The following is a 109615-nucleotide window of genomic DNA, read 5'->3' as shown; positions in this document are numbered from 1 at the left end:
GTCGATTTCTGATTCGAATTTGTTACCTTTATTAAGTCTGCATTTTGGGTCATTTATTTTACTTTAACTTTTGATAGCATCTAACTCCGTGAAACCAAGCTTTATAAAGTTATACTTTGCGATAAAACCAAGATATTAACTAAAATTAAAACTTTTATAGAATGCCTCCGCTATCTCGCCGATTTCAGAGAAGAGAAGCCTCGCGCATGCGTAGACAGCAACGTTCCCAGGAAATGGCCGCCGCAATAGCCCAAGCTTTGAGCCAAAACAATACCAACACCTCGAGTTATAACATTAAGACATTTAATGCGGGTAACCCTCCAAAGTTCACAGGTCTCGAAGGAGCCACCGTGATGCTCCAGTGGCTCGAGAAGATAGAAAACACTTTCCTTCACACCCAATGCCCCTCAGACAGACGAACCCTATATGCTTCCAGTGTCCTGGAATCCAGAGCGATTACATGGTGGAATGGAGTAGCCCATGCGCGTGGCGCAGAGGCTGCTTCTAGCATGACATGGGAGGAATTCAAGGAAATTCTTACGCGAGAATTCTGCCCTCCCAACGAAGTAAAGCGCCTGGAGGAAGAATTTTGGAACCTGAAGCAATACAGTGGAGAAGCGCGCGAGTACGCGACGCGCTTCCACGAGCTAAGCTTACTGGTCCCTCACCTTGTTACCCCTTCACGCCGAGCAATCGAGAAATTCCTTGGGGGTCTCCCCATGGAAATTCAAGATTCTGTATGGGCCAGAAACCCAGTTACCCTCTCTGACGCCATCGAGTTGGCCGCTGTGCTCAGCGACAACCATGTCAGAGCAGGAACCCTGTTCCTGCGGGGAACTGAGAAGACCAAACCCACCAAGACTGCCCCTGAACCAACAGAAACCAAACCAGAACCCTCAAACCGTAACAACCTCAAGCGCAGGCGCAAGGCCTATGCGCTTACCAACCCGCCCATTGTCCAGCAACCCGTTTACCAACCCCCAGTTTACGCGCCTAACCCACTGTCAACCTACCCAGCACCTCCTGTAGTCCATAACTATGCCTTAACCAATCCAGCACTCCCTGCCCCGCCAACTAAGAAACCTTACACAGGAAACCATCCCTTTTGCCCAACCTGTAGATTTCACCACCCAACCCAAACCCCGTGTCGACTTTGTAACCGATGTGGCCGTACTGGTCACACTGCTGAGAACTGTAGAGTCCTTCTCGCCAATCCAATTGCGCCAACACCACCAGTCTACCCGCAGAATCCACAACCAACCTACCAAAACCCACGACCCAGATCGTGCTTTAACTGCGGTGATCCCAGTCATTTCCGGAACGCGTGCCCGAGACTGCAAGTGCAAATCACACAAGCGAATCCGGTGAACCAGATTTCGAACCAAGTGACGCGTGGACGAGCTTTTAACATAACCGCGCACCAAGCGCAAGCGAATAATGACGTAGTTAATGGTACATTTTTACTTAACGGATTTTATGCTTCTGTACTTTTTGATACTGGCGCCGATCGAAGCTTTATCTCTCGCGCCTTCGAGCAGAAGCTTGCGCGACCGCGCAACGATTTAAAAGAAGATTTTTCAGTTGAATTGGCTAATGGTGAAATTATTTTAATTAACTCAGTGATTAAAGATTGTACGCTTAATCTTAACGAAAACGATTTTCTGATCGACCTCATCCCTATGCCTCTTGGAAGCTTTGATGTTATTATTGGTATGGACTGGCTCTCGCATAATCGCGCCGAAGTTATTTGCGCCAAGAAATTGATTCGCCTACCTCGAGAAAATGGTGATCTTTACATTTACGGCGAAAAACCCTCCAGTGGTCTTAAACTTATGTCTTGCGCCGAAGCCCAAAGGCTCATGCGGAAGAAGTATATTGCATTCCTAGCCCATGTGGTTAAGCCTGCTGAAGAGAAGAAGCTTCGCGATATCCCTGTTGTGCGTGATTTTCCTGAAGTTTTTCCTGATGATCTTCCTGGTATCCCTCCCGCTCGTGAAGTCGAGTTCCGTATTGATCTTGTCCCTGGTGCTTCCCCCGTAGCTAAATCTCCTTACCGTCTTGCGCCCGCTGAGATGCAAGAATTGGCAAGCCAACTTTAAGAGTTGACTGCTAAAGGATTCATTCGCCCTAGCTCTTCGCCCTGGGGTGCTCCGGTGTTGTTCGTTAAAAAGAAAGATGGATCGTTTCGCATGTGTATTGATTACCGCGAGTTGAACAAACTAACCATTAAAAACCGGTATCCCTTACCGCGTATTGACGACCTCTTTGATCAACTCCAAGGTGCCTCCTGTTTCTCGAAGATTGATCTCCGCTCTGGCTATCACCAGTTGCGCATCCGCGATGAAGATGTTCCGAAGACTGCTTTTCGAACTCGTTATGGCCATTTTGAATTCTTGGTCATGTCCTTCGGTCTAACCAACGCACCCGCCGTTTTCATGGATCTAATGAATCGGGTGTGTAAGCCTTTCTTGGATAAATTCGTGATTGTGTTTATCGATGATGTTCTGGTGTATTCTAAGACCAAGGCCGAGCATGAGCAACATCTTCGGTTGGTGTTGCAGAAGCTTCGAACCGAGCAGCTCTATGCTAAGCTTTCCAAGTGTGAATTCTGGTCTGATGAAGTACAGTTTCTTGGTCATGTTGTAAATAAGATGGGTATTCATGTCGACCCATCCAAAATTGAAGCAATCAAGAACTGGATTACGCCATCCTCTCCTTCTGAGATCCGTTCCTTTCTGGGCTTAGCTGGTTATTACCGGCGCTTTATTTCGAACTTCTCGAAGATCGCTTTGCCTTTAACAGCTCTGACGCACAAAGGTAAACCGTATATTTGGGGCTCGAAGCAAGAAGAAGCCTTTCTGACGCTCAAGCGTTTGTTGTGTAAAGCTCCTGTTCTTGCGCTACCTGAGGGTAATAATGATTTTGTCGTGTATTGCGATGCATCCAACCAAGGTCTTGGTTGTGTTCTTATGCAACGAGGCAAGGTTATCGCTTACGCATCGAGGCAACTTAAGGTTCATGAAAAGAATTATACAACTCACGACCTCGAACTTGGTGCAGTTGTTTTTGCCTTGAAGATCTGGAGACACTACCTTTATGGTACTAAGTGTATCCTCTACACTGACCATAAAAGCCTTCAGCACATCTTTGATCAGAAGGAACTTAACATGAGGCAACGCCGATGGAACGAACTCATCAGCGATTACGATTGTGAGATCCGGTATCATCCTGGTAAGGCTAATGTGGTAGCCGATGCGCTCAGCCGAAAACCCTGCCAACTTAACTGTATCTTGCCGCGCACGCATCTTCACTTTGCGCCGATTCAAAGCAACCTTGAATCGCGTATTCGTGACGCGCAGCGCGCATCCATCAGTAACGGTAACCTTCGCGCCGAGTTAGCGTGTGGCGCGGAAGCGCACTTTGTCCCTAATCTGAGTGGAATTCTCTGCTATCTCAATCGCATCTGGATCCCTTGTGATGAGAATCTTCGCGCAGATATCCTGAGTGAAGCGCACAAATCTCGGTATTCTATTCATCCCGGCGCTGATAAGATGTACAAGGATTTGCGCATAACTTATTGGTGGCCCGGTATGAAAAAGGATATTGCTGTGTTCGTAGCTAAATGCCTGACTTGTTCTAAAGTGAAAGCTGAACACCAACGCCCATCTGGTTTGCTCGAACAACCAGAAATTCCTACGTGGAAATGGGAATGTGTAGCGATGGACTTTATTACCAAGTTACCTTTGACAGCAAGCAAACATGATAGCATCTGGGTAATAGTGGATCGATTGACTAAATCTGCTCACTTTCTGCCCATTCGTGAAAACTACCGTGTTGAGCAACTCGCGCAGCTTTATGTCAAGGAAATTGTCTGCCGCCATGGTACTCCTTTTAGCATCATATCCGATCGCGATGGCCGTTTTATATCTCGCTTTTGGAAATCTCTCCAATCTGCGCTAGGAACTCGCTTGGACATGAGTACGGCATATCATCCTCAGACTGACGGTCAGTCCGAGCGAACTATTCAAACTCTTGAGGACATGCTCCGATCTTGTGTTCTTGATTTTGGAGGTAATTGGGATTCGCACCTGCCTTTGATTGAGTTCTCTTATAATAACAGCTATCATTCCAGTATCGGTATGGCCCCATTTGAAGCACTTTACGGTCGTAAATGCCGCTCCCCGATCTGTTGGAGCGATGTGGGTGAAACTCAAATCACAGGACCCGAACTTGTTCAAGAGACAACCGATAAAATCGCCAAGATCCGTGATCATCTGCTGACTGCCAGAAGCCGACAGAAGAGTTACGCAGATCGTAGGCGAAAGCCTCTCGAATTTCAAGTTGGTGATCTTGTTCTCCTCAAAGTGTCGCCCTGGAAAGGTGTTGTCCGCTTTGGGAAGAAGGGTAAGCTTGCTCCTCGTTATGTTGGTCCATTCAAGATTCTCGCGCGTGTGGGAAAAGTTGCCTACAGACTTGACCTGCCGACCGCGCTCAGTAATGTGCATCCAACGTTCCATGTATCCAATCTCAAGAAGTGTTTAGCTGACGAGAACCTTCACATTTCACTCGATGAAGTTCAAGTTGATGAATCTATGCATTTCGTTGAGAAGCCTGTTGAGATTATGGATCGCGAGGTTAAGCAAACCAAGCGCAGTCGTATCCCTATCGTGAAAGTTCGTTGGGAGTCCAAGCGCGGAGCCGAGTTTACATGGGAAAGGGAAGATCAAATGAAGATCAAGTACCCGCACCTGTTCTCTGCGCAACCTACTTCGAGATAAATTTCGGGACGAAATTTCTTAAAGTAGGGGAGACTGTGACATCTGCCCTGATCCGACCCGACCCAGGTACCCGTTTCTCTGACCCGATCTCTTTCTTTTATAATTTAATATTTATTTATACTTATATTTTACTTTTAATAATAATATATATTTTCCTTCCCGCCTCTCTCTCTTTCTTTCCGCCGTCCCCTCCCTCTTCCTTCTCTCATTCCGCCTTCTTTTCCCTCTTGTCGCCGTCCCGCCCTTAAGCCTTGTTTCCCTCAACTCTTTGCTTGTCCTTTGGTTCTTCCCGCCTAAGGATGTCTGCAGCTCCACGCGCCAGACTCCTTACATGGAAGCCTGCGTGAAGACATCTTGTTCCTGCGATGCGTGAAGAGAACTCTTCTCGCAGCGCGCTAAGAATGCATGTTCTTCCCGCAATGCGCTAAGAATGTATGTTCTTCCCGCGATGCGCTTAGAATTCTAGTTCACGCAGCACGCTAAGGATGCGATTCTTCCCGCAGTGCGCTAAGGGTTGTTGTGCCAGCCTTCGCGCTCGCGCACTCAGCCTTCCCGCGCTTAACCCTTGTATCTTCTGTTTAAATCTAGCCGTTTGCTTTTGTGTTGTCTTATCTTTTGAGCCGTTGACCTAACCCATCTAATGTCTGAAAAGCCACTTTTGGCGCAGCATGCGCACCAACCCCATTGGTTGGCAGATAAAGTGACTGACATAATCTTTTGAGATCTGCTTTTGCCATGCTTGACCAGTACCTTTATCTGATCCGCCCATGCTTTTTACTGTTCCCTGTCAGCTTTATCTTGCCCCCTGCAGCTGCCATATCTTTTGATATCTTTACTTTTCAGAACTTTTTACCGTTGATATCTTTTCTTTTACTTTTTGAGATCTTTTCCCCTTTTTCTAGGGTTTGTGTCTCCTAGGGTTTTCCTATATATAATAATAATATTTTCATAACACATCACACACAAACACTTAATCTCTCCTGTTCTCTTGCTCCTTGCTCTCTCTGCCGTCTTCCTCTCTGCCTCCGTCTTCCTCCCTGTCCTGCCCTGCTTTTCCGGTAATATATATATATTATATAATAATTTACTTATTAATTATGCTAACTTATTATCAAGACTTAAAACAGATCGTTAAAACAATAATCTTAATTATAGGTTAACTTTGCTTGTTTAAGAGTTGATTCTTGCATATCTTTCACCGCATCGTTTATCAAGTGAGTTATCTCGTATCTAATCCCTTTTTATTTTAAATGCTTTGGGATGTTCATGTGTTCATACAAAACTTGAGTCTTAAACTGTTTATGAACTTTAGTCGCGCAGTATCCCATGTGTTGAGGACGTAGACTCGGCTGTTTATTTGTATGTGTGGATCATTAACCGTATGGACGGTCTATTCCGCAGTTTTCATGGTACCATTAGATGAACACGGGAGAACATTCGTTTATGATTTTCTCTTTTGTTTACACATGCACAGTTAGTCTTGTTTGTGAGCTCAATTGTGAGCACTGGCAGTCTTGTCTCTTAGAGTTGGTCCCGATCAGATTACACCCTTGTTGAAAACCAGACATACACATGTTGCGCGCAGATTTATTGTTATCTATGTATTGTATTAAACTTGATTTCTCACCAACACGCAAGTGTTTGACGTTTATTTTAACACATGTTCAGGTTTGCAGTAGCTGTTTTGGAGCTTGTGGACACGTAGGACGTTTTTACTTTTGGACCTAGAATTAAAATGTATCAGGACAAGTTAATGATGTTTGAATGTTATAATTTATAATATATTGATTTATGTTTGATTTATGTTCTTTATTTTCCCCGCTGCGCGTGCGCGATAAAATGTGTATTAATAAATATTGACACCAATAGTGTCACGAGTAATGAAACAATATGTGGCGCCCCGATGTATAATCCGCCTTTGGTCGGGGTGTTACACTGCCTGTCTTGACCCATAATATTGACCATCTCGGTTTTCGCAACCATATTGGTCCTCATCCTCTCGGTCTTGACCTCCGGTTTCACGGCCTCTTCCACGCCCTTGTGCCAACCCTTACCTCGGCTACCGGACTGATCATACGACTTGCCTTTGTAACTACTTTCTGATCGATTGAAAAGTAACTGACCTTGTGAATTTGAAGCGCGCTCTCTCCCTCGTAGAGTTCCTCAAACGCCTTAAGTCTTCCAACAACATCTTCAAACATCAAACTATCGAGATCAACACTTTGCTCGATTGAGGCTACAAGTTGAAAATACTTATCTGGAACCGCATCTAATAATTTCTTCACCAAGACATCATGCTCGAACACGTGACATAGACTCGTTGCGTTTGAAACCATACTTGTTATTTTTCCTGCAAACTCGTCAACAGTCTCGTTTTCCGCCATCTTCAGTTTCTCAAATTCACTTTTCAGAGTTAGCAGTCGAGCATTTTGAACTCGCTTGGCCCCAACATACCGTGCTTTCAAAGCCGTCCATATATCCCGGGCATTCTTGTATTGAGAAATCTGAAGAAGAATATCACCATCCATCACTTGAATCAAAAACGATCTTGCCGTTTTATTCTTCTTCGCATTAATAACCGCACCCTCTTTCGGTTGAACAACATCCCATAACTCTTGATCGTCCAAAATCGCTTCCACTACAATCGCCCATGTGATGTAGTTAGTTCCATTCAACTTTGGAACCTGTAGCGATATCCCCCCACTCGCTTTGGGTTGGATTATTGGTCTTTCTTCGTCGCCTGCCATTGACGTAAAACCCCTTTGCTCCGCTTCTTTGAAACAAATACAAGCCAATCAGTCTGAACAATGTAATATTCGTTACTTTTCAAACCCGAAAACCCGACCCGTTTCGAATTTTCGGATTTTTTTTTGTTTTCAAGTATTTATATAAAGATGCATTATTTTATTCACGAGTTTTCGTTTGACGTTCGTCAATTTTCGATTCGTGTTTCTATTTGTAAACCCGACCCGTTGGGTCGTTTCGATGTATTATTTATCATTAATAAAGTGTTCCCGACATTTAATGTTCAATATTCGTTGTGGAGTTTGTTATTCAATTGTTTATAAAAATCCCGAGCCTTAACATTAATCGAGCCTTACGGGTTAAATGGGTAATTATCCAAAATCATAAACAATCAACAAGAATTAAAATATCTAAAAGTGCAAGGACCATTTCTGCTATTTAGAGATTGAGTTAGGATTAAAAGAAGTTATAAACCTCAGGGGCTAAACTGTAAAATATTCAAACTATAATATTAATAAAATAAATTAACCCAGCCCACCCCCGTCCCCTTCACGCTTTTCCGGTGGTGTTTCCGGCTACCGGAACGTCGCCGGAATTCCATCAATCAACTAGAAATTGCTCATCTTTGACCCGTATTTTTAGTTCGACGCGTTATGCCACCAATTAACAACGATATCTAGTCTATTAATTACCTTGTAACAACCTATAGCCGTGATTAATATCCGTGATATACGACGGATTCTTCGGCCAAGTCAATCAAAGCATTAAAAGCGTATATGCTCCAACCCGTAGTATAAATAGGACGCCCTCCTTCATTCCAACTCGCTCACACCTCTCAATCTATACCTTTTTTTCTTTATCCGGCCGTAAACAAGCTTGAAGCTTCGAGTTTTCCGGCGAGTTCAATTACGGCAACATAAGACCAATAACAGGTAAGTAATATATGCATAATAACGGCGTTTAACCTCTGAACAAAACCCCTAAACTAAAACTTTCAAATCTATAACATAAATCCTAATTGAAACCCTCGGGTTTCAATGAGGGAGATGAACTAAGTATGTGTTTATACATAATTGTTTTCATCTCCTATCTGAATATCTGGATAGTCTACTGGTTAGCACACGCCTCTGTTATGTGTGAGACCCGGGTTTGAAACCCTGGTCAGACGGTTTTGTACATATTGTTTTTATTATTATTAATTAATAATATAACTTAAACTGTTAGTATATTTAATATTTTAAACCCATACTCTTAATGAATAGGTTAACTGGATAGAACGCAGGCATTGTAACACATGGACCCGGGTTCGAAACCTGGGTCAGACACCCTATTTTTTACACAGTTTATTAAATATTAATTATACCTACTTAATTATTTTTAATCAATTAAAAATCATAATAAATTTATAAAACCCTTTTTAAATTAAATAAAAATTATGTAAATTAAATATAAAATATATTTCTTCATTTCACACTCAAAAACCGAACTTCTTGTTTTCATAAACCGAATTAAAAATTGTTCGTTTATTTTTAAACGTAAACTTTAATTCTTTAAAAATTATTTCGCTAGAACAAGAATTATAATTTCAACTTATAAATCATAGTTCAAGACTTTCGAACGTATAAACTTCATAACCTTGCCATTAAAGTAATTATATCGCATTAATAACCAAGACACCGTTAGAGCATTAACAACTTCTTATTTAATATATATAGTAATATTATGATCAAAAGATATAAAATTTATAAAATATTAACCAAACTCCCAAAATAAGTTATACAATACATAACCCTGCTAAATTATCGATTAAGCCTCGTATTTATTTATCATAGTTTGTGCGGATCGCTCGTTTCGGCTTTCGTGACGTGTTCAATTGTTTGCCATCTTCAACGCTTTCGAGTTTTTCCTTTTTACTGCAATTACTAAGGTGAGTTTTTCATCACCCTTTTTTAATTTTTTAATGTTTTGGGGTAGCATATGTATCCTTATGAAAATTCAAGCATTGTTTCTTCTATTACAAAACTACAATTCGTATATGGACTTGTGTGCTACTTGTATTACTTGCACGAATATTACTTACACGATTGGGAAGCCTCATTAAGTATGATCATACGCCCCCATTTGCACTCCGGTCCATTTGCATCGAGTGGAAAAGTGCCTCATTATCCAAGTACGTTGGTTGTTACCAATTGGAAAGGACCTTACTTGCGCGATTACCCAAGTACGTTGGTTGTTACCAACTGGAAAGGGCTTACTTGCTCGTTTATCACATGTCTATGAATTGTATGGTTTTTATGTACGTATTTAAACTGTGGAAACTCACCAGCTATATTTATGTTACAGGTGTAGAGGTACGAGGATGAAACTTAGAAGACACATAGCATGCTTATAGGATATTCAAAGAAACCTTATTATTTTGTTTATTTATTGGTTACAACTTGTATTATTGATAAACTTGTGTTACATGAAGATTTAAATGAAATAATATCATTATGGTCACCTAATAGTGTCACATGTGTTTGAGCAATCTGTACGTCACACTCAGGCGTTTCCGCTTTAGCCGGGGTGTTACAAACAACTTTTCAGAACCGAATCCGCTTTCCCACAGAATAAATCGAACCTTGGTTAAAACCTAACTCGTTCAACCCGTGTAAAAAACAAACTTTGAATCAAACCTACTCGTTCAACCCAAATAAAATACGAACCCTGAATTGAATCGTCTTGTTCAACCCAAATAAAAATTCAACAATAATGATTAAACCTTACTTTATAACCAATAAAGAATAAATATCAAACCTGACTTGTTTGTATTTTCTAAAACTCTTCGTAGCCCAAAAATAATATAACTTGTGAATTCCTCTTTTAACAAAATAAAAATACTATCAGAATAAACCAAAATTTGCAACCCAACTTTTGCTTTTGGTAACCTGTGCAAGGTTTGAGAATTATTACGAAAATTAATTTGTTGTGCAAGACTTGTCTTGCATGTTGACTTTTATCAACTTTATAATTCAAAACAAAAACCACACAGCACGCCTCCTTGCAATTGTAATTTACTTCCGTACAACAATACCGATAGATGGAACCTGTGTGTTCTCCACGATCGTCGCACCTGACCCGATTCCGAAACCCAGCTTGGTTCCGATATATAACGGTTGATAGCTCCTCTCAAGACACGCTCGCTGTCGATCCCTATACCATTGATCCGCCGATCAAAGTTAACTCGATTATCGATTTCTTGAACTTGGCTATGATACCAATTCAAGTCCCAGATCGATAATCAACACGAATAAAAAGACTAACTCTCGTTTATATTAATCAAAAAATATAACTCAAAAAACTGATTACAAACTCTCAAACCCTAACTCGGTTTGACTATTGATGAACCCTAACTTGGTTGCACCAACTTCTCTTATTCTAATATCTAACCATAACTCGGCTTGTATAGACTAACCAAACTTGCTAGCAAAGACATTACCAAATATATAAAACCTTAATAATTCTTGGGCTGGGCTTTACACTTGGGCCAAACAACAATTGAGCCAATAGGATTGGGTGTCATCCAATATCATATATACCTGTACCTAAAAAAAAAAAATATACTCAAATACCTGTCCTAAATGTTTCTTGTATTCCTGTCAGGTTAAAAATTTTCCCTCCTTACTAGCATAAAGTGAAATTAGTAAAAGGAACTGGTTTATACAGCTTGGGAAATATACCCCTTGTAAATTGTAATGAAACATTTTCCTAGCTAATCCTAGACCAACAACATTCTAAAGTTACAAAGTAAATAAAGCATATGCATAAAAAAAATTAGTGAGGTAGCCGGAGATAAAGTGGTATATGATTAGTATGATCTGGTGGAGCATCCCAAACCGTAAAAGCACTTGTCGAGTTCATCCATCGACTGGTCATCCCTGGGAAATGTCGATCCAACACGTCCTTTAAACTCTCGCTTGTGTTCACCCACTCAAACCCTTTTCTTGTGTACACTTCTTCGTTAAAATCACTAGTAAAAAATCTATCCGCTTCAAGTCTCCTCGTGGCCATGATAAGAAAAATGACAAATGCCGTCTCAGAAATTGCAAACCCTTTAATCTTTTTCTCGGCCAACATACCTACCAGCAAATCGAGTTGCTCAACGTCATTACCATACACTTCGTTCAATGTAGCGATGACCTCTTTGTTGTCCGTTAGATTGTCCCACTTGGTGATAGGGATAAGGAAAAGCGATCTACGAAACTCATTGTATCTTGGCACGCTCCTTTCTCGATCCCTATAAACTGTATCATCACATGTTTATAAATGTAAATAAGATGACCAAACCTTGATTTTTTAGAACTTGTTTTTGGTTGAGAGATGTGGTAAGAGAGTTTGTAGTTCGCTACACCTATGAGCGAACTCAAGGAAAATTTGACAATGATCTTTTGAGTTTTGCTGGTGTGACAAGCAAACTTGGTTTGAGTTTGCCGGTTAAACGAGTGAACTCCATCCGCACTTTTTGCCATATAAATATTCCATGTAGAGCCACAAGATTATTGGTTTGAGTTTGCTTTATCAAAGTTCGCTTGTCACACAAGCAACTCGAAAAACACTGTCAGGTTTCCGTCAGTTTCGTTCATAGATGTAGCGAAAAACATATTTGTATAACAACTTTCAAGAAATGTCTATAACTACTCCCCCTAACCATAAACCACCTAAAAAATAAAAAATAACTCAAAACTCAAAACATTCTCCTAAGTTGTGTCGTAAAAACTACACACAAATAACCTATTTGTTGTAGTTAATAAATGACTGAATGCAAGCATGCATGGTTATCAACCTAACATTATACTAATCAAGTTTTGCAAAAGAAAGCCGACCACATACTCTCGAGTGAAGCTAAATTGACATGATCTGCTCGATCTGTGCCATCGACATTTTGGGCCACAACGTCCATGAGCCACACCGGATAATTCCATAGCTCAAGTGCCCCACATGCTTGATGTCCCATTGATACCATTCGTGTCGTAAATCCAATTTTCGATAGTTCACTCTCCCCTCTATTCCCAGTCAAGTTCACCATATCAACCCTGTGGATATAGGATAATACAGTATTCTCAGAGCTTAAACTGTAGTTATAGAAATATGATAATGTACAAGGATGTAGAAGTCATACTTGTGGCTCAATTTCGGAGATTTATTTGGTCCTGGAGACGAATCAATATCCCGAATGGCAAGATGATCGGGTACAAGAGAATGTAGTCTATAAACACTCACAAACTCTTCGGTTATAGAGTAGCGTAGTCCATGATTATTAGGCTTCTTTAACCCTACAAGACCTCCTAGATAGACTCCTCCAACATGCCCAAATGTGTCTTTGAATCTTTTGCCTAAAAGGCCATACCTGAATTAATTCATTTTAAAAAAAAACTAGCTAATAAAGATCCATGAAATACACAAGTTTTTTAAGAGACAGAAATTATTGACACGACTTGAATACTACACGAAAATAAGCAACTTTTGAGTCGATCGGCAAACATGCCCTAATTATTAAATAGACCAACCGGACACGTCCCATTATTAAACATGTCAATCTGACACAACCTGATATATAAATGGGTTAACCTGTTAATGCATTTTAAAGTTTTTGAAAAAAATTAACTATATTTTCTTATTATTGTCAAAGTTTGAAATTTGGTTTCTATTTTCACTTTAACTAGAAGTGAAATTAATTTTTTCCTCTTAAACTCATCATTTGTTGATTAAGAATGAAAGATATAGAAACAAAATTAACTAAAAAGACACCAATAAAAAATAGTTCATATAAGCTTATTGGATTGTTGAAGGAAAAAGAAATTTTAAGCTTGAGTTGTTAGTTGATTGTAACGTTACTAATTAAGTCATTTGGTATTACTCGTTTATGCAAATGAACATTAAACAGGTTGACTGAAAACATGACATGAATATGACTCGATTTTAAGTGTGTCCGACACAAACACGAAGTGAATAAATGTACGGGTCGAGTTTGGTTCACCTAGTTAATTCGTGAACTGGACGCATATGACACTAATTATTTCAGTTTTGTGTGATGTATAAAATTAATAAGTTATACAGATGACACCCTAATTATTTCAACTTACCAGTTACCTCTCATTCCAGCAAGAAGGATGTCGGTTTTAAGAAGTTCAACAGTCCAATCGATAGTGTGAATCTTGGCCATGACCGCAGAAGTTACTAGTCTTGCACGACGGAATAGATTTTCGTCATCCAGATCAGGATATTCTTTCTGGTCAGAGCTAGTAGTTTCCAGTTTAGAATACTGATAGGTTCAAGTTATCATGCGGACGAGTGTGTATAGATGTACCTTTAAGGCGTCACAAATGGCATTGTGTTCAAGCATGAAAAGGTCTTTCAATGCTGATACACCGATCCAACCATTGCGAAATTTGCCTGCTGTGTCTAACCCATCCGTGATCTTAAGTTTCCCTTCTTTGTACGTTCGCACTTCGTGCAATTGTGAAGCGTTGCTTCCATATATTGCGCTTCCATCCCTAAAGGTTATGAACTTCAGTAAGACAGTTACAAAGTTTGGTTAAAATTAGCTGACGATTTCCTTATATGCACTAGAGTTGTTGTGCTCAACCATTTTAGAGGCCTAGAACGAAAAAAATCCGAGGCCTTTAAAAAAATTTGGTTTCTTTCTTTCTGTATCCATTTTCATTGGATGTAAGAAACATGGAATAAAACTCGAGAATTGTAAGATTTGAGCATACGCCTCCAAGAACAAGAGGAGAGTCTTATCACTATACTAGCATTGTATTTTGGTCTGAAACTCTCAGTGAACCCAATATACAACACATATTACATATTTAAAAAAAAGGTATATTGGTTTTTATTAATCCCAACTATCATCTTTTGGTCACTACCAGTCCCAACTAACGAATTGTCTGCTGACGGTCCCAACTTTTATCGTATTTGTTCCTAACGGTCCGCGACTAACAGAATCCTAACGTCGTTAGTTTTAGGTCGTTGGAAAAACGTTTTTCGCCGAAAACTCAAGTTTTTTCCCAAGAACTCAATATTTTCGTCCCAAACATCTTGGTAACTTTGTATCGGACTTTTAGCAACCTTTTTCTAGTAAAAGTCCTAATTATTGAGGTCGCCAAAAACCCTAGAAGGCTAGAACCATCGTCGGAATCGGTTGATGGTGCTCAAGTGGTGGTAATTGGTTGGCGGTGAGTCAATTGGTGGTGGTTGCGGTGTTCAGGTGGTGTTTTCCGGCAACAAATTTGACTTTTCTGGCCAAAAATGTTTTTCTGACGGCCTGAAACTAACGGCGTTAGGATTCTGTTAGTCGTGGACCATTAGGAACAAATACGTTAAAAGTTAGGACCGTCAGTAGCCAATTCTTTAGTTTGGACCGACAGTGACCAAAAGATAACAGTTGGGATTAATAAAAACCAATATACCTTTAAAAAATGGGGTCTTATTATTCAAGTGAGAGACTACAGCCCTAACTTGTTTATAATGGCCATTGGGTCAGCGCTAATGAATTTATGAAAGGTTGATTGTTCATACCACCATGACGTACTAATATTAAGATGGCCTTCTTTGATATCATCTAAACCAGTATCAACTTTTTTAGTCTTGTAAAACTTGAAAGAATTAAGAGGACATTGATACGCAGCATTTTCATACGACGCCTTTAGCTCAAACTGTGATGTAAATCATCGATCATGTGTTAGTTAATTTGTGAAGATCATGGGAGCTATATAGTTGTATGCATGCAAGGTGCTAAGTAATTAATCAAACCTGTTCTGTTGACTCAAGATGATCCATCCAGTCATGAGTCATGAATTGTATCCATGAAACCGCGATTAGGTTTAACTGTTTTCCGGTGTCTATGAATTCTTTGCGTTCCATAAGCTTTGTTGCCACCTCCATAGGGGTTGGCTTCAATAGCTATAAAACAAACCAAGACTTTAATAAGTAATAACAAGAGGTCCACATTACCGGTTACTAGCAAGAAGAAGAATTTGATTCACGGGATTATTCTTTCAATGTGGTGGATCATATGGCTGACGCGGAACGAGGTTGTCTTCTCCAGTGAAGATAGAAGAAACGATCTAATTTCTTATTCTCTTCTTAATTATTTGTTTTTGTGGATTATAAATAGAGATAGTAAAAGTATTGTTGGTTGGACCTAGGGTTGGCTCTAAGAATTCACATGCCCCGCCTGAGCATAAAAGAATATGCCCCTTAAACCTTAGCATACTAAGTAATGTAAAGACAATTTTTATACGACGATTAAAGTTATAGCAATGAACATAACAATTAGCAAAATCATGATATTAGAATGAGTTTATGGCATACTGATCGAATAGGCTAATAGCCAATTGAGGATTTATGAAGCTCTTTAACATTCTTGTAACAAATTGATGAATCAATTATTCACAGTTTATACACTCTAATGTTCCATTCTGGATAGCTATCATCGCCAACCAGCTAAGTCTTTGTTAGGGCATTGTGAACCGTAAATAAGATTTCAATAACTATAATTTCAAAAAACTCATTTATGTAGATGCTACCGGGACTACTAGTGTTCGAAATCGGCTTTGCTATTATGCCGCTTATAAGTTTCTTTTATTTATTTATTTAACTTATATTGATTAATTAAAAGTGCTTGACCTTTTTTTAGTTTGAGTGGGCCTATAAGTCTTTGGGCGATTTTAAAAAAATAGGTCTAAAAGGTGTTTGAATATTATAAAAATAGTGAGATTATAATCGTTCGGATATTCTACAATGATAACATCGGGAATTTAAAAAAAAAATTGTCCCCCCCCCCCCCCGAAAAAAACGTACCCTGGCCGGTCACCCACTTGGCACACCCAAAGAGTCGGGCCTGGTTGGACCGATTGGCTAAAAAATCCTCTTTTAGTCATGTAATTTTCTTTTCTAGATTTTGCTAATTTCGTTAATACATAAAACCGTCCGAAAAAATAACAAGATGTCCACATGTAGATATACCCACATTTAGAACTATGTCACACTTCAATAAAAAGTTGGCATATTTGTAATATCTTTTGAGTCTTTATAACGAGAGGGCAAACATCATTGAAAATGATAGCTCTATAAGAGTACAAGGGAATGCCCAAAAATATTATATATAGCTAATCTTTAGGTTTTCAAAAATAATACCAGTTTACAAGATTTTGTGATTGTATACCCCTTTTCTTTGATCAAGTGGCGGCATGTTCCGGCCAAAAAAACTTTCTATGCTACCAGCGGCTTCATCAGAAGGATCGTTATACTTTCCATCGGCTGTCCTATAGGGAAAGTCAGCAGGATTAAACCGAACACCTCCCGAATTTTTACCAACATTAATCAAACTACACTTGAAATGTAGATGCCGGCGTATAGAAAGGTATGCCAACCCTAAGAACACCGGGAAACGGTGCCACTTCATCCCTGATCTATCAAGTCCATGAATAATCTGCACAAATAACTATCAAATGACTAGGTCTGTAAACGAATCAAACGCTTATGTATTATTCGGTGGGGGTTGGTTTATGTTCATTTATTTAATAGGCGAATGAACATGAACATCTATTTTCATTCATTTAATTAAATGAATGGACATGAACACACGTTTTGTTCATTCATATATGTCTATGAACTTCATTTATGTTTGTTTATATTTTAATAAATATGTAAATAGTTATCTTTTTTACATATATAAATATAAAAGGGGTTCGTTTAAATTACACACGCACACATTTGATTATGTTTGGTCAATTATGCTCATTTGTGTTCGTTTACGTTCATGAACTGTTAATTCATTTATGTTTTAAATGACGAACACGAACATGTCCCTTTTCTTGATGAATGATCACGAACACAAAATTTTCTTTTGAGTATATGATTGTTTCTGTGTTCGGTTAAAGTTAAATGAACGAACATGAACATGCCCCTGCTCATGTTCGTTCGGTTGTTTACATGAGTTAAACCGATGATGCGAATACCTACCAAGAAGAGAAGCCTGTCCACGGGTCTCATCCTTTGAAAGATTTCATGGAAATCAGCAAGTACTAGCAAGTGCTTGATGACTGAAAAAAGAAGAGATTTTGCACAAGACAGAAATGGAATCATGGTGGGTTTGATCTTGATTCTTGAATCATGGGTTTAATCCTTTGACGTTGAAAAATTGTAACAATTGCGTATTTAAGATACACATTATCATTCAATTTGTTTTTAGTCGTAAAGGTGCACATTAAGTGCGTGACAAAACAAACAAAACTACTAACCGTGTGTCTTGAAATCTGAATTTAGCCTGTTTCTCAAATGTTATAATATTGGTTGTTAATATATATTAATAACATTTTGGCTTATTGGATTTAATAATCCTAACTAAAAGCTATTGACCGATAGTAATCACAATTGAGTTTACCGCTACTGGTGATCCTAAAATTGGAAAAAGAAATTGACGCTCAGTGGTCCACCGTTAAAAAATTAACGATGTTAATTTTTTTTTAATTTAAAACTGATTTTTTAGGCATTTGGATCAAAAGGATGATATGAGTCGATTGATGTAAAACTTAGCTCAAAATAGTGCAACAAACGACTTAATTTTTGTTAATTGAAAGCTTAAACACCCGATTTGAAGCATTAATCAAGTCGTTCTGAACATCGTTTCAAGTTAAGTTTTACATCAATCGACTAGTATCACCCTTCTTATCAAAATCCCTGAAAAATAGTTTAAAATTTGGAAAAAAGTTAATGCCGTTAATTTTTTTTAACAGGGAACTACTGCGAGCAAATTTTTTTTTAAATTTGGGGCCACCAGTGACGATAAACTCAGTTGCGATTATAAAATTCCAATAAACCTAAAATTTTGCCGGGGACGCCCCTTTTTTAAAATCACAATTAAAATAAATTAAAATTAAATTTTAACTCGATGCAACGGAAGATTGTACACAAAAACTCTGCTTCGTTTTTGTGATAGGTCTATTTATGAGATTTCAGATGCTCCAAGCAAATACTAAAAAAATAGTCCCTTGTAAAGTTGTAAATAATTATTGCATTAAATGTAATATGCGCTTGATATTCTTAGAAAGTTTTGCATGTTTTTTCCAAACCATTGGCTACACATACTGATGTCATTCGTAACTTATAAATTGATGAAGGAAGACGATATGAATTGATTTCATCGAATACTGAAGGACGGTGGGGAGCCTCATACGTTAACCCATTCGGTTTATGTTGCAACCCAGAATGCCTCACGTTTATGCCTTGCTTTGTGACGGTTCCTAAGATAGTCAATATATAATACTATTAGTTTGGGCCTTGGTTTGAGAGGGACCTTGACATGCCCGGCTTAGATGGGGTGTAGGGAGGTCGACCGACCTCTGTCCGATCATCCCAATAGGCACGGAAAAAAAATCTGTATTTAAACTTTACTTAAACTTATAACCAAATTATCAACTTAATAGCCCAAAATATAAACAATAACTCATAAGTCCAAGCCCAAATCATAAACAATAACACTAAATTAGATTATTTTGCTACAACATTTTTGTTTTGTATATCAAAATTACAATTATCATCGTATTATTTACTTTTTATATATAAGTTATCGAACTTATTTTTACTTAAGGGCTGAATTTATATCCGCCTTCCACCCAAAATTATTTAGCGATTCTCAGAGACAGCCCTAGAGCTTGATGCTAAGCTAAAAGGTTTTTGTGATAATATGCGAGTGACCCGAGAGGAGACCAACTTTTTGATCGATGGAGGTGTTGAGTCATGGTGTAGTAAGCGACAACCGACAGTTTCATCGTCAACAACAGAAGAAAAGTCCGAATCAAAAGGTAGATTATAAAGTTAAGTTATTCTGTGATAATTTATCTGCTAAAATGTTAGCTAAGAATCCTACTTTCCAATCTCAAACGAAATATATTGAAGTACAATACCATTTATAAGGGTGAAGGTTTTGGAGGAGAAGTTGATTTGGTGTATGGAGACACTAATTAACAATTTGTAGATGTTCTAACAAAAGGGTTGGCAAGTGTGAAGATTCAAGAGCTATGCATGCGCATGGGGATGAATGAGTTCTGTTTTGAGAGGGAGTGTGAATGTCCAACAACGAATTAAGAGGATGTGGCAGCATGGCATAATTGGGAAGGGATCGAGTTAATAAGTTTTTAAGACATCTTCGAGTTTATGTTTATCTAGTTGTTTAGGTTTTGAGTTTGCTTAAATTTCATATAAGCATTTTGTAGAGAAAGTTTATAATAGTTTAATAGGGGGTTAATTTATATTAATTTGAAATACAAACAACATCATGTTCTACTTGGAAGAAGTGTTTAAATTGTATAGAAAATTCATTATAATAAAGTGACTTTAAGCTCTTAATGTTACTTAGAGAGTTATAGAGTCAATGACCCAAACTACAATCCTGTTAACTACCATTTAGTTAAAGATTGAGACATTGAGTTAGTATATCGGATGATATTTCCTCTCCATAGATCTATTTGTTTTATTTAATTTGAATTCATTGTAAGTTTTGGTTTTTCGTGTTGTTTAGGTTTTTCTTTTTTCGATCAAGACAACGAAGAGTTAACACTAAATACCAAAATTTAATAAAAAAGATGATTTAATCAATTTGCACACAGACACACCCTAAACAAGAATATTCTTGTTCCATCACTTGCGGCGTAGTGGTCGCAGACTTGGGTTTTGTAGTAAAGACTCAAGTTCGATCTCCACTTATATTATTTTTTGTGGATTAAGACAATGAACGATTTGAGTTAGGCTTTGCGTAAAATTGTCAGCTCTAATTCCGAGCCCACCCGGGTTTTCGTCCCACCGTATGTTATGCCATAGAGTTCTACTCTTATGGTAGCACAATGGTTGTTAAGTGGCAGTTGGTGATATGGTTTCATAAGGAAATGCCCAAGCCAAACTCTGAAGCTAGCGTGGGTCCGTGATGTGCGAATATATATATATATATAAACATGATTCACAACTAATCTTTAAAAACCAAACAACCTAAACTAACTTCACACAACCAGCAAGTGTACAGATCGCGTGTAGCACAAACACAAGAAGTCCGGATATTGACCACAAGGGCATGTTCTACGATTTTAAGAAACGACCCTACACTAAGATTTGACTAATAAACAAATTTGATTTTGATTTTATTTTATATATTTTTATTTATTTATTTTAAAACTAATTTAACTAACTTAAATAGGAAACTCAACGAGCTTTTAACGAATATGGAGAAACGACTACCTAGGCAAGAATCTTACTGACAATTTAACGACTAAAGGAATTAACTAATCACATAACACTGAGATCTTAAGAATAAATCAACTAAGACTCACGAATGTTCGCTAGATCACCTCTCGGTCTCACACTCTCACCAACTAACCCTCACAAATCTAAGAAGCTTGAATTATCCTACCAGGATAAAGATTACTAAGGTACCCTAACGAAGAATCTGCTCTCGGACTCAACGACACAAAACCCAGCTAAAAATTGGTACTAGCAATTCTAGGGATAAAGAGGGAACAATATCTAACCCAATCTAAGACACTTATTTGCACGCAAATCTAAACCGGATAACACCAAAACTCGCTCTCGCGCAATTCTAACCAAACCGAATAAAGATGCCAGACAAACTGACTCCCCATTACCTCTCAGTCACAAGGAAGGTGAACATACTGAATTTTAATAATAAATCACACTCAAGATTCCTATGGCCGCGCTAACCATAAATAGACCAAAAACATCAGGTCTAAGACCTAAACGTAAAACCATAACCGAACGACACACGGTCAATCAGTCAAAGTCATACGCGGAATCATAAGCAATAATTATAGAAAAACAATATTTTAACACATCAAAGATCGAATTAAATAAAGCTTTTCAATAATAATACGTCATGTGATCAATCAAAACCAAATAAACTGTCAAACAACGTCAATATTTATCTCAACCTAGGTAGTTCAAATAATTTAGCTACTCATAATCATGAAACACAAATCAAAGTAGTTCTTAACGACAAATAACATGATTATGAAATGTGGAAAACAAAGATTAAAAACCAATGAACAAATCCAAATCTGAAAGCAAACGGAATGCGCCCTCTAGTCTTCAACCGAATGCTTCCTAATCAGCCCCCTTACTTCCGTTAATGATTTTTGTCTCCTGTTTGTTGTATCAGCCTTTAACAACCACCAAACCCAATTCTTGTGTTCCAAGTAAGAGGCTGCCCGTTGTTTTCCGTCTGACTTCCGTTATCGAAACACCCTCCTATATTTTTTTTCCTAAGAGCATTCCCATCCTATCCCTCAAATTTGTGTGAGGTGAGTTTATAAATTATAGGATGGGGTTTTAAGTGGTTGTGAGTGTAAATTATAGGGTGGAGAGAGAAAAGGTAGTGATTTTTTTGTAAATTTGGGAAAACGTAGCAATTTTTTGTAAATTATAGGGTGGAGAGAGAAAACTGTAATGGTAAAAGTATAAAAAAAAGATTATTTAATTAAACAGAAGAAAGAAATATAGTTTTTTAATGTAATTATAGAGATAGATATGGATGATAGGTTGGGAATGCTCTAAGGTTTTCTTGCGGCTGACTTTCATTCACCCATCTTCATGCGGGCCTCGCATAACCAATAATTAGTTTCGTGACTAACAATATCAAACAAACGTGGGTTTTAAAATAATTAGAATGTATGCTACTTGAATTTTAAATCACATAATTTTAAATCACATAAACAATTCTTTTTAATATATAAATATAATTGATTTAACTTAATATATAAATATAATTTATTTAACTTGTAAGGTAACCTGAAATTCTTCAGAGTACACTGACTCAATCTTTTATATATCAACATTTAACTTATATATTAAATTTTAAATAAATCAACTGTGACTAATTTAACTTATATATCAACATTTAACTTATATATTAAATTTTAAATCAACTGCGACTAATTTAACTTAAATTCCCAATTTTAGACTGTTGTCTCTTGAAATCTCCAGCGTTTAAATACGAACCACTTGAGATAAATCTTGAATTAAACCTAGCTCAAAAAGATATAAAAGCGTAGAAAATATTTATAAAATATGTCTAATTTGGACCACATCCGGTTAAGACAACATAGTCTGACCATAGTGAGGCAATGGTGCTCTCCAATTTGAAGAGTGCGACGACCTGAAACAAAAGAAAGTCCCCGTTAAAAAAAATTGATAATTAGTGATTTGACTCAACAAGTCTGTATTTTGAAATCAGCCAGATTAAGAAAATGAGATATGAATGAAATATAGTAAAAACTGCAAAACAAAGAAATTAATAAATACTCCTATCACTGTTATGCAGTTCTACATATAAGAAATATTTTACTAACGTTATGAAATCTATATCTATCTATACATTAGAGTCATTTTTACAAAATTTTCCATCTTCTCTCTCATATTAAATATTCTCTTTCTTATTAATAGTTTTATATTTCTTTTTTTTAATATATCATTTTCTCTTTTTAATATTTATTTCATGTTTTAAAAAATTTAATACCAACATAAACATATTATTTTACATAAGTATATTGTATTAGTTATAAATATCAACCTTTTATAAGTAACCAATTTTTACGTTGATTTTGAATAATTATTCCAAAATTTAGAGGTTTAAATATATTATATTAGTTAATTAATATTAATGTTTTATAAGAAATGATATTATTGGATGAAGAGCAAACTTAATTTAAAATTAAAATTAAAAATTTTAATAAACTAACTTATTAAATATATATGATTGTTTACTAAATTACAAGTTTTTTCTTTCAAACACTTAAAAAATAAATTCACTATTTATGTATTCTTAGTGTCATGTTAATGTAAACGAACCGGTTTCTTTACCCAATTAAAGGATCATACATGGTTCATGTCAACATAGTTTATGATTAGAATGAGTTTCGGTTCACGGGTTGGTTTAAAAGAGTATTCATTTACAACTTCTTTTTTTCTTCCGTGACTATTTAATCAACCCATGATTTATGTTAAGTTCATCATCTTAAAAATCCAAAAAAATATAATTAGTTTTTTATATGGATGAGACAAATTCTTAATTTAGGAATATAAATGTTAGACTTAAGTACACTGTTAATCAGATGATAAATTGACTTTGTATATTCTTTTATTTTTGGAGATTTCAAAAATATAGATTTCTTTAGTGAACGAGTAATAGTTGCATCAAAAAATGAGTTCGTTCAAGAAACTAACAACCGTCTACTAGAAAAGTGGCATATACAATGAAACTAAACTACATGTGAAAATACAATAGGGTAATCGTGTTATAGAAGATTAAATCATACCTAAAAGTAATATAAAAATTAACAACTTTATTCTTAAAAAAATTCTATACGTTTAGATAAAATAATTAATTTCAAACTTCAAATAATGAAATTTTCACTTTTTTTTTCAATGAAGATAAATAAAGGATAAAGCCAATCACTATAAATGGTTGATTTGTTTTTTAGACAACTTGTTTTAATTCATGGTTAGTTATGTGTTGCATTATTTAGAGTTAAAAACAGCAATAAAGTGAAACTTGTAAGTTTTTATATAGAGGGTAGACTTAAAATTAAAATTACAAGTATTGTATGCAAAGAAATATTTGAGATTTATGAATTTTCAACAACTTTTTATTTGTTCAACATACTTTTGTAGTTTATATTGTGTTATTATTTAAAAAAAAATATACAGGTAGTTAACCTAGTTGAAGAAATAAACAGTTGAGATGATTCTCTCTCTTGTTTTTCTTTCCTTTTTTTGTTACTTTTAAAGTTTGAAATGAGGATGTTAGGTGCAACATATGTTTTCCCCGCCATGTATAAGATTATGAGAGGTTAGTTAAAACGTCACTTAACTACCACATAAAAGATATGCTTTAACTCAACATCAACCTAAAAAAACAAGTGTAATGGAGAGTGGTTAGTTAACCCCCTTTGAATCATTAGCTAATCATTCTTTTATTTTAATGTTAGTTTCTTTATTTTTGCCGCTAGTTTAATAAAAAAGGACCAACCAAACATAGATAAATTAGAAATTACTTAAAAAGGATACAATTAAATAAAATTAAATTAAACATAAGAACTGATAAAAATACGATACGATAAGATCTAGTTTTCTTCGCTTTTTTTACCGGTGCGGAGTCATGTCTTTCTTTCTTATGTTTTCGGGTCTTGGTCAGACCCGTTACTTGAACCGGCACGGGTGTAGGTTGCGTGAATTGTGTTTCCGAAATAACATTTGGTGGTGATTGGCTTTGTAGAAGGCTTTGGAAAAAGTTTGCCTTTTGAAAGAGGCTTTGTTGCCGGTTTGGAAAGAACCGCGAATTCGGTTGACTTAGTAAAAGTTTTTGAATAATGGGTTGCTCGGGTCCCATGGATTCATGTTGAGTTAAAAAGGTTGAAGAGAAAGAAAGATGAAAATATGAAGAGATGTGGATATAGAAGATGATGATGTTGTAGGTATTTATAAAATCAATCAACTTAAAGAAAAAAAAAAGTAAAAGAAGTCCAGCATATTCCTAAAAAATTGGAGAACTTCAATTGCATTCTCTCCCATTGAAGCCCCAAAGCAAGCTTTGACGATATTATGGGACGTTATAGGGGCATGCGTGTTTCTACAATAAAGCACATATGTGTCTTGAAGTCTAACGATCAAATGGATATTTACACATATTTTTTTGACTAAAAATGGTATTGATGTTGCGCATGGCCGTCTCCAAGAATCGCTAAAAGTTTTGGATGGAAGGCGAAAAACTTTGGACCTTTAGTAAAAAAAAAAATATTGAGCTTAAACAATTGCACTAATTTTGACGTTATTTTACTAATCTCGTGAAAATAGTGTTAAAAGTGGCGGAAGGTTAATCAGATATCATGTGGTGGCGTTGGTAGTCGAAAGACAAGGATACATGCACCAATCGGCCGGTGTCCCGATGGTTGAGTGTTATGTGCCATCGTGCAAGGCTTGATGCAAAACTATTATCGAGCCGGGGGTCTCACCGGAAGCAACATCTTTATTCCTATAAGATAGAGGTAAGGCTGTCTACATATTACCCTCCTCAGACCCTACGTACTGAGTACGATGATGACGACGACAACGAAACAATTATATGTTTAAACAAGCTTATTTGTTATGATTTGGGTTGTGCAAACAATTTTTTTAATAGAAATGGCTTAAATAAGTTTGACTTAAACAGTTATACATTTTTTCTATAAAAATATTTATATATAAAAAAAACTAAAAAAAATAAAATTCAGACCTACCAATATGATCGGGCTGAGAACCGTCGTCCACCCACCCTCCTTTTAAGACGGCCTTGATGTTGCGGAAATTACCGATGGCCTAAGTTTAAACATTCAGTTGTCGTTAATAATGATATATGATGGGTAATGACACACATGACTTGCTTGTCACACCATAAATACATTGCACTAAAAAACAATATTAATAATATTGATACAGTCTTTTGGTACGGTTTGTTTCAGTACCAGACATGTAGATTTTCTTACCCATTTTAGCGATAAGAATCACTGTTCATAATCAAAAAGGCACAACAGATTCTCATTGTCTATGGGGTCTGCTAGCTCGACAATGTCTAAACGGTTCCTCTCCAATGAAAACCCTTCGAAAGGCCACCCAACTTGATCATCAGTTTCTATATCCTTCTCTGGGTTATCAAATAACTCGTCCAAATACTCGTTAATCTTTTCAACAGATAATGTCGATGGCAAGAGTAAGTCTGGAGAGAGATTAAAGGCATTGCGGATACCATCCATACTTGATGATGTTATCATGTTATGAGTGTCACAAGTTGTAATGTGTGAGCTCAAATTTAAACCTTTGGAAATGGTATGCGGTTGAGGCTTAATAACTGTGGCCGTGGTATGCTTTAATGGTTCACTGTCTTTAAGTTGTTCCTTTTGTTGTTGGAGACGTGATTTAAGATGTGTGTTCCAGTAGTTTTTTATGTCATTAGCAGTTCTTCCTGGTATTCTCCCGGCAATTAATGACCATCTAAGGTTAAAACCATATTAGTCTCATACACTAATATATTTATACTAAAGCTCATAAAGAAACTCACATATTAGTTGAAATTTTTTTTAGTAAGTTTAGATTACATCGAAACAGAAGGCAAGTGGACAACAAGCTGTTAAATTAATGTCTTTTATAAATTAATTTTTTTACACACCTATTGCCTAGAAGCTTATGAAGTCTAAGCATGAGATCAACTTCGTCTTCGCAAAAATCTCCTCTTTTAATATTTGGTCTTAGATAATTCAACCATCGCAACCTACAGCTCTTTCTGCATCGGTTTAAGCCTATGAAACACATGAAAAAAACGCCGATTTCTTTTCTCAATTTAATACCAAAAATAATGAGAATTACAATTTGAACACATGTTTGTTTAATAGACCTGCTCTGAGAGGAACAAGGTGCCATTTGCCTTCGCCAAATTTCTTGATACAATTCTTGAGAAGCGTATCTTCTTCGGCCGTCCATGCACCTTTTCGCGGCAATGAATTCACCATTCTTTTGTTCTTTATACTTAAGTAATCGAAGCTATGTGCTTCTTTTCAATTAAGTTGTGCATAAGTCAAATCTGGATGTCCCTTTTATAGAGATGTTGAAGTACATGTGTGATGTGTCACTACATTCTTCCACACACGCATATACATATGCATATCACTTACGTGCATGCTCATGTTTCCACAAAATATAAAGTTATAAACTCTAAAATATTATAATATGATTAACATGTTAGAGATTCGGGTATTGTAAAATACACACAAACACAAATAACACTGCAAGAGAAAATATAAACGAAGATGAACACGCGAGATTTACGTGGTTTGGTCAGCTGACCTATGCCCACGGGCTGCAACCAGGATACTTTTCTTATTGCTCTCTGCCTCACTCGTGATGAGGATATTACAAGTACAATGAATATATAGAGATTATACTAGGGTTTAAAACTTGCTACCAAGAAATCTAATAATGGGCCATAATTAAATAATATAGGCCAGACCTGCCACTAGTCTTCATTTAATTAATCTGCCACAAAATATGTCTTCTAACTCGGGCCCAATTAAGCCTCCATAAACCCAACAATCTCCCACTTGGAGGCTTGATAATTGTCAAATTGCTATCCGATATGATCACTTGTACATCTTGTAATCTTCCTTGTCTTTCTGGTTGCATTTGCATTTGCATCAGTTAGTTCGTTGAAGCTCCCCCAAGCTCCAACACATCAGTCATGGCTATAACTACCACTGACTCGTTCTCTAGCCCTACCGGCTCCCACTTACATGAACTGTCGAATCCTGGAATACCTTGAGAACAAACAACACTCTCCATATTAAGCAGGTAATCTTCTGGAGAGACGTTAACCACAGAAAAATCGGTTCTCTTAACCCACTGTCTGGTAACTCTGGCTAAAGCTTTGACTGGTCGACTGCCAGTGCTCCCACTGCCACGAAAACCCCTGACTGGTTTATCTGAACCTTTTCTAGCACGTTCAACCTGAATTTGACCTGTGGCTCTAGGTTCATCTCCTAGAAAACAAACATTCTTCTGCCCAAGACTCTATAAACCGGACTTTGGTCTTCTTTGGAACTGGGTTGGTCACTCCCTTAGATGATAAACTGACCATATACAACGAACCCCTCTTTCTTCCTCGAGCTATGACAAGATTTTCCTTAACAACTTTCCACTGCCCGTTCCCAAATTTAACCTCATGTCCCTGTTCATCAAAATGCCCAACAGAAATCAACTGTTTCTTTAAGCTTGGAATCACTTTGACATCCTTCAAGGTCCATGAACCGGCTGAAGTAACTAATTCATGTCACCCATGCCCGTAACATCAAGAACATCATTGTTCACCAGTCTAACCTTACCAAATCACCTTCTTTCAAATTATGCAATGTTTCACTGCTGTGGGTAGCATGAAATGAAGCATCAGAATCCATGACCCATAAATCAACATTACCCTCAACACTAAGAACTAAAGCCTCATCCTCTGAGTATTCTTCTGTAGTGTTGACTTCTTTCTTTTCATTCTTATCATTTGGACACTGATTCCTAAAATGTCCCGCCTCATTGCAGTTCCAACATACCACATCCTTCCGAGTCCTAGACGGACTCCTTTTCCTGTTTGCGCTCGCATTACCTCTGCTATTTTTCTTTCCTCTGCCAACATGTATTAAATCACTCGACGATTCACCTGAATTGCTTCACCGGACGTCTTCGCCTAGAATAAGATCCCGAATCCCATTAAAAGGGAACTCGCTGGTAGAACTAGTAATCGATGTGACAGTTTCTGACAAACTATTTGGCAATGATGATAACAATAGTAGAGCCTGAACCTCGTCCTCATATTTGATACCAACTAACCCAGGCCTTGACAAAATCGAGTTTAATTTGTTGATGTGTACTGTAACTGAATTTCCTTTTTTCATCTTCTTGTTTACCAGTTTATGAATCAGGAAAACCTTATTAGCTGCCGAAGGCTTCTCGTACATATTAGAAAAAACATTCATTATCCCACGTGCCGTGGTTTCCTTCAATATGTTGAACGCAATATCCATCGATAACGACAATCTAATAACTGCCTTGGCTTTCTTATCCAAAGTTTCCCACTCGTCTAGTTGTATCTTCTCCGATCTTTCACCCAATACCATGTCTAAATCTTTCTGATCCAGCAAATCCTCCATTTGAACTTTCCACCAACCAAAGTCTTTACCATCAAACTTCTTAATTTGAAGTTTCCCATTCTCAGCCATTACTCAAACTAAGAATTCCCAACTTTGGATCTAGGGAACAATATCAAGAAAAACTCGGACAAACAAAATAACCCCTGAAAGTCACCACAAAACCACCCGGCTAAACCTCCCGATAAATATGCCCAAACCCGATAATCAAAAAACCCGAAGCAAACTCACGAACCAACCCCAAACTAAATCAATAATCAGAAACTGAAACGAACTAGAAATGCAAACTTGTTCCAAGGTTTCTTTCTGATCAAGAAACGGTTAAAACAAAAAAATATAATTTCTTTTAGCTCCTGTTGATCGATGTTCCAATTGCAAAATAAAGGTATAACATTGTGGTGGCAGCAGGTTCCAACACCAAAAAAAAGAAGAATATAATAATGAAAAAAAAGGCACAAACAATTTATTTTTTGTGTGTGCGGCTGCCCACGAACAAGAACTGTATATCTCCGCACTTTTTCTTCTTTTCTTGCTTTTCTGGATGATAATTAAAAACCCAGTGGGGTTTGATGATGAACGACGATCGAATAACTTATGTTTTAATATGGCCGGCTGCCAAAAAACCTTAACCCTTCGACCCAAACAATTTTTCTCTCACGATCGTGTTCTCTGGTGTGTAACCATAACCTGTCTCTTGATACCACTTGTTAGGGATTCGGGTATTGCAAAACACACAAAAACACAAATAATACCGCATGAGAAAATATAAACGAAGATGAACACGCGAGATTTACGTGGTTTGGTCGGTTGACCCGCGCCCGCGAGCTCTCTGCCTCACTCGTGATGAGGATATTACAAGTACAATGAATATATAGGGATCATTTACAACTTACTATCCAAGAAATCTAATAATGGGCCATAATTAAATAATATGGGCCAGGCCTGCCACTAGTCTTCATTTAATTAATATGCCACAAAATATGTCTTCTAACTCAGGCCCAATTAAGCCTCCATAAATCCAACATAGCATACATACCATTTAAAGTTAAATCATATATTCATATAGTGAAGCAATCAAATTAACACACATGATATATTGTACCAACCCAAGTCTTAAACCTAAGGGTGTAGGAGTGCCTATATATTCTCCATAAGAGATTAAATCGCAAAGCCAAATGTGTTTTTCTGTTATATAGTTCACTATAATGAAATCTTCATAAGCCATATTGTTGTTTGGAGGATCGGGCACCTTGCCCTCGTCCTTTATAATCATATTGTTTAGAATGATATAAGCGTACATGATTTTTCTTATATTTCTAGGATGCTTTGCCCGTGTTGGTAATCGAAATATTCCCCATTTTGCTTTCAGAACACCAAAAGCCCTTTCAACATCTTTTCTTGCCACTTTTTGTGTCTTTGCAAAATCTTTTTTTTTTTTGGATAAAAAAACGTAGTGATTTTATGTGAATCTTGGCCTTTACCACAGAAGTTACTAGTATTGCACGACAGAATAGATTTTCGTCATCTAGATCAGGATATTCTTCTTATCACAGCTAGTAGCTTCCAGTTTAGAATAACTGACAGGTTCAAGTTATCATGTGAACGAGTGTGTATAGATGTACCTTTAAGGCGTCACAAATGGCATTGTGTTTAAGGACGAAAAGGTCTTTCAATGTTGATACCAATCCAACCATTGCGAAATTTGCCTGCTGTGTCTAACCCATCCGTGATCTTAAGCTTCCCTTCTTTGTACGTTCTCACTTCGTGCAACTGTGAAGAGTTGCTTCCATATATTGCGCTTCCATCCCTAAAGTTGAATGATTTTAAAAGACAAACAAGTTTATGAACTTCGGTAACACAGTTACAAAGTTTGGTTAATATTAGCTGACGCTTTCCTTATATGTACTAAGAGTTGTGCACAACAAATGATGAAAACAAGGATTGACTCAACCATTTTAGAGGCCTAAAACGAAAAAAATCCAAGGCCTTTAAAAAAAATTTTGATTCGTACTTTCTATCGGTATCCATTTTCATTGGATGTAAAAGAACATGGAATAAAAGTCGGGAATTGTAAGATTTGAGCATACGCCTCCAAGAGCTAGAGGAGAGTGTTATCACTATACTAGCATTAATGTATTTTGGTCTGAAACTCTCAAAGGGAAACCAATACACAACAAATACGTATTTACATATTTTAAAAAATGGGGTCTTATTCAATTGAGGGACTACAGCCCTAACTTGTTTATAATGGCCATTGGGCCGACGCTAATGAATTAAAGATTGATTGTTCATACCACCATGACGTACTAATATTAAGATGGCCCTCTTTGATATCATCTAAACCAGTATCAACTTTTTTAGTCTTGTAAAACTTGAAAGAATTAAGATGGCATTGACACGCATTTTCATACGACGCCTTTAGCTCAAACTGTGACGTAAATCATCGATCACGCGTTAGTTAATTTGTGAAGATCATGGGAGCTATATAGTTGTATGCATGCAAGGTGCAAAGTAATTAATCAAACCTGTTCTGTTTACTCAAGATGATCCATCCAGTCATGAGCCATGAATTGTATCCATGAAACCGCGATTAGGTTTAACTGTTTTCCGGTGTCAATGAATTCTTTGCGTGCCATAAGCTTTGTTGCCACCTCCATAGGGTTTGGCTTCAATAGCTATAACAAACACCAAGACTTTAATAAGTAATAACAAGAGGTCCGCATTATCGGTTACTAGCAAGTAGCAAGAAGAAGAATTTGATTCACGGGATTATTCTTTCTCTGTGGTGGATCATTTGGCTAACACGGAATGAAGTTGTCTTCTTTAGTGAAGATAGAAGAGACGACCTAGTTTTTTAATTCTCTTCTTAGTTATTCGTTTCTGTGGATTATAAATAGAGATAGTAAAAGTATTGTTGGTTGGACGCCAGAGCCGGCTCTAAGAATTCGCGTCCCCCGGCCGAGCATAAAAGAATATGCCCCTTAACCTTGTAATGTAAACACAATTTTTATACGCCTATTAAAGTTATAACGATCAGCATAACAATGAGCAAAATCATGATATTAGAATGAGTTTATGGCATACTGAATAGGCTAATAGCCAATTGAGGATTTATGAAGCTCTTTTAACATTCTTGATAACAAATTGATGAATCAATTATTCACAGTTTATACTCTCTAATGTTCTTTTCTCAATAGCTATTATCGCCAACCAGCTAAGTCTTTGTTAGGGCATTGTGGACTGTAAATAAGATTTCAATAACTATAATTTCCAAAAAGTCATTTATGTAGATGCCACCGGGACTACTAGTGTTCGAAACCGACTTTACTGTTATCTCGTTTATAAGTTTCTTTTATTTATTTATTTAACTTATATTGATTAATTAAAACTACTTGACCTTTTTTTAATTTGAGTGGGCCTATAAGTCTTTGGGTGATTTTAAAAAAAATAAGTCTAAAAGGTGTTTGAATATTATAAAAATAGTGAGATTATAAATGCTCGGATATTCTACAATGATAACATCGGGAATTTAAAAAACAAATTGTGCCCCCGAAAAAAACATACCCTGGTCGGTCGCCCACTTGGCACACCCGAAGAGCCGGGCCTGGTTGGACCGATTGGCTTAAAAATCCTCTTTTAGTCATGTAATTTTCTTTTCTAGCTTTTGCTAATTTCGTTAATTATACATAAAACCGTCCGAAAAAATAACAAGATGTCCACATGAAGATATACCCACATTTAGAGCTATGTCACACTTCAATAAAAAGTTGGCATATTTGTAATATCTTTTGAGTCTTTATAATGAGGTTGCAAACATCATTGAAAATGATAGCTCTACAAGAGTATAAGGGAATGCCCATAACATCTTATGATAGAATATAAAATATGGGCATTTACATATTTCCCCTTCATAAACTTTGAAATTACATATTTCTTTAAATTATGCTTAAAGAGCATTGTACATTTTGCATTAAAAACTTGTATTTTGAGGAAATATGTAATTTCAAAGGTTTAGGAATGGGAAATATGTAAAAATCTTATATTATATATAGCTAATCTTTAGGTTTTCAAAAATAATACCAGTTTACAATACAAGATTTTGTGATTGTATACCCCTTTTCTTTGATCAAGTGGCGGCATGTTCCTGCCAAAAATACCTTCTATGCTGTCAGCAGCTTCATCAGAACGATCGTTATACTTTTCATCGGTTGTCATATAGGGAAAGTTAGCAGGATTAAACCGAACACCTCCCGAATTTTTACCAACATTAATCAAACTACACTTGAAATGTAGATGCCGGCGAATAGAAAGTATGCCAACCCTAAGAACACCTGGAAACGGTGCCACTTCATCCTGATCTATCAAGGCCATGAATAATCTGCACAAATAACTATCAAATGACTAGGTCAGTAAACGAATCAAATGCTTATGTATTATTCGGTGGGGGTTAGTTTATGTTCATTTATTTAATAGGCGAATGAACATGAACAACTATTTTTATTCATTTAATTAAATGAATGAATATGAACACACGTTTTGTTCATTCATATATGTCCATGAACTTCATTTATGTTTGTTTATATTTTAATAAATATGTAAGTAGTTATCTTTTTTACTTATATAACTATAAAAGGGGTTCGTTTAAATTACACACACACATTTGATTATGTTTGGTCAATTATGCTCATTTGTGTTCGTTTACGTTCGTGAACTGTTAATTCATTTAGGTTTTAAATGACGAACACGAACATGTCCCTTTTCTTGATGAATGATCATGAACACAAAATTTTATTTGAGTATATGATTGTTTCCGTGTTCGGTTAAAGTTAAATGAACGAACATGAACATGCCCCTGCTCATGTTTGTTCGGTTGTTTACATGATTCAAACCGATGATGCGAATACCTACCAAGAAGAGAAGCCTGTCCATGGGTTTCATCCTTTGAATTATTTCATGGAAATCAGCAAGTACTAGACAGAAATGGAATCATGGTGGGTTTGAACTTGATTCTTGAATCATGGGTTTAATCCTTTGATGTTGAAAAATTGTAGCAATTGCGTATTTAAGATACGCATTGTCATTCAATTTGTTTTTAATCGTAAAGTGCACATTAAGTGCGTGACAAAACAAAAAAAAACTACTAACCATGTGTCTTAAAATCTGAATTTAGCCTCTTTCTCAAATGTTATAATATTGGTTGTTAATATATACTAATAACATTTTGGCTTATTGGATTTTAATAATCCTAACTAAAGGCTATGAACCGATAATAATCACAACTGAGTTTATAGCTATCGGTGGTCCTAAATTTAAAAAAAAAGAAAATGACTCTCAGTGGTCCTTTGTTAAAAAAAATTAACGACGTTAACTTTTTTCCGAATTTCAAATTGAATTTTTATGGATTTTGATCAAAATGATGATATGAGTCGATTGATGTAAACTTAGCTCGAAACAGTGCAACAAACGGCTTAATTTTTGTTAATTAAAAGTTTAAACACCCGATTTGAAGCACTAATCAAGTCGTTCGGAACACTGTTTCAAGCTAAATTTTATATCAATCGACTCATATCCCCTTTCAATTAAAATCCTTAAAATATTAGTTAAAAATTTGTAAAAAAGTTAATGGCGTTAATTTTTTTTAACAGAGAACCACTGAGAGCCAATTTTTTTTTTTTTTTAATTTGGGACCACCATTATCAATAAACGCAGTTGCGATTATAAAATTCCCATAAACCTAAAATGTTGCCGGGTACTCCCCTTTTTTAAAATCGTAATTAAGAGAAATTAAAACGAGATTTTAACTAGATGCAACCGGAGATTGGACACTAAAAATCCGATTCGTTTTTATGATAGGTCCGTTTCTAAGATTTCAGATGCACCAAGCAAATATCCCCTTGTAAAGTTGTAAATAATTATTGCAATAAAAGAAATATGCGCTTGATACTCTAAAATGTTTTGCATGTTTTTTCCAAACCATCAGCTACACATATTGATGTCACTCGTAACTTATAAATTGATGAAGGAAGATGATATGAATTGATTTCATCGAATACTGAAGGATGGTGGTGAGCCACATATGTTAATGCATTTAGTTTATGTTGCAGCCCGGAATGACTCACGTTTATGCCTTGCCTTGTCATGGTTCCTAAGATAGTCAATCTTATCTTACTTCTTACTATACTAATTAAAGAAAATGTTAAAGCTTAGTTGTCAAACCTGCATTCCTCATAATTCCTAATCTCTTATTTTATTCATTCTAGCTATCCATAGATCATGGGTCAAAGCCATTTTGTCAACTGGGTTATAACATAGCGTGGATTTTATTCATTATTGAGTTAAATACCATTTTCATACATATGGTTTGATCAACTACACAACTTTAGCACCTTCCTGAGTAATTTGAGAATCATAATTAAAATAACAGACCTTATTTATTTTTATAATTTAACAAATCCCGTGTAATACACGGGTTCAAAAACTAGTATATAATACTATTAGTTTGGGGCTTGGTTTTAGAGGGACCTTGACATGTCCGTCTTAGGTGGGGTGGTAGGGAGGTTGACCGACCTCGGTCTGATCATCCCGATAGGCACGAAAAAGAAAACTGTATTTAAACTTTAACACCACTAGCTCATTCACAAGTTAAACTTATAACCAAATTATCAACTTTATAGCCCAAAATATAACCAACAACTCATATGTCCATGCCCAAACGTAAATAATGGCATTAAATTAGATTATTTTGCTACAATATATATGTTTTGTTTATCAAAATTACAATTATCATCGTATTATTTACCTTTTATATATAAGTTATCGAATTTATATTTTACTTAAGGGCTGAATTTATACCCGCTCCCCTGTCCAAAAACTTTTAGCAATTTTCAGAGATAGCCCTAGAGCTTGATGCTAAGCTAAAAGGTTTTTGTGATAATAGATGAGTGACCCGAGAGGATACCAACCAATGGGGTATGTGTTTTTGATTGATGGAAGTGTTGTCATGGTGTAGTAAGCGACAACCGACGGTTTCATTGTCAACAACAGAAGAAAAGTCTGAATCAAAAGGTAGATTATAAAGTTAAGTTATTCTGTGATAATTTATCTGCTAAACTATTAGCTAAGAATCCTACTTTCCATGCTCAAACGAAATATATTGAAGCCCACTATCATTTATAAAGGAGAAGGTTTTATAGGAGAAGTTGATTTCGTGTATGGAGACACTAAACAATTTATAGATGTGCTAATAAAAGGGTTGGCAAGTGTGAAGATGCAAGAGCTATGCATGTGCATGGGGATGAATGAGTTCGGTTTTGAGAGGGAGTGTGAGCGTCCAACAATGAATTAAGAGGATGTGGCAGCATGGCATAATTGGGAAGGGATCGAGTTAATAAGTTTTTAAGACATCTTCGAGTTTATGTTTATCTAGTTGTTTAGGCTTTGAGTTTGTTTAAATTTCAAATAAGCTCTTTGGAGAGCAAGTCTAGAATAGTTTAATAGGGGTTAATTTGTATTAATTTGAAATACAAAGAATACCATGTTCTACTTGGAAGAAGTGTTTAAATTGTATAGAAAATTCATCATAATAAAGTGACTTTAAGCTCTTATTGTTACTTAGAGTCAATGATCCAAACTACAATCCTGTTGACTACCATTTAGTTAAAGATTGAGACATTGAGTAAGTATATCGGATAGTATTTCTCTCTATAGATCTACTTGTTTTATTTATTTTGAAGGGTAAAGTTAAAGTGAAGGAAGACAAAAATGAGAAATGCGTGTTTTATTTATTTTGAAGGGTAAAGTTAAAATAAAGGAAGACAAAAACGAGAAATGTGAGAAGGATATGTGGATACACAAAAAAACTATTCAAAAACAAATTCAAAAAAATAATAAAAAATTATAACTCAATATATAAATAAAAAATAAATAAATAAACCAAAATATTCCTCCGTCATTTCCGTTCCTAAAAAAAATCGACGAAAAGACATAATGCAGAAAATGAACAAACAACACGATGATAAATAAAAAAAAACATAACAAATCGCAAATATATAGCACAATGCCGAATAAAATATGACACAATGTTGAGTAATATACCATAATATAAAAAAAAGACACAATGTCAAGAAAAAAGACACAATCAATGACGAAAATAAACACAAAACACAATGATAAACAAAAAGACATGCACAATGATCTTTTTCACTCAATATTGTGTCTTTTTTGAGGTTTTTTTTCATAGAACGAGAAAGACGATGAAAACATTTTTTGTATTTTTACATTTTTCGTTTTTGTATTAAAATTTGAGTTATGATTTTTTAATTTGTTTTTTTTTGCTACAAATTCTTCTCATTATTCTCATTTTTTTCCTCCTTTGTTGAATAATTTGACCCTTATTTTGAATTCACTAGTTTTGGTTTTTTATGTTGTTTAGGTTTTTCCTTTTTCGATCAAGACAACAAAAGAGTTAACACTAAATACCAAACTTCAATAAAAAAGTTGATTTAATCAATGTGCACACACGCACACCCTAAACAAGAATATTCTTGTTCCATCACTTGTGACCTACTGAATGACGTTTGTATTTTCGAGTAGAAGTTCAAGTTCGATCCCCACTTATGTTATTTATTATGGATTAAAACAATGTGGGATTTGAGTTAGACCTTCTGCAAAGTTGCCAATTCAAATTATGAGCCCACCCGGATTTTCGTCCCACCGTATGCAGAGCTGACTCTAGAGCTGTGCAGCCGCACTAGGTCCGTGAGCCTAGGGGGTCCAAAATTGTTTAAGCATGCACAGTAGAGCGATTAGATGAATGTGAGAACGATTAGAACGAAAGTCAACCAAGATTGACGGAGAAATACGTTGAAGTCGTCTGGCCAGTACAAGCTACGAACATTATCGCCTAAAACCTTACAAGGGACAAAAATGGAGATCGGAGAAGAAGGTTACTGCTAGGGTAGGTGGAAATAATTGACAAAGTTTCAATTTGGTCTTCCTAGTTTAATTCATAATTTATTTGGTGCCAAACTAAAAAAATAGAATTTCCAAAACACACCCCTTAACAAAGTCTTATTGCATATCGATCCAAACTTTAATAATATTAGCAGTTTCCATTACTCCCATTTTATATACACTATACCAAGCTACGAACACGAAATCAGCTGTTACATGACTTCTGATCAATTGAAATTGTATTAAACTTTGTTTTCGTGAAGTTCGATTACAAGGTATTGTTATGAAATTATGCCTTGGCAGCTGAACTTAATTGATTAGGTTTATCCATTCATAAATCTACAATAGTATTGTTTCGTTAAATGATATCACACTTAACATTCACTCTCTATAGATCTACTTGTTTTATTTATTTTGAAGGGTAAAGTTAAAGTGAAGGAAGACAAAAATGAGAAATGCGTGTTTTATTTATTTTGAAGGGTAAAGTTAAAATAAAGGAAGACAAAAACGAGAAATGTGAGAAGGATATGTGGATACACAAAAAAACTATTCAAAAACAAATTCAAAAAAATAATAAAAAATTATAACTCAATATATAAATAAAAAATAAAAAATAAATAAATAAACCAAAATATTCCTCCGTCATTTCCGTTCCTAAAAAAAATCGACGAAAAGACATAATGCAGAAAATGAACAAACAACACGATGATAAATAAAAAAAAACATAACAAATCGCAAATATATAGCACAATGCCGAATAAAATATGACACAATGTTGAGTAATATACCATAATATAAAAAAAAGACACAATGTCAAGAAAAAAGACACAATCAATGACGAAAATAAACACAAAACACAATGATAAACAAAAAGACATGCACAATGATCTTTTTCACTCAATATTGTGTCTTTTTTGAGGTTTTTTTTCATAGAACGAGAAAGACGATAAAAACATTTTTTGTATTTTTACATTTTTCGTTTTTGTATTAAAATTTGAGTTATGATTTTTTAATTTGTTTTTTTTTGCTACAAATTCTTCTCATTATTCTCATTTTTTTCCTCCTTTGTTGAATAATTTGACCCTTATTTTGAATTCACTAGTTTTGGTTTTTTATGTTGTTTAGGTTTTTCCTTTTTCGATCAAGACAACAAAAGAGTTAACACTAAATACCAAACTTCAATAAAAAAGTTGATTTAATCAATGTGCACACACGCACACCCTAAACAAGAATATTCTTGTTCCATCACTTGTGACCTACTGAATGACGTTTGTATTTTCGAGTAGAAGTTCAAGTTCGATCCCCACTTATGTTATTTATTATGGATTAAAACAATGTGGGATTTGAGTTAGACCTTCTGCAAAGTTGCCAATTCAAATTATGAGCCCACCCGGATTTTCGTCCCACCGTATGCAGAGCTGACTCTAGAGCTGTGCAGCCGCACTAGGTCCGTGAGCCTAGGGGGTCCAAAATTGTTTAAGCATGCACAGTAGAGCGATTAGATGAATGTGAGAACGATTAGAACGAAAGTCAACCAAGATTGACGGAGAAATACGTTGAAGTCGTCTGGCCAGTACAAGCTACGAACATTATCGCCTAAAACCTTACAAGGGACAAAAATGGAGATCGGAGAAGAAGGTTACTGCTAGGGTAGGTGGAAATAATTGACAAAGTTTCAATTTGGTCTTCCTAGTTTAATTCATAATTTATTTGGTGCCAAACTAAAAAAATAGAATTTCCAAAACACACCCCTTAACAAAGTCTTATTGCATATCGATCCAAACTTTAATAATATTAGCAGTTTCCATTACTCCCATTTTATATACACTATACCAAGCTACGAACACGAAATCAGCTGTTACATGACTTCTGATCAATTGAAATTGTATTAAACTTTGTTTTCGTGAAGTTCGATTACAAGGTATTGTTATGAAATTATGCCTTGGCAGCTGAACTTAATTGATTAGGTTTATCCATTCATAAATCTACAATAGTATTGTTTCGTTAAATGATATCACACTTAACATTCACTCATTGATTATATATATATATATATATAGGGGAGGGATATTTTGAGAACCATGTTGAGTTGTAAGAACTTAAGAACATCATTCTAGGCCACACATTTAATTAAATGAATCGGAATATGTGGTTGAGATTAAATCTGGCAAAAAAGTCAAAGTAGGAGAGAGAATAAAGTTGTAAGTGGTTACACTAACTTTTACGTCCGTTACACATGTGTAAAAAGTCGACTCGATGCGTAAAAAATTTTGTAATTTTTTTACGTGTATGTAACCTACATATATTACGCATGTGTAAAAAAAATTCAAAAAAAAATCGTTACACTGAGCTCTTTCGAGTTCTTAAAACTCAAAGGGGTTCTCATTTGAAATCTCTCCTATATATATATCAGGGCCTATATATATAAATTTATATTACGGCCTATTTTTTTATTCGCACAAGGTCCATGAAGACCCACGCATTCTCGAGGACAGCCCTGACCATATACTACGCCATAGAGTTCTACTCTTGTGGTACCACAATGACTGTCATGTGACAACTGGTTGTATGGTTTCATAAGCAAACGCCCAAGCCAAACTTTGAATCCAGCGTGGGCCCGGTTAAGAAAACATATTTTGGCCATAATGACCCAACGAGACTCTCCAATTTAGAGATTACGTGTAACATTCGTTACTCTTCAGACCCGAAAACCCGACCCATTTTAAATTTTAGGTTTTGTTTATAAAGATATATGTTTATATTATCTCAAGTTTTGTTGCATGTATTTCATGTGTCATTTTATCTGTATTTGGATTGTATTCACGTTCATTAAATTGATCCGTTTCGTCATTTCATTTAATTCGTGTTCAACGTACATCGTTTATTATTAATAGAATATTCTTGTTAATTCACGATTATCGTTTGTCCATGTTTCGTTCAACTATTGAAATTCCAGGACTAACGTTTTTGTTTAAAGCTTTAATCGAGTTGCGAACTATGCGAGTTTAATATGAAAATTATCCAACACTTTAATACATTTATTTTATAACATTTCAAAGTTATGGGTTCAATACGTAAATGTGTATTAAATTCTGTTTTAAAAGGAATCTGAAACTTGAGGGACTTAAAGAGTAAATTATTTTAAATTATATTATTAATTTAATATATCCCAACCCTCCCCAACCTTCCCTCACATTTTTCCGGTCACCGGAAATCCGGCGACCGTCAACCACCTCCGGCAGGTCTTTAACCCTCTAATTTCGCATCAATATTTCAATTAAAAGCTCGTAATCATCATTGACCGTAACGACAATCAATAATATACGATCATTAAGCGTTATAACAACCTAAAATCCACGGATTAAGCCGCGTAACCGTCGGCCAAGATACCAAAACGCAATAATGATCAATAACGCCTTAAACGCTCCGATTAATAGTATAAATAGTATCTAAACCATTGTCTAATCTCGTACCTAACATCAAACTACTCTAATACTCTCTCTAAACCCACGAAGTTGTTCGTCAAAAACTATTTTCCGGCGACTACGGTTCACCATCATTTGGCATCCTTTCAGGTAATTAAAACATGAATTTTGAAGAGGTAGGTCCCAGCAGAGCCCAGTTGGACCCGCAAGACTCACCTCAAAGAGGGACGTCTGCGCAGTTGGACCCGCAAGACTCACCTTAAAGAGGGACGTCTGCGCAAAGACCAACTGGATCCGCAGGACCCACCACGCTCAGAGATGACGACCTTACGCGCAGTACGCAAGCTGTTCCCGCAGGAAAAGCCTCCCAATGGTGACGTACCCCGCCTGTTCCCGCAGCTGCGGATACTAGCCATCAGGGAAGGCTACCCGCACTAATAGCAAGGCTACACGCACAAGGTACTAACTCAAATAATTCAGTAATGTCACCTGAAGAAGGAATGAGCAAGCCGGGAATACTCCCGCCCAAAGCCGGGAATACTCCCGCCCAAATGAGCCAGTCCGTACGCTCCTGGAGGATCTTTTGTACTATACCTGCCAAGGTATGGACAAAAGATCTGACCAAAGCAGCGACAGCTCACTAACAACAGTACGACGAGCAGCACGCTCTAGTACTTAATGTCACTATCAGCCGCTGCCTACTCACCAACCCTTGTCGTGGCACGTACATAGCCTACAGTTGGTGGAAAAGAAATAGTACACAGCCGGCCATGTCACTATCAGCCGCTGCCTACCCACCAACCACTAGCATGGCACGTGCGTAGCCCACAATTGGTAGAAAAGGAATATTATACAGCTGGCTGTACTTTCTTGGACACCTACCTTCGGCTATAAATACTCCAACACCTTGGAACGGTATCATTATCTTGTATCTTACATTATCTGATATCTGCTCTAGCTATTTCTCTTAATATACACTTATATTCAGAGCAATCTAGTCTGATTCTCACGCCGGAGGGTGGTCACAAGGAGGTACCCCCCTTCTCAGTGACGAGCTCACGGTGTCTGTTTTGCAGGTCATCAGAAGAATAACCATCTTTGCCGGACCTAACCCTCGTGGGAAATATCTATTTAACCCCCAGATTATCCGTAGTCTTCCGGGGTCACTTAGTGTTTCTTCATTGTCGCCATCCGTGGGACAAAAACGCTAGAACTTATTCTTTTGTAGTTTTTTCAAAACTTCTGGAAAGATGGTTAAGGTTACTCCGGTGCCAAGGCCAGCGAGTGACCAAGAAACCCCGGTAACCACAACCCCAACTACTGGGGGAACACCGGCGAGTACACAAATTTTACGAACACTACCCCGGTTACCCAAGCCGGGGCAAGTGCAGTAAATTTTACGAACACTACCCCGGTTACCCAAGCCGGGGCAAGTGCAGTAAACAATCCTTCACTGGGGTTCACCGATACCCAGTTGGAGAGACAACGGACGAGGCTCCCCCGCCAAACACTTGATCAAGTTAAAGCAGGCTAATGCGTGTAGAATCACAGTCGGGGAAAACACGGATGAAACTGCAGCTTCAATGTTGGAGACTACATACTGCGTAAACAACGAGATTCCGAACCAGGTGCATATCGGCTCGGAAGGCTCGATGACACCCCCATCCCAAGAACATGGAATGGAGCTCAATTACACAGGTTGCATGTAGATCAATTCCAAACTTGTAAAGAAAAGGCCCAGAGCCACTTCTAATGGAAATGATTCTCCTTATCACATTGACGCTGATGGTCTTACATTTATACTTATGAACTTTCCACACTGATATGCCGGTATTCACCGCATAAATAAGTGTGAAAAGAAGTCGTTGCGTGTGGACGGCGGCAAAACCCGCATAAACACAAAAAACGGCAAAAATTTCTAAGAGATGAGGACAACCTTCACGCAGGTCAGTTATAGGTAAAGTTTGGTCATCCCACTAAATGAAAGTGACGGTCCTACCCGCACAATCATGATAAAGGAAACTGAACATTAACCTATTGACAACCGCGCGTCGAAAGGTTTAACTTATTCAAAACACTGATATGCCGGTATTCACCGCATAAATAAGTGGGGAAGTCGTTGCGTGTGGACGGCGGCAAAACCCGCATAAACACAAAAAACGGCAGAAATTTTAAGGAAAAGATGAGGAAAACCTTCACGCAGGTCAGTTATAGGTGAAGTTTGGTCATCCCACTAAATGAAAGTGACGGTCCTACCCGCACAATCATGATAGAGGAAACTGAATACTAACCTACTGACAACCACGCGTCGAAAGGTTAACTTATCCAAAACACTTGGAAAATTGCTAAGTTAAACTAAAGTATGCATGAGCGAATCATATATTGTTTATGAGGCAAAACAAGTACCAAATTAAACTATAATATGCATGAGCAAGTCATATAACGTTTATAAAGCAAGTCATCCAGTGAAAGTGATGGTCCTACCCGCACAAACATTTATATTTCATAAAAAATTCAAACATTACAAAAATGGCCAGGTATCTACCCGCCTACAGAAATATAAATCTATCCTAACGGTGGGAAGGGATCTCAAGGTTCAAACTTCAGGACCACTCCCTCCAAACCCACTTGAACCCGCACCATCAGTTGGCTGTGGCGGTTCAAGGAAAGTCTTGAGAATGGTTAGCCCATCATCAGCAGCAGCAATTTCGTTCACCTTCTCCACCACCGGATGCGGGAAGGCAGCATACTGGTTCACTGCTTGGTCATAGGCAGCTTCAGTGTCCACGTCATAAAGAGGGAAGTTGGAAGGCGGGATGCCCTTCTCAACAAACCCCAGACCAAGCAAGAAACCAGCCTTTTCCCCATCCTCATGGGAAGCGTTGAGGGCTGCGCTCATGGCATCGTCATAAGATGTGTTCGTGAAGATCCGATGCACAACCTACAAAAAAAAAATATATATGTATCTAAAACTTTTCTAAGTATAAAGAAAAGCGTAAAGACATTATGAAGCTACGCATACCTGCGACAACGCTTCGTAGAAGCCATTCCTTGGTAATCAGAGCCTCCTGGAGGGCAGCTTGAGCTTGGTCACGGGCGCGTTCGGCTTCATTTTTGTTAAGGTTGGCAAGCAACACTTCCTTAGCAGCAGCCTCTTCAACGCCATTCAGCTTACGCTCAGTGTGGTCAAGCATACCCCTCTGATCCAAGATCTCTTGGAGCTTCTTGGCGTCTTCCATGGCCAAGGCATCATGAGCCTGCTGGAGCCTCTCTAGTTTGGCTTTAAGATCCTCATTCTCGGCGCGCAGAGGCTCAGCAACAGCTTCAGCTTTGGTGGCCCTCTCGGTCGCATTCCGCGCAGTTTCCTTAGCCAACCTAAGCTGTTCGTTAACAGCTTGGGTAGCCTTGGAACGGGCCTCGAGCCGGGCCTGAACTTCAACCTCGAGGGCCTTGAAGGCCTTTTCCTTCTCCGCAGCAATGGCGGTAAGTCTCATGTTCTCCTCCCGGATAGCCCGCGCCTGAGCCACTTCCTGGCTACGCGCCGTCTTTAACTTTTCATTTTCACGACAAAGCAACTCGACGCGCGGCTGCATCCGGGCAAGGAGAATCCGAAGCTCGTTCGTCAGCCTACCCTCCTGGTAGCTAGACATAGCTTCCCCCAACGCACCACTTGGGGCTGCGTGACGTGCCCACTCGACGCAGTCCACAGCCGTCCGAAGGGTTGTTCCCCGGCGGATGTTCCACCGTGGAACATACGCCTCATTGGAATCCGACACTGTAAAAACAAAAAACAGTTAGGAAAAGATGATACAAAAAAAAGGCCAAAATAACCCTACGCACCTGTAGGGTCGACAACAGGCCGGTAGCCGCCAAACCTATCACCCGAACCTAAGGGATATCCATCCAAGAGGTCAGGCAGATGGGAAGGAGACAGAGATTGGCTAGAAGCCCCAACGCTGAACATACCTGATGGACCGGCCGAGGACGAGGTAGTCGCCGGTGCCGGAGGCACGGTTGAAGCCGCCGCGGTAGAGACCATCGGAGGTGAACTCACTGGAGGTGAACTCACAACCGAGGCCGCCGCTGCGGAGGAGCCCGCAGAAAAAATCACCGCCGGCTCAGTGAATGATGCAGTGAATATGGCACTGACAGCCGTCGGAAATGATGTTACAGTTGGAACAGTTGCCTCAACGGGATGAGCAACTGAACCAATGCTGCAAACAGGCGCAGCCGCCTGGGTCATCGCCCCGGGTAGGTTGACCAAACCTACCGTCGTGGGTCCAGAGCCGCTCCTTCCCGCATCACTTTGGAATGCGGTTACATCCACGCCTGCATGAAGACAAGATATTAAAAACAATGGCGAAAAGAATTGCGGGTAAGATAAATAAAAAGTACTTACGAGTTTTCTTAATCTTGAAGGTTCTGACGGGCGGGGACGAACCCGATGGAACTGGCCTCTTCACGCCAGTCACCGTCGTAGAACTTGGTCGCGCGGAGGTGGCAGCTGTCTCAACCTCCGAGACAGCTGTCTCACCACCACCAGGGTTCCCCGCCGCCTCCTCACTTTCGGTCTCCGAGTCAGACCGGTTCCCCTGATCGGCAGTGGAGGCAACCTTCGCCTTGCCCTTCACGCCGGCAGCTTTCTTCTTCCTCACGAAGAAAGGACCATCTGCGGATTCCTCATCAGAAGATGACAAAATTAGAGAATCCAGCAGAGGTTTGAGCATGAAGAGGGCGAGGGTTAATGAAACCCTTACCTGGCCGCGTGGCGCTCAGAATTTCGTGGCCTGGCGGGTAGACCTCCACAAACCGATCCGCCGTTTGCTCCAAGATGGGCAACTCGTTCTCGTCGAGAGCACGAGTACCCAGCCGAGCGGGACCACCGCTCTCACGCGGTTGCAGAAGCGACTGCAAGTTGTTCCCCTCTGACAATGAACAGAAACAGTTAGAAGAAAAACCCTAAATCAGCAAAAAGATATGAAGCATACCGTAAGGGATAGAGTTCAAACCGTATTCGAGGACGATGGGAATCTGTGGTGCCTCTGCCCCAGCATCCTTCCATACTCGGCTCATCCTAAGCATCACCATCCCAGACTCCGCAAAGCGGTAAACCGGAGTCTGGATCCGGGAGATCTTGGTAAACCATTCCGCCTCCTGGTAGTTGGAGGCGTGAAGGTTCGGGAGTGCTCTCCCGTTCTTGAATGTCATCGCTATGGGGACGAAACAGGCAGAGATATAGAAGAACTCCCGCTTCCAAGACCGAAGACTGCGCTCGGTAGCACAGAACTTCAAACCCTTGATCCGAGTGATCAAGGTGTACCAGCCCTGGATGCACCTCCAGGAGTAGAAGGTCATCAGGCGGTCGACGCGGGGCTCAACGCCCAGAATGTGGCACACCCATTCAAAGTGGCGAACCTTTGCGATCGCCATCGGGTGCACCTCCGTCAAATGTACACCGTGTTTCTCCAGAACACGGTACACAAACTTCGTCAATGGGAACCTGAGATTCCCATAGATGAAGAATGCAGCATACACCCCTATCTTGCCCTTGGGGGCATCGTACACCGTCTGGTGAGACTCAGGAAACTCAGGCTCGAAAGGTTCGAGCATGAACTTCTTGACGATGTACTGATAAAGGTCGACGGAAAGAGCACACTGGCACTCGCCAGCAGTACTCTTATCGTCCTTGTCAGACGCGGACATCGGGTTCTCAGAGTATACGTCGGACTCCTCGGCAGTAGCCTCAGGATCACGAATGGAAGACATGTTTTGGAGGATGGAAAGAAGAACGATTTCAGGAGAATGCTCGACAAAAGTTAGAGTATTCGCCGGAAATCGCTTTGAAGAAGTGAAACTGTGAGTTGAGATGCATCCTCTCATCCCTTTATATACTCATCGCAATGAATGCGATGAATTTAATGCGGGAGAGAGGGAAAAGCGCATGTGCAATGAAACTTTGACACGTGGAAAGAGCAAGCTGGCAACAGCTGTCGACAGAACGCGTGCCGAAAACTTCGCGCCCACGCGCCTGAAAAAGCGTCTGGAATGACCATATGCTGTCACGTCGCCATAACTTCCTGCACGTCCTGAAACCGTCAGAAGAAACCGTCGGACGACGTTAACGTCCCTTCAACAGTTTGGACTGTTCTTATCCTTTCACCAACTCTTCGAATTTCAAAAAGATTCAAAAAGATTCAAAGATTCAAAAATAAGAGGGAATATACCCCCTTGGCAACCAAGTAACTGTAAGACGAGTGCGGGTACAGTGTCAAGGCGAAACCCTTCACATACCTAGCACCCGCAGGGAATTGACGCCAAGAATAACTTGGAAGTAAAGTAACTATAAGACGAGTGCGGGTACAGTGTCAAGGCGAAACCCTTCACATACTTAGCACTCGCAGGGAATTGAAACCAAGAAGGATCTTCTGGGCCATGCTTGTGGAAAGGGAAATAACAACCCCGCAGAGCGGGAACGTTGAGAACTAGATTGTTTGAAGCTCCAAAATGGAATTGGTTGTTTAACATAATTGATCACTATGTCTAAAACTACCAAAACCCCGTGGAGAATCTACACAAGTGAAACTCAACGCTCCTGACTTGCGAGGAGGTTACACATCTACCCGCATCATACCCAAAGATCAAGCAGAAAAGTCGGGAATTTCTGCACGTGACATTAGGAAACCCGCGGGAAGAATCCCCGCGGAGAACCTTAAAACTAAACCCTTTTCAAAACCCCTTGCTTAAGTCCAAAAGTTCACCTCACTTATTAACAATTCATGAGAAGAACATTGGACTGGGGGGACTTGAAGAGGTAGGTCCCAGCAGAGCCCAGTTGGACCCGCAAGACTCACCTCAAAGAGGGACGTCTGCGCAGTTGGACCCGCAAGACTCACCTTAAAGAGGGACGTCTGCGCAAAGACCAACTGGATCCGCAGGACCCACCACGCTCAGAGATGACGACCTTACGCGCAGTACGCAAGCTGTTCCCGCAGGAAAAGCCTCCCAATGGTGACGTACCCCGCCTGTTCCCGCAGCTGCGGATACTAGCCATCAGGGAAGGCTACCCGCACTAATAGCAAGGCTACATGCACAAGGTACTAACTCAAATAATTCAGTAATGTCACCTGAAGAAGGAATGAGCAAGCAGGGAATACTCCCGCCCAAAGCCGGGAATACTCCCGCCCAAATGAGCCAGTCCGTACGCTCCTGGAGGATCTTTTGTACTATACCTGCCAAGGTATGGACAAAAGATCTGACCAAAGCAGCGACAGCTCACTGACAACAGTACGACGAGCAGCACGCTCTAGTACTTAATGTCACTATCAGCCGCTGCCTACTCACCAACCCTTGTCGTGGCACGTACATAGCCTGCAGTTGGTGGAAAAGGAATAGTACACAGCCGGCCATGTCACTATCAGCCGCTGCCTACCCACCAACCACTAGCATGGCACGTGCGTAGCCCACAATTGGTAGAAAAGGAATATTATACAGCTGGCTGTACCTTCTTGGACACCTACCTTCGGCTATAAATACTCCAACACCTTGGAACGGTATCATTATCTTGTATCTTACATTATCTGATATCTGCTCTAGCTATTTCTCTTAATATACACTTATATTCAGAGCAATTTAGTCTGATTCTGACGCCGGAGGGTGGTCACAAGGAGGTACCCCCCCTTCTCAGTGACGAGCTCACGGTGTCTGTTTTGCAGGTCATCAGAAGAATAACCATCTTTGCCGGACCTAACCCTCGTGGGAAATATCTATTTAACCCCCCAGATTATCCGTAGTCTGCCGGGGTCACTTAGTGTTTCTTCAAATTTTGATCATTTTTAATCGATAACCAAAACCCCTAACAATGATTTAACAAACTTGGAACCATTTGATTGAATTTGAATCTAGGGTTTGTTAAGAAGAAGATGAACATAAGCAATTGTATTTATTCTTTCTGTTTCTGTATTATAAGCAAAACAAGCATCTGGTCTGGTGGTTAAACACTTAGTATGACACACAGCCGACCCGGGTCGTAACATCAATTTTTGATATTATATTTTTACCACTTTACTTATTATTTAGAAACCAATTTAATTATTTTTATTATTTAAAAATCATAATAAATCAACTAAAATAATTTGTAAATCAAGTAAATTTTTTAGAAAATATAAATTATTATTAACTTAAATCCGACTATAGGATATTCAAAGAACAACTTATCATTTATTTATTTATTGTTTCAACTTGTATTATTTGATAAACTTATGTTACATGATGATTTAAACGAAATAATGTTATTATGGTCACCTAATAGTGTCACGTGTGTTTGAGCAATCCGTACGTTACACTCAGGCCTTTTCAATTTAACCGGGATGTTACATTGCGGCTACCTAAAACACAAGAAAGTCCCCGTTTAAAAAATAATAATAATAATAAATTGATAATGAGTGATTTGACCCAACAATTCTATGATTTTGAAATCAGCCAGATCCCAGATTAAGAAAGTGAGATCTGAGAGAAATCTACTAAAAATGAAATACAAAAAGAAGAAATTAATTTTACTAAGATTGATTCTCTCTCTGTGTTTTTTTTTTCTTTTTTTGTTATTTTTAAGCTGAAAATACATTAACTAAATTGAAGAATAACATATTCACAGCGAGCTAGCAGGAAGTTAGTGCAACATATGCTTTCCCCGTCATGTATAAGACTATGTGTTATGTTGAGGTTAGTTAAAACCAGGGCCGGCCCTTGGGGGTGGCAGGGTGGTCGACGGCCACAGGCCCGACACTCCGATAGGCCCGAAATTTTTCTTTTTGAAAAAAATTGAATGTATTTTTATTAAAAACAATATGTATATTTAATGTTTAAATACAATTACAAAACCACAAGCTTGGTCTGATGGCAAATGCTTATTACTTATAACCAAGAGGTTGTGGGTTCTGTTTTCACTTGAGACATCTTCAAATTTTTTTATACAAAAAATTTACATAACCCAAATTATAACTAAGTAAGCTCATATAAAAATTAAATCGTTTAAACATAACAAAATACACTTTTTACTTAAAGCCCAAATAAATTTTCGCCTTTGGCCCAAAAGTTTTTTTGCTTTCTCGGAGCCGGCCCTGGTTAAAACGTCACTTAACTACCATCAAGACGATATGTTTTAACTAACCAGCATCGACCTAAAAAAAGTATGATGGAGAGGGGCTAGGTAACCCCCTTAAATCATTAGCTAATCATTCTTTTATTTTAATTTTAGTTTATTTTTGCCGCTAGTTTAATTAAAAAAAAAACCAACCCAAACATGGATAAATTAGAAATTAATTAAAAAGGTTACAATTAAATAAATTAATTAAGTTAAACATAAGAACTGATAAAAATACGACACAGTAAGATCTAGTTTTCTTCGCATGTTTTCTACCAGTGCCGAATCATGTCTTTTTTTTCTTATGTTTTCGGGTCTTGGTTAGACCCGTTTCTTGAACCGGACTTGAATTGTGTTTCCACAATAACATTGGGTGGTGGTTGGCTTTGTGGAAGGCTTAGGAAAAATGCTTGCGTTTTAAAAGAGGCTTTGTCATGGTTTGGAAAGAACGGCGAATTCAGTTGGCTTCGTAAAAGGTTTTTGAAAAATGGGTTGCCCGGGTTCCATGGATTCATGTTGAATTAAAAAGGTTGAAGAGAAAGAGTGATGAAAATATGAAGATATGTGGATATAGAAGATGATAGTTGTAGGTATTTATAAAATAAAAATCAATCAACTTAAAAAAAATAAAAAATGTCTAGCATATTCCTAAAAACTTCAATTGCATTCTCTCTCATTGAAGCCCCGAAGCAAGCTTTGGCGATATTACGGGGGACGTTATATGGGCATGCGCGTTTTTACAATAAAGCACATATGTGTCTTGAAGTCTAATGATCGAATGGATGTTTACACATATTTTTTTGATTAAAAATGGTGATGATGTTGCGCATGGCTGTCTCCTAGAGTCGTTAAAGGTTTTTGGATGGAAGGCGAAAAATTTGGACCTTTAGTAAAAAAAGATTATTGAGCTTAAACAATTGCACTAATTTTGACGTTATTTTACTAATCTCGTGAAAATAACGTTAAAAGTGACGGAAGGTTAATCAGGCATCATGTGGTGGCGCTGATAGTCTAAAGATAGGGATACATGCACCAATTGGCCCGTGTCCCGATGGTTGAGTGTTATGCGCCTTAGTCCAATGCTTGATGCAAAACTACTATCGAGCCGGGCGTCTCACCGGAAGCGGTCTCTCTATTCTTACGGGTAGAGGTAAAACTGTCTACATCTTATCCTCCTTAGACCCTACCATAGCTTTGCTATTGATAAGATATACCGAGTACAATGATGATGATGATGATGACGATGAAACAATTATATGTTTAAATAGGCTTATTTGTTATGATTTGAGTTGTGCAAACAATTTTTTTTAATAGAAATGGCTTAAATAAGTTTGGCTTAAGTAGTTATACATTTTTTCTATAAAAATATTTATATACAATACAAACTAAAAAAAAATAAATTTCGGACCTACCATGATAATCGGGCTGAGAACCGTAGTCCACCCTCCTTTAAAGACGGCCTTGATGTTGCGGAAAATACCGATGGCCTAACCTTAAACATTAATGTGAATTGGGAGTTCTTGTTGTCGGTTCTTTCTCAGATGGGTTTTCCTTCGGTCTGGTGCGATTGGATTAGTGGTATCTTGTTGGCGAGCAGATCGTCTGTTCTTGTTAATGGATCTCCTACATTCGAATTTGGATGTCATAAAGGCATTCGTCAAGGTGACCCGCTATCGCCTTTTCTTTTTATTATTCTGATGGAGGCTTTTTCAGGTATGTTGAAACAAGCCTGTGATATAGGTGCGTTTCATGGTATTACTCTTCCTAATGAAGGTCCTACTTTATCCCATCTTTTTTATGCGGATGATGCTATGATTATGGGAGAGTGGTCTTCTTTTAATTTTGATAACTTGAAACGTATTCTTCGCATATTTTACTTGTGTTCGGGGCTAAAGATTAATCTCCATAAATCAGTGTTATTTGGAGTAGGTGTAGAAGATGGTGAGATCGATATCCAAGCTGGTTTCATGGGTTGTAAGCCGGGTAGAATCCCGTTTTCTTATCTAGGGATTATGGTTGGCGCTAACATGAATAGGGTGGTTAATTGGGAACCGGTTGTGTCCAAGTTCAAGAAGAGGCTATCTAAATGGAAAGTTAATTCGTTATCTATTGCCGGTCGGTTAACCCTTATTAAATCGGTGCTGGATAGTCTTCCCACTTATTATTTTTCGCTTTTTAAGGCACCCAAGAAGGTTACCAATGATTTAGAAGCTTTGATGAGAAGGTTCTTATGGGGTGGTTCGGATGAAGTGAGGAAGATGTCATGGGTGGCTTGGGAGGTAGTCACCAAACCTATAAAAGAAGGGGGTTTAGGTATCGCTCGTTTAGAGGTTAATAATCAAGCGCTGATTACTAAATGGCTTGGGAGATTTCTAAATGATCATCACGCGATGTGGAGAAGAGTAGTGTTGTCTATTCACGGGTCCTCGCGCTGTTGGGGGCTTGCTCCGGTTAATAATGGAGTTCCCGGGGTTTGGAAGAATTGTGTTATGTTTTGGAACAAATTTAAGGTTGATGGTGTGGGTTTTAATAGAGTGATCCGGGCCACAGTTGGGAATGGTCGCCAAGTTCGGTTTTGGACGGATTTGTGGTTGGGTTCGGCGCCGATTATGGACAAGTATCCGTCCTTATATGCGGTAGAAAAACATAAAAATGTCTTGTTAGCAGATCGGTTGGTGGTCACTGGATCTTCTCGTCGTATTGTGTGGGATTGGCTTAGAGCTCCTTGCTCCCAACAGGAGGTGATCGAGAAGCAGGAGTTGGAAGATCTCCTTCAAGGGGTGGTGATGGTTGACCGTGAAGATTCATGGTCTTGGGCGGTTGGTAGCTGCAAAGAGTTCGAGGTTTCGGCGATTAAAAGATGGATGGTGCGGTCCGTTGTGGATGCTGGGAGTTCCAGTTTCCAATGGAGCGATTGGGTCCCGAAAAAATGTAATATTTTTATGTGGAGGGCCGTTCTGGATAGTCTTCCAACCAAGCAGGCTTTAGCTAGACGTCATTTGCATTGTGATGATCATAGTTGCGCTTTATGTGAGAGTAATGAGGAATCGCTCGAGCACTTGTTAACCGGGTGTTTCATTTCTATGGCCGTTTGGAATGCGATTGGTTCATGGTGCAACATCCCTAGATCTTTTGTTTTTCATGTCAATGATTTGGTGGAAGTGCATAAGGTTTGTGGTGCGACGGGGAATAAGAGATTGATTATTCATGGAATTGTCATCATTACTTGTTGGAGGATTTGGCGGGCTAGGAATGAAAATATTTTTTCGGGCAAGAACACTAAGGTGGCAGAAATGGTTGCGGATATAAAATCTTTGGGTTTTCTTTGGTACAAAAATAGATCTAAGATAGGGGTAGTGGATTGGAAAAGTTGGTGTTTATTTGATGTAACGTGATTGTTGGTTTTGGTTTTTGGATTTCAGCGTCTTTCTCCGTCTTGGTGATAGTCGTTAGTTGTGTTTGTTTTTAATGAAAGTCAATTTTCAAAAAAAAATTAATAATGATAAATGATGGGTAACGAACGACTCACATGACTTGCTTGTCCCATCATAAACACATAGCACAAAAAACAATATGTTGGAAATTTTAGACAAATAATAATTATTAGTAATAAATATTAGTATGTGTTACTAACTATTAGTAATAAATACAATTTTCCAAATTGTATAAAGAGATTATTTGTTTGTTTTATTAATATTGTTTAATAAAATCGTGACTCATGTCCTATACAATATTGCTAGTCTTTTGGTACGGTATGTTTCTGAAAGTATCAGACATGTAGGTTTTGTAAAGCATTTTAGCAATAACAGATCTCATTGTCTAATGGATCTACTAGCTTGACAACGTCTAAACTGTAACGATTCCGACTAAACCAGGTATACCCTAACTGGTAGACAATAGTTACGTTATATTTAATGTCGGGTACATGAATTACCATAGTAATTATACGAGAATACATGGTTCACTGTATTGATTGTATTTTGAACGTGAATATATAATTCATCGTATTGAATATGCGATTAATCGAGCGATAATTATAAGTTATAGACGAGATATATGATATTTAGTGATGTTTACGAAGTATTAAAGCTTCGGGATAAGTGAATTAAAGCACAGAAAAAGAATTTTCGATTTAATGGTACGTCGGTACGTTAAACGAAACCTTCAATACCAAACCGAGCAAGAGACGATCGATCAAGCCGAAAAAGATGCGCAATTATTAATGATATGGTGTTTTAAGTTAATAAATGTCATGGTTTAAGTTTTTAAAGTTTTTAAATCGGTTTTATATAAATTTCTTTTTTTAAGCCGAAAACGACCATTTTAGCCTCGTTTTAAGTTAGATTAAACATTTAACCGAAAAACGAACTGAACCAGATTATCCAAAACATTATCCAGATTTCAGAAATCCGAATGAATGGCTAGAAATGGAGAAGTGGGTCCCACCCCACCCCCCTATCTATTCCGATCGGAAGTAAGGGGTATAACCCCTTTACTTGTTATTTTTTTTGTAAAACCACATTCAACAATCTTTCAACTCTCTCCAAATCATGAACTAAAACCCGATATTTTAGCAAGAAAACCGAGGTAAAGATCGAGTTATTTACGTGTTCATCTTCGTTTCTTGAGTTTGTTTGCAAGAAAATGAGGTTTCAATGATGAAAACTGATTCTTGCATGATCAAGTGATGTATACGGGTTATACAAGGGATCTTGGTCTAAGAAAGGAGTTAAACGAACCAAAAACGAATTTTTACGGTTTAAACTTTAGTTTTGAAACAATAACCGAAACTAAAGTGTAAGAGGCTTGATGGTGAGTGTAACTTGCTTGGTATTGTGGTATGTTGGTTGTAGGTTCTGTATTTAGTGGTAGATAAGACGGAAAGACGAGTGCGTAGCTTGTAGTGGCGGAAAACAAAAGGTATATTCGGTTATGGAATTTTGGACAGATTGTGGATGGTTTAGAGTTGAGTCATAAAATTTTACAGGGATGTTCTACACATGAAAATAAGAGTTCTGTGAATTTTTGGTAATTTTTGGATAAAGGATGAATATTTGGTGAATTAAATGCTCGGTTTTGGCTAAAAATGGTGAAAAATAGTTAAATATCATGAAAAATTCTGTAAAATTGCAGATAATCTTTTAATAACATGTAAAAGTCACACACAAAATTTTAGGTCAGTTAGAGAAGTCTAAGTAGGCTTTTCGGTTAAACGAGTTCTAGGGTTTTCTAGCTCGGTTTTAGTGAAAATGGCATGTAAAAATAGATTTTGGTTCTGGAAAAATTACAGGGGACTATGTGGATGGCAGGGGACATACAGGAAAAATTTGGGATTTTTCTAAGGTAGTTTGGTATTTACGACATATTTAGTGTTTAAATGGTGTTTAAAAATAGATAAATAAATTTTAAATATAAAAATTAATTCTGGAAATATTTTTATAAAATTCCCCACTGTCAAAAAGTAATTTGTGCAAAATTTCAAGATCCGATATTAAACGGATAATTATTTGTGCTAATTATCAAACTTTTAAAGTTTAAAACGCGTAAACCGGAAAAGTTCGCCTAAACGAGCTGACCGGTGTATAAAAACCCTAAAAAGAGATTATTTTCATATAACTGAGTTAAACAGGTAAAAATAAATCATCCGAAAATAATTCGGATGATTTGAGTGATTTTATCCGATAAAACAGTTTCCGGTATACTAAAGACGGAAACGGGTCCCGCGGCCAATCGGGGCGTCTAAACCGAGCTCTAATTTCACAACTTTAATTAAATTATCAGTCAACCACTATTTTCGGGTCGTGTGTGACCAAACTCATTTTTGAAACGTAAAAACGGAAAACCGTGCTAGGCACGCAAAACGGGGAAAACAAACTAATAGTAATTTGACTACTGAACTCTAAACGATATCACAATCTGAGTCCGGAGAAGTGTTTCTGGGTTAACATTGCCCCCGGAGCGGGTACAGTACTGGGTTAACAGTGTCCCCAGATGTACCGGTTGATACGGTTAAAGATTATATAAACAATAATTGTATAATAACGATCGTAGGGATCATATTACAGATTGGATGTGTTAACTGATAATGATTGTTGTTACCTGCTTGCATGTGCTAAGGTGAGTTTCACGAGCCCCTTTTTCTGAATTGTTTTTAAATAGTTTCCCGGGGCGGAAAGCATGTTACTATTGAAATGTTTAACTACATACTGAACGCATGGATTTGCGTGTATTTATAAATATTTGATTGTACGGGAATCGTACGGAATGGGTACAGTACTGGGTTAACAGTGTCCCCAGAAGCCCTTAGAAGTGTTTCTGGGTTAACATTGCCCCCGGAATGGGTACAGTACTGGGTTAACAGTGTCCCCAGATGTCCCTAGAATTGTTTCTGGGTTAACATTGCCCCCGGAATGGGTACTGTACTGGGTTAACAGTGTCCCAGATGTCCCTAGAAGTGTTTCTGGGTTAACATTGCCCTCGGAATGGGTACTGTACTGGGTTAACAGTGTCCCCAGATGTCCCTATAAGTGTTTCTGGGTTAACATTGCCCCCGGAACGGGTACAGTACTGGGTTAACAGAGGTTTCACTTGTGGGCTCAGCATAATTACATCGCTAATATATGATTATTATAATGATTTGTCACAGTTGTTTAAATTAGTGAAACTCACCAACTATTCGTAGTTGACCCGTTTTCTCACATGCTTTTCAGGTACGATTAAGATGAAGTGATTGCTTACGTGCTAAGTGCTTGATGTGTGTAAGATTTGCGTGCGGGATGTAGGATACATTATAATAAATAGAATTATGTATCGTATTGTATGATGTGTGTATCACCTAGACGGTAATGAAATATGAAATAATGTAATTTGAAGTATATTAATGTATTCAGTTTTACTTATAAACAATGTGGTTGATATCAGAGGTGTCTGTGGCGCCCCGGTTACGTTTCCGCTGCGGTTACGGGGTGTTACATAAACGGTTCCTCTCCGATGAAAACCCTTCGAAAGGCCACCCAACTTGATCATCAATTTCTAATTCCTTCTCCGGGTTGTTAAATAACTCACCCACATACTCGTTAGTCTTTTCAACAGATTATGTCGGTGATAACAGTAAATCTGGAGAGATATGAAAGGCATTGCCAATATCCAAGGCTGGCTCAATGAATGTGGAGGCATATATCAAAATAAGATTTTGAGGCCTTTTTTATGGCAATTGTTAAAGAAAAAAAAACTGTTTACTACAAATTTTGAACACATGACCTATGCTTTAATAACAGCCAAGCCTACTACCACACCAATACATTACTTTGAAATTACTTTCCACATCATAATATATCTATATATTATGTTTTTTAGACCTGGAGGCCTTAATTAAGTGTGACTTTCGCTGGATGGCGGGCCGGCCCTGCCGATACCATCCATACTTGATGATGCTATCATGTTATGAGTGTCACAATTTGTAATGTGTGAGCTCAAATTTAAACCTTTGGGAATGGTATGCGGTTGAGGCTTAATCACTGTGGTCATGGTATGCTTTAATGGTTCACTGTCTTTAAGTTGTCTCTTTTGTTGTTGGGGACGTGATTCAAGATGTGTGTTCCAATAGCTTTTTATGTCATTAGCAGTTCTTCCTGGTATTCTTTCGGCAATTAATGACCATCTGAAGTTAAAAACCATATTAGTCTCATGCCTTAATATATGTATACTAAAACTCATAAAAGAAACTCACATGTTAGTTGAAATCAAATGTTAAAATGTCTTTTATAAATTATTTTTTTTACACACCTATTGCCTAGAAGCTTATGAAGTCTAAGCATGAGATCAACTTCATCTTCGTCAAAATCTCCTCTTTTTATATTTGGTGTTAGATAATTCAACCATCGCAGCCTACAGCTCTTTCTGCATCGGTTTAAGCCTGTGTTTCACACAGGAAAAAAAAACACTGATTTCTTTTCTCAATTTAATACCAAAAATAATGAGAATTACACTTTGAACACATGCTTGTTTAATTAACCTGCTCTGAGAGGAACAAGGTGCCATTTGCCTTCACCAAATTCCTCGATACTTTTCTTGAGAAGCATATCTTCTTCGGCAGTCCATGAACCTTTTCTCAGCAACGAATTCACCATTCTTTTGTTCTTTATACTTCGTAACCGAAGCTTTATGCTTCTTTTCAATTAAGTTCTGCATAACCCAAATCTGGATGTCCCTTTTATAGAGATGTTGAACTACATGTGTGATGTGTCACTGCATTCCTCCACACACACACACAGAGGAGGGTTATCTTAAAAACAAGTAAGTTCCTAAGAAGAATAGGAATAAATCATAGTAATTGGATCATGTTAATCAATTGTTGAGATTTAAAATTACCAAAAACCGACATAGTTTCCTAGCTATAATTATTCTTCCACCATTATAAACCGACATATTTTTCTAGAGTTGTTCTTTAACAATAGGTTGTAATGTCACATGTCAAAAATATATTGGTTCTTACAATTTGCAGATAAGATTTTAATATCATGTAAAAGTCACACACAAAATTTTAGGTCAGGTAGAGAAGTCTAAGTAGGCTTTTCGGTTAAACGAGTTCTAGGGTTTTCTAGCTCGGTTTTAGTGAAAATGGCATGTAAAAATAGATTTTGGTTCTGGAAAAATTACAGGGGACTATGCGGATGGCAGGGGACATTCAGGAAAAATTTGGGATTTTTCTAAGGTCGTTTGGTATTTACGACATATTTAGTGTTTAAATGGTGTTTAAAAATAGATAAATAAATTTTAAATTTAAAAATTAATTCTGGAAGTATTTTTAAAAAATTCCCCACTGTCAAAAAGTGATTTGTGCAAAATTTCAAGATCCGAGATTAAACGGATAATTATTTGTGCTAATTATCAAACTTTTAAAGTTTAAAACGCGTAAACCGGAAAAGTTCGCCTAAACGAGCTGACCGGTGTATAAAAACCCTAAAAAGGGACTATTTTCATATAACTGAGTTAAACAGGTAAAAATAAATCATCCGAAAATAATTCGGATGATTTGAGTGATTTTATCCGATAAAACAGTTTCCGGTATACTAAAGACGGAAACGGGTCCCGCGGCCAATCGGGGCGTCTAAACCGAGCTCTAATTTTACAACTTTAATTAAATTATCAGTCAACCACTATTTTCGGGTCGTGTGTGACCAAACTCATTTTTGAAACGTAAAAACGGAAAACCGTGCTAGGCACGCAAAACGGGGAAAACAAACTAATAGTAATTTGACTACTGAACTCTAAACGATATCACAATCTGAGTCCGGAGAAGTGTTTCTGGGTTAACATTGCCCCCGGAGCGGGTACAGTACTGGGTTAACAGTGTCCCCAGATGTACCGGTTGATACGGTTAAAGATTATATAAACAATAATTGTATAATAACGATCGTAGGGATCATATTACAGATTGGATGTGTTAACTGATAATGATTGTTGTTACCTGCTTGCATGTGCTAAGGTGAGTTTCACGAGCCCCTTTTTCTGAATTGTTTTTAAATATTTTCCCGGGGCGAAAAGCATGTTACTATTGAAATGTTTAACTACATACTGAACGCATGGATTTGCGTGTATTTATAAATATTTGATTGTACGGGAATCGTACGGAATGGGTACAGTACTGGGTTAACAGTGTCCCCAGATGCCCTTAGAAGTGTTTCTGGGTTAACATTGCCCCCGGAATGGGTACAGTACTGGGTTAACAGTGTCCCCAGATGTCCCCCCGGAACGGGTACAGTACTGGGTTAACAGAGGTTTCACTTGTGGGCTCAGCATAATTACATCGCTAATATATGATTATTATAATGATTTGTCACAGTTATTTAAATTAGTGAAACTCACCAACTATTCGTAGTTGACCCGTTTTCTCACATGCTTTTCAGGTACGATTAAGATGAAGTGATTGCTTACGTGCTAAGTGCTTGATGTGTGTAAGATTTGCGTGCGGGATGTAGGATACATTATAATAAATAGAATTATGTATCGTATTGTATGATGTGTGTATCACCTAGACGGTAATGAAATATGAAATAATGTAATTTGAAGTATATTAATGTATTCAGTTTTCCTTATAAACAATGTGGTTGATATCAGAGGTGTCTGTGGCGCCCCGGTTACGTTTCCGCTGCGGTTACGGGGTGTTACAGAAGTTGGTATCAGAGCCATTGGTTATAAAGAATTAGGATGTTTTTTAAAGATACCTAAAATATAACCAGTAGCTCAAGTATTATAGGATCTGAATATCAACTAATAATATATAGTGACGGGATCTGGATGAACTTGGATGGACAAGTGAGTTACTATGGTCCGGAACATAATAACAGACTTGTCCGCACGAGGGAATTCAGGGGAAGTCACTGGGTACATTAATAGGTAAAAATGGCAACATATGTGTAAAGTATATAATATTATTTATACGTGCTAATGTGTATATATATATATGTACGTATCTTGTGGGTACATGTATTGAGAAATAGGACCCGGATAAGGATCTGGGGGATGAAATAATAAAAGTAACGAGGATGCTGAAATTTCTAGAGCATCGGTTGATGATAAGTCTGACTTATCGGGTCATAGTTATGATAGTACCAAATTAGATCTCCCGTTTGACATTAACAAGAAATATCTAGTAACCGTCACTCCCAACCAAAATTAATAAATCCCTTACCCTACCAACACCGGTACCATATATATCCTAATAACCCCATATGTTCACCCGAACCGCCGACCCTCACGTACGGACGGACCTGTACTTGAACCCATTCTTATTCAGTTAAGGTTAAAAAATAATAATAATAATAATAATAAATTTGATAATAAATGAGCAGATAAAAATAATATATAGAAATATATATATGTATTTCTCACTCTCAAGCATATGAGTCATACCACCTCCAGATCGAGAATCACCGATTTTAGCGAACCTAGAACGCCTGAGGACATTGACTGAGCAAGTGATAGAGTTTCCCATAATAGTAATTGATAATAATTGAAGGCAACTCCCTATGTTATCCTTACATCCGTTAGATGCCTATACCCATGTATACTCGAATAGAATGATTACCCATACACAAAGAGGTGTTGGAATCATTATAGCATAGTTGGTTGTTCGTTCGTAGGTGGTATACCGTGTATGCCGGATATACAAATAGACACGGATATTATAACTCCGTGGTACGTAATCCTTTGGTTCTCACGGTGAGCATGTACCGGTTATGCTGACATGCAGAAGGATATTGAAATCAAGCATATTAAACATTAATCTTTGTTGAGAAAGATCTATATGTCAGTTGGTGACAAGGGTTATGAAACATATTTAAACGTTAACCGACGTCAGGTTAAGTCCATATGTTATTATATTTGTGGGTCATATATACTAGATACTGGTATGAGTAATATGTATGATAATATTTGGTGTGTATGTGTACCTGCTGTTATGATTGAACTGGTAACGAGTTATACGGTGAGATTAGTATTGATTACTACGTACGGGATGGGTACGGCAGAATGACATAAAAAGAAAAGCTCCAATGATGGAGATTGATATGATTCAGTTGATTGCTCAAGGATAGCAGATGATGATACCGGATGTCGTATCACAGATCACTGCTAGTGTTGATGCAAATGTGATCGCAGAATTATAGATCGAGCAATCACATGAATATGAATATTTCAATTCTTAGTGGTATTACTAAGAGTGATAATGTCCCGCCGAATACTATTATGACTACAAGTATTAGTTATAAACTAAACATGAATAGTAGTCGTAATGAATTAGATCCGGTATGAAGGATATGTTTGTTGGTTGTGTTAAAGAAATTATTAATAGTTTACTGAGGGTAAAGGGAGGAATAGATTAGCGAGTGGATGGAAAAGATCGAAATGGTTAAGGATATTGGTAAGAGCCTAGAACATTGTGTAGTGAAATACGCTACAGATATGTTGGTAGATTATGTTGTATCGTGATGGAACACGATGGTACAAAATTATAGTTAGAAAATTATTACTCAGATGATATGGTCGGAATTTAAAATTCTTGGGCTAGAGCACTTTTATTCGAGTAATTAAGTTCAGAGATTGGAAACTGAGCTATGGAAGATAGAAATGTTGTGTGCTGATCACTTAGAACACGCTAATCGTTTGAAGGAATTGTCATGTCTGGTAACATGGCTAATTACTCCTGAGCGCTATGTTGGGGACTAACTCCATCGATAAGGAGTATAGTCAATCCTGTAAAATATACAACCTTTGGAAGGGTTGTGTCACAAGCCAGCATCGATATATTTGACTCGATGGGAAGCGGAATGGAAGGACGTTAGGTGAGACGGTGAGTGTTAAAGAAGAGAAATGATAAAGGGTCCTTCCCTAAATGTGGAAAATATGGTTATCGGCAGGAAGAAGAATGTCGAGTGATAGTAGGCCACAGGTGTGGTAAAGATGGACGTAATGCCCCAATTGTAGAACCAATTGAAGCCATGTGAACCGGCAACCCCAACCCATTCGTGTACAACCACTCCGAACCCAACAACTTCAACAACAATCCATCCAAAGAAATCAAATTATGCCAACCAGTTGTACTTGCTATGAATGTGGCAGTACAGAACGTTTCAAGAGAAATTGCCCAAAGTTGAACCAAGGTGTTGTTGGAAGACGAACCTCATGACAAGCATCAACCTCTGATCAAGCAAGGAGCCGTGCTTTTGTGAGTAATTCGAATAAAGCACGTCATGATCCAAAGGTGGTATTAAGTATGTTGTAGTTTTAAATCAATAGGCTTCAGTGATATTTTTACGGTCGCCGATAGAAGTTAGTTCCTGTTAACCTCCTACCCTTTGGAAAGATACCGATTAGTGAAACTATAGAACCCTATACTGTAGAATCGCTAACGGTAAATCCCTAATGGTTAACTAAATTGTTCGGAATTGTCCTATTATTCTGAACGATTAACCTTTCCTTATTGACCTACGACCAGTAAAGTTAAGAAGTTTTGACGTAATAGTTAACATGGATTGGCTAACTCAACATGAAGCTGAAATCAAATATGAAAAGAAGATGATTAGAAGCTCTCTTTCGGACGATGAAGCGATTAGATACAGAGAAAGGTGTACGATTTAAAAGAAAACATATGGATGATATCCCGGTGGTACGCGAATATTCACAAGTTTTCCCAGAAGAACTTCCTGGATTACCGCCAACCCGACAGGTCGAATTCAGAATCGATTTAATGCCTCAAGCTGGCCCTGTTGCTAAAGCACCCTACCGACTTGCACCGTCCGAGATGCAAGAATTATCCAATCAGTTGCAAGAATTATTGGATATGGTTTTATACGACCTAGTTAGTCACCATGGGGTGCACCAGTGTTATTTGGGGAAATGAAGGACGGAGGCGTTAGGATATGTATTGATTAGGGAGAATCGAATAAAGTGACGATCAAGATTAGGTACTCACTTCTTAGAAGTAAATGATCGGTTTAACCAACTGCAAGGGGCGATTTATTTTTAGAAAATTGATCTTAGATATAGTTATCACCAAATGAAAAATCCAAGAGGAGGACGTTGCAACAACAGCGTTTCGGACTCGTTACGGCCATTATGAATTCTTATTTATGCCGTTCGGGCTAACAAATGCGCCGGCAGTGTTCATGGACCTCATGAATCGAGTCTGTAAACCCTACCCCGACAAATTCGTCATCGTGTTTATTGACGATATTTTGATTTACTCGAAAAGTAAAGAAGAGCACGAGCAACACTTAAGAATAATTTTAGAGCTTCTGAATCAGGAGAAGTTGTATGCAAAATTCTCCAAGTGTAACTTCTGGTTACAAGAAGTGCAATTCCTCGGTCATGTTGTAAACCATCAAGGAATACACGTTGATCCGAGTAAGATTGAAGCAATTAAGAATTGGCAAGCGCCTAAAACGCCAAAGGAAATCCGCCAATTCTTAGGCTTAGCTGGATATTATCGTCGATTTATAGAGAACTTTCCAGCATCGCCCAACCTTTAACTCTCCTGACTCAAAAGGATCGAAAGTATGAATGGGGAGAAGAGCAGGAAACGGCGTTTCAAACGTTAAAGCAAAAATTGTGCCAAGCGTCGATTTTAAGTCTCCCCGATGGAGACGATGGTTTTGTCGCGTATTATGACGCATCGCGTAGAGGGTTAGGATGCGTGTTGATGCGGAATAATAAGGTTATAGCCTATGCTTCCCGACAGTTAAAAGTACACGAGAAAAATTACACTACTCATGACTTAGAACTGGGAGCGGTTATCTTCGCACTTAAAATCTGGAGACATTATCTCTACGGTACGAAGTGCACCATCTTCACCGACCATAAAAGTTTGCAACACATGTTCGATCAGAAAGAACTGAATATGAGGCAACGAAGATGGGTCAAGTTGTTAAACGATTATGACTGTGACATCCGTTATCACCCCGGCAAGGCTACCGTCGTAGCCGATGCCTTGAATAGGAAAGATCGGGTTAAGCCATTGCGAGTGCGAGCGCTGGGGATGATAGTCCAGTCGAACCTTTCGGACCTGATTCGAGTCGCTCAACGTGAGGCGTTGAAAGAGGAACAATTGGAAAATGAGGGACTTTTCGGCAATGAGAAGAATTTCGAACAGCGCGTGGACGAAATTCTCTATTTCAAAAATCGGGTTTGGATCCTGACCCTCCATGACCTTCGCGATTTAATCATGGACGAAGCGCATAGATCGAAATATTCCATGCATCCGGGATCGGATTGGACTATTGATGATACGAATATCTGAATGGATTTTATTAATGGCCGAGTTTGGAGAAAGATATGGTTACGTATGTTGGTGAATATTTAAGTTATGCAAGAGATAAGGCTGCACACCGAAAACCCTAGGGAACGCCACAACGACAGAAAATTCGCCAATGATAGTGGGAATAAAATTACAATGGATTTCGGGCGCAAATTCCCAAGATATATCCAAGGCATGGGGTAAATTGGGTAATCGCGGATCGATTAACCAATCCTCGCATTTCATCCCAATCCATGACGATTACCACAATGAATTCTCGCCCAAATTCATGATGGTGAAATGGTATCTCGTCGTGGAGTACCATTTTCAATTATCTCAGATCGAAATAGTCATCCTACTTCCATTATTGGAAGGCGGGGAAGGAAGCATCGAGAGCTTGAAGCTTTCTATGGGTGAAGTAATTATCACCAATTTGTTAAATTGAAAATGGGCGTCACTCAAGCCATAAGATTTGAATTGATTCGAGAAACAACCAATCGGATTTATAATATTTAAGATAAATTGAAAGCAAACATTCAAAGGGAACCATTGTCACTGGAAGGAGGTGACAAGGCATTTTTAAGGCAACACCTTAGAGAGGTGATATGAGGTTTGGCAAAACCGAAAATAGCTCCTTAATATATTGGACCTCATGAGACTATCTCCATGATTGGTCATTTAGTTTATCGATTAAAGTACTCCAGGAGCTAAGTACTATACATGATGTTTTGCCATGTATACGGATTGAAAAGTACCTAAGCGACGAGGCAACGAAAGTACCAGTAATGGAGGTACTCATAGAAGACATGCCTGATATCATAAATAATTCCGTAGAGATAGTAGACGGGAAAACTAAACAGTTTGGACACACCAAGCTTTATTGATTAAGATTAAGTGGAATTCACAGCGAGGACCAGATTATACCTGGTAACGCGAGGGTGAATTCTGAAGGAAAAACCCCCACCTTTCTCTCGGAAGGGGATAGTGGGCGTGTAAAATTTCGAGGACGAAATTTCTTAACGGGGGGAGAATGTAACGATTCCGACTAAACCAGGTATACCCTAACTGGTAGTCAATAGTTACGTTATATTTAATGTCGGGTACATGAATTACCATAGTAATTATACGAGAATACATGGTTCACTGTATTGATTGTACGTGAATATATAATTCATCGTATTGAATATGCGATTAATCGAACGATAGTTATTGAAACCCGAACGAATCGAGGATTACATTATAGACGAGATATATGATATTTAGTGATGTTTACGAAGTATTAAAGCTTCGGGATAAGTGAATTAAAGCACAGAAAAAGAATTTTCGATTTAATGGTACGTCGGTACGTTAAACGAAACCTTCAATACCAAACCGAGCAAGAGACGATCGATCAAGCCGAAAAAGATGCGCAATTATTAATGATATGGTGTTTTAAGTTAATAAATGTCATGGTTTAAGTTTTTAAAGTTTTTAAATCGGTTTTATATAAATTTCTTTTTTTAAGCCGAAAACGACCATTTTAGCCTCGTTTTAAGTTAGATTAAACATTTAACCGAAAAACGAACTGAACCAGATTATCCAAAACATTATCCAGATTTCAGAAATCCGAATGAATGGCTAGAAATGGAGAAGTGGGTCCCACCCCACCCCCTGTCTATTCCGATCGGAAGTAAGGGGTATAACCCCTTTACTTGTTATTTTTTTTGTAAAACCACATTCAACAATCTTTCAACTCTCTCCAAATCATGAACTAAAACCCGAGATTTTAGCAAGAAAACCGAGGTAAAGATCGAGTTATTTACGTGTTCATCTTCGTTTCTTGAGTTTGTTTGCAAGAAAATGAGGTTTCAATGATGAAAACCGATTCTTGCATGATCAAGTGATGTATACGGGTTATACAAGGGATCTTGGTCGAAGAAAGGAGTTAAACGAACCAAAAACGAATTTTTACGGTTTAAACTTTAGTTTTGAAACAATAACCGAAACTAAAGTGTAAGAGGCTTGATGGTGAGTGTAACTTGCTTGGTATTGTGGTATGTTGGTTGTAGGTTCTGTATTTAGTGGTAGATAAGACGGAAAGACGAGTGTGTAGCTTGTAGTGGCGGAAAACAAAAGGTATATTCGGTTATGGAATTTTGGACAGATTGTGGATGGTTTAGAGTTTAGTCATGAAATTTTACAGGGATGTTCTACACATGAAAATAAGAGTTCTGTGAAATTTTGGTAATTTTTGGATAAAGGATGAATATTTGGTGAATTTAATGCTCGGTTTTGGCTAAAAATGGTGAAAAATAGTTAAATATCATGAAAAATTCTGTAAAATTTCAGATAAGCTTTTAATAACATGTAAAAGTCACACACAAAATTTTAGGTCAGTTAGAGAAGTCTAAGTAGGCTTTTCGGTTAAACGAGTTCGAGGGTTTTCTAGCTCGGTTTTAGTGAAAATGGCATGTAAAAATAGATTTTGGTTCTGGAAAAATTACAGGGGACTATGTGGATGGCAGGGGACATCCAGGAAAAATTTGGGATTTTTCTAAGGTCGTTTGGTATTTACGACATATTTAGTGTTTAAATGGTGTTTAAAAATAGATAAATAAATTTTAAATATAAAAATTAATTCTGGAAATATTTTTATAAAATTCCCCACTATCAAAAAGTGATTTGTACAAAATTTCAAGATCCGAGATTAAACGGATAATTATTTGTGCTAATTATCAAACTTTTAAAGTTTAAAACGCGTAAACCGGAAAAGTTCGCCTAAACGAGCTGACCGGTATATAAAAACCCTAAAAAGGGACTATTTTCATATAACTGAGTTAAACAGGTAAAAATAAATCATCCGAAAATAATTCGGATGATTTGAGTGATTTTATCCGATAAAACAGTTTCCGGTATACTAAAGACGGAAACGGGTCCCGCGGCCAATCGGGGCGTCTAAACCGAGCTCTAATTTCACAACTTTAATTAAATTATCAGTCAACCACTATTTTCGGGTCGTGTGTGACCAAACTCATTTTTGAAACGTAAAAACGGAAAACCGTGCTAGGCACGCAAAACGGGGAAAACAAACTAATAGTAATTTGACTACTGAACTCTAAACGTATCACAATCTAAGTCCGGAGAAGTGTTTCTGGGTTAACATTGCCCCCGGAGCGGGTACAGTACTGGGTTAACAGTGTCCCCAGATGTACCGGTTGATACGGTTAAAGATTATATAAACAATAATTGTATAATAACGATCGTAGGGATCATATTACAGATTGGATGTGTTAACTGATAATGATTGTTGTTACCTGCTTGCATGTGCTAAGGTGAGTTTCACGAGCCCCTTTTTCTGAATTGTTTTTAAATATTTTCCCGGAGCGGAAAGCATGTTACTATTGAAATGTTTAAGTACATACTGAACGCATGGATTTGCGTGTATTTATAAATATTTGATTGTACGGGAATCGTACGGAATGGGTACAGTACTGGGTTAACAGTGTCCCCAGATGCCCTTAGAAGTGTTTCTGGGTTAACATTGCCCCCGTAATGGGTACAGTACTGGGTTAACAGTGTCCCCAGATGTCCCTAGAAGTGTTTCTGGGTTAACATTGCCCCGGAATGGGTACTGTACTGGGTTAACAGTGTCCCCAGATGTCCCTAGAAGTGTTTCTGGGTTAACATTGCCCCCGGAATGGGTACTGTACTGGGTTAACAGTGTCCCCAGATGTCCCTATAAGTGTTTCTGGGTTAACATTGCCCCCGGAACGGGTACAGTACTGGGTTAACAGAGGTTTCACTTGTGGGCTCAGCATAATTACATCGCTAATATATGATTATTATAATGATTTGTCACAGTTGTTTAAATTAGTGAAACTCACCAACTATTCGTAGTTGACCCGTTTTCTCACATGCTTTTCAGGTACGATTAAGATGAAGTGATTGCTTACGTGCTAAGTGCTTGATGTGTGTAAGATTTGCGTGCGGGATGTAGGATACATTATAATAAATAGAATTATGTATCGTATTGTATGATGTGTGTATCACCTAGACGGTAATGAAATATGAAATAATGTAATTTGAAGTATATTAATGTATTCAGTTTTCCTTATAAACAATGTGGTTGATATCAGAGGTGTCTGTGGCGCCCCGGTTACGTTTCCGCTGCGGTTACGGGGTGTTACATAAACGGTCCCTCTCCGATGAAAACCCTTCGAAAGGCCACCCAACTTGATCATCAATTTCTAATTCCTTCTCCGGGTTGTTAAATAACTCACCCACATACTTGTTAATCTTTTCAACAGATTATGTCAGTGACAAGAGTAAATCTGGAGAGATATTAAAGGCATTGCCAATATCCAAGGCTGGCTCAATGAATGTGGAGGCATATATCAAAATAAGATTTTGAGGCCTTTTTATGGCAATTGTTAAAGAAAAAAAAACTTTTTACTACAAATTTTGAACACATGACCTATGCTTTAATAACAGCCAAGCCTACTACCACACCAATACATTACTTTGAAATTACTTTCCACATCATAATATATCTATATATTATGTTTTTTAGACCTGGAGGCCTTAATTAAGTGTGACTTTCGCTGGATGGCGGGCCGGCCCTGCCGATACCATCCATACTTGATGATGCTATCATGTTATGAGTGTCACAATTTGTAATGTGTGAGCTCAAATTTAAACCTTTGGGAATGGTATGCGGTTGAGGCTTAATCACTGTGGTCATGGTATGCTTTAATGGTTCACTGTCTTTAAGTTGTCTCTTTTGTTGTTGGGGACGTGATTCAAGATGTGTGTTCCAATAGCTTTTTATGTCATTAGCAGTTCTTCCTGGTATTCTCCCGGCAATTAATGACCATCTGAAGTTAAAAACCATATTAGTCTCATGCCTTAATATATGTATACTAAAACTCATAAAAGAAACTCACATGTTAGTTGAAATCAAATGTTAAAATGTCTTTTATAAATTTTTTTTTTACACACCTATTGCCTAGAAGCTTATGAAGTCTAAGCATGAGATCAACTTCATCTTCGTCAAAATCTCCTCTTTTTATATTTGGTGTTAGATAATTCAACCATCGCAGCCTACAGCTCTTTCTGCATCGGTTTAAGCCTGTGTTTCACACAGAAAAAAAAAACACTGATTTCTTTTCTCAATTTAATACCAAAAATAATGAGAATTACACTTTGAACACATGCTTGTTTAATTAACCAGCTCTGAGAGGAACAAGGTGCCATTTGCCTTCACCAAATTCCTCGATACAATTCTTGAGAAGCGTATCTTCTTCGGCAGTCCATGAACCTTTTCTCAGCAACGAATTCACCATTCTTTTGTTCTTTATACTTCGTAACCGAAGCTCTATGCTTCTTTTCAATTAAGTTCTGCATAACTCAAATCTGGATGTCCCTTTTATAGAGATGTTGAAGTACATGTGTGATGTGTCACTACATTCCTCCACACTCACACACAGAGGAGGGTTATCTTAAAAACAAGTAAGTTCCTAAGAAGAATAGGAATAAATCATAGTAATTGGATCATGTTAATCAATTGTTGAGATTTAAAATTACCAAAAACCGACATAGTTTCCTAGCTATAATTATTCTTCCACCATTATAAACCAACATATTTTTCTAGAGTTGTTCTTTAACAATATGTTGTAATGTCACATGTCAAAAATATATTGGTTCTTACAATATTTAAGAAACTCCATATTTTTATTAGAACCATATATATATATATATATATATATATATATATATATATATATGCTCATGTTTCCACAAAATATAAAGTTATGAACTCTAAAATATAATTTAATATGATTAACATACATACCATTTTAAGTTAAATCACATATTCATCAAGTGAAGCAATCAAATTAACACACATGATATATTATACCAACCCTAGTCTTAAACCTAAGGGTGGAGGAGTGCCCATATATTCTCCATAAGAGATAAAATCGCAAAGCCGAATGCGCTTCTCTGTTATATAGTTCACTATTGAAATCTTCATCAGCCACATTGTTGTTTTGAGGATCGGGTACCCTGCCCTCTTCCTTTATGATCATATTGTGTAGAATTATACAAACGTACACGATCTTTCTTATATTTCTAGGATGCTTTGCCCGTGTTGGTACTTGAAATATTCCCCATTTTGCTTTCAGAACACCAAAATCCCTTTCAACATCTTTTCTTGCTGCTTTTTGTGCCTTTGCAAAATCTTTTTTTTTTTTGGATAAAAAACGTAGTGATTTTACGAACACCACCCAAGCGGGGTATATACCATCTGCAAGATAACAACCTAAATTAAATGGTTCTCGTTCACATCAAACGGACGCCTAGGTGTCGTTGTATGCATTTGCTTGTTGAATAACAATGAATGGCATAGGATGTTTAGATCATCATTATTCGATCCCACGACGCCAAAAAATGCATGTCATATCCATCGCTATTGGGCGACGAGCTAGACAACATGTTCTAAATAATAATTGTATGATATATAATGTTCAAATCTTTGATTAAACAATTTACAGAAAATACACATTGCACAACAATCAATCCGTTTGGGTAGTACAACAGTTATAAAATTTGTCTTTTTCATAGGACGGGCCGGGCCTAGTTGTCCCACAAACATATATACTTCATGAATCATGAGAAATTTTTAATTTAAAAAAATAATATGTGAAACTTTTATTCAATCAAAAACACTTGTAGCATGTTAATTAAATCTAATTGAATCTTATTCATGCTCACACTAACCCTGTAATATCAAATGCTATTATTCATTTTTTTTCTCTCTTCTAAGTCTATGAAATCAGCGTTTTTGTCGATCTGATAGCCACATGATTATTTAAAATTTTTTCCGTGGCCACGTATCAGATACCTAATAATGATTTGCACCTTATATTTTTAGCTAATTGGATTTTAATAATCTTACCTTTATAATAATTTCTCCTCGAAAATAGCTAGTCCCAACTTAATTTCATACTAATTGTTTCTATTCAACCTTCGTTAAAAAAATTAACACCGTTAAGTTTTTTCAAATTTTATACTAATATATGTTTGAGGGATTTTAATCAGAATGAGGATACGAGTCGATTGATGTTAAACCAACCTCGAATCAGTGCCCCAAACGGCTTGATTTTTGTTAATTAGAAGTTTAAGCACCCGAATTGAAACACCGTTTCATTTGGAGCACAATTCGAAGTAAATATTACATTAATCGACCCGTATTCTCATTACGATTAAAAGCCCTAAAACATCATTATCAAATTTGAAAAAAACTTAACGGCGTTGGTTTTTTTTTAATGGGGATCCAATAAAAACAATAAATGTGAAAGTTAAGGTCAGTGACAACTATTTTTCGAAATGAATTATCATCAGCTAATTGCAAAAGCATATGATTATTAAAAGTAAATTTGCTTATATTTTTTGTCTGATATTAAAGAAAGTATATGCTGATTGAATTGAAACAATCATAATGATAAGTTTCTAACATATAACTTATTACATCGATCATAATATGTACACAACATATAAACGTATTTTTTTTCTTTAACCTTTTACATACATTATGTATTTATTGTTTAATTTATATGTATTTTTTTAATACATTATGTATTTATTGTTTAATTTATATGTATTTTTTTTATCTGGTAAATCCACATATCATATAAAAACACGCGATCATCTAAAATGATTACAATAAAGCTTCACGTAAACGGGTAACCCTTTTTTTGGATAGAAAACCTGATTCTACTATAAACAAAGTTTTAATTCTTAGGGGCCGAAAATTACCATGGACGACTCGTTGAACCCTGCTTAGGAAGCCCATAGCCTCCAGGCTAAGAAGCCAAATGTATCAAAGGCAAAGGGATAAACACATGTCGATTATTTAAACAAGCTTTCTCGTGTTTAGCAATCTTGCCTAATTCCGCCATCAGTGTAGCCTAACTCGCAACAAATCCATTATCCCCCCCCCCCCTTAAAACAAGTATATCGGCCTCCTTTTTAGCAGATTTCCTGCCAAAAGAATCCAAATTAACCTTACGGCAAACAGGACAGGGCTCATTCAACTAACAACATAGGGATCATTAACCGTGCATTGCACATATTCTAAAGCTAGTTACTGCCAGGGCCGTCCCTGAGAGTGCTTGGGCCTTTAGGGACTTTGTGCAGGTAAAAAAAATGGGTCCCTTAAAGAAAACTTGTATATATAAAAAATAGTAATAGGATGATAACAACAATTAGTTTGTCATTGCCCGAGTAGAAAAAAATAAGTTTTTTCACCCCTTTTTCATTCAATCGTTTGTTGTTGTTTCATTCAATCCGAAGTAATTAAGGTTAAATTAATCTTGAGGCTCCCTTAACATTCTTCAAAGCAAATTTGACATGTGATAGATGAGCTAATTTGTTTTAGATAGTGTTGGGGTTCTTTTTAAATGACATACAATTTTTAAATGTTTTATATTTTTTATATATGTTAAGCAAATATTTTATTTTAACGTAATATAAGAATCTGTATTTTCACTTACAAAAGTAATTTAGATGAAATTTCTAATTTACGAAAACTCACATGAAGTTTCCTAAAAAAGAAAACCTTTCATGCGTTAATCTCAAGTGTCAATTTCAGAATAATCTAAGCCCCTCATCATCACTTTTTGGATTGGTCTTATTCAATTGTGAGTACCTATGAGCATGGAACAAATCTCATCTCATTCGTTCTTTGAAGAGGTAATCAATAGCTTGCAACTTGCCTCAACAATTAATTAAGCAGATCCATGTGTAGGATCCTTTACGTCGTTCTCATGTGAACCACTTCATCTTCTCAGACAAACTCTCACCGCCGGCAGTAATATTCTGTCAAACCTTAAACCAATAAAAAAAAAATTGCCCCCCCCCCCCCTACTGAAGATGGGCCCTGAGCGGTGGCACCTTGCACACGCTCAAGACCGGCCCTGGTTATTGCAATATAATATAAAACTAATAGTTATCTCTATAGATAAACACGTACTAACTAGATGATGGTGCACCATCTAAATCCAGAAAAAAAGATTTTAGATCTTAATCCAAAACATTTTAAAATCCAAATCGTTGTCATACTCTATATCTAATAATTTTTTAAGAACAATATATTATGTATTGATGCCAATGGTTTAATATAATAACTAACATATTCCTCTTTTTTTCTTTTTTAACTATCAATGAATCCTCTAAATATGCTACTCACTAAATTCATTACATCAAGATACACTCGTATTTTGATCCGGAAAAAACTCTTACCAAAAGACAATACTTGTGAACACTTGTTTCTTGTCCGAAGGCATGACAGTGCGATGAGACAAAAACTATTCAGTTTAAAGATCCAACTAGTGAATGCCACATACTTGTGTAGTCTCCATCATCACCTTGTGGGCATCATATTTTCGAATGACTTGTTTTTTCTTTTCTTTTTTTTTTCTATTAAAGCTAAATGAGAGAGGCGCTTTAAAGCCATCATATTTTAAAGCCTCCAAAATCATTGTTGCGGTCATATCGTGTGGTCTATGTAGGGGTATGGTACTAAACCCGGTTTTACAACCCTAAATTTATTATGTTTGGCTTATTTTATTATATGGACTAATACAATGTTATTGGGCTGAGGGGGTTTTGTGGAGGTAACCCTAACTGAGCTAGGCCCATTAGGGTACCATGATGGTGGCCATGAGGCTCTCTATATAAGGAGGTCTCCACCTCCTTGTTAGGGGGTCATGCTCAATAAGAGCCACCACCCTATTTTTGTGTCTGTAAACAAGAGATCCTGAGGATTTCTTAGCAGTCACCTCCACACCCCCGAAAAGCCATTGCAGGTCTCAAGCAATCGAAGAAGAAGATCAAGTCGTGGTTCGTTTTCATCTCGAAAATCTATGGGAACATCGTCATGGATCAGGTCAGATTCATTTCATGCTTCGACATTGGCGCCATCCGTGGGACGGCAACGAACTACCCTTCGATTTTCGTCTCGGCTGTCAGATCTCTCCCAGGAAAAACCCAGATCTGGATGTTTACAGAAAAAGGCTTCAAGGCTTGTTCTATTAAAGCTCAAAAAGATCCATAAATCTAAAAGAGGCTTCCAGATCTGTGCAAAAAAGAAACTACATGATTCGGATGATCAAGCCTCCAGATCTGTGATGGTTTTAAATTCTCTCCGCTACGAGCTTCAGATCTATCTAGATCTGATTTACAGATCTAGATCTAGATTACAGACCTGGATTTTAGGTTTAAAATTACAGATCTAACTCTCAAATTGTAGATCCAAAAATTACCAGACTTCCGCCGCCATGCACGCGCGCTCGCGGATTCTCACTCCGCAGCCATGCATGTGCCACCGCGGGAACCACCATGTGGGTTTCGCGCAAAAGACCTCCACCATGTGGGTTTTGCGCAGAAGACTGCCACCACGCATGCTCGCCAGCGGGTCACCATTCCGCCGACATGCGTGAGCGCCCGTGGAAACCACCGCGGGAACCACCATGTGAGTTCGAAAGACGACTCAATGCTTTTGGTTTTACGTAAAAGTCTCCAACGCCATGCAGGTGCGCGCAACCCTCTACCATGCGTGTGCGCAACTCTCCGCCATGCACGCGCGCTCGCGAGTCACCACTCCGTCGCCGTGCATGCGCACATAAGCGCCAAACTTAAAAGGTTGGGAATCCTCATAAACCCATAAGGCCAAGCGCCAAACTTAAAGGTTGGGAATCCTCATAAACCCATGAGGTCAAGCGCCAAACTTAAAAGGTTGGGAATCCTCATAAACCCATAAGGCCAAGCGTCAGACTTAAAGGTTGGGAATCCTCATAAACCCATAAGGCCACGCGCCAAACTTAAAGGTTGGGAATCCTCATAAGCCCATAAGGCCAAGCGCCAAACTTAAAGGTTGGGAATCCTCATAAACCCATAAGGCCACGCGCCAAACTTAAAGGCTGGGAATCCTCATAAACCCATACGGCTTCGCGCCGAATACAAGACCGAACGCGGCTCCGCTCCGCTCAACACGCCGTCATAATTAAACCTATTAACACAGGCCACGCCATATGCGCGCCACCGCGGGTCAACCATTCCGCCATTCTACATGCGCACCGCCATGATGCTTGAGCGCAGTCGCATATCACATGCTCACGCACCACATATGCTCACGCATCACATATGCTCACGCATATTACATATGCTTAACATCACATGCTCACGCATATCACATCAGCGCACGCAACATCTGCGCGTGGCGCATGACAAAAAGTCTGTGCGCACGCGCATGCGACATCTGCGCGTGGCGCAAGACACAAAGTCTACGCGCACGCGCATGCGACATCTGCGCGTGGCGCATGACACAAAGTCTGTGCGCACGCGCATGCAACATCTGCGCGTGGCGCATGACACAAAGTCTGTGCGCACGCGCATGCAACATCTGCGCGTGGCGCATGACACAAAGTCTACGCGCACGCGCATGCAACATCTGCGCGTGGCGCATGACACAAAGCCAAAGTCTATGCGCAAGCGCATGAAACATCTGCGCATGACACAAAGCCAAAACCTATGCGTAAGCGACACAACAAATGAGAATAGTCTAATCCCAAATCAGGATAAGGACAACTTTATTTTAGCAGCAATGAACTAGGGGACTATCGTGGTATACCACCACTACATTATCGCGATGGAAGACATCCGAATCTTAGGGCGGGAGCCTAACAATATCCCAAACGGCCACGCGCTAATTTGATATGTTTTTGCAGGTTCGGCTACGAGTCGCACAAGCACATATGACATTATTATTATCTAGCCGATTGCGCCTCCATTATTATTTTGAAAACAAGCTGGGATAGTCATCCTGCGTAGAAGAGGCCCTTGTGGGCCAGTCATTATCGTCATATTATAGCTCATAAGCCGCAACGTGCGCAAGCTTCATTATTTTTATAGCTGGTAAGTCGCCTCGCGCGCAGGCTTCATTATTCTTATAACTCATAAGCTACCCCGCGCGCAAACTATTAAGCATCATTATCGAGATGAGCGCTCTATCTTCTATCAGGCCTCGCGCCACTATCGTAAGTCGACATTGCGCGCAAGCTTCATTATTTTATAGCTCGTAAGTCGCCTCGCGTGCAAGCTTCATTATTTTATAGCTCGTAAGTTGCCTCGCGCGCAAGCTTCATTATTTTTATAGCTCGTAAGTCGCCTCGCGCGCAAGCTTCATTATTCTTATAACTCATAAGCTACCCCGCGCGCAAACTATTAAGCATTATTATCGAGATGCGCGCTCTATCTTCTATCAGGCCTCGCGCCACTATCGTAAGTCGACATTGCGCGCAAGCTTCATTATTTTATAGCTCGTAAGTCGCCTCGCGCGCAAGCTTCATTATTTTATAGCTCGTAAGTCGCCTCGCGCGCAAGCTTCATTATTTTTATAGCTCGTAAGGTGCCTCGCGCGCAAGCTTCATTATTCTTATAGCTCGTAAGCTACCTCGCGCGCAAACTATTAAGCATCATTATCAAGATGCGCGCTCTATCTTTTATCAGGCCTCGCACCACTATTGTTATGATTCGTGCTATATCTTATTCATGCCAGTGCACCATCATTATCATAAAGATCACAACACGTCACCATCATGGAGAAAACCTCCCAAAACTCAAAGACCATAAAGACAAGGCCGAAGAAAAGGGAAAAAACCGCCTCATGTCCTAACACACCTTATAAAGTCTAGCGCTCCACCTAAACGCTTGCACACCTAGGAGCAACACTGGACTTGGGGGGCTTGTAGGGGTATGGTACTAAACCCGGTTTTACAACCCTAAATTTATTATGTTTGGCTTATTTTATTATATGGACTAATACAATGTTATTGGGCTGAGGGGGTTTTGTGGAGGTAACCCTAACTGAGCTAGGCCCATTAGGGTACCATGATGGTGGCCATGAGGCTCTCTATATAAGGAGGTCTCCACCTCCTTGTTAGGGGGTCATGCTCAATAAGAGCCACCACCCTATTTTTGTGTCTGTAAACAAGAGATCCTGAGGATTTCTTAGCAGTCACCTCCACACCCCCGAAAAGCCATTGCAGGTCTCAAGCAATTGAAGAAGAAGATCAAGTCGTGGTTCGTTTTCATCTCGAAAATCCGTGGGAACATCGTCATGGATCAGGTCAGATTCATTTCATGCTTCGACAGTAGTGGAGGTAATAAGGCACATGGATTGGATTATGGTGTTAAGGTTAGTACTAGGCAATGAAGTAATGACAATGGTTTATGCTTATGCACCACATGTGAGACAATGTAGGGGACCAGGAGAAGAAAGAGTTTTGGGATTACTTAGACGTAGTCTCGGGGACCATTACCTAGGGGGAGAAAATCTACATAGGAGGTGATTTTTACGATCACATTGGTAGAGATAACGATGGCTTTTATTTCGTACATGGGAGTTTTGGCTTTGGTGATAGGAACAAGGGTGGTAGGGATCTTCTAGCTTTTGTGGTAGCCCATGACCTAGGTATTATTAACTCGTTCTTCAACAAAAAGGAATCACATTTGATCAATTTTAGCAATAGGAGAGCTACATGGTAGATATAGGCATGAGAATGACCTGTCTAGGTGGGGTGGGGATTTATATTTAGGATTTGGTGGGGAAATTTAAATGCCAAGAAGATTATAGTCTTCCGAGACAAGATCATACCTACAACTTTGGTTGTACTAGATGGGGACTGAATCTGAATGTGGGTTGATATGGTGTCCACAATTACTCAAGTAGCAACGGGAGATAGAGGTTTGGGTACGTAAAGAGGTGACCATGACAACTCTATTCAGAGTAGTGGAAACCCTCACTGTCGAAGGGAGGAGGAGTAGAGGCATACCCAAAATAACTTGGGATGATTGATTTGCTAGATTTTTACCTTTCTTTGGACATAGTCAGGGATAGGACTTCATGAAGATGTAGGATAAGGGTTAAGGAGCTTCTCTAATATTGTTGGCCACCTTTGCATGTAAGTTTTCTATTGTCGTTGTCTTTCTATGACGTGATATTTGTTAATATTATTTTTTCTTACCTTATTTTGGTTTTTGGTAGTTTACTAGGTTACATTGCTAGTACTTTTCATGCAGATATCGTTTTGGTCGTTTATATTTATGCTAGATCTATCCACTATATGTTACCAGTATACTTTTCATGTTCACATACCAAGTTTAGAACTAAGGGTCTCCCTCGAAGTACTCTCTCTGTCCCTACAATAGAGGCATGACCTATCTACATTTCACCCTCCCTAGACACTACCAATTGTTTTGCTACGTGTGGGATTTTAACGGGTATGATTGTTATTAGTGATTTTATAAAGTAGCAATAGTTGCTAATAAAAAAGTTACGATTTTTGTTTTATTAAAATTATTTCGTAGTGATTGTTTACCTCGAGTTTGCTTTAACTTAGATTTTGCATGTTTTGATTGTCGTTGAAACGAGGTTGAGTTTAAAGTCATGTATGGTCACGGGATGAACCTGCAACTACGAACATGGAATGCGAATGGTGAGTAGGGAACACCATTTCGCCTCCTTCACATTGCACATTCGCATAGTGAACGTGATGGGCATACTCGATGCACATGAACTTTGAAGGTGTTTATTGGTTGAGTGGAATTATACTTATTAGTATATATTAAACACATTAAAAAGGAGTGAATGATAAATTGTGAATAAAACATAGATTGAGGGGTGTAGGTGAATGGCGGAGAAGATGATAGGTAACGCTGAGCTGAAAGCGAATGATGGAGGAGTATAAGACAACGGCGGATGTAGTGTAATAGGAGGGCTGGAGGGGTAGTCTCCGTTACCCCTCAACTTCTCGTCGGTAGTGGAAAAAAAAGGGATATGATATTTGTACACCTTTTGGTTATCCACACACCCTACATACGATCGTATAGGGGCTATACTATCGTATGGAACCTCATGTTAAAGGGTGTGTGGATTGGTCAAAGGTGTATGAATAATCAATGCCAAAAAAAATTTAGGTCGGTTTTCGTGTTCGTTACCCCTGAAAAAATTAATTTTACCCTTATACATTTTAAGCCCAACCAATTTAAAAATTCAACCCAACTAAAGCCCAAACAAAGGTGTAAAATCCAAACCAATAAAACTCATTAACCTTTAAAATAATATATGTTACACTTAAAACAAAATTGTCGGTTCTTAATTAATCAAAAACTACCACCACTGTGACCAGACACCACTGCACTGTTGCATGCTGCCCTTCTCCTCCTCTGGTCACCTGACCATGTGACCTCCACCACTTATTAAAGAAGATGAGGAGAGTGTGCAACAACGAACTAATGCGAAAAGTATTCTTAAGTATTTTAAGAGTCTTGATTTTGTGTTTTATATACACTTGTTAGATGATATTTTAAGTCTCACAAATGTTTTATTAAAACATCTTAAAAAAAATCAAGACTTGTTAGAGAGCGTCTAAGTTGATAAGTGGGACAAAACAAGCATTGAATAATCTAAGATAAAATGGGTTTGACAATATGTTGGCCAGAGTGACATTTTTTGTGAAAAAAAAAAACAAGATTAAGATGTTAGATATGATGGAAAGTTATGGTAATCAACGAAACCGAAAGAATATCATTACTAATCGACAGGTTAAAGTTTTTAATACCGTTTGGATATGCAATTGCAAGAACTTGAAAATAGATTTAGTAAGGTCTCAACTAGTTTGATAGAAAATATGTCCAGTTTAAATCCTTGTGATTCGTTTTCTGAGTTTGACATATCGAAGATAGTGGTATTTTCTTATATGTATCTGAATGACTTTAGTAATGAAGAAAGATAGTTTATTTATGGTAATCTTACGACATTTTATCACACTTTAAAGGAAGATGATAAATTTGCAAAATTGAGTGAAATGTGTGACCATGCTCGTGTAATGGTGGAAATCACGAAAACACGCCACTTTTCCTTTGGTTTATCGTATATTGAAGTTAGCGTTGGTTTTACTGTTTGCAACCGCAATCATTAAAAGATGTTTGCCTAAAATGAAGCTTATCAAGACGGATTTGCGCAATCGAATGGGTGATGAGTACTTGAACAATGCTTTAAATTGTACGGTTGGAAGAGAAACGCTTGATAAAGTAAAATAAGAGGATGTGACGGCTCTTTTTTAAGCTTTCAAAAATCGAAGCGAAAAAATATGCAGCCCATGTGTTTAAATTTATTTATCATCGTGTTTCTATTTTTATTTAGTTTACATTGTATGAATTCGATTAATTTTTTTTTGAGTGTTACCCCTAACTGCTTAAACTTGATCTTGAAAACATACGCATTCCAACTGATCATAAATTAACACGTATTGTAGGTCCTATGTAATGGATCTCACAACTTTATTCGGACCAATTCGTGTTGTTAGTTAGCGGAAATCACCAACAACATTCGGATCTTGGATTAGTTTTGCAAATATAAAGGAGAGAAAAAGAGAAGTTTTGTAGAAAAATGTTTTATTTCCAAGAGAGTGGTGTATTATGTGTGTGGAGAAATGGGTGAAAGTGGCTCTTTGATAGGGTCTTTATTTCACTAAGATTTACAAAATAAATGTACTGAGTACGTTATATACCCGACTGTAAGCAAACAGAAAGATATATACAATCCTAATGATAATATTGAATATTACCCCTACACGTATGATAAAATGTTTACATACTTTCTTACATAACAATATCATCCTACACGTTATAATTTATTTCATCGTATATATGCAATACCATTGATTATTCTCTTATTCCACAAGAAGACCCAAATAAGAAAGGAAGTTCATAAGATGCATACAAAACACCAAGAATCATTTAGGCACACGGAAATATATTGGTATGGGATTATGAGATTCCGGTGGTGCATCCCACACCGTAAAAGCACTTGCCGAGTTCATCCATGTATCGGTCATGTTTTTGTTTTGTCGATCCAATACGTCCTTTAAACTCTCGGTTGTGTTCACCCACTCCAACCCTTTTTTCGTGTACACTTCTTCGTTGAAGTCACTCGTGAAAAATCTATCTGCTTCGAGTCTCCTGGGAAATCAGTACATTAATTAATTACCTTGTTCGTAATTTTCAGTTTCAATTTTGCAATTGTTTGAAGTTGTACCTTGATGCCATGATGATGAATATTACAAAAGCTGTCTCGCTAATGGCAAAACCTTTGATCTTTTTCTCGGCCGCCATTCCCACCAAAAGATCGAGTTGCTCAACATCGTTGTTGTACACTTCACGCAATGTGTCGATTGCTTCTTTATCGTCGGTTAGATCTTCCCACTTTGAGATCGGGATCAAGAAAAGTGATCTACGGAACTCGTTGTACCTTGCTACATTCCTTTCCCTGTCCCTATAAACTGCATATATTATCATGTTTTTAAGTTAATGAATAGCACACATGAAAATATAACATTGTCTTTTGTTGGTTTAGTGTTGTTAGAATTGTGTCCTCCAAATGATAAGCAAGTTATATTAAAACTGACCAAATTTTTTTTCCTCATATATAGCACTCATTTTTTGTATAAGATTTTTATATGACATAAAATCACATAATCTGAACAGAATGTTTTTAGAGATTTAAAGATGATCAAATTGTGGTAGGAGTGGAAGAATCAAATGCGAATTCCGAATTCGCAGCCAAGCCACTTATGAAAAAAGAAAATTAGATGACATGCAGCGAAAGCTTCGGCTCATTTTTTGCACACTCGAGTAGTCCCTAGTCATAAGATTTATCTGTATGACCAAGTTTAGTGAGAGCAAGGCTAAACTTACTCTCAAGCGAGGGTAAGCCGACAAGATCCGGACGATCAGTGCGATCGACATTTTGAGGCACAACCACCCTAAGCAATTCAGGATAGTTCCATAGTTCAAGTGCCCCACATGCTTGATGTCCCGTTGATACCATTTGTGTTGTTAATCCGATTTTCTCTAACTCTTTCTCCCCTTTCCTACCAATCAAATTTATCATGTCAATCCTGTAGAATGCATCATGAACATACATACTTGAATAAAAATAAAAAATAAAAATAAGAAATAAAAAAAAAAAAAAAAATAAGTCCAACATATTCTAGAAAATTGGAGAACTTCAATTGCATTCTCTCTCTTTGATGCCCCAAAGCAGCAAAGCTTTGGCAAGGTACGTGAATGGCACCATAAAATAATATTTGAGTTGTGGTTTTATGATAAAACTTGGGTGATGTGGCAAGTGGGTGGCGGCATAGTGCCCCCTATTTGCCTAATAGGATATTACCAGGACATTAATTATATGGGTGAATAAAATCCCTACATCATTCTCGTGAAATTATGGGGCGTTATAAGGGCATTCATATTTTTACAATAAAGCATATATGTGTCTTGAAGTCTAATGATCAAATGAATATTTACACATATTTTTGACTAAAAATGGTGATGACGTTGCGCATAGCCGTCTCCGAGAATCGTTAAAAGTTTTTGGGTGGAAGGCAAAAAAATATGTGCCTTTAGGAAAAAAAGTTCACTGAACTTAAACAATTATATGCTTAAATAGGCTTATTTGTTATGATTTTGGTTGTGCAAACAATTTTTTTAAATAGAATTAGGTTTAAATAAGTTGAGTAATTGGGTTTAAACATTAAGAATGTATTTTTTCTATAAAAATATTTATATATAAAAAAACTAAAAATAAAATTCGGGGCTGCCAGGGTAATCGAACTGAAAAACCTTTAAAGACGGCTTTTACCCTTCGGATCAGCCTCAGTAACAGCAGGATCAACAAAATTGCGAGCAGAATCAGAAACGGGAAAAGTAAAATCAGCATCAACGTCAACAATCACAGGAGCAGGGTTAGAAGAAGGACCTTGACCAGTAGAAGACCCCAAGTACAAGCGTTTAGAGTTACGCAAACGACCCTTTAAGGAAGCATCAAAGAGTTCAGAAGCCAAATTCTTACGCTTGGGGTCTCTTGAACAACAGAAGTTGAAAATCCAGGGGCATTAGAATCTGGTGAGACAGCAACAGAGGGAGCAGCAACTTTGGAAGAGACACCAACAGAAACAGGAAGAGTAACAAACTCAGCACTTTTATCGAACGCTACCTCAAAATCTTCATCAAGTCCATTTATGAAATAACATAAAGATGGTTAAAAAAGGAGCAACAGAAAAGACAAAACCACCTTAAAAAGAAGTCATAAAGTCACCCACCTCGGTCCCCATCAAACATAGCCAGGCGCGTCAAAGGGTCAGGCCATATTTGACTAAGCCCCGCCAAATACAGTAAGGGCTCAGGGTAAGTCATGGCTTCTGTTTTGTTCTGAACTAACAAGTCGTAAAGCCAATCCTGATTGGTGGGAGGAATGGGGTAGGATCATCAATTTTGGAAGAAATGTGACGGCGACGGTAGGGCTAGGGGCAAAGGAAGTAGAAACAAAAAAAAACCATCTTTCCACTCCCGAGGATAAAAAACAGAAGGAATTTTAGAAACACAGGAAGGATATTTATCGCATGAACGGCGTTCAAAGGTAAACCAATCACCATCAGCCTCTAAGTGATAAAAGCGGCGAAACAAGGGCACCGTCGCAAACCTACCCAACGCCTGACAAGCAATTTCAAAATGTGTAACCGCAAAAACCCAAGGGATGAACTTGAGAAAAACACAAACGGTGGTGTTTTAAAGGGGCTAATTGAAACTCGGTCAAGGGATAGTAAGCATTCGAAAACTCAAGGTTTTTCACATAAAGGGCTATGAAACCAGGACGACTAATCGCCGTTTCACCAGGGCTCGGTAGAGTAGGTGAAAGAGAGAGGGGAATGTGATATCTTGAACACAAAGAAGCCATTTTTACTGAGGACATGGAAGAAGTAATGGTCGACAGGCCATCACGACTCATGACGAAAGAAGAAATGGATAACAACAAACTTGTAAGAGAGGAGGAAGAAGGTTTAGCCGTAGTGATTAAAGCGCCAAGAGGAGAAGAAAGTAATAATGAAAGAGTAATGGTGAAAAGACAAGGGAGAGGTGAAATGATGGTGTTATGAGGAAGCAAAAAACCGTCAAATCAAGAGAGGAAGAGACAAAGAAGAAATGGGCCGAAAAATCAAGTAGTGGGCCGAAGAAATATGAAGAAAACAAGCCCCAAAAGATAAACCAAAAAACCAAATCACATGCAATGGGCCAAGAACCAAGTGGAAAGTAAAAAACACCCGGGGTGGAAATAGCAATTGAGTCTATTATCCTTGTCATAAATAACAAGGACAATAGACTGGGAGTCTTGAAGAGCCTACCCATGAGACGGGCCTCACAAGTACGCTATGGCCCCAGCAAAGGCAATAAAGAGCCCAAGACTTGGAGCCCAATAAGGAGAACATTCTAGAATGGTATTTGGAGGGAAATGGATTTGGAGGGAAATGACTTATTGTGCAACTGATCCGGTTGCTGGCCCAAGGTATGGCCGTTGCAAGACAAGGAGCTTGGACCAGGGGATAAAGATCTAAGAGTCCATAGAACCGGAGGAAGGTAGAATAGGCCGATGGACATGTGTAAAACGGATGTAACTGCTAGATATTGTATCTAATTCCTCCCCTCTATATAAGGGAAGGGGAACATTGTAATAAAGGATATATAAAACGTTCTAATACTCACAAGCACAACATTGATCACCGTTCTCTCTGAATCTTGTTAGGAACATTGCCCCTGGTGGGAATAGGTTCCAACAATAAGCTTTGTTGCCACCTCCATAGGGTTTGGCTTCAATAGTTATAAAGAAAACCAAGACTTTAATAAGTAATAACAAGAGGTCCATATTACCAGTTACTAGCAAGAAGAAGAATTTGATTCACGGGATTATTCTTTCTGTGTGGTGGATCATTTGGCTGACGCGGAACGAAGTTGTCTTCTCTACTGAAGATAGAAGAAACGACCTATTTTTTTTATTCTCTTCTTAATTATTTGTTTTCGTGGATCATAAATAGAGAGAGTAAAAGTATTGTTGGTTGGATCCAGGGTCGGCTCTAAGAACTCACATGCCCCGACCGAGCCGAAAAAAATATGCCTCTTAAACCTTAGTGTACTAAGTAATGTAAACACATTTTTATACGCCGATTAAAGTTATAGTGATAATCATACCAATTAGCAAAATCATGATATTAGAATGAGTTTATGACATACTGAATAGGCTAATAGCCAACTAAGGGCTTGCGAAGCTCTTCTAACATTCTTGATAACAATTTGGTGAATCAATTATTCATAGTTTATACTCTCTAATGTTCTTTTTTCGATAGCTATAATCGCCAACCAGCTAAGTCTTTGTTAGGGCGTTGTGGATCATAAATAAGATTTCAATAACTATAATTTCCAAAAACTCATTTATGTAGATGCTACCGTGACTGCTATTGTTCGAAGTAGACTTTGATGTTATCCCGCATATACTTTTCATTTATTTAACTTATATTGATTAATTAAAAGTACTTGACCTTTTTTAAGTAAAAGGCGTATTTTGTTGTATTTAAACAATTTAATTTTTAAATTGGTTTCATTGGTTATGATTTAGGTTATGTGAAAAACTTTTGTATAAAAAATAGGCTTAAGCATGTCTCAGATGAGACTAGAACCCCAACATTTTGGTTGAGAGACATACCCTTTGCCACTAGACCAAACTATTTGTTATATAATTGAATTTAAACATTAGATATACATATCGTTTTTCATAAAAATACATTTAATTTTAAAAAAAAAATTGAGCCTACCGAATTATCGGGCCGGGGGTGTCGACCACCCAGCCCTCCCCTAGGGCCGGCCATGGTGGCAACCGGGTGGCGCCCCCCTATAATAGGATAGTAGACTATACGTAGTGGATTAGTATGAGGGCTCCAAGCATATTATGTGGCTGCCATTCCCTCCGTTAAAACCATTACGTGACTATCAAATATGGTGTCTTTGACTTTGCCCCTTAACGGGCTCCATAATGGATAGGAATTATGCTTTTTAATTCATTAATCTCTTCATTGCTTAATTAATTAAATAATTTGGGCACTCGGAAATAATAATAATAATAATAATAATAATAATAATAATAAACTTCAATTTTTACAATATATAAACTAAGAATTTCAACTATTTTCACCACACAAAATCCATATTTTCTATATCATATCGCTAAGCCTTAAAAATGGTTCAATTACGTATCCAATGATTCTTTTTCCGAGGTGGATGAGAGGGTGAAAATCACGACCTGAACCTTTTAGATGACGACGACCAGTAGAATCATTGATGAAATATTATTTTATTGAAAAACCTTTGTATGATCATGATAAGTTCTGACATCGTTTTCACGTGAGCCGCCACCTATTTTTACGAATTGTCAGTGATTTAGAGCGCTTGACAAGAATATATATAATATGATCTTGGATGTTTTGAGTTAAAATGATTTGCCATGAATATGATGATGGCATCCAACATGTGCTTACACTATTATCTGTCGAAGAGAAACGAGTAAACATACTGAAAATAGAATATAGGGTCACTCATGAAAATCTTCTAGCGGACTTCGTAGAACACTTATGGAACTATAGCAAAATTGACGATGAGGAGAACGGCGATTATTACAATTAAACAATTGTACCAAATATCGTGTCAATGCTTAGTCTTTTTTTTTTCAATCAAAAGATTGTTTTAGTATCTTCTTTTTATTTCAAGTATCCTTTATTTTTTTTCTTATTTCAACTATCGTTTTTTTTGTGCGCTTATAACTTTTATTTTAATAAAACATTATAGTAATTTATTTTATTTTTTATTATTTACATTATTATGTTATTGAATAGTTAAATATTGAGATAATAAAAAAAATGATCAAGTAATAATTGTAATTAGTTAAGGGTTTTTTTTACATATATCCCCTTTCTAACTTCCATTATTACATATATCCCTAAAGCTAAACATTTATTTACATATTTCTCCTTCTTATATGCAATTAACCTTTTACCTTTTTCAATTCACAATAACTAATGAAAAGCCCAAACATCTGACAGAAACAACGGCATCGGCTTCCATTCATCCCGCGTTCCATCGCTCAGTAACTTACAAACATCGATGCCTTCCATTTTTCTGGCGTTGGATCGCAGTAACGTTCAAACGTCAGTTTCTTTTTCTTTCGATTTTTTGTCTAGTATGTCTACTTTTCCTAATGATTTTTTATGGAAACTGCAAGTTTATCTTGTTATAATCTGCATTTGGGTTCAAATTTGGGATATATGTAATTGTTACTATTAAAATGGGGATGTATGTAAATTAGTTTATTAAAGGTAAAATGGTCATTTAGTAAGCTAATTTTAATGAAATAGTGAGATATGTGATATATATGGTTTATAGAGGAGAAATATGTAATTAAAGGTTTAGCATTGGAAAATATGTAATAAGAAAAGTTAGGGAGGGGATATATATAAATGTCCCTTAGTTAAAACCATTACATTTGATTTAAAAGGGGCTTTAAGGAGTTCATTTTTACCCATATGAAGCCTAGGTGGCATTTTAACCAAACAACCACTACAAATAGTCTATATTATAATATAGGGCCATTAATTATATGGGATAAAATCCCTACATCATTCTCGCGATATTATGAGGCGTTATAAGAACATGCGTGTTTTTACAATAAAACATATATGTGTCTTGAAGTCTAATGATTGAATAGATATTTACACATATTTTTGACTAAAAAAGGTGATGATATTGCGCATAGCCATCTTCGAGAATCGTTAAAAGTTTTTGGGTGGAAGGTGAAAAAATTTGGGCCTTTAGTAAAAGAAAAATTATTGAGCTTAAACAATTATATGTTTAAATAGGCTTATTTGTTATGATTTGGCCAGATTGTGCAAACAATTTTTTTTAACAGAAATATGCTTAAATAAGTTGAATAATCGGGCTAAGAACCGTCGATGGCCTAAGTTTAAACATTCAGTTGTCATTAATAATGATAAATTATGGGTAATGACTCACATTACTTGCTTACCATAAATACATTGCACTAAAAAACAATATTACTAATATTGATAAAAGTCTTTTGGTACGGTTTGTTTCCGAAAGTATCAGACATGTAGGCTTTGTAAAGCATTTTAGGATAAGAATCACTGTTCTTAATCAAAAAGACCAAGCAGGATCTCATTGTCTATGGGGTCTCCTAGCTCGACAACGTCTAAACGGTCCCTCTCCGATGAAAACCCTTCGAAATTCTTGAAACGCAACCCAACTTGACCATCAATTTCTATTTCCTTCACCGGGTTATCAAATAACTCGTCCAAATACTCGTTAATCTTTTCAGCAGATAATGTCGATGACAAGCGTAAGTCTGGAGAGAGATTAAAGGCATTGCTTATACCATCCATACTTGATGATGTTATCATGTTATGAGCTTCACAAGTTGTAATGTGTGAGCTCAAGTTTAAACCTTTGGAAATGGTACGCAGTTGAGGCTTAATAACTCTGGTCGTGGTATGCTTTAATGGTTCATTATCTTTAAGTTGTTCCTTTTGTTGTTGGAGACGTGATTTAAGATGCGTGTTCCAGTAGTTTTTTATGTCGTTAGCGGTTCTTCCTGGTATTCTCCCGGCAATTAATGACCATCTAAAGTTAAAAACCATATTAGTCTCATACATTAATATAAGTTGAAATCAAATGCTAAGATGTCTTTTATAAATTAATTTTTTACGCACCTATTTCCTAGAAGCTTATGAAGTCTAAGCATGAGATCAACTTCATCTTCGCCAAAATCTCTCTTTTTATATTTGGTCTTAGATAATTCACCCATCGCAGCCTACAACTCTTTCTGCATCGGTTTAAGCCAACGAAACACAGAAAAAAAAATGATTTCTTTTCTCACTTTAATACCACAAGTAACGAGAATTACACTTTGAACACAAGTTTGTTTAATTAACCTGCTCTGAGAGGAATAAGGTGCCATTTGCCTTCGCCAAATTTCTAGATACAATTCTTGAGAAGCGTATCTTCTTCGGCGGTCCATGCACCTTTTCGCAGTAACGAATTCACCATTCTTTTGTTCTTTATACTTAAGTAACCAAAGCGCTCTGTGCTTCTTTTCAATTAAGTTTTGCATAACACAAATCTGAATGTCCCTTTATAGAGATGTTGAAGTGCCTGTGTGATGTGTCACTACATTCCTCCACACACACACACACACACATATATATATATATATATCACTTACGTGCATGCTCATGTTTCCACAAAATATAAAGTTAACTCTAAAATATATATAATCTGATTAACATACATACACACCATTGAAAGTTAAATAATATACTCATCAAGTGAAGCAATCAAATTAACACACATGATATATTATACCAATCCAAGTCTTAAACCCAAGGATGGAGGAATGCACATATATTCTCCATAAGAGATTAAATCGCAAAGCCAAATGGGTGTTTATGTTATATAGTTCACTAAGGAAATCTTCATCGGCCGCATTGTTGTTTTAAGGCTCGGGTACCCTGCCTTCGTCCTTTATGATTATATTGTGTAAAATGATACAAGCGTACATGGTCTTTCTTATATTTCTAGGACGCTTTGCAGGGCTCTCTCCGAAAACCCCTAAAAATTTTGGGACCTGGGACGCATAAAAAAACGGCCCCTAAAATCACGTTCTTAATTATGTAATAAATAATTTTACAATTTTACCAATAAGGTTGTCTTTTAAAAGCTCAAAACAAACAAATAATAATAAAATGTTACGAAAATGGCATATAAAATGAAAATTTTTTTCTATAAAAAAGAGATCTAATTGTGAGAATCGAACCCATGACCTTTGTTTCCATAGTTTAAAACACTTTCCATTCAACCAAAGAGTCATCTTGTTTATTTTTTTGTTAAAACAAAATTATATATAAAATATAAATTTTATATTTTAACGATTATGGGCCTCTCAGGAGAGCGGGCCCGAGTCCGTTGACCTCCTCGCCTTCCCCTTCGGCCGGGCCTGATGCTTTGCCCGTCTTGAAAATTGAAATATTCCCCATTTTGCTTTTAGAACACCAAAAGCCCTTTTAACGTCTTTTCTTGCCGCTTTTGGTGCCTTTGCAAATTTTTTTCCGGATCAGAAAACGTAGTGATTTTACGAACACCACCCAAGCGGGGTATATACCGTCTGCAAGATAACAACCTAAATTAAATGGTTCTTGTTCACATCAAACAGACACCTAGGTGTCGGTGTATGCATTTGCTCGTTGAATAACAACGATTGGTATAGGATGTTTAGATCATTATTCGACCCCGCGACACCAAAAAAAGCATGTCATATCCTTAAATCTTGCAAGGCAATCGCTTCAAGAGCTGCACTGGATACTTAAGATCTCCTAGCATGAATTGCTCTCGTTACTCTGTTAGACAACTCTGCCAATGCCAGTTTGTATAATCCATGCTTCTTATCATTCTATGGATGTATTGGTTGGATAACACAAATATTCTTCTCCGTATAAATAAATAAATAATACCATAATGAAAGTATTGTAAAGTCCCATGTGATGTTCTTTCAGCCTTTCAGGCATACATAGTACCTCATCGTAAGCATCAGCAACAATCCCATATGTTAACTGGCAAACTACGGAGGAGCACTTTTGAATTGGCGAAGCCCCCTTTTGCACCTACCATCATAATGTTACTGAAAAAACTAGAAGTTTGCCTTCAGATTGACCACAATTCATAAAAATAGTTTCTGTGACATCCGAAACCTACACATGAAAATTTGTGTGTTAAATTTTGGGATCTTGAACAAAATAATCTCTCATTAGTAGTTCCTTGGCAGCTTCGCAATCTCTCTTTACTATAAACTCTTGATTCTTTTGAAAAACGACTTGCAGTTTGTGCTACTAGAACAAGAAATTCTACTGCTTCTTAATCATCATCATCATCGCTATTGGGTGACGAGCTAGACGACATGTTCTAAAAAATAATTGTATGATATATAACGTTCAAATCTTTGAATAAAAACAATTTACAGAAAATACACATTGCACAACAATCAATCCGTTTAGGTAGCACAACTCGCAACAAATCCATTACCACCCGCGGATACCCACCTAAAAACAAGTATATCGACCTCGTATTTTGCATATTTCCTGCCCGTTTAAAAATATCACATAGAACATCCCTAACCAAATCGTGTATGTCCTTCAACCTAAGTAACTCCTTGCAATGAACTGTTGCTCGCCAAAAGAATCAAAATAAAACTTGCAGCAAACAGGACTAGTGCTCATTAACTAGAAACAAAGGGATCATTAACCAAGCATTACATGGATTATAAAGCTAGCTATTTCAATATAATATAAAACTAATAGTTATCTCTATTAAGGTTGTGCAACAGTTCGGAACCGCGAGAACTAAACTAGAACCGGAACCGTTAAATGCTAAATATAAGAATCGGAACCTGGCCGTATTTTAACGGTTCTCGTTCGGTTCGGAACCAAGTTAAACAGTTCTTGCAAGAACCAATTTTAAATTAAAATTCTAAATATGAAATATTAGAAGGTGCAAGAAACAAGCAACATGCCATAAAATAAAACATTATCATATCAACATATTATATATTAATGAAGGAGATTGAGAATAGATTAAAATGGCTCAAAATATTTCATAAAATAATTATTTTTTAAAACAAATTTAGGGTCGTGGAAGACGATTATCGTTTATGATATTGTAAGGGATTAAATGTAACCGGGAAAGTAATAACGTGGATGGTCGCTCGTATATGGAAGTATGAAAGCCTACTAAATAAGTAAGATTTTAAATATAATCTTCAAAGTTTAAACCTAACCTGGTTCTAGCGGTTCTATAACTAGAACCCTCGGTTCTAACCGGAACCGAACCGGAAACCGTTTTCACCCAAATTTAAGAACCGGAACTGATATACAATAATACGGTTCAGATCTAGCGGTTCGGTTCCGGTTCCCCGGTTCTCGCGATTCAGAACCGCGAGTTGCTCACCCCCACCATAGATAAACACGTACTAACAACATGATAGTGCAACATCTAAATCCAGAAAAGATCTTAGATCTTAATCCAAAACATTTTTAAATCCAAATTGATGTCATACTCTATATCTAATAATTTTTAAGAACAGTATATTATGTATTGATGCCCGATGGTTTAATATAATAACTAACATATTCTTCTTTTTCTTTTTTAACTCCAAACGAATCCTCTAAATATGCTACTCGCTAAATTCATTACATAGCTTACACTCGCCTTTCGATACGGAAAAAACTCTTACCTAAGGCCAATGCTCGTGAACACTTGACTTGTCCAAAGACACAACAATGTGGTGAGATAAAAGCCGTTTAGTTTAAGGATATCCAACTAGTGAACGTCACATACTCGTGTAGCCTCCCATCATCACCCTGTGTCGCCGAAATTAAATGACAGGTGCATAAATCCAACCTGAGTCACATGAAACACTAAGTCTCTCCCTTACAACTCCACCATCAGTTCATTGGCAACTAAAACAATATAAATTAACTAACATCTGTTTTTGGAATGACTTGTTTTTTCTTTTTTTTCTTTTAAGGCTAAGTGAGACCGGTGTTTTAAGCCTTCGTATTTTAAAGCCTTCAAAATTATTGTTCCTATTATTCATTTTCATGGTTTTAACCCTCCAAATTTTAATGCCTCTGTAAAAGGTCTTAATTTTAATATTTGCTTTAGGTTTCGAAAAACGTTCAGCCAGCCCCGACAAAGACTCTACAGCCAAATTACAAATAGTTCCCAAATAACACTAAAATACAAAACAGTAAAACCGATACTAACCGGGCTAAATACAAAACAACAAAAAAATACAACTTGTTATGCCAAAAGCGATTAATATTTGAGCCCACGTCCTATTTGTTTTTACTTAATAATTTAATATGACACAGAGTGGTAGGTATACATCCTCAGTACTCTTTAAAACTAGCCAGTACTGCAGGTTTTGGTAGCGTCACTTAATAGTATATATTTTAGAAATTCTCAAAATAAGCATTTATGAAAACAAATTTTTAGTTTTATGTATCATTTGTAAAAAATTCTATAAATAGGTATTATAAACTAGTCGTGACGAGTGTTTGTAAAACCAATTAAAAGTTGCCACGTGTCCTTAAACTAACCGAAACAAGCACGTTCACTAATCATTTACTCGTCGCGACTAAATAAGTTTCATGCCTTGTAATCAACGCCTACGAGTTATTTATAAATCCTTTAGTCGTGACGACTAGTTTACCAGGTTTACATTCCCTACACGAGTAGTTTATTACGTAAGCACGTTCACTAATCATTTACTCGTCACGACTAAATAAGTTTCATGCCTCGTAATCAACGCCTACGAGTTATTTATAAATCCTTTAGTCGCGATGACTAGTTTACCAGGTTTACATTCCCTACACGAGTAGTTTATTACGTAATTAACTTGTCGCGACTAGTTTAACCTTATAATCTATTCGTCACGCCTAGTTTAACCTTATAATATACTCGTCGCGACTAAAGGACTTATGAATTACTCGTGGGCGTTGATTACGAGGCATGAAACTTATTTAGTCGTGGCGAGTAATTGATTAGTGAACATGCTCGTTACGGTTAGTTTAAGGACACGTGGCAAGTTCGAATTGGTTTCTACAAACTACCCGTCACGACTAGTTTATAATACACATTTTTGGAATTTTTTGCAAATGATACCTAAAACTAGAATTTTGTTTTCATAAATGCTTATTTTGAGAATTTTCCCCGTATATTTATAGCTTCCAAAGTGCACACCGGTCAAAGTATCAAACAAAAACATTTATCAACTGTTATCAAGATATATGAGTCCATTTGTAGGTCCTCTAGATGGATCTCAAGACTTGACTCAGATCAATCCGTGTTGTTGGTTAGCGGAAATCACCAACGACACTCGGATCTTAGTTTGTTATTACAAAAGAGAGAAAACGAGAGGAGAGGTTTTTGGAGAGAGAGAAACTTTATTTTCTTGAAGTAGTGAAGAGTTGTTGTGGGGAAATGGGTTAAGTGGCCTTTATATAGGGTCCCCATTTCTTCAAAGTTTACACAATAAACTTACAAAATAAACGTACCGAGTACGTACTACACCGACTAAAGCAAAATAAAACGACATATACAATCCTAAAAACAATATATAATATTGGCCCTACAATCTCCCTCTAGGATTGAGTATGTCGTGGAACCTTCGTCAAGTTCTTTACTTCGTCTTTATTTCTTGAAACTTAGTACTTGTCTTGATCCAAGATCTTGAACCAGATTGGATCTTGAACAGTTCTTTATTTTCCAGTTCTTATCTTATTTTCTGGGAAGGATCGGCAACAGCAAATTTTAGAAACATCAGATGCAGGAGGCTCAACATCTAATTTTCTTTTGTTGACTTTCTTGAGCCGACTGGTTTCTTTCCTTGTCTTCAGATACAATCAGTTTCTTTTTAGGTTCAACCACCAACTTTCACGTTCTCGTTTTCTTTTAAGTGCTTCAACATCTGCAACTCCAAGCAGACTTGATCTTGATCTACCTGTCCATGTATAACTGCACAAAACTTAGAACGAATAAGATTCGTTCACAGACCCTCTCGAGGGTCAAAAAAGAATTTGTTCACAGACCCTCCCAATTTCAGTCTCTCAACTTGTAAATGATTTGTTTAAGTCCCAGATTTCTAACGAACTTTGCATGAACGACCTTGACAACAAAACACATGATATTGAATGAAACAAAGTTTAACAAAATATGTACGAACATAATAAAAGTTTAAAATCTTTTTGGCATTTTCATATATTTTAAAAATAACGAAAATATACATAACATTTTGAAGTTGAAACTAAAATAAAACAAAATCAAAATAAACAATAAAATATAGGAGTAAAGATGAAATTAATATTATATATCAATAATATTTACATAATTTTCTAACGATTTTAATATTTTTGTGAGAAAGATCACAACATGGAATTATATTGATTTGCAAAGCCCTAGATCGCGTTTCCATTTTGATATTATTATGTCACAATTTCATCACCGACTGTAGATATCGTCCATTTGTTTAACTTGACAAATGTTTTGATGCCAAAGTGATAAGTTTAAAGTACAATTAGGCACGGTGCTTATGTGGTCCCTACTTAATCAGACATGTTACTGATTCCATCATATCTCGGGCTTACTTTGTGTTGACATATCACCTCAACTTGACTTAAACCTTTCTTAGTTGATCACAGTACTCTTATTAACATACTTGACAATTTGTACATTGTACACTTGATACTTGGTGCTTTGCACACTTGACTCGATCTAGAAAAGTTAAAATAAAGCAGAAGATTCAGGGCCTTAACAATCAGATCTTGTATGACTACAAACAGAGAAAGTCCAAGGCTTGAATCAAAATAAATGAAAAAATAAAGCAGAAGTTAAAATCCTAAATGACTCTTTTTCTGATTTTTCATTTTGTTTTTCTGTTTTTCTTTTTCTTTTCTTGACTCTTTTGTTTTCCTTTTTCTTGCCTTTCTATGAGGCTTTTCTTGACTCAAATGAAAATTAAAATTGACACTTATTTCATAAGATAACTGTGATCAGGTAAAGATATGCTTGGGTATGACATGTATAATTACATTTCTGCCTTCATTAATATGACTTCACGGAATCATGCAACCGCTTCATACTCGTATATCCACTAGTACCGACAAGAATTTAGGTTTATATCACCGACACTTACTTGTTTTTCAAGCCTGTCTACACATCTGTGAGTGATCTTGTAGACTTTTGATCTACTCTTTTCATGCGTTAGGATCATTGCATATCAATGTACTATCATTTTCCAATGGTCGGATCAATTTCTCAAAATTTGAAAATTTTAATTATCCGACTCCCTCTAAGCAAGAGCTCCCTCTAAATGGAACAATTCCTTTTAGATTTTCTTAAAAGTAATATAAAATCTTTTTGGTAAATCAAATGATTTGTTTTTACTTTTCTTAAGATGAATTGAAAATCTTTTTGGTGAGTTAAACTTAGCTCATTTTCTCCCTCTAAAATTGTGACATATTTGAAAAATATTTACAATTTTATATACAAAAAGATAGATAGGTTGTTTTAATCAAAATTGATCATGCCGAACGAGTCGACCAGAAATTCAAATCGGGTATGATTGATGGCTTTAGTGAAAAGGTCAGCAAAGTTGTCAGATGGACTATCTTAAGCAAGCATTATCACGTTGTATGACAAAGTTGAAGAGATTCAAACCGAGACCCAACAGCTGATGCAGGATCCATCACTTGAGAGAAGTAGTTGGATGAGGTTAGTTTGAGAAACGCTTGAAAAGTTGTTGTTGAACCATTTAAACAAGGCTTCCCTTCCATGAAGTTTGACCTCCCATGTCGCTTATGAAAGAATCGAATCCGCCATCAAATGGTTTAGCATCAAGTAGCAAGAGTTCGTCTCCCATCATATGCCGGGTGCAATCACTATCTAAGTACCTAATACTATTGATAGTCCTCTTTGATTGACCCTACATGCACAAAACGTTCAAATAGACATGGGTTCCCGGGATACTTTTGTCCCGGGAAGGTCAACCGTAAATCGACCAAACTTGATTTTATTTCCTGAAAACCATTTATTTCTTGTTGGATCCTCACTTGATGAAGAGCGGTCCTTAGGAATCCAAGCAAAAACTTGTTCCTTGCTTTTAGCAATTTTGGACTTCTCTTTTCTTGCTTTTGAAACTGTTTTTGGTGAATCCTCAAACTTTATAGTCTTAGGATCCTTTTTGATTTTATCCTTCTTGGTTTTTCAAAAAGGTTTCTTTTTGTGTTTTACTTTATTTACTTTGGATCTCACATCCATTTCACTGGGTTCATTATAAGCTTGATCAGTCCTTGAATCAGGGCTACTAAAAGCTCCTTTTGGGGACTGACTAAGCCGCCTTTGAATATCAAGCTTTTGCTTGAACTAGTGCTTGCAATGTCTTGCAAGGTGAGAAGAGTGACCACACACAAAACAACACTTTCTCCTAGGAGTGCCAAAGAACTCATCTGAACTATAATGTGGTTGGTGTGGTGGGAAAGGTGATCCTTGGAAAGCAACATGATTATAAAACACATTTGTGTAATATGGATCAACAAAATTTTGTTGATAATGACCATAGTAGTTGTTGTCACAGAAGTTGTATGACTGAGGATCTCTTGATTGATTGGTTGTTTGAGAAAATGATTGTTTATTTGGTGGAACATATTTACAAGAAGTACTTGCCTTTTCATTTTCAAAAACTTTGCTTTTACATTAATTATCCTCAGTCTCACAACTTGATGATGAACAACTTGATATGTTCACCTCAACAGGCCTACTTTCGTTGACACATTTTTCAACAAAAGTATCATCACAAACGGTTTCATAATCTGAGTTAGAAGAAGAACATTCATTTTCATTGCAAACGTTTGTACAACTATCATCACTTGAATTTTAACAAAATACATAATTTGACCTTGACTTTAAACTTCCCAACATGGATTCACAAACTTTATTACAAACTGGATTGTTAATAGTTTTGGTTAGATCCACACATAATTCAAAACGTGGTTCTAACTTTCTTTTTAGCTTACAACCCAGGTTAACCGTCCCACATTCACCACCATTTACATCACCAGCTGCTACACAAGACATATTGATGTCAGATTTATCAGATGATGGGACTGGAGCAGCAGTTTGAGAGGCAGCAGGAACAAATTTCACAGGCATTGGTATTCTACCAACCCCGTATTCCATTTCTTCCTCTGGAAAAGTATTATAGCTAAAGTGGGGCAAGCTGGCGTAGTTATCATTGAATGGTGGTGGTACGGCAGTGTAATCATACCCCAGCCCCGCTTTAACTTTAGTACTTCTCTGGGCTCCAATAATATCATCTAATTTCTCATATTATGCTTCACATCTTTCAACTTGTTTTTCTTTTTCTTTCTTATCAGAAACTTCAAGTTTTAATTTCTCAATCTCTTCTTTTAAATTATTAATTATGTCTTTATAATAAATGACATTATGCTCTTCTCGAAAAATTTTAAGTTTAAGATTTGCTACATCATCGTGATGAGTTTTAATCTTTTCAACGTAGATCTTGTCAGCCTTTACATATTCAGCATTTAATTACGAAATTTTGCATTTTCTTTCAAAACTTCGTCCTGAAGATATCTATAATATGTAACCTTATTTATGCAAGCTTGAGTGCACAGATTGTGATTTACCTCATCGATTGGTGATGTGTCGGGAATGATAGGACATGCGTGACTGCTTTTACCGGCAGCACTTGTCCAAACTTTATTACTTGTCCCAACTTTATTTTCTTTGGACTGATTGTTCATTTGGAGCTTATCTTCCACTATTTCAAAACACTTGATGGTAGAAGTCAACTCTGAGAGTGTCATGGTATACAGGTTTGTGGTTCTTTTGATGGTAACCACATTGACACACCATGAGTAAGGCAATGAATTCAACAGCTTCATGTTGATCTCAGACAAACTATTGATGATACCGACACTTCTCATTTTGGTGACGAGCGACTCAAATCTATTGATGAGAGAGGCAACCGATTCTCCTTTAATATGTGTAAACATATCGAATTCTCCTTTTAACATTTTCTTTAGGATTTCTCCCATATCCAGATTTCCTCCAAGCTTAGGTTCGTAAGACATCTTTTTTTTTTACTCGATTAGATTTTTTTTTAAAGAGAAAAAATTTTAAGGTTTTTTTTTTGCTACAAGACCGAGTTGCTACAATGCCGAGTCTCTATAGTGTTTCGCATGAGTTGCTACAGTACCGAGTCGCTACAGTGTTTTGCATGAGTTGTTGTAGTACCGAGTCGCTACAGTGTTTCGCATGAGTTGCTACAGTACCGAGTTGCTACAGTACAGTGTTTCGCGTGAGTTGCTACAGTGTTTCGCAAGAGTTGCTACAGTACAGTGTTTCGCATGAGTTGATACAGTACCGAGTCGCTACAGTGTTTCGCATGAGTTGCTACAGTACCCCCCCCCCCCCCCCGTGCGAAGCGATTGCTACAGTACCTCGGCGATGCGATTGCTACATTACCCCCCCCCCCCGGCGATTGCTACAGTACCCGATGCGATTTTTTTTTTTAAGAATGTAACACCCAAACTTCCAAAAAGTCAAAAAGACTTTAGTCTAAAAATCAATAAATCGGCCTAGATCTGAGTTTTTAAGCCGAATCTGAGCTCGGACACAAAAACTTAAAACACTAAAAACTTAGATTTGGTGATTCTCGTGTATTTCCAAGGTGTAAGAGACTCCAAAAGAGATGAGTAACACGAAATCAACCTCAAATTCAACAAAAACTAAGATCAAAACCCGAAAAGTTTGACCCGAAAACCACAAAAAGTCGAGCCGAAAGCTCTGATACCACTTGTAGGTCCTCTAGATGGATCTCAAGACTTGACTCGGATCAATCCGTGTTGTTGGTTAGCGGAAATCACCAACGACACTCGAATCTCGGATCTTAGTTTGTTATTACAAAAGAGAGAAAATGAGAGGAGAGGTTTTTGGAAAGAGAGAAACTTTATTTTCTTGAAGTAGTGAAAAGTTGGTATGGAGAAATGGGTAGGTGACCTTTTATAGGGTCCCCATTTCTCCAAAACTTACACAATAAACTTACAAAATAAACGTACCGAGTACGTACTACACCGACTAAAGCAAAATAAAACGACATATACAATCCTAAAAACAATATATAATATTGGTCCTACACCATTACCAAAAACTTCACGGACAACAATATGTAATGATTCTACCGTGATAGGTAGCTTGACATCCATGAATCATAGTGAAACTGTATACTCAAAGCGATTGCTACAGTACCTCGGCGATGCGATTGCTACATTACCCCCCCCCCCCCCGGCGATTGCTACAGTACCCGATGCGATTTTTTTTTTTTTAAGAATGTAACACCCAAACTTCCAAAAAGTCAAAAAGACTTTAGTCTAAAAATCAATAAATCGGCCTAGATCTGAGTTTTTAAGCCGAATCTGAGCTCGGACACAAAAACTTAAAACACTAAAAACTTAGATTTGGTGATTCTCGTGTATTTCCAAGGTGTAAGAGACTCCAAAAGAGATGAGTAACACGAAATCAACCTCAAATTCAACAAAAACTAAGATCAAAACCCGAAAAGTTTGACCCGAAAACCACAAAAAGTCGAGCCGAAAGCTCTGATACCACTTGTAGGTCCTCTAGATGGATCTCAAGACTTGACTCGGATCAATCCGTGTTGTTGGTTAGCGGAAATCACCAACGACACTCGAATCTCGGATCTTAGTTTGTTATTACAAAAGAGAGAAAATGAGAGGAGAGGTTTTTGGAAAGAGAGAAACTTTATTTTCTTGAAGTAGTGAAAAGTTGGTATGGAGAAATGGGTAGGTGACCTTTTATAGGGTCCCCATTTCTCCAAAACTTACACAATAAACTTACAAAATAAACGTACCGAGTACGTACTACACCGACTAAAGCAAAATAAAACGACATATACAATCCTAAAAACAATATATAATATTGGTCCTACACCATTACCAAAAACTTCACGGACAACAATATGTAATGATTCTACCGTGATAGGTAGCTTGACATCCATGAATCATAGTGAAACTGTATACTCAAAACATGAAACAAAACGCCACCAAATCATGGTAATGTTTTATAGCTTGATGGCTTTGCATTCATCTTTTCAACGTGAAAACATTAGTAGTTATATAAAAGCGACTTCAAGAAAGACACGATAAATCCTAAAGCATTACAAATTTACAATCCATCCCACAGGCGTGATACATCGTTAAATGGTGCATGAGTTGCAAAATTTTTTCTATACATTTCTATCGATTATGATAAGTTAATGTTGGGAAAAACGATCACCTAGTCACGAACGGTAAACAAAAATTGCGGAATTAATCTTCGTTTGGCTAAACTTTTTCCCGACCCGAATAAACCAATGAGGATGCAAACAAATAGGTATAATTCAAAAGTAAAATGGACACAAAAATTTTAGCGTGGAAAACCTTTCAAGGCGAGAGTAAAAACCATGGGACTACTAGAGCCGCTTCAAATTCACTATCACCAATAATGAGCAATACAAAGTCTTCTCTAGGTAAAACTAGAGGCATACACAAATCATCATATACTTGGTACAAATAATCTTCAAGTATATGGAACCAAATACAAAAGAGTAAACGAATAAGAGATATCACCAACGAGAAAATGAATCGATCTCTGGCACGTCTCTTATCTTCAAAAAAACACCAAAACCTTGGAGCACCCTCTCTTCTCTTTGTAAGCTTCTGTCGAAAGTAACAGAAGAGAAAACCAAAGAAAAAACCCTTTTGTGTGTGTCGGCTGGATCTTATGTAGAACCAAAATAAACAAAAAAACCTATATAATATAATTTTGTTTCTTGAGCCTTGAATCCCACGAAAAATCCACAAGCCCACCGAAGTCAATATTTGTTTGTTGTGGACTTGTGGGCCTAATCAAACCAACTCTCCATATTTATTTTTTTTTCTTTTTGCTTTATTATTAATAAATAATAATAATAGTAATAACGCATGTATAATAATATTTGTTGGGTTTTCTTATGGGTAAAAAATACCCCAACAAATCTCTCCTTTTTTTGTCTATGAGAAAGAACTCACCACCCCGGCAAGTGAACAACATATCTTCAGCTTCTCCCTTGCCACAACTTTGGTCAACATATCGGAACAATTATCATCGGTGTGAACTTTATCAAGTTCAAACAACTTGTCTTCAATACCATCTCTAATCCAATGATACCTCACATCAAGATGTTTTGTTCTTCTATGATACATAGAATTCTTAGCAAGGTGAATAGCACTTTGATTATCACAAAGAACCACGTAGCGCTGTTGCATAAATCCAAGCTCTTGCATAAAACTTTTTAACCACAATAATTCTTTGCATGCTTCTGTTGCTGCCATATACTCTGCCTCGGTAGTAGACAAAGCAACACACTTTTGTAGTCTCGACTGCCATGACACGGCTCCCCCTGCAAATTACATCAAATATCCAGAAGTGGATTTCATGTTGTCCTTATTTCCTGCCATATCAGAATCCGTGTAACCAACAAGCATCGGCTCCCCATTTCCAAATGTTATACCCAATTTGGAAGTACCACATAGATATCTAAGGATCCACTTAACTGCTTTCCAATGCTTCTTACCCGGATGTGACAAGAACCGACTAATAACACCAACTGCATGGGCAATATCAGGCCGTGTACACACCATTGCATACATCAAGCTTCCAACCGCTGATGCATATAGAACACCGTCCATCTCTTCAATCTCTTTCTCAGAACTAGGGCAATCTTTTTCAGTTAACTTAAAGCTGGGAGTAAGAGGTGTACTAACCACATTAACTTTAGACATCTTGAATCTGCTAAGCACCTTTTCAATGTATTGCTCTTGTGACATGTGTAACTTCTTTGAAGCTCTATCTCTAGTAATCTGAATGCCAAGAATATTCTTAGCTGGCCCCAAGTCTTTCATAGAAAACGACTTGCTTAACTCTTTCTTCAGCTAAACAATTCTTTCTACATTCTTGCCAACAATCAACATATCATCAACATAAAGCAATAATATAATGAAATCATCATCATCAAACCTCTTGAAGAAAACACAGTGATCAGACGCAGTCTTTCGATAGTCTTGCTTCCCCATAACTAACTCAAATTTCTTGTACCACTGTCTCGGCGCTTGCTTTAATCCGTAAAGACTTTTCTGAAGTTTACAAACATAATCTTCATTACCCTTAACCTGAAAACCTTCAGGTTGCTCGATATAGATTTCTTTATCCAGATCACCATGAAGGAATGCTGTCTTGACATCCATTTGCTCAACCTCAAGATCAAGACTTGCAGCTAAACCAAGAATCACTCTAATGGAACTCATCTTCACAACTGGATAAAAAATCTCAACAAAATCAATACCCTTTTTTTGACTGAACCCTTTGACCACCAATCTTGCCTTGTACCTAGGCCTCGAGGTATGTTCTTTAGTCTTCACTTTGTAGACCCACTTGTTCTTCAAAGCTCCTTTGCCCTTAGGCAACTTCACCAACTCAAAGGTATTGTTCTCATACAAGGAATCCATCTCATCTTGCATGGCTTCAACCCACTCTCTGTTATGCTTATCTTCCATGGCCTCTTTGTAATATTCGGGCTCTCCCCCATCAGTGAGTAAAACGTACTCACCAGTTGAATAACGAGTAGAAGGTTGACGGTCTCTGGTAGACCGCCAGAGTGGGACAAATGCAAGCATATCTACTGGTAACTCGGGATGAATATCCTCATCCAACTCTGCCTGCTCTTGATTATCAACATCGGTACCATGTTGTTCATCATTTTGAATACCATCTTTGTGATGTGGCTCAGATTGCTGAGTAGGAATAGGATCCAAATCAATGAGATCATCAGTGTACTGAGGAACTACCTTTGTCTTTTCAATATCTTTCAAACTCTCATCTTCCACAAACACAACATCACGACTTCTTACAAGCTTCTTTGAAACCGGATCAAATAGCCTATATCCAAACTCATCTTGCCTATAACCAAGGAATATACATTGTTTGGACTTCACATCAAGCTTTGACCTTTCATCTTTGGGAATATGCACAAATGCTTTGCAGCCAAAGACCCGCAAATGACGATATGAAACATCTTTGCCACTCCAGACCCTGTCTGGAACATCATTATGCAAAGGAATACAAGGAGTAAGATTAATAACATGTACCGCGGTATTTAAAGCTTCACCCCAAAAGGAATTAGGCAACCCTGCATGTGAGAGCAAACATTTAAACCTTTCAACCAACGTTCTGTTCATCCGTTTTGCTAAACCATTCAACTGTGGTGTCTTTGGAGGTGGCCTTTGATGTCGAATACCTTTCTCTCTATAATAAGCATTAAAAGGACCAATGTACTCACCTCCATTGTCTGTTCGAATACACTTGAGCTTCTTCCCAGTTTGTCTTTCAACTAAGGCATGAAACTGCTTAAACACATCAAACACTTGATCTTTAGACTTCAAAGTATAAACCCATACCTTCCTCGAATGATCATCAATAAATATGACAAAATATAAGCAGCCCCCAAGCGATCTAGTCTTCATAGGACCACATACATCCGAATGCACCAAGTCGAGTATACTTTCTTTTCTATGAGGTGGATGACTGTGAAAAGAAACTCTATTTTGCTTACTATTCATATAATTAGAACACTTCTTTAAATGAACATCTTTCATACTGGACAAGGCATCTTTCTTCAATAAAATAGACATCCCTTTTTCACTCATATGAGCAAGTCTCTTATGCCACATATCGGCTACATCAGAACTCGTCAACGAATGAACCGAGTCCATGGAAATCTTTGGATGTGCCATGTATAACTTTGAAGTTCTTTCACCTCTTTCCACGATTAACGAACCACGAGTGATTTTCCAAATTCCACCACCAAAAGTACTGTGGAAACCATCATCATCTAATGTGCCTGCGGAGATCAAATTAAGTCTAATATCTGGAACATGTTTTACATTATGTAAAACCAAATCCATTCTGGTATCAAACTTCAAGCAAACATCCCCAACACCAACGATCTTTGATAGCCTATTATTACCCATCTTGACATTCCCAAAGTCACCAGGAGTATAAGACGAATAAAAATCCCTTTGTGATGTCACATGACAAGTAGCAGCACTGTCAACAACCCAACTCGAATCATCACGTGCAATGTTCACCCTATCATAATCACAACAAATATGAAATTCTTCGGTGGCAGTGTTAGTTTTAGAAGTACCTTCATCACTGTTGTCTTTCTTGTGGTTGTTCTTTTTGTTGTTGTAATTTGCCTTCTTGTTCTCCTTTTTCAATTGTCTGCAATTTTTTATCGTGTGTCCTTTTCTACGACAATGATAGCACTCAAATTTTTCAAACTCCCCTTTGGACTTACTGTAGTGCTTTGCTCTATTACTTGGACCTCTACTATGGCTTCTCCCCCTACTTTCGGTAACCAAGGCATCTGAATGTGAAGAGGAACCTTGTGAGTTTCTTCTCATCTCTTCATTTATAATACTACCTTTAGCCAATTCCATAGTAATAATACCATTTGCTGTGGAGTTAGACAACGATGTCCTAAAAGTCTCCCAAGAATCCGGTAACGTACCAAGAAGCCATAAACCTTGTATCTCGTCTTCAAACTTAGTACCCATACCTACAAGCTGATTAATAACACCCTGAACAGCATTCAAATGATCAGTAACATGCGTACCATCACGGTACTTCAAGTTTATCAACTGTTTAATCAAGAACAACTTATTGTTCCCGGTCTTCCGAGCATACAACTCTTCAAGCTTGGTCCATAGAGTACGCGCATGAATCTCCCCACTAATATGGTTCAAAACATTATCATCAACCCACTGCCGAATATACCCACAAACCTTTCTATGCAAAATATTCCATTTTTCAACAGTTTTATCTTCAGGTTTATCGGTAGTGAACACATGCAAATAATAATCCTTCACATAAAGAAGGTCTTCTATCTTGCCTTTCCAAACATGATAATTAGCACCATTCAAATTCATCATCCTACTTGTATTAGCTTCCATCGTTCAAACAAGTCTTAACCCAAGAACAAGAGCCGAAGCTCTGATACCACTCTGTTGGAAAAAACGACCACCTAGCCACGAACGGTAAACAAAAATTGCGGAATTAATCCTCGTTTGGCTAGCTTTTTCCCGACCCCAATGAACCAATGAGGATGCAAACAAATAGGTATAATTCAAAAGTAAAATGGACACAATAATTTTAGCGTGGAAAACCTCTCAATGCGAGAGTAAAAACCACGGAACTACTAGAGCCGCTTCAAATCCACTATCACCAATAATGAGCAATACAAAGTCTTCTTTAGGTAAAACTAGAGGCATACACAAATCATCATATACTTGGTACAAATAATCTTCAAGTATATGAAACCAAATACAAAAGAGTAAACGAATAAGAGGTATCACCAACGAGAGAATGAATCGATCTCTGGCACGTCTCTTATCTTCAAAAAACACCAAAACCTTGGAGCACCCTCTCTTCTCTTTGTAAGCTTCTGTCGAAAGTAACAGAAGAGAAAACCAAAGAAAAAACCCTTTTGTGTGCGTCGGCTGGATCTTATGTAGAACCAAAATAAACAAAAAACCTATATAATATAATTTTGTTTCTTGAGCCTTGAATCCCACGAAAAATCCAGAAGCCCACCAAAGTCAATATTTGTTTGTTGTGGACTTGTGGGCCTAACCAAACCAGCTCTCCATATTTATTTTTTTTTCTTTTTGCTTTATTATTAATAAATAATAATAATAGTAATAACGCATGTATAATAATATTTGTTAGGTTTTCTTATGGGCAAAAAATACCCCAACAGTTAAAGTATATATTCTTTTCATAATGCCTTTCCACAACATGGAGGGTTACTATTCCTTACAAATACCTTACAATACCCTCGAATTATATGAGTCTTAGTCTTGCTCTGTCACCTCATGTTTTTCCGTCAACTACCTTAAATTAAACTCCATCTTTGCTGGTGTTACTCCTTTCAAGTATCCTAAATTATTATTTTTTTTAATATAAAATAATTTATACATTAAAATGTTATATAAAGTATAGGTGGTTAAGTATTTGTCCTTTAACAAGGGAGAGACTATTTCTAAGCTTGATAGTCAATTCTCTATTTGTCTAAACCCATTTCTTTCACTTATTAGTTGATTAAAAAACTTCGCCTCTTTATAGAATCCTTAATTATCCTTTATTCCTTTACCGAAATGGCTAAATGCCTATCGAGCTATTTTTCTTAATTATCTGTAATTGTTTACGTATTGTGCTTCATTGACTTGGTGTGCTTGAGTGTTTGTTTGAATTTCCAATCATGTGCATTTCTCAACGTTTATGGACATGTGCTTAGTTGACACCGTAGATGGTAGGAGGCTTGATTATGCGTTGAGATTGTATCCTGGGACGAGGGGTGTAGGGAAGAGGAAATAAAGAAGGTATAGTCTGCGCTTGGCTTATTGTTGGAATGTAGGAACCCTAAATAGTAAATTGTTAGCGCTCGTAGATGTGGTTAAAAAGCCTTAGGTTCAAATAGCATGTTGCCAGAAAACTAGGTGGAAAGGACATAAAGGGCCATAATGCAATGGGTATAAGTTATTGTATTCATGGTCTGATGGGACAAAAATTAAGGTGGCTTTCCAAGTGGCTAAAGGATTGCACGATAATGTAGTGGAGGTAATACGGCACACGGATTGGATTATGGTGTTAAGGTTAGTACTAGGCAATGAAGTAATGGCAATGGTTTATGCTTATGCACCACATGTGAGACAATGTAGGGGACCGGGAGAAGAAAGAGCTTTGGGATATCTTAGACGTAGTCGCGGGGACCATTAACTAGGGAGGGGGGATCTACACAGGAGGTGATTTTAATGGTTACATTGGTAAAGATAACGATGGCTTTTATTTCGTAAATGGGAGTTTTGGTTTTGACGATAGGAACGAGGGTAGGGATCTTCTAGCTGTTGTGGTGGCCATGAGCTAGGTATTATTAACTCGTTCATCAAGAAAAAGAAATCACATTTAATTATTTTAGCAGTGGGAGAGCTAACATTCGTTACTTTTCAAACCCGAAAACCCGGCTCATTTCGAATTTTCGGTTTTGTTTATAAATATATATATATACACACACACACACACACATTAATAATATTCTTGAGGATTTATGTTTATCGATCGTTCGTTTTTTTTATATTCGTTCGTTCAATTTTCGAAATTCCATGATTTAATGTTTCTAGTTAAATTGACCCTTCAACTATACGGTATAATATATCCAAAATATTATAACCTTATTTCATTCTTAATACATTTGACAAGGTTCACCTTGTAAATATACTTTAAAACTCTTTTAA

The 109615-nt window shown here is 37.4% G+C and overlaps 2 protein-coding genes and 5 pseudogenes across 5 annotated transcripts; all 7 read right to left on the bottom strand.

Annotated features, from left to right (window-relative positions):
* Positions 1–6796: 6796 nt before the first annotated feature.
* On the bottom strand, positions 6797–7525 carry LOC143628684 (uncharacterized). The gene is made up of 2 exons (XM_077098203.1): positions 7032–7525; positions 6797–6956 (listed from the first exon to the last, which is right to left on the bottom strand). Exons 1-2 carry the CDS (start codon positions 7523–7525, stop codon positions 6797–6799), a joined length of 654 nt encoding a protein of 217 aa, XP_076954318.1.
* Positions 7526–11179: 3654 nt separating this feature from the next.
* On the bottom strand, positions 11180–17749 carry LOC143628751 (alpha-dioxygenase PIOX-like). Its single transcript, XM_077098247.1, has 9 exons — positions 17532–17749; positions 16732–16998; positions 15318–15467; positions 15084–15220; positions 13870–14056; positions 13646–13791; positions 12682–12909; positions 12393–12595; positions 11180–11806 (listed from the first exon to the last, which is right to left on the bottom strand). Exons 1-9 carry the CDS (start codon positions 17652–17654, stop codon positions 11337–11339), a joined length of 1911 nt encoding a protein of 636 aa, XP_076954362.1. The 5' UTR covers positions 17655–17749; the 3' UTR covers positions 11180–11336.
* An 8361-nt stretch (positions 17750–26110) lies between these two features.
* LOC143628683 (transcription factor MYB113 pseudogene) lies at positions 26111–27252 on the bottom strand (annotated as a pseudogene). Its single transcript, XR_013152799.1, has 3 exons — positions 26998–27252; positions 26773–26902; positions 26111–26597 (listed from the first exon to the last, which is right to left on the bottom strand). The product of XR_013152799.1 is annotated as a transcription factor MYB113 pseudogene (transcript).
* A 4572-nt stretch (positions 27253–31824) lies between these two features.
* On the bottom strand, positions 31825–61594 carry LOC143628682 (uncharacterized; annotated as a pseudogene).
* An 8158-nt stretch (positions 61595–69752) lies between these two features.
* LOC143628680 (transcription factor MYB1-like) lies at positions 69753–70964 on the bottom strand (annotated as a pseudogene). Its single transcript, XR_013152798.1, has 4 exons — positions 70807–70964; positions 70578–70707; positions 70209–70453; positions 69753–69946 (listed from the first exon to the last, which is right to left on the bottom strand). The product of XR_013152798.1 is annotated as a transcription factor MYB1-like (transcript).
* An 11471-nt stretch (positions 70965–82435) lies between these two features.
* Positions 82436–83625, bottom strand: LOC143628679 (alpha-dioxygenase PIOX pseudogene; annotated as a pseudogene). The gene is made up of 3 exons (XR_013152797.1): positions 83397–83625; positions 82738–82981; positions 82436–82661 (listed from the first exon to the last, which is right to left on the bottom strand). The product of XR_013152797.1 is annotated as an alpha-dioxygenase PIOX pseudogene (transcript).
* A 6103-nt stretch (positions 83626–89728) lies between these two features.
* Positions 89729–90641, bottom strand: LOC143628678 (transcription factor MYB1 pseudogene; annotated as a pseudogene).
* Positions 90642–109615: the final 18974 nt, after the last annotated feature.

This window comes from Bidens hawaiensis, unplaced genomic scaffold (assembly GCF_021521415.1).
Source record: "Bidens hawaiensis isolate Kalapana, Puna unplaced genomic scaffold, B.hawaiensis_p1.1 tig00005061_1, whole genome shotgun sequence".
NCBI lineage: Eukaryota > Viridiplantae > Streptophyta > Magnoliopsida > Asterales > Asteraceae > Bidens > Bidens hawaiensis.
This window is presented reverse-complemented; position numbering and strand designations above follow the sequence as displayed.

Excerpts from the sequence above, each read along its gene's own strand:
- LOC143628684 (XM_077098203.1), bottom strand. The coding sequence starts at position 7,525 with ATGGCAGGCGACGAAGAAAGACCAATAATCCAACCCAAAGCGAGTGGG. Across the intron at positions 6,957-7,031 it reads TTAGATGCGGTTCCAGATAA|ACTTAAGGCGTTTGAGGAAC; the intron begins GTATTTTCAACT and ends TGTTGTTGGAAG.
- LOC143628751 (XM_077098247.1), bottom strand. The coding sequence starts at position 17,654 with ATGATTCCATTTCTGTCTTGTGCAAAATCTCTTCTTTTTTCAGTCATC. Across the intron at positions 16,999-17,531 it reads TGGACAGGCTTCTCTTCTTG|ATTATTCATGGACTTGATAG; the intron begins GTAGGTATTCGC and ends TTATTTGTGCAG. Across the intron at positions 12,596-12,681 it reads TCTCCGAAATTGAGCCACAA|GGTTGATATGGTGAACTTGA; the intron begins GTATGACTTCTA and ends CTATATCCACAG.